Source organism: Adiantum capillus-veneris, chromosome 11 (genome assembly GCF_014529385.1).
Source record: "Adiantum capillus-veneris isolate H3 chromosome 11, ASM1452938v2, whole genome shotgun sequence".
Classification (NCBI taxonomy): Eukaryota; Viridiplantae; Streptophyta; class Polypodiopsida; order Polypodiales; family Pteridaceae; genus Adiantum; species Adiantum capillus-veneris.
In genome coordinates, this window is record NC_140941.1 from 147,508,643 (window position 1) to 147,652,821 (window position 144,179).

At 42.3% G+C, this 144,179-nt stretch overlaps 1 protein-coding gene across 8 annotated transcripts; it reads left to right on the plus strand.

The window, feature by feature from the left end:
- Window positions 1–9,379: 9,379 nt before the first annotated feature.
- LOC147448189 (S-adenosyl-L-methionine-dependent methyltransferases superfamily protein) lies at window positions 9,380–72,528 on the plus strand. 8 transcript variants are annotated; one of them, XM_086524056.1, is made up of 11 exons: window positions 9,561–9,659; window positions 10,041–10,099; window positions 23,401–23,626; window positions 23,720–23,854; window positions 26,316–26,556; window positions 69,474–69,660; window positions 69,781–69,855; window positions 70,785–70,969; window positions 71,413–71,583; window positions 71,756–71,893; window positions 71,984–72,528. In XM_086524056.1, the coding sequence occupies exons 3-11, from the start codon at window positions 23,460–23,462 to the stop codon at window positions 72,110–72,112; spliced, it is 1,428 nt and encodes a 475-aa protein (XP_086380182.1). In that variant the 5' UTR covers window positions 9,561–9,659; window positions 10,041–10,099; window positions 23,401–23,459; the 3' UTR covers window positions 72,113–72,528. The 8 variants fall into 8 exon arrangements, with proteins under 8 accessions (XP_086380179.1, XP_086380180.1, XP_086380181.1 ...); XM_086524053.1 differs by lacking the exon at window positions 10,041–10,099 and having other exon boundaries at window positions 9,380–9,659; XM_086524054.1 differs by lacking the exons at window positions 10,041–10,099; window positions 69,781–69,855 and having other exon boundaries at window positions 9,384–9,659.
- The last annotated feature ends 71,651 nt before the right edge of the window (window positions 72,529–144,179 follow it).

A 144,179-nucleotide genomic window follows, 5' to 3' on the forward strand; every position in this document is an offset into this window, starting at 1 on the left:
CAAGCAGTGTCCAAAATTGAAGGCAAAAGAAGCTAAGAAGAAAGAGGCTGGTTCCACTACACGTGTAGCTATTACATAATCTTCTGTGAAAGGAGATTGTGATGCTGAAGTTGATGTAGAATGGACTTTTAGTGCAGAGTTCACTTATGATCCTTTTGTCCACGATTCATGTCTGTCAGTTGCTGCAAATTCTCATGTGTGGTACTTTGATAGTGGTGCTACAAAGCACATCACCTCTCATCGTGACTTGTGTACCTCTCCCAAGGTTGTTCCTCATGGGAATACAATCACTTGTGTTGACAATACCTCTTATCCGGTCAAGGGAGCTAGAAAGATTCTGTTGACTATTACAAATGTTGGGGTATAAAGCCCAATGTGGTCGCCCAAGTAAGTGGGCGGGCCGCCAGGTATGTACACATATTCTTTTGTTAAAACCTAATAAGAACTCACTATGCTCTACACATTACAGTAGAGCGAGTTCACCATATCGTCGTGCTCTTCTTCTCGCACTCTCTCTCTCGCGTCGCACTTCTGCTCGTACTCCTTCAATTGGTATCAGAGCTCAGATCGAGGCTCGGGGCAGCACTGCAGGAGGCTAGAGTCACCAGCTCAGATTGGAGTGAAATTCGACAGGCGAAGACACGGCCCCAAATCCTATGGGACAGCCCGAAGGACTTGGTGTTCTCAGAATTTCATTCTGAGGTCATCTCGGCCACCGTTCGGCTTCGACAAAGGTCTGCGCAGGCCATTTTCAACTACGTGGTCTCGACGGGTGCAGATCCGACTCTGCAAATTTGGGGTTTTCGGCCTACGACTACAGGTGTTGAGGATATCGACACTCCCAGAGTGCTGATTTGTGGTTGTCTACACATCGAAGGACGGCTCACACTTCTTGGAGGCGTGTCACATACGACACGGGCGCATCTACACACAGACTGTAGGCGACATCCACTAGTTCATCAGGTAGCTTGTGTTTGCTGCTTGATATTCCAGATTTCATCCTGACATTGCAGGTACTTCCACATGGGATGTATTGTCAGAGATGATGTATGTTTGTTGAGGGTTTGCTGGCTGTGAGTCACGCAGCAAACAACCGCCGCAACGGTTACAGCATACAATGGGAAATTTGTGGATGTATGACTTTGTGGGAAGTCTATGTACTGTCACATTTACTGCAGCCGTTGTTGAGGGTCGAGTGAGGTTTTATTGAGCTGGGGGATTCTCGAATGTTGAGATCCTTTCGGTGATACAGGTCTTGGAGCGATCCCTCGAGCACCCTTAGATAGGCAGCTAGGATGTATTGACTGTGAGTTAGACAGTTGGGATTGCATCTTTGCTTTACTGCCGTTGAGGCATTGTCGCAGTCTATGCTTATAGGACAGTGACAGGACAGTGAGAGACAGTACAGGTGCAGGACACGTTTACCCGCAGCTTACAGTGTCAGAGAGACAGTGTTTTTTTGAGCTGTTTTTTGGTCTGTTTTTTGAGTACACCAGAGCCATTTTACAAAGGAGACTCTGCCGAAATTTATGCAGAATCTGAAGCTTTCTTGGTTCATTTGACAGGTTGATATTGGTTCAGAGGTCAGTTTACAGGGGAAACTCTGCCGAATTTTTCCCAGGAAAGTAAACCACTGTGAAGCGTAGCTATGGCTGGATCACAGGACACTGCTCTTTACAATATCAAGAAGCTGGATGGAACCAATTTCCCATTGTGGAAGAAGCAGATTTGGCACGTGTTGGTACAAAAGAAGCAGATAAAACCTATAAAGCTCAAGGGGATAAAACCAGAAGATATGGACGAAGATGAATGGAGCGGAATGGATGAAATGGCACTTTCTACCATTATGTTGACTTTGGCAGAAAGCGTCAACTTCAATGTAGCAGACGAGATGTCGGCTTATCAAGCATGGTTAAAGTTGAGTGATCTTTATGAGAAGCAGAGTGCAGCTTCACATGTATACTGGCTTAAGAAGCTTGTTGACTTGAAGATGAAAGAAGGGACACCTATGTCCAATCATCTGAATGAATTCAACACAATCTATAGTCATTTGTCAGCTCAAGGTGTCAAGTTTGATGAACCTGTTAGAGCTATGTTCCTGTTGATCACATTGCCGAAAAGTTGGGACACTTTTCATACAGCTTTGAGTAATTCTGCACCTCCAGATGGTTTGAACATAGCAGGTGTAGAAGGAAGTCTGCTTACTGAAGAAACCAATAGAAAGACAATGGACAAAGGCAAAGGAACAGCCTTAGTTGTCAGGGGAAGGACCAAAGAAAAGTACAAAGGTGGAAAGAGGAATCAGTCTCGTAGCAAGTCCCGCAGTGCTAAAGGCAAGAGTGACATAGAATGCTACCATTGTGGTAAGAAGGGTCACATAAAAAGAGACTGCAGAGAATGGAAAGCAGAAAAAGGCAAAGAGAAAGCTGAAGACCATGGTGAGAAGAACAAGTCCTCATACAACTTTGAGTAATTCTGCACCTCCAGATGGTTTGAACATAGCAGGTGTAGAAGGAAGTCTGCTTACTGAAGAAACCAATAGAAAGACAATGGACAAAGGCAAAGGAACAGCCTTAGTTGTCAGGGGAAGGACCAAAGAAAAGTACAAAGGTGGAAAGAGGAATCAGTCTCGTAGCAAGTCCCGCAGTGCTAAAGGCAAGAGTGACATAGAATGCTACCATTGTGGTAAGAAGGGTCACATAAAAAGTGACTGCAGAGAATGGAAAGCAGAAAAAGGCAAAGAGAAAGCTGAAGACCATGGTGAGAAGAACAAGTCCTCAATGAAGATTCAAGAAATAAATGTGACAAACATTGTTGCAGAGGATGACAGTCTAGTGTCAGGAGACATCTTCTTCTTGAAGAATACAATGGACTCAGCTCTTCTTACAGCATCTGATGGAAATGCACTGAGTGACTGGATTATAGACTCAGGGGCATCACTTCATGTGTCTCCAAACAAGGAGTGGTTTACCTCTTATGTGACCACTAAAGATCATGTTCGGCTAGGCAATGGGCAAACATGTGAGATCTTAGGTGTTGGAGATGTTCAATTGAAGTTTCAGAATGGCTCTTCTTTCACGCTGAAGAATGTGAGACATGTTCCCGCAATTACAAAGAGCTTGATCAACACAGGTTTACTTGATGATGCTGGCTACGTCACCACTTTTGGACAGAACATGTGGAAGATATCCAAGGGTTCTATGACAGTAGCACATGGAGTAAAGTCTGGAGGACTTCACATGATTTATGTATCAAATGTCTCTAAAAATGTAATCAATGTAACCGAGCAGCCGAACGTTTCTTTGTGGCATAGCCGGTTAGGACATATGTCCAAGAAGGGAATGGAAATCTTGTCTCGTTCTGGTTATTTGCCTGGATTTTCATTTAATGATTTTGAATTCTGTGAACATTGTCTGTATGGTAAGCAAACACAGCAGCCACATAAGCATAGAAGCAGTAGAAGAGATACACAGTTGGCACTTGTTCATAGTGATTTGTGTGGACCTATGCCTAACCTATCTCTAGGGGGAGCTTCTTTCTTTATGACATTTATAGATGATTACTCGAGGAAAGTATGGGTTTACTTTCTCAAGCACAAGGATGAAGCGTTTAGTGTTTTCAAAACGTTTGTGACACTTGTGGAGAATCAGAGTGGCAAGAAGCTTAAATGCTTACGCACTGACAATGGTGGAGAGTATGTTTCAAAGGCCTTTCAGGACTTTTGTGAGTCAAAAGGTATAAAACGTGAACTTACTGCTCCTTACAATCCTCCTCAAAATGGTGTTGCTGAGAGGATGAATAGGACCATACAAGAGAAGGTCAGAAGTATGTTGTCTAATGCACAACTGCCAAATGGGTTTTGGGCTGAAGCTGTATCAATAGCTGTTCATCTTGTAAATAGATCTCCTAGCAAGGTTTTGCAGAAGGATTCAGTGCCAGAGATGGTATGGTCAGGAAAAATGCCCTCATACAAGCATCTCAGAGTCTTTGGTTGTGAGGCATATACTCACGTTCCAAAAGAATTTAGGAACAAACTTGAGCCAAAGAGTAGAAAGTGCATCTTTCTAGGCTATGGTAATTCTGGTGAGATGGGGTACAGACTTTGGGATCCCGAATCCAGAAAGGTTGTCCGCAGCAATGATGTTCACTTTAATGAATCCAAATATCATTCTAAACCAGAGAGGGTTGAGGAGATTAGAAGAGTTGTCTTCCAAGAAGATGGACCTACACGTGCAAGACAAAATGTCAAGGCTCAAGAGGAGCAAGGACAGGATAGAGTGGAGCCACAGGTTGTGGCTGAGCCTGAGCCACCTATTGTACGTAGATCTGGACGTATCACGCGACCTCTTGATAGGTTTGTTCCATCTATGAACTATGTCATGTTCCCTGATTGCAATGAGCCTTCATGTTACAAGGAAGCAGTGCAAATGAAGGACTCCGGGAATTGGCAATTGGCCATGCAGTCAGAGATGACAGCTCTGCATAAAAACAAGACATGGAAGCTAGTTAAATTACCACAGGGCAAAAAGGCTCTACCTTGTAAATGGGTTTACAGGTATAAGATCACCGCTCACGATAGTCAGCCAAAGTACAAAGCAAGGCTTGTTGCCAAGGGCTTTAAGCAAGAACAAGGCATTGACTTTGATGAAGTCTTCTCTCCGGTGGTCAAGATGACTACATTGAGATGCTTTCTTGCTTTGGTTGCCATATTAGATTTGGTGTTGCACCAAATGGATGTCAAGACAACGTTCTTGCATGGTGATTTAGATGTGGAAATTTACATGCAGCAGCCAGAAGGGTTTGTTGAGAAAGGCAAGGAAGATTGGGTATGCCAGTTGTTAAAGAGTCTTTATGGCTTAAAACAATCACCGAGGGCATGGTACCATAAATTCCACAAGTTTATGCTTTCTCAAGGCTACAAACGTAGTGAGTTCGATCACTGTCTATATACAAAGAAGGCTAAGGATGGTAGTTGGTTGATCCTTATTTTGTATGTGGATGACATGTTGATTGTTGGCAAGCACTTGGAAGAAATTTCAGCTTTGAAGTCAAAGATGGCAAAATCGTTTGACATGAAAGACATGGGTGAGGCAAGTCATATACTTGGTATGCGCATTGAGAGAGACAGATCAAAGAAGTTGATTTGGTTATCTCAAACAGAGTATATTGACAAGGTTTTGCAACGTTTCAATATGGAGAAGGGAAAGGCACTGAGTGTTCCATTGCCACCATATGTGAAACTTAGCAAACAAGATTGTCCTGTGTCTGAGGAAGAACAGGCTGAAATGGATAAGATTCCATATGCGTCTGCAGTGGGTAGTTTGATGTATGCAATGATTGCTACTCGCCCAGACATTGCATTTGCAGTGGGAGTAGTAAGTCGATACATGTCAAACCCAGGCAAGAAACATTGGGAGGCAGTGAAATGAATATTGAGATACCTAAAAGCTACAAAGAGTATGCGTATATGCTATGGGAGTCAGGAGCTAAGTGTAAAGGGTTTTACAGACTCAGATTATGCAGGTGACTTAGACAACCGAAGGTCTACGTCAGGGTATGTCTTTACATTGGCTGGTGGAGCAGTATCATGGCGTTCTAGATTACAAGATTGTGTTACTCAGTCTACTACAGAGGTTGAATATGTTGCAGCATCAGAGGCATGCAAAGAATCAATTTGGCTTAATCAACTAGTAACAGACTTGGGAATCAAAGAAGAGATGCATGTGTTATATTGTGATAGTCAAAGTGCTATACAATTGGCTCGCAATCCAGTTTATCACTCAAAGACAAAGCATGTGGATGTGAAGTATCATTTCATCAGGGAAATGCTCGAGGATAAGCAACTTCAGCTTGTCAAAGTTCACACCACAGAAAATCCTGCTGATCTACTTACAAAAGGACTTCCCTCAGAGAGCTTTGTGCATTTTCGCAAGCAGTTAGGTGTAGGGTAGTACATCACTTCTCTACATCTCTTGTATAGTAGCTTCTCTCACACTTAAAGTACCACATTGGACTTTAAGTGGGAGGTTGTTGGGGTATAAAGCCCAATGTGGTCGCCCAGGTAAGTGGGCGGGCGGCCAGGTATGTACACGTATTCTTTTGTAAAAACCTAATAAGAACTCACTATGCTCTACACATTACAGTAGAGCGAGTTCACCATATCGTCATGCTCTTCTTCTCGCACTCTCTCTCGCGTCGCACTTCCGCTCGTACTCCTTCAACAAATGGTACTTCTTTCACACTTGTTGATGCACTTTATGTACCTGGGATTAAGAAGAATCTTTTGTTTGTATCCGCACTTGCTAGACTTGTTCTTGTTGTCAAATTTGTGGATGAAAAATGTATAGTTCATGATCTCAATTTTGGTGATGAAATTGTTTCAAATGGCATTTTATGCCATGGGTTGTATAAGCTCACTATGTATGATAAGTGTGGGCAGAATTTTGCAAATGCAGCTGTGGCTTCAAAGGCTATTTCAGATGCGAAACTTTGGCATGCACATTTTGGGCATCTAAATTTTGCTAGCCTGCTGCGTTTGCTGAAATCTGATGTGGTTTCTTCTTTGCCCCCTCTTGAAGCACATGTGAAGCATCTTTGTGAAGGTTGTATTTTGGGTAAGATGCAGCGTTTGAAATTTCCAAAGGATGGTTCAGTTAGGGCTACATGCACATTGCAACTTGTGCATAGTGATGTTTGTGGGCCCATGCAGACTTTGTTCTTGGAAAATTACCTTTACTTCATGAATGACATTGATGATTACTCCAGGCATGCATGGGTGTATCTGCTTAAAGCAAAGTCCGAAGTGTTTATGTGCTTCAAGCAATTTCTAGCTATGGCTGAAAATGTCTCTGAATGTACTATGGGCACCCTCCATTCAGATCAAGGGGGGGAGTATATGTCTCATGAGTTTAATGCATTTTTGGCTAGTTGTGGGATAAAACACCAATGTACAATGGCGTATACACCCCAACAAAATGGTGTTGCTGAAAAGAAAAACATGTCACTTACAGAAATGGCATGATGTATGGTCAAAAGTCAAGCTTTGCCACATTCGTTTGGTTTGAGGCTATCATGTGTGCCACTTATGTACTTAACAAGTGTCCTACGAAGCTTTGCAATTTATGACTCCATATGAAGCATGGCATGATAGAAACCCATCTTTTGATCACATGCGCATTTTTGGCTATTTGGCTTATGCTTTGTTGCCCACAAACGAAACGCAAAAAGTTGGATGATAAGGCTATTAAATGCATTTTTTTTGGTTATAATATTGAAAGCAAACGTTATAGGTTGTACCATCAGCAAACAAAGCATATCTTGGTTTCATGAGATGTGTTTGTGGAAGATTGTGTTCAGCCCTTGCTGTCATGTACTAGAGACAATAATGTAAGCTCACACGACATTTTTGATAGTTTGTTACCTCTTTTTAGTGGTGAAAATTTAAATGTAAATTCCAATAAGGCAAATGTACAACCTTTGGGGGTTTCTAAAAAGGTTACAGATGAGTCTATTTTTGATGTAGATGTACTTGATGTTGAAAGGGCTGAAAATGAGCATGCTAGAGGTATGCCAAAATGGCTGGTGCATACTTTGCGTGACAGTATAATGGATGCACCTTTCTCTAGTCGTACTTGTTCAGGTTCTTGCCATGCATCTTATGCATCAGATTGTTATGCTTTGGCTGTTTCTAGCTTATGTGATATTGAGGAACCTTTGTCTTTTGATGAAGCACATAATTTTGAAAATTAGATGGATGCCACACAATCAGAATATGATGCACTTATAGAAAATGACACATGGAATTTATATGATTTGTCTCATGGCAAAAAGGCCATTCGTACGAAGTGGGTTTACAAGTTGAAAAGTAAGCCGGATGGTGAGATTGATCACTATAAGGCTCGATTGCTGCAAAAGGTTATGCACAACAGAAAGGCATAGATTATGAAGAGACTTTTGCTCCCACTTGTCGTATGACTACTGTGCATTTTCTATGTGCATTAGCAACTCATTTTGGATAGGATGTACATCAATAAGATATTGTACTGCATTCTTGAAAGGTGACATATTTGAGGAAGTTTATGTAATGCTGTTGAAGCATTCTCCTCGTGCTTGGTATGAGAAAGTTGACACTCATTTGGTTAAATGAGGCTTTCGTAACAGTCAAATAGAAAGCACTTTGTACGTAAACCGCGAGGGTGATGTATTTATGATTGTTGTTCTATATGTGGATAATTTGTTGATCACTGATCCAAATGAGGCACATATGACTGAATTTATGGCTGATTTTAATGCTATTTTAAAGACGAAAGATTTGGGGATGTTGCATCATTACTTGGGCATACAATTTAAACAATGTGGTATTGCCTTGTGTCAAACAAGTTATATAGAATCATTGCTATGTAAGTTTGGGCTTGAGGATTGCAAACATATTGCCACTCCCATGGAAACATGTATAAAATCGAGTTTTCATGATGATGGTGATCTTGTCGATGTTACTCTTTACCAAATTGTTGTTGGATGCCTTATTTATGCATGCAAAATGAGGCATGATATTCAGTTTGCAGTCTCATAGGCCAACATATTTATGCATAGCCCAGGGTCTAAGCATTGGTGGGTTGTCGAGAGGATTTTTCGCTACGTGAGTGGCACGTTGCATCTTGGTTTGTTTTATCCCAAGGGGGGATCATTGCCACCTTAGATTTACATGCTTTTTCGGACTCAGATTGGGCTAGTTGTTATGACACGCGAGTGTCCACGAGTGGTTTTTGTTTCATGCTCGGTAGTTCATACATATCATGGTTGAGAAAGAAGCAACCTACTGTGGCCACTTCCAATTGTGAGGTTGAGTACATGGCAGTTTTCACAACTAAGATTGAGTGTGTATGGCTCAGATGCCTTATGACTGATTTGGGTGTTGGATAGGACACTGACAACATCATCTACATTGATAGTCAGAGCGCATTGGCAATTGCGAGGAACCCAATTTTTCATGCTCGCACAAAGCACATTGAGGTGCATTACCACTATATCAAGGAGAGACTGTCAGAAGGAATGTGCCAACATAGGACAACCTTGCATATCTGTTCCCAAAGGCATTGCCTTGTGAGAAGTTCGAAGTTTTCCGCAAAGCTTTGGGCTTACTCTCCATTCGTGGATTGATCATGCACTCAGGGCGTGACCGAGAGACATTATTGGTTTTATTGCCGACACCTTATCTTCAATTATCAGAGTTCCGATCTATATAAAATCAACTCACTATCAATGAAAAATAAAAATAACACAAGAATTAATCAATACATGTCATCTATCCCAATTATAATGCTAACCACATATAACACAAGGGTGCTCAAACGAGTAGTTGCTCTCTCTCTCTCTCTAGAGAAGTTGCTCTCTCTCCCTCTCTCTCTCTCTTTCAATTAAAGACTTGTAAGGCTTTCCCAACTCGCGTGCATGCAACTTCACAGTAAGGAGCACGACCTGACTGTAGGCATTGTGGAGTAGCTCAGAGCACGCAATGTTGCGCCTATGTTCTGGCGCAGCATGGCATGACCTGTGGCAGCCTATGTCGAGTTTACAGCATGGCCGTTTCTCCAGCAAGTCTTTTGCTCTTATCCGCACTGTTAGCAACTCTTTGTCGGACTATGCTGCTCTTCACCCAAGTAAGTTCTCATGAGTTCACATGAGAGCTTCTTTAGTTATTCAAGCAGTGCAATTTGGGAACCGCTGGATTGTACAAGCATCTCCAATTCTTGTTTGGGGCTTTTAGCTATGCTTAAAGGGATATGGGACATTCGACAATTGCAGGAGTGTCGGGTGTTATGAACCATTTAATATGTTTATTGCACTAACTTTACAGAACAGAAGGAAAACAGCTGTATACAAATGAGAAGACACTGCCAATTGGTCTGCCATTTTGCATTTTGAAGTAGGAGAAGACATTTTCCGCTTGTAGAAATCTGGTGCATGATGTTGTTGAAGGGCCTATTCAATGAGCTTGTGAAAGTTGTTTCAGTCAGGTCTCTTTACATTGACACTTTCAGGAAAGCTCTAATACATTGAGGGCATTTAAGGAAAAAAAAACCTTCTTCTTTACTCTCCTGTGAGTGCTTTTTTGACCTTATTACTTTTTTGTAATATTGGTAATAGTCACAATGCATCTTATGATGTCATTGGGCGATTTTTTTTTTTTTTCCAGAATGTATTTTGAAATAGAGAGGTCATTAGTTCAGCATGCCCCATTTCTGAGCTCAAGAGTCGTATTCATAGGGCTTCCGTGTCTCTTTCAAGAATGACTTCTGCAATGTTATATAGCCAGGTAAGGGATCCACAAGCTGATGAGGTGGAGGGCTCGCATTGGTATGATCTGAATTCCATGCCCCCCGCCCCCCCCCCCCCCCCCCCCCACCCACCCACCCACAAAGGTAAAGAACTTTTTGTGGCATATGTGAGCTGAGGTTGTAGAGTCATTGCTGGACGGCGGAGCTTGTACGTATGTGTGCAGATTGGGTGGAGCACCTGATAGGGACCTAGCCAGCGATGCAACAAAGATTTGCTGAGATTGGGAGTTTGATGGGGTAGTAAACGGAGACCAGCTGCCCTGCTGTGTATTTGACTTGATGCCGGTGCTTATCATAAATGCGCTTTCGTCACTGATGGGCTTTTTTGACAATTAGCTCTTATTGCTGTTGGAGGATGAGTTGTGACTGTGAGAGGTATGAGAACAATCAGCTGCATCTTGGTGGATTAGTGAGCCTGCAAGGTTCTGAAGTAGGTAGGGGTCATGGCAGAAGAGAGCCCAAAAGGGGCTGATCTTGGTCGGTGTTTCTTGTATGATATATATGCAATAAGCGCTCGAATTGGTTAAGGATAGTGTAAGAACAACTCATGACTGTGTTACTACTTATGCTAATCAAAGGAGGTCTCCGAGGACTCTTAAGTGTGGGACAATGGGTCGATCTGAAGATACCCAAAGATTCCAAGACCATGCAAATTGGATAGCATTATGAGCTTTCAGCTAGATTTTGTGCTCCGTTTTTTATCACAACGAAAATTGCCCTGTGGCCTATAAATTGACTCTTTCTGTGGATGTTAGTGTGCATTTGGTGTTTCATGTGAGCCGCCTTAAAGAAAAACTAGGTGAAGTTGACACTATTGTGCTTATCGAGGAAAATGTTTGGAAAGATATCCAAACTGTGTATATTCCTCGAGAGTCCAGAACTGCAGGCTATTTTAGATCACCGTACCTGTCATTCGTGCCGATGTGCTTATGATGAGTAATTAGATAAAGGGTCAATTTGAAAAGTTTGCCACTTGGGAATCAGTTAAAGATTTGAAAGCTCAATATCCTCGCTTCGTTTGTCACACGTGCACATTCAACCCTATGTGCTCGTGGACAAGTTGTAGCGCCTATCTCTAGGAGATGTTCTCGCACCCTTGTGAGCTTGTATGTAGGACGTGCATGTCCAGGCATTTAGAGTAGTTGCATACCCTTTGATTGCACATAAGCACAACTAGTGTTTGCTAGGTGTAGGCACTAGGGAGTGTTCCCATATAGTTGCATTCGTACTCGGTGTAGGTATTTACCTGCATGTGAAGCATCTCTTATTAACTTATTTATAAGTGACATTTATTATAGAAATCGTGGGTTTTTTGGGGCATTGCCGACCCAGCTTTAATTCCATATATAAGTGATGCTAGGGCTCACTTCTGAAGGATAAATCCAATACTTGCAGCATAAGTACCTACAGCACAAGCATCTTCAACATTTTTCAACCATCATCCCATCGCTAGCTTCAGCAGCAAAATCTGCCCACCGTTTTTAGATTTCAGCCCTTGCCTCATTGTCAGTTCGTAGTTCCAATCGAGATCAGCCCTAGCATTTTCAGTTTCCAGCCGTCAGCCTCGTAGATACCAGCATCCACCATAAGATCCCATGAGCATATTGGCATCAAGGACCATTGTATCAACATTTGTGCAACCTAAGGCAAATACCTCTCTAGCGATAGAGAGGGGGGTCCTTGGAGGGGGGTTTGGGACGCCATCTGGTGTTAGTCCTCTCTCTCTCTCTCTCTCTCTCTCTCTCTCTCTCTCTCTCTCTCTCGCTCACACACACACACACACACACACAATCTTCACTCACAATATCATTCTCTCCTCTCTCTTTCGTCTCTGCACATCTATTATGAAGTAAAAGGAACTCTCTCATGTAGTAAAAGGAACCTTGAGCACGCACCGAGCACTCATCTTGAGCATTCACAATCAATCACTTCCGTTGCACATCACATTGGTATTAGAGCTCTTTGGGAGTGTTTGGTATCCATCACTCAAGAAAAGACCTTGAAGAAGCTTTCTCAGAATATTTTGTCAAAGAAACTTTGTGTCCCTGCCCCGGATTTATTAGCCATTCCCACCCTTAGTCCGTGTACCATCGCCTTCATTGCTCTGTTTTAAGGACCATTAAACTATAAAGAACCACTTTTTTTTTTTTTTGCTTGTTTGAGATTGCGTGTACCCAAGATCACTTGAATGTCGATCTCTCTATTATGTGTTTCTGAAGAGTGACAGGTAACCCATTAAAGAAAAGCTTGTCTAGCCTTCCCTCGTTTCTCTTTCCACTCATTGAGAGAAGACCTTGCACATTGCAGCAGGCCAATCGATGTGAGGTGGGAAAAGGCAACCTTAGTGTGAGCGCAAGGCTGCCAAGGGGTGCACCCGCTGGAAGGAGTTGAGCTTGGTAAGAGAAAAGCCTTCTTTAATGTAGATTGCAAGCAATACGAAGCACTAAGAACCTCACGTACCTCAAGAACCTCAAGTACCCAAGTACTAAGAACCTCAAGTACCCAAGTACACGAAGTACCCCAAGTACCCAAGTACCCCAAGAATCCAAGTACCCTAATACTTAGTGCATGGTTATCACCAGAAGCAGGATGGATACTTTGCATGAAGGTGATGAAAGTGGAATTGGAGAAGAAGAAGTTACTATACCAGGAGGATCTTTTCCAGATTTTACTTCGTCTCCATCTACGCCACGGATTGCACCAAATTCTATGGAGACTTTGGTAAATTCTATAATGGAGATGATGCTACAACAAGAGGCTCAATGGGCTGCCGTGGAAAGAGGACGCTCAACGTGTAGCTGCTGAATAAAGGACGGGTAGCTATGGAGCTAGAGTGTGAGCTGGGACATGAAGCTCAACGCATAGCGGCTGAAGAAAAGAGGGTATCTATGGAGCTAGAGCGTGAGGCTCTGCGAGATGAACGCATGCAAGACTTGGTTCTGCACGTGACCCACTCAAGGAGGTCGGCGAGTCATCAAGACCAGGTAGTGACGACGACTCCAACAATTTAGTCACTGAAAAGTTGACTTTCAGTAAGTATGATGGTAAGATGGATGCGTCTTTGATTTATTCTTGGTTGCATCAATTTAATGCTTATTTTGCTATCACAAAGTGATGACGTGTCTGCCCGGGAGCCGAAACCATGACTGCTACTGAAAACCCTAATTCTGCAAACCTTAACCCTAAAACCTGCAAACCCTAAAATCTGCCAAAAACCCTAACCCTAAAAATTGTCATAAACCCTAACCCTAACCCTAACCCTAGCAACAGGCTGAAAACCTGTGAAAGGCGCTGACTTAATGACGTGGCACTGTACGGCCAAGCCCGGATTTTGCGGCGCTAATTTAGGGTTGTTTTGCGTCAGCTTTTTCTCTACGCAAAGTGAGCTAGAGAGAGAATACTTTTGCTTTTATTTAAAAAAAAGCTCTACAGAGATAGCTTGTGAGAGAAAAGAGTACTGCTTTATTTTTAAGCTTTTGGGGCTCTGCTTTTGACATCCCTTGTAAACTTTAAATAAGTGGTTTGGGCACACACTCTGCAGAGCATCTGGATGCAGAGTCTGAGAGTGAAACCCTAACCACTCTCTTGTACTTTGAACTGATTAATACATAAAGAAATACCGGCTTTGAGGAGTGCAAAGTTGAGTTGCTAGGGCAACAACACTCTTGGACGGCAACTCAAAGGCGCTTCGAAGGACTCTTGGAGAGCGGCTGAGACGGAGCTTTGGAGCGGGATTTCAACACGCTTTGCAGAGTGGTGGTGGAGAATCGAGAGCTTCATTTGGAGGATCGATTTGGTGCTTGTGCGACCCATTGGTGTGCGAGGAGCCCATTTTTTTGCAACTTCAAAATGGTCTCCCCTTGCTTGACCGCCCTCGACGACATCAACCAAAACCAACCAAAAGCTATGGATGACGGATCGTCAACCATCCTATGCATGGGCACAATTCTCAAGGAACCCGACAAATTGTTTGGCTCTTTGTTGGAAAGTAGGTAGGGCAATTTTGCTAAGATAATATAGAAGCAAACCAAAGCTAGCACTTTCTGGCAGAAGAGGAAGCAGGAGCGCCTTGCTCGACGGGCAACTTCTCAGCATAACCCCATCAGAAGACCTAGTGTTTTGCAGATTGCAAGACCTAGCATTTTTGGATGTAGCATAACAGCAGCACAAAGCCTTGGCGTTTTTGCATTGCAGAGTAGCTTCAGCATTAGCAAACACAGCAAGACCCCTTTACGACAGCAGATCAGCCCTAGCGTTAGTGGATTTCCCACAGCAGCAAAATTCAGCCCCTAGCGTTTTTGGATCAGCCTGGACCTCAATGTTTTTGCAGTTCCGTCGCGACAAGGCCACAAGAAGACCAACGTTTTCAGTTTTCAGCATTCAGTACCCGCAGTAGAACCCCCGAACCTCGCAGATCTCACCTTCCCGCAGCAGATTCTTGCCGCACGGTCAAATCCCGCGTAGTTTGCAGATTTAGCCCGGAAAACGCAGATTTCAGCATCTGCGTTTTCAGCGCATCGTCGTCATCAACATCGTCACCGACAGAGTCAGAATTCAGCAGATAAATATTTGCAGATTTCAGCCATTAGCATTTTCAGATTTCAGCCCGTCTCATCATCGTCCTCATCGTCGTTGACATCGTCGGCAAGTCCAAAGCATTGTAGAGATTTGTGCAATCAATAGTAGATCACTCTCGCGATCGAGAGCGGGGCCTTCGGAGGAGGGTTTTACAACTTCCCGGTGTCGTATTCTCTTCTCTCTCTATCTCTTAGTCTCATGTACCTTCACTCACAGTGTTAATTCACTTTGTTTGTGTCCATTGCACTCTCTCATTGAGAATGGAAGGCTCTTCCTTCCGTAAGTAAAAGGAACCTTGAGCATAGTTCGGAGCACTCATCTTGAGCAAAGTTCAACATTCACTTCCGCTGCACCTTACATGTGCGCTCTTCATGAGAGAGTCACTAATCACATCATGCATACTACTTGAATCAAACAAGATCACAATGCGTGTACTATTCACATGACCATAACACAACATGAGAGACTCATCTACACAATCATGAGAAACTTCAGACACATTAGTGTGTTCATTGAGTGCATTCACAGATGATGTGGATTTTGTGGGTTCTTTAGGTCTTCTTTATTGGGACAATCTCCTTTCATGTGACTTTTAGTGTGACCTTCTTTGCCATTAGTCTCTCACTCTCATGATTTGAAAGAGGTTAAAATACGTAGTATGATTGTTTCTCTCAGTACACAGTCCCACAGTCTAGAAAAGCATGAGTCACTGCATGAAAAGAACTCTTTTGCTATCATTCCTTTTCAGAAGCACAACACGCATTTTTTGCATGATAGGAATGTGATTGTTCGTAAGGAACAATTTGGTGGTTTGGATGATGATGTTTCTAGTAAAGCTAACCTCATTGTAGATCTTATTCGTCCCACAGGACCGATCTTGACTCTTGAGTCGAGGTTCAAAGAACCCAATCAGGAAGTATTTTGTCTTCGCATGATTAGTCAGTACGCATTGTTCGAGTTTCTCATTCGTGACGATCTCTTGTATTTTCATCACCGTATTTATGTGTTCCCTTTTCACAGGCATGCCATATTGCACGATGCACATGATTCACTCACGGATGAGCACGGATGTATGCGGATGCAGCAAGGGTTTCAGTGCGAGTTTGGGGTGCCACAAGGCAATTTTGGCATGGCTGGTTTTTCCGACTAGCAGCCACATATGGCATTAATGACGCAAAATGTCAATGGTCAAGGGGCGCCGATAATCCCTATTACAGTGCCCATGTTTCAGACAATACCCTATGACATTTTGGGAGCTCTAGAAAAGCCAAAAGCATACAAAGAAGGTGGTGCAGCTGTGAAGTTTGAAACTTTCAGCGGCTTTGAGGATAAGGCAAAGGCTCTTACTTTTCTCTAGTAGTTTGATATAGCTTATGTAGGAGGGAATTTTACAGAGGCCTCTAAGGTTAGGAAAGCTGCCACTTTCTTGAAAGGCAATGCACTTACATGGTGGACGACACTGTTGATGCAAGGACAGGCACCCGCCACATGGGTATACTTCAAGCAAAGTTTGTATCTGCGTGCTTGTTAATTGAATTTGAAGCCGATGTCATGACGGATGGGCACCAATTCACTGCGGCTACTTGCAAGAGCCTACAAGAGTTCAATAGGAGGTTTTGTAAAGCGTTGCTCTCAGTAATTTCAGCCTAGCCTTCTGGAGCACATGCCAAAAGAAAGAAAAATTAAAGGAAAAGTTGCAAGAGTCACCAAACATATTGCAGCTTTACCTTGAGGCCTTTGGGTTACAGCCTACGTATGCCCCAACTCAACGTGCTCAAAGGAGGGGTAATGATGAAGCTAGCACCTCAAATGTACAGACGGATTCAGTGTAATAGAAGGAGACACTATTCTACAAATGCTAAAGGTATTATGCTCATTTCTATCGTAGATGAAATGACAAAAGTATGAAGGTCTCATTAAGTCATTTGTATCTATGTTTCATGACCTTTTCCTGCCGATACATGTGATGATAAAAGGGTGCTAATCACACTAAATCATCTATGGCATGTATCTTTGGCATGCAATCGAGGACGTTTGCGATTGTCACGAGGTTGTGGCAACCACTAACCTTAGTTGTATGTTTCTTTCCCTTGATTTTTCTTTAATTTTTGGGATCCGCTTTTTGAAGTAACAAATGGCCGGACATTGTGTGGTCAGTGTGAAACGGCCGATGGCCGAGAGTTTCACCCGTAGTCGAGAAGGGCAGGTTGCCACGAGATGGTCGGGCCAGTCGGCACTTGGAATCTGAGGAGTAAAAAGGTGTCTAGCCTGAGTTCAAAGTCATTTAAGCCCTTCGCTACACTTATAAGTTGGTGGGTACTAGAAAATTAATTCAAGAGAGGCCAACTGGACACTTGGCGGCTCCAAAGCAATCTGCAAGCTTGCATGAAGAGGGGGCGCCCAAATTTGTGAGAGAAGGCTGATTTTGATCATTAAAGTGCTACTGTGTGTGTGAGTAGTGGGTGCAGGTGATCACAGCTTAAATGGAAAGCTTGCCTTCTCCCTTGCTCTATGTAGCACGATGATTCCGCTCTCGTGCATCTCCTTCCCCCTTTGAATACAGAAACGTGATGCCCCGCTTGAGGGCTTTTCATCTGTCTGTATAGTTGTGTGGGTTCATGTGCAATTATCGAGGCAAGAGCCTCTTGCACAGGTATTGGATTATCTAGTTGCTAATCCCGCGCAAGTACATGTGAATTTGAAGAGATTTCACTCAAGAAATCTCGTCCGATTCAAAGGGCAAGTAGCCCTATAGGTGCGGGAGCTCGAGGGCTTGCTACGGATGCGACAGGCAGGCGAAACGGTGCCCGAAACAGTGAATTACAGGCTGCTGTGTATTTTTTCAGGTTTAGGGTTTCGACCCTAATTGATCCCTAATACCTCTCTGAGCTTCGGGGCAGTGATGGGATTGCTGTACAGGTGATCTGGTGCATTTTCAGGGCAGAAAACAGAGAATTCAGCATGCTGCAGATTCTTGCCGGGTTTGGGAAAGTGTCCGTGTGCACCGGAAAAGTCACCTTTGGCATGGGGGATTTTGCTGTGAAGTCTCCTACGGCGGTTATGTAACCGAAATCGGGCTAGAGTAGGCCATTTTCAACCCGGTAAAAGTGGGACAGCTCGTAGAAACTTGCAGGTTTTATCTCAAGTTTAATAAGAATAAAGAAATACCGAAAGGGGCGCCAGTCTATGGGGCCTACAGGGTGTTGCTGTCTGCTTGGTAGCGCTCTAGCTACCAGGCCGTGCTTTGTTTGAAGTGCTAATTCCAGTCACAGGTTCATTTGCGAAGTTTCTCTGTGTCGTGAAGTTTAAGTAAAGTTTATCAAGTGAAGAATCGGGTGAAAGCTAAAGTCTACCACCCTACGGGTCGGTTTCAAGATCACTCTCAAAAAGAAAGAAGATTTGTTTTCAAGGAATTCACATTGTTTTCCGATTGTGCTCGTTTTGTCAGTGGATTTTCTATGTTTATTCCTTGGCATGACATAGTTACAAAAAAAGCACGCGCACGATTGTCCGTCAAGCATTATCAATTTCATTGTGATTTGCCACAGTTGATAGGTTTAGGTCGAAAGGTCAAGATTCTATCTCACTTTTTGCATGTGTTTGGTGAACAATTTGGCCCTCCGTCTCCCTCCAGCTTCCTTTCGAGGAGTTGAAAGGGGTTGTTAAAGTTATTGCATCTCTCAGGATTCGTTTAGTTGGTCCCAGTTTCTCCTGGGGACAAGTGTCAAGGAGCGAGGGTTGTTTTGTGGCTGAGCTCGGCCAATGTCAAGTAGTTCTCTCATGTCGGGATTTTCAAGCCTTGTTTAGCTAGGGTTTTTGGCTCTGTTCCATGGCCAGTGAGCCATAGTTACCCGTTCTTAGTGAGCCATAGTTACCCAGAACGGGAACGGGTGGGGAGGAGGGGGCCCCGGAATGGGAACGGGGCTGGAACGGTCGATTAAAGTAAGGCTTGAATTACCTCCATTTGGCTTAGTCCCAAATCGACTCCTAAACTGCCCCAAATATGTCCCTCAAACAACCCCAAATCTGTCCCCAAATGTCTACTTTTTTGCCTCCAAATGCCTACTTTCGCCCGTTCCGCCCCGCGTTCTGCCTTGTTCCCCTCTGTTTCGGAACACCGTTCTGGTTACACCTTGTTCCGGGACGGCGTTCCGTTCCTGACTCCGTTTCGGGAACGGGACTCGTCTGGAACGCCGTTTCGGAACGTTTGGGCTATGTTCCCCCGTTCCCTGTTACACTGCAGTGAGCTCCTGCAGGCTGGGGTTATTTTTCCCAGCCTTGCCTCGTTTTTTCTCCTATGCCCATTGCCAACAAGGCTTCTGGTGATTTCTGTCTTCTCTCTACCCATTTTATCCAAGTCGTGAGGTCATGCTCGCTGGCCGACCTGCACACTTTAGGGTGTATAGGAGAGGGCAGGGGCACCTCAAGGTGTATAGTATGCATAGGCGCCCCTAGTGGCAGCCCTAGGGTTGCAGACGGGCGAGGAGTCGAGCAGTAGGCTAGCATTTTCAGCCTAGCATTTTTCCTTCAAGCCAACGTTTTCCATTCGTAGCGAGAGGTCAGCACACATTGAATTCAGCTCGAGAGGTCCCTTGGGTGTCTTAATGGGAAGTAGTAGGAGGCCGATGGGCAGCTTATAGATGGGGAAGCCCTAGGGAGCCCAAAACTGCATTTTTTGGCAGCTAGCTAGAGCCGCACTAGGAGAGGTACATAGCAGGAGATCTCCAGTCAAATGTCCTGGAGGTTCTTCCACCCATACTGTAGTCAATTCTCCATGCACCTCGCGAGCAGTCCTACATCTGATGATCCTCATGTCTTTCATTGCGAGGAGGAGATCTGGACTTGTTGTCGTCGTGCTTGCTCGGTAGTTTTCGAGTTGTTGCCAGATGTCTCGTGTGTAGGAGCACATGTCAGTAGCAATCACAGTGTGTATCTCGGGTCTATCCATTGGGGGCATATCAGATCTTTGCCAGACCACCCTTGGTCACTTGTATGAGCAGTTTGTTATCAGCATGAGCACCTTTCCTAGATCTCTCTCTCTCTCTCTCTCTCTCTCTCTCTCTCTCTCATTCTCAGATGTCCTGTCTCTTCTACCTCAATGATCTCTCTTCTCCACAGGTACCTTGCTCATGTGTGTGGCATTCCTGGTGTTCTAGATTGGACTCGAGGTGTCCACCGGATTGCAGGCCAGTTCTTGTCTTCATTGCATCTTCAGCTGCGAGCTGCCTATTCTAACAAGGTGGATCTGGGCTTATCTTGGATTCATCTAGGTACATTCTTTGTCATACAACGAACATCGACTTTTGCTTTCCGTATCGGAAGCAACAAGGATATTCTTTGTGTGGGTTTGCTATTATGTTTTTGATTTGCAGGTTACTTACCATCGAGTTTTGAGCAAGAGAAGGCCTCAGCCTTTCCTCGAGGGATTCTGGATTCGGAATCCGAGTCGTTTGGAAGAGCAGGAAGGCTCTGAGATCAAACCAAAGGATCACTGAGTTGAGAGCATCGTCTCTCGAGCTTCTTGAGGAGAAAAGGAAGTACCATAGAATGTGAGATCTGGAACAGAGCATGGGAATAGCACCCCAGCTTGGATTCATGTGCTTGTAGACGAATTCTCCCGAGAAATAAAGATACTCTTTAAGAAGGTGGTGGGGGGGGAGCAGGGTGGTCTCGTACGGTTTGTACACGTACGACGATGCGCGGTACTAAATGAACTAAAAAAAATTATGATGTACGATGACGTTATGTACGTTCAAAATAAAAAAAAACAAATAATTCTTAAGCCTAAGGCTTAGGCCTTAAAGAAACTTGACATTTAGATAGATTACAATTATGAGAGCTTGAGAGGGAGAGACGATGGAGAGCTTGTCACTTGAGACTCGAGAGCTTCAATGGGAGCTTGAGGGGGAGAAACCCAAGGGAGAGAAGGAGAGCTTGAGCCTTGTCACTTGAGAGCTTCAATGGGAGCACATGGATGATGAGAGCATTGAGAGGCTAGAGCTTGTAGCTTGTAAGTTGTGTTGAGAACAAGGTGGAGGAGTTGCTTAAATAGATTATAGGAAGAGGAAGAGCATGGGGCATTATGGATGTGAGAGGGAGAGCATGGCAATAGGCATTGGTACATGCCACATGATTGCAAACATGCTCCAAAATGGCTCCCTAAACGCCCACTAACACGTGCAAAAACTGCCGCCAAGGAGGCGAAGAAGCTGTCCGAGAGCAGAGATAGTTGGCTGAGCCAATAGCTGATATATGCTCCCACACACCACACACACACACACACACAAGCATACACTATTGCAAAGAACTACGTACTATCACAAATGGGAGTGCACACGAACATCAATAGATTTAAATAGTTGAGCCAAACTAATCCGGGTCTATACTCAATCAAAATGACATCTCCGAATGTGAAATTTATTGCAGCCAATAGACAACCTCTCTGTACTTGCAAACCCCATACTGGATACGATAATATTAGAGCTGAATCCGAAAAAATAAAAGGCTAACTCCTCTCGGGAAACTCCAGAAAAGCAGCGGAACATGCTGCAAAAATGCTCCAAGGTCTGATCTAACACTGGTGCTCTGATACCACGTCGGAAGCAGTTCTGAAAACAGCCGCAATAGGTGGACGACGTCTTGTATTTGATGGTGGACAGCAGCAACCTGAGATGTGCAACCTCCGAGAGCAGCCCCATTGCGGTGATTTTCTAGATTTCCAATGATGCGGTAGTTGGAGAGTTGCCTAGGGTAGGAGAAGGCACAGAAGGAGCGGTAACCTACAAAAGCACATGGGATGCTGAGAGAGGGAGGGCAATCAAAGAAAAAGCCTAGAGAGAGAAAAACGTTGTAGAAGAGAGAAACTTTGGAGAGAGGGAGACCCAAAAACGTTGGCTAAGTGTGTTGATGCACAAAGCTGACACAAGTGGGGTGGGCATCCTTCCTCCTTATATAGGGAGAAAACCTGATTGCCCGGCCTCCCCAAAAACACCCCAACCTAGTAATTGGGGCGGAACTGAGAAATGATAAAAACCTTGTGCGTAGGTGGAAACTAGTGGTACAAGGTATCTGGGAAAAATACTCTTGATCTGGTGCCACCAAGAGGCACACCATATGACACCGCCAGTAGTACATGGTGGGTAAAGCAATGGCGGAAACAAGCTGAAAACGAGAAAACTACCTAATGTAGGCCAGGTGCAGCCCCAAAACAGCCCTCACTTTGTATGATCAGCTCTTGTGAGATACTGGAGCACTAGCAGCTCCGCGAGGACCGGCAAGAGAGATTGCAAGTTCTAATAGACCACTCGTAGGAAGCGGTTATAGTGCTAGCGTCTTCCTTGCCCTTTGCAAATTGAATTATGGTCCTTCTTATGAACTGCCACGGCTTCCGAGCATGAAGAAGACAAGACAAGATTGATCATGACAGATTCCAAACCCTGTTTTTGTAGGCAACTCATACACGGTATGTGAATTGACAACTATTGTACTTGGCAGATCGGCAACAAAAAACCGGACAAATGACCAATTTGATTAGAAGCACTCCAAGGCTATCTGAGTTCCCTTTATCCTCATGTTCCCCTTGCTTTCCCGCAGCAAAATTCTTATGTAGCCCCTCCGCATGATTCCATCCTTTCTTATCATCCCTTGTAAACCTCACCACAATAGCTAGAAAAATTGTAGACAAAATTAACTCTGTGCAGAGGTATGAAACCACTGTATGTGGTCATTGCCACTCATTGTTTCGTTGTTTTCTTCTTGAGTTCCCTTTATCCTCATGTTCCCCCTGATTTCTTGCAGCAAAATTCTTATGTACCTCCTGCGCATGATTCCATCCTTTCTTATCATCCCTTGTAAACCTCACCACGATAGCTAGAAAAATTGTAGACTTTCACCACTATTAGAGGATTTACAAGTTTACATGGCCTCGAGAGTTGTTTTGGATCGCAACTTCTCTTTCTCCGTAAAAGTTACAGCTTGGAAGGAAATCCTTATCTATCTAAACATAAGACAACCAATCACAAGATGTTTGTTGTGGAAAAAAAATTCTAAGGAGGTTCCCTTGAAATTGCCTTAAGCACTCCTTATTCAAGGAGTGCCTTGTAGCCTTAACTAGAGTGACCAAGAGGTAAAGTCACCTAGATAGAGCTATAGAGTTGTGTCCTTCACCTACCCTACGAAAGCTTAGGGGGAATCAATTCATCTCTGAAACAGGTTTAGTATCATCAAAAGAGAAAAGTGTGGGGGTCCTTCTAAAGGCCTTCGGAACCCATGTGTCAATTTATTGATTCGAAACATTCAACATCTCAAGTTAAGAGAGGTGTGTCACAGACAATATTATGTATGAAGTTTTAAGCGGAAGGATCGATGTTGGATTTTGAGTACAATTTGGAAAAGAAAGCATATTTAGCTCAATGCATTGGTTCTATAAAATTTTTGGTTTAGAAACAAAGAATTTTCTTGATTTGCATTTTCCTTGGCATTGTAGAAGCACCAAAGGTGGTCTTGAAGAAAGGCAAGACTCAAATTTTCAAGACTGGCAACCCCATGGTGTACAGTAATGCTGTGGATCGTATTATTGGAAGGCCACCTCCCGAGACGGGGGATTTGGTTCTGGTGACTGATGGAACCATTCACCCCATAGCATGGGGTGTGTACAACACAGCATCCATGTTTTGTGTTCGAATCATGGAAAGGGAGGATGAGGTATCAAGGCAGGTCAACTTCTGGCTGCTTTAACCTGATCATAAGTAGAGATTCATTGTTTGAAATAATGTTTGTTTATTGTTTTTTTTTTATATATTCAGAAATCCTTCCTTCATATTTGATATGGAAAAGCTCTTAAAATCTAGAATTGCTTCAGCACTGGATCTACGCTTGCGGTTAGGACTTCCATCCAATCATACAAATGTTTACCGCTTGGTAAATAGTGAAGGAGATAGGTAAACGTTTCTGAAATGTTTACTCCTATTGTTTCGTCAGAAATTTCCGTTTTGGGTACATCAATACATTTGTCACTTCAATGTAAAAGGTGACAAGTCAATTGGTCATTTTGTGGATGCATTCTGGTTTAGGAAAAAATGACATTTCTGACAATTGAAGGATATACTTCTGAAAGAGTCAAGGCATGTGTGAGAGTATAGCGACTTTCATCTGACCATAAAAGTTCTAGAAGAGACAAGCTTTGGGCAACAGGTGATGGTGAAATAGTGGCTTCGATTCTTGGAACAAGTTGTGCATGTTCTGATAAGAATCTGGGCTATGACTTTTGGGGCCCCTTTATATGCACCTGTGTTAAGAAACATTAACCTCTTGTAGGTCCCTGGTGGTGGACTCCTGTGCCACCAAACTGGGTATTGTTTACTCAGAATTTTCTGTTTTGGGTTCATTATTACATTTCTCACTTCAGTGCAATAGGTGAATCGGTCATTTTGTGGATGCCTTCTGGTTTAGGAAAAAATGACATTTTTTGACAAATACTTCTGAAAGAGTCAAGGCATGTGTGAAAGTATAGCTGACAAAAATTGCTAATACTCTATATAGGGTGAAACATGTCATAAAGTTACAAAGAATGGGATCCCTCTCTCAGGAAAACTATAGGAAAAAAAAAGAGTTTGGTGTGTAACAATCAATTTTGTCAATTGAAGCCTTCAGGTGAAGGCTAACTTATTCTAGATGCAGATGCTTCTTTAGAAGTATGGGGAGCAGTGTGTTGTGAGCTAAATGGTAATAGAGAAATAGCAGTGTGCAGATTTGCTACTGGTGCCTTCTCCAAACGAGAACAAACTTACCCATCAGCGCAAAGAGGAATTCTAGCAGCTAAGAGAAGCAGATCTTAATGATTTTAGAGGATTTCTGACTTCAAAAAATGCTAACAAAGACAAGAGGTTTATTTAATGGGCCTCGTGGTTTGCACAATGAGATTACCAATATGAACATGTTCTTCTACAGAAGTATCCGTACAAATATTATAAGTTGACTCATGTCACAAGGCCGGTGGCTTGACATCATTGCTTAGGCGAATCTCCACAATCCCACTATTATAATGCTACGACTTTGCCAGCACTGAAGTGACTTGGAAAAAAGCATACGCATGAAGATAGTGCTAGAAGACATAAAGTAAAGCTTGAGTAGGAAGCTAGAGTATGCATAAAGTGATTTCCCACTGCAAAAAGAGATTCCCACTATCACCCCCTTATCCATGCCTTCTATATAAACCAAGGTTTTGCCTCATTGTATTATCTCGAGTTGAGTCTAGCCTCTTGCATAAGTTTCTCTTACTCCAGGAACACTTGTATATGCTTATTTCCGATGACTTGTACAATGTTTGTCCCCTTGGTATCAGAGCGGTAGTTGTAAGCCCATAATGTGGTGTGAAATATCTATCATTTATGAGCTTAGGTTTTTGAAAGTTTCTAACGAAAGCTATCTTGTGTATACCTTGATCCCGTCAGATAATTTCTACTTGTGAATGAATTGTTGCGTATCTGGTCTACACATAAAAGGCGTGGTCGCATGGTCGTATGATTTGACGGTCGCCGTTGGCATTTTAGGTATATGCCAATGGGTATAATGCTCACAAAATCGTCTTATGAATTTCCATAGAAGGTGCTACCTTCTTTGATGCACCACGTAAACTTCAATGGTTTTCTTAAGTAGATCTTTTACATAAGTGACCAAGTCTTGACTCTTTGGTAAACATTTCTCTAGCTATCGAATAAGCCAGAACAACAGCCAATGGGAAATACAGAATCTTAGGCCTGAACAAGTCTATTAGCAAAAAGAACTTATTTAAAATGGAAGCATATACAATATATTTAGATAATAGATTTGTTGCATCCATCTCTTGAGATAATCAAATGCATTTTATAAAACTCTTTTAGATCTTGGACATGCACCATAGTAGCCATAGAGTTTTTAATGGGGATTCAAAGCTTTCAGGAGGTTTTGGTCCATGTATAAAACGCCATCCGGGATGTTTCACATATAACTTCAAAATCAATGATGTCATACATACATAGACATTAAGCATCATGTACATTGCACACCATGTCAAAGTAAGACATGAATTAAATTTTATAATGCTTTGCAAGTCTTATGCCTTTGTCGAAGCTTGACACTTAAAATAGAACATATAAGAACCACACGTAAAAACGTTTCAGTGTTTATGCTGTCCCTTTCTCTATGTTTTTCTCCATTGTTAAGAATTAAAGGGATAGACATGACATTAAGAGCAATAGGTTAGCCATGTTACTTCTCATGTGACTAGTCATGGTTGCAATTATTAAGCCTAGCAGTGCCAATCTTTGACGCGAGCCTACTAAAACGTTCACCGTGATTCTTAACATAAAAGGGTTTTAGCTGGCAAGAAAGCGTTGAAGCCTTCTTTGCAATGTCGTGTAGGTTGTCTGGGCTGATTGTAGATGTTTTTGGAGAATATGCTGTGGTGGCTTCATCAGCTGCCTGGGTCGAGAAGCTCAGACCAGCCATTGAAGATGTGCTTAAGCTTGTAGCTAGGTGTAAATATGTAGTTTGGAGGTCATCCCCTGAAATTCTGAAAGAAGAAGGGTTTGGTGTAAAAGATTCTGATGATGTTCAAACACAATCGTCTTCAACCTCGGAGGATGGCAGCACCACTTTGGAGGTAATCAGATCATGTTGACTTTTACAAGAACTGTTTGCCATCCTTTCTATCAATCTGGTTTTCTTGAAATTGATCATTGTGGTTTTCAAAAGCAGTCTGCACTTTAATGATCCTGCGGTACTATTTTCTTTATCTAGACTGTAATGTTTCTATATTTGAAAATGGGTTTTTTTCTGGAGAGTCTATGCGGGTGAAATTAGCTGAGTTCAGCCTCTCATGCCCATATATAATGCTTACAGTTTAACCAGTAATCTACAGACTAGTACGACACTGCTATGGGTGCCCAGACCTAGGACCACGTGACAATACTCTGCCCACTAAGCTGCAACTCTCACCCCTTGAATCACTCATATCGGGCGCTATGTCTGAGTCATGGACCATTTGTAAGATTTTTGTGACAAGGAGAGGGCCCTTTCAGAAAAAAGGTTGCCAAAAGCTGATCGTGCATTCACCTTGTCTATGAGTTCCGTTTACTTCTTAGAATCAAGAAGTTTGGAGCATTTTTAAAGAAGATTTCCACTGAAAAGCTTTTGTTTTTCCATTCTTTTTTCTTTGTTTTTATGTCTACACTTCAAAACTATTTGGCATGGTTTGGATCCATGACAGAGAAACTAGGTGGTGGTAGGTTGACCGGCTAAACTTTTAAAGAGTTGCAACTTTTTAGCACTCATGGGTAGAAATATACCATTTTTTTAGCGGAAGGTAAGCATCTAGCATGGAACAAACTCAAGGTTTTACAGCAGTCTTCCATAGAGGTCAAGGTACATTATATGTTAGAAGGTAAGCATCTAGCATGGAACAAACTCAAGATTTTACAGCTGTCTTCCATAGAGGTCCAAGGTGCATTCTAGGGCAATACTTGTTAGAAGATTATTGAAAAAACACTAGTGAAGGGAAAGACAAACGCTCGACTGAAAAGGGAAAGATGAATACTCGACTGAAGTTGTATTAGTCCTCTCCTTAGCTGCCACCGACTTCCCCGACCCTCTCACTACAGTTCAATGTCTCTCTCTTAACCTCTTCCACTGCATTGTTAAGGTCTTGGAAGTCATCTCCTGGGTCTCCTGCCTAAATTTAGGGGAGAGGGCTCTTTTGTGCTGTACTTGGCCTTGTGAGTTCCATCCAGTGTCTAGAGTTTTTGGCAGTGCCCAGTTAGTGACTAGTCTGATGAGTTTGTATACCACTGTTTGACCTGCTTGTTTGTGTGTCCCTTGGTATTCCACATTTTATGGGTTGTGGGGTGGAGTGCAATCAGGCAGCCTAGGTGGACTCCTATATATGGAGAGTGGGTGCCCCATGTCGAGCAGATTGTGGGAGCCTTGGATCCTTTCTTGGTTGCAGGGTTTGCCTGCAAAGCTTTTCCACTCTTGCCACCTTTTCTATCGTTCGTTTTTTCTCTCCTCTTCTCCTCTCTCTTTCCCTTCCCCGTGCTCTCCTGTCACCATGCCTTTTGCTGCCCTGTGACATAGTATTAGAGCCCTGTGATATAGTATTAGAGTGACGGTTTGACGACACGGGACTTGCAATCGCCAGTGTGTGAAGGGCTGTTTGGGCTGCAGATCTTCAGCCAACTGGAGGTTGACTAGTGGCTGTGTTTTTGTTGTGAAGGCTTTCCCCAAATGTTTGTTGTTGCAGTGAGGAGGGGATTTTTCATTTGGTTCAGGAGTGATTTCATGGAGCAATGTTAGGTGCAGCGGAATGAATGCTGAACTTTGCTCAAGATGAGTGCTCCGAATTGTGCTTAAGGGTTTCTTTTACTTACGGAAGGGAGAGCCTTCCGTTCCTTTAATGAGAGAGTGCAATGGACACAAACAAAGTGGATGAACACTGTGAATGAAGGTACATGAGACTGAGGATAGAGAGAGAAGAATACGACACCAGAATGTTGTCAAACCCTCCTCCAAGGGCCCCACTCTCTATGGCGAGAGTGGTTTGCTTATGATTGCACAAATCTCTACAATGCTTGGACTTGCCGACGATATCGACGACGATGAGGATGACGACTAGACTGGCTGAAATCTGAAAATGCTAAGGGCTGAAATCTGCAAATCTGTATCTGCTGAATTCTTACTCTATGTCGGTGACGATGTCGATGACGACGGTACGACAACGGCGCACTGAAAATGCAGATGCTGAAATCTGCGTTTTCCAGGCTGAATTTGCAAACTTCGCTGGATCTGACCGTGCGGTGAGGATCTGCTGTGGGAAGGTGAGATCTGCGAGGTTCGGGACTTCTACTGCGGGTACCGACTGCTGAAAGCTGAAAACGCTAGTGTTCTTGATGGTCTAGTCGCGAAGATCTGCAAAAACCTGAAATGTCTTGCAGATGCAAAAAACACTAGGGCTGAAAATCTTCCTGCGGTGGGAATCTGCTAACGTTGGGGCTGATCTGCCGTGGTTCTGTCGCCAGGCTGATGTAGAAGCAAAAACGCTGGCTGATCTGGATTCTTGTCCAAAAAACGCTAGCCCATCTGCAGTGGAGCAAAAACGCTAGGGATCTTGGGTCATGTTGAGAAGTTGCCTGTGAGCAATGCTCCTGCTGTCTCTTCTGCCAGAAAGTGCTAGCGCTAGGTTTCTATATATACAAACTTAGCAAAATTGCCCTACCTACTTTCCAACAAAAGTCACTTAAAAATAATACGTGAAAAATGTCAAAAATAGGGAAAATAGGTCTATGCACCAGAGTTACCTGGAACGCGGAACGGGAACGGCGACGGGCCTCCCTGCGGAACGGGGGAACGGGAATGGGCCCGGAACGGGAACGGCGCGGAACGGCAGGCTAAAAAAACACCTAAATATTATTTTTTTTAGCGTTATGTGTTTGAATACAAGTAGTATTAGAGTCCTTTGACTCTAATACCCACAAAAAACACGATTCGAAGACCATTTAACCTTATTATGACTTGATTGGGATGTGAGGCGCCCAGAGTACATAGCCAGATGAACAACATAGCCAGATGAACAACAATGAGCAAACACAATGCCCATAGTACATACACAATGCTCTCAAATAATTGCAAGAGTAGTAGTCAGAGATAACACTTTGGAATTAATTATGGCTAACATAGTAACAAGCCTCAAGGGCCGCCAGCGGCCAAGGTGCTACAAAAAAACCAAAGGGGGGCAAAGTTCAAACCAGACTTCAGTGACCACAATACCAAAAGACTGAAGGTGACAAATACCATAAAGATGCTAGTAGCTACAAATGGCAAAGAGGGCAAGGCTCAAGCAGCCATACAAAAAGGTGGATAAATGGCAAAGACTCAAGACTCAAGAGCCACTAGCCTGAGAGGCCTCCCAATCCGTAGTAGCCGGCTGTAAATCATGCACATCCTCCCATTCCTCATCATCGAGGTCTAGGTCCGGCTCGATCTCAGCCACAGATGAAGTACCTGGTGTTGGTGGATGTGCATCTCCACCCGCCTGAGAAGCCTCTTGCTCCATCTCCCACTGTGTAAAAGGATCTGTTTGTTTGTCTGTACTCTTGCAAAGCATTTTCAAATTTGCGCTGACGAAGACAAGATCATTAGCCTTCTCCACTCCAAGCCGATTCCTCTTCTTGGAAGCAATGTGGCTAAAGGTACTCCACAATTGCTCCAAGCATGAGGTACTAACTGACTGGCTGAGAATACGGATCGCCAATCTCTGAAGATCAGGGCCATCATAGCCATAGTCCTCCCACCAAAGCACTGAACCTATTTTCCTGCGATCAATCTGAGCATCTGGGCTGCCAAATGACCCTCGCATCTCTCTGTACTGTCTCAGCTGATCTTTGACAATGCGTCGCCCATCTCTGTCTAGAACCATCTTGTTTAAGATCTCTGTAAATTGGTTCATGACTTCCCTATCTGTCTCTTGCCCTGCACCTTGGAACTCTGGATCCACCATGTACGTTGCCCCGTGTAAAGGAGAGGCATATGAATTCCACCTCGAGCTGCAAAGCGCATGGATCTCCTCATATCGCTCTGCGTTCGGCTCAAGCTGTGCAAGCTGCTCAATCATGCGGTCCATTGCCTCATAAATCTTGCCAATGCAAGGATCCATGGCACATGCCATCCAGAACTCGAAGCAAATGAACCACCGGTTTTACCTGTGCATTTAGACTCTTGAGCTCCTTCCAGAACTCAAGATCCTCTGCCTTATCCTTGCACAAAATCCCTGCAACTGTCTTTGCATAGGGGGAGGTGGTGAACTCATCACTGATGAAGACCTGTCGGACCGCATTTTGACATTCAGACAGCCTACGTACAAGAAGAAAGTTGAATGCGAAGCGGGTATCTGAATACTTTAGAAGCACTTTGCCGCCCGACCTCTTGAGGTACTCACTCCGAACCAAGTTGTGATTGTTGATGAAAGTAACCATCTTCACTGCATCAGCAATGACTGGAGCAATCCAGTCTAGCTTGCCGATGTCTTTCAGAAGGTTGTTCAAGCAGTGTGCCATGCAAAAGCACACTGTCACATGCGGATAGTGGCCCTCTATGATAGCTGCTGCTGCCGTGTTTGATGCCTCCCCATCTGTGACAAAGGCCACCACGTGTTGCTCACCGATGGTTTCTATGGCCGCTGTCCACTCTACAGAGAGGACATCGGCGGACTTGCCACTCTCAGTGGCATCATGAGAGTGCACAAAGTACATCTCTCCACTGGAGTATGCGACGAGACCATGGATAGATCTCTTCCTTGTATCGCTCCACCCGTCAGCAATGAGGGAAACGCCATGTTTTGCCCAAAGACGCTGAATGTTGAGGGTTGCTTGCTCCACGATAGCCTTCTCTCGATCGAGCAAGGTGGTTCGGAGAGCCTCTGAAGATGGCGGCACATAGCCGGTGCCATACTCTCCTATCCGTTGCACCATGACTTTCCAATACTCCGACCTATTTCGATCAAACATAGAAGAGGTTAGTATCAAAAAAGTGGAAACGACGATAACGGAAGAAATGAGAGAGAAGATTGATGAATCATAAAACAATGTACATACCTCGCTGCGACAAATGGGATATGGTCGTGATAGAAGAATCGGGCCACGGCCGCATCCACCTCTTCTTTCTTCTTTGGGTCCCAAGAGGTGGTAAGGGTCTTTTGGCGACGAATTGGACCTTTTGAAGATGCACCAACACCTACACCGGGTAGAGAGGAAGAAGGGAAAATGAGGGTCTTTGGATCAATACCTTTGCGTGCCGGCTTGGCTTTATGGTTGAATTGCCGATCCTTTTCCTCGAGCTCCTTCCTCTTCTCGATGGTTACGTTGGCACAAAATTTCACCTCATGTCCCGGCACTCGAAGAAAGTGTGCCCTCACTTTGTCATGCCCCCCTTTCCGCGTGTAAGAGCATAGCTTGCATCCCCATGCACGAGAACCTCCCGCCGCCGACAAGGTGCCCTCCGAGGTCACTTCATCCCACCACGACCATTCCTTCGCCTTTTGAGTGTTGCCCGCATGAACGGAGGGGGTTGAACGAGAAGAAGAGGCCATGGATGATGGATTATCCGTGAAAGAGAGAGCTTGATCTTGAACTTTGAGAGAGAGAGAGAGGGATTGAGAGAGAGAGGCTTGCCGCTTGATTCCGTGAGAGCTTGAGCCTTGAGCCTTGAAAGTTGAGGGTTAGAACTTAGAAGTTAGCCCAAGAGAGAGAGAGGTTGAGAGCTTGAGCCTTGAGGCATGCCGCGGCGCCACACTATGGCTTGAGAGTTGAGAGCAAGGCTCAAGCAAGGGAGAATGGGCCTTGAGGCTTGATGAGTGTGTGAAGAATGGGGGAGGAGGGGGGCATTATATACTTTTTTGACTGCTGAAAATGGCCGTTGGCTGCCTAACAGTCATTTTTTTCAATTTCAAAAACTGCCGTTTATGGCCGTTGGGGCCGTTCTGGCCGTTCCGGTCGTCCCGTTCCGGTGACAGTTTCTAGCCGGAACGCCGTTCCGTTCCGACGCGTTCCAGAAAATCCCAGCCGGCCGGAACGACGTTCCGGCGTTCCAAGGTCCGAAATGTCCGTTCCCTGGTAACACTGCTATGCACTGTAAAAATGCTCCTGATGGGTTCTGATGGAAATTTGATGATCATGCTGTGTGCAACCAAAGGATATGCATCTATTCTAAGTGTCTGGACATGCACGGTCTGCGAACCGAATCACAAAGGTGCCAGATCACTTCCTATTCTAGACCGACTTGATTGAACTGAACCCTGGTCATGCTGTAGCTTGTCCACGGACACATAGGGTTGGATGTGTCACGTGACACCTTCTTCCTAGGCTCTCTCGAGGTCAGAGTCTCGTTTTATTTGTAGTTTTCCCATGTGTTCGAACGGGAACCAAATCTGTTCCCTTGGCCAGTTTATTATCTCAAATGAGATGATGTGGCATTTTTATACGACGCCCCCAATTTATCGGTGGTGGGACATGATGTGTGGATCGAGCAATATAGAGGGGTCCCTTTTAAAAGGGACCCCTCCCCCCATTGTATATCATATTGTTCAGTGAGCAGATGATATAGCAAGCGTTTTCGGTACATGTTGTGGTGTTTTTCCCTCTTATCTTCTCTCTCTAGCGTTGTCTCTCTCTCTCTCTCTCTCTCTCTCTCTCTCTCTCTCTGTGCCTAGCGCTATCCCCTCTCTGTCTCCCCTCCTTTGCAAGTCTTGTGATTGCAGGTGGTGCTACCCAAGACCCTAGTGGTGGGCTGCCCTTTGTTTGGAGGCTGATTCGGTAGAGTTTTATTGCGTAGATTGGAGATTTGGTGGCTGCTTGTGCTTGAGAGGAGGTTTGCTCGTGGTCTCAGACTTGATCATCATTTGGTTTACCTCGTTAGTTTCACTTTTGACATGGTGCCAGAGCCACTGCGTACTCTTGAGTGGGATCCCTAGCCTTCCTTTTCTACTAATTGATAGTTGAATGGCGACAACTATGTGTCACAAAGTGATGATGTGGCATGACCAACTGGTAGAGAAATGGCCAAGTGGACAAGAGAAATTGAACGGACTAACTTGAAGAATTTATGAAGCACCGGCCGTGGGGCCCGAAACCCTAAAAGGCGGAAGCTTGAACCTTGAAAGGGATTTCTGTAAAATGCACTGACATGCTGACGTGGGGCCCGAAACCCTAAAAGACGGAAGCTTGAATCTTGAAAGGGATTTTCGTAAAATGCATTGACATGCTGACGTGGCAGATCGTACGTATGCTCATGTGGCAAGGCCATACGGAATTTCTGCGATTTGCGTTGCAGGTGCCCCGTGGCAGGCTGTAAGGATTTCCCCAAATTCCGCTGGCTGCTTTTGGGAATCTCTAGCGCTAGCTTTTGAGAAGAGACGCTTTTGGGGCAAAGTGCTTTTGAACTGATTGCTTTTGGGGCTTTGCTTTTGGTCATCCCTTGTACTGTTTATAAGAGCCCTTAGGGTCTCACTCTGGAGAGCATCTAGACTCAGAGTCTGAGAGCAAAGGACCCTCGAGAGTTGTACCTTGTTGAGAGCCGACCGTGATCAGATGGATGAAAGTACCGAACTTTGTAGAGCATGAGGCAAAGTGCAAGACAAGGAAGCCCTTATCTTCTTTGATGGAGGGGCCAAGGCCAACTTCATTTCAACCAAATTGGCGGCTCGACTTGGAATTACGCATGAGGAAATGGGGCCACCAGTCGAGGCTGTTCTAGAGACACTGTCATTGGCAAACTACGTTTCCATTGTCAGGGGTATTTAGGGCACGGGGACTACATCATGAATTTGGAAGGGTATGACGTCCTCCTAGGAATCCCTTGGTTCCACAAGAACAGTGCCGTGGTCGATTATAGGGCAAGGAAAGCCATCTTGAAGAATGAGAAGAGCAAAGAGATTGTACTGAAGAGCGATTTTGTCCCACTAGTTTCAGCTTTGGCCGTTTCCAAATAATGAAATCCATTCTTTTTGTTTACTGGATCTTTTCGAAAGAACTGATTGATGATCAAAGGTCAAATATGTTTGAGCTAAAAAAGGGACGACAAGAATTTGTGCAAGCTCGAGCTGACTGTTTCTGTGAAGCCCTACCAAACGAGTTACCTCCTTCACGTCCTGAAGATCATACGATTGATTTGATTCCCGGTAGTACACCACCGAACCGGCCACCTTAGTCGAGCCCAAAATGAAGAAATAATGAACTTCTTGAGAAGGGTCTCATTCCAACCTAGTACTTCACCATTCTGTTCGCTGGTGTTGCTGGTTTTGAAGAAAGATGGATCTTGGAGAATATGCATCGATTATAGAGCTCTCAATAAAATCACTATCAAGAACAGATTCCCTATCCCAAGGATTGATAATATACTCAATAGACTTCAAGGGTCTACGTGCTTTAACATAATCGATATGAAGAATGGATAGCATCAGATCCGAATTGCTCGTGGAGACGTCTATAAGATAGCTTTCATAAGGACTTGTCACGTGCACACTTCACTTGCGCTACGTGGACATGCTTCTTCTACAGTCTAGCATGTGTCTTGGCTTAGGACCTAGCCTGGCACCTTTGTGAGCCTCTAGCAAGATGTGCATGTCCAGGCCGGTCATAGTTGCACACCCTTTCTTGCACAGTACCTCATTTCAGCATGTAGGTAATTTGCCGCGTGTGAACCACCCCTAACCTGGCACTTTATTAATAAGTGAATTTTCAGCCTATTGTTGGGAAGGTCGTGGGGTCTCCCTTTGGCTTCCTTGACCCACCTTTTGGCACCTATAAGGGCAGCCCATGGGAGCGCTAGAGAAGCAGGAAGCAAGACGAGGAGAAGACCGGCCACCCTTTCAACCCTCACCTGGCGTTTCAGCCCAGATCAGCTAGTGTTTGCAGACCTTAGCCATCGACATGGCTAGCAGATTCTAACATTCAGCCACGGCGTACTCGTTGTTGACATCGTCGTCGTCATCACCATCGTTGTTGACACAGAACCACTGCACCTAGTACCCCTTGTGCCTTGGCTCGGCCCTTGCCTAGCTCAACATAAGGATCCGCAGAACCCATCAGAACGTCGCTGTCGTCGTCATCATCGTCGACATAGACCCATCAGTACCTTGTCGTCGTCATCATCGTCGTCGACATAGACCCATCAGTACCTCGTCATTGTCATCATCGTCGTCGACATAGAACCCATGAGTACCTCGTCATCGCCGTCATCATCGTCGACCTAGAACCCATCAGTACCTTAGTACCCATTAGTACCTTGTCATTGTCGTCGACACAAAACCCATCAGTACCTTAGTACCCATTAGTACCCACAGTATCCGAGTACCCGCAGTACCCTTTAGTATCTCCGTAGTACCCAGCATTAGTAGCATCAATACCCATTAGCATCAGCATCTCAACATTTAGTCTTGTATCAGCATTGTGCAAGAATAAAGAAAGTACTTGCTCTGACAACAGAGCAAGGGGGCCCTTGAGGGTTTGGGACTTGACATTCGGTGTCGTCTCTCTCTCTCTCTCTCTCTCTCTCTCTCTCTCTCTCTCGTATCTCTCTCTTTCATTCAGGTTCAAGTGAAGTAAAGTGTCTCTTGTGTTTGTGCGGAGTACTAGTAAAGTGTCTCTTGTGTTTGTGCGGAGTACTAGATCCGAGCTAAATCCATAAACACTTCCGCTGCACTTGACACGACTTTTGGGTTGTACGAATATTTGGTGATGCCATTTGGCCTTATGAATGCTCCGGCTACAGTTAACCGCATGATTGATAGGATTTTCAGAGAGTACTGATCATTTGTGGGCACTTTCTTTGACGACATCATCGTCTTCTCCAAGAGTGAGGCAGAGCACATACACCACCTATCACAGGTTTTCTAGGCACTGCAGAAACATAAACTGGTTGTAAGTGCGGAAAAGAGCGAGTTCTTCTTGCCAGAGATACACTTTTTAGAGACCATTCATGATCGACCTGATTTGAACAATGTTCATGAAGTTCGAAGGTTTCTGTGCTTGTGCTCAGACTATCGGCAGTTCATTCGGAAATTTGCAGAGATAGCTTCTCCTTTACATGTGGTGACGCACAAAGGGGTTCCTTTTAGTTGGGGACCGTGAGAGATTGCAGACTTGCAGAAGCCCTTTGGAATTTACTGTGATGCACGTGGTCGGAGTTTGGAGTAGTCTTGAGCAAGAAGACCACGGAGTTCAAGGGAGGGGGTCAGGTCGTCAGGTTTGAGACGTTTTCAAGCTACCAGGACACCCTTCGAGCCCTTGAGTTTGTACAACAATTTGATGTAGCCTTCTCTGGAGGTAGGTTCACATAACACTCCAGGTGCGAAGGGCAATATCTTGCTGGGTTAAAAGCCTAAATAACCCCCTTTTGTGTACATTTTATACTTTGTTCAGGTTCACATACACATTTTTAAAGGTCACTTATAATGAAAGTGGGAAAGCCCAAAAACTAAGTGAGTTTTTCCCAAATTGTACGAGCTCTCTCTCTCTCTCTCTCTCTCTCTCTCTCTCTCTCTCTCTCTTTGATCTGAAGCGCTACAACTCTCCTGCACTCACGCTTGGCTACACCCGGCCTAGACCTGCACTCTTTTCACCTCGCGCATCTCCCGGTAGCCTCTCCTTCGTGCTTTCAACTGGTATCAGAGCCCTAGGGTCCGAAACAGGACCTGCGCAAGCTGCTGGACAGCAAGCTATATTGCTTTCCCGCGACGATTTTCACTTCCATCGCGAAGCCCCTTGCTTCCGGGGTCATGAAGGTCAATGAAACCGCCAAAACAGCCCAAAACAGGCTGTTTTTAGGTCAAAACAGGTGATTTACAGGTTATAACAGCAATACGCAGGCGTACCAAATTTATGGGATCACATGTTTAGTGCGAGGATTCGAGTGAAAAGCTGAGTACACGTGATTTAAATCTCATATTCAGCTGAAAATTCAGATTTTGACAGTTTCATGTGAAAGAAATTGTGGTCTTTTGTATGCAAAGTCTTGTGGTTGCTCCTATTTGCTGAAATTTTTAGCCTATTGCATCTATCTTGTATACACACTTGTGGTTGAGTTACGATGGCTGCTATCTCTTTTGTATCTGACACTATAAGTTTGATGGAAATCAAACGGTTTGATGGTCAAGGCTTCGACCTTTGGCAAGAACACATGCAAGTTATCCTTTTCTTAAAGGATTGTGAAGATGCATTGGAAGAGAATAAGCCGCAAGGTTTGTTTGACTTAGAGTGGGCCAGGTTGAATAAGAAGGCCATGGCCTACGTCAAAATGGCTATCAATGATGACAATTTGACGGACATCAAGCATTTGGACACTGCTAATGCTATATGGCAAAAGCTAAAGTTCAATTATGAGAGCACAACGCCTGTGAACCAGGTGCATTTGATGCGAAAGTTGGTGAATATGCAGCTTGATGACTCCGAGTCAGCTTCTGAGCATTTGAGTGCTTTTACAGGTATGTTGAGTCAGTTGTAGGACAGTGGGCTTCAACAATTTGATGATAAGATGAAAGCTATTTTCTTGCTTATGATATTGCCAGATACTTGGGAAACATTGGTTGTCTCCTTGAGTAACAGTTCCAGCTTCACGTATGACGGTGTAAGAGGGTCTATTCTCAATGAAGGAATTAGATGCAAGTCTAGTGGGGAAGGTGGCAGTTCGAATTGCCTACAATGCAAGAGGTAGAAATCAAAAGCATGTAGCCCGTCAAAAGCATGATGCGGGCTACAGGACTCAAAATAGAAGTAAGAGCAAGACGAAGGACAAGGGTGTCACTTGCTATCAATGTGGCAGAAAGGGTCACAAGAAACCAGATTGCAGGTATTTCAAGAAAGAGTAGGATAGGAAGAAGAGAAGAAGAAGAAAGATGAGAAGAAAGGGAAAAAATCAGCAGGTGATTCCTCCAAGGATGCTAAAAATGTAAATGTATCCTCTAGTGTGTTCATTGAGAGTTGTCAAACGTTGAGGAAATCTTGGTTGCGGCTTCATGCCCCTCAGATTTGGTGATAGCTGATGTAGAAGACATGCTTATCTCAAAGAAAGATGTCATTGATGCATTGCTTAGTGCTAATGATGGCCTATCCTAGTCTTGGATAGTAGATTGTGGTACTTCTTTCCATGTGACTCCATCTTTGGAGTGTTTGCTGTAGGCAATTATGGCAAGGTGTATAATGCAAATGTATCCTCTAGTGTGGTCATTGAGGAGTTGTCAGACGTTGAGGAAATCTTGGTTGCGGCTTCATGCCCCTCAGATTTGGTGATAGCTAATACAGAAGATATGCTTATCTCAAAGAAAGATGTCATTGATGCATTGCTTAGTGCTAATGATGGCCTATCCCAGTCTTGGATAATATATTGTGATACTTCTTTCCATGTGACTCCATCTTTGGAGTGTTTTGCTACATATGCTGTAGGAAATTATGGCAAGGTGTATCTTGGTGATAATTTTGCTTCCAATATTGAGGGAATGGGTACCATGCGCTTGGCTCTTAACAATGGTCAAGAGCTTTTATTGAATGATGTTAGGTTTGTATCAGACATTAAGAAAAGTTTGCTATCAGTTGGCCAGTTAGATGCACATGGTTTTACTGCCATCTTTGCTGGGGGTTCATGGAAGTTGCTTAAGGGCTCTATGCTTGTTGCAAAAGGGTCTAAAAGAGGTATTTTGTACTATCTTCGATGCAAAGCTTTGCTTGACAAGTTTCTTGCTGTTGTTGAAGTTGCTTCACATATGGAATTGTGGCATAAGAGACTTGGCCATATGAGCCAAAGGGATATTGATGTGCTTTCCTCTTTGAAGAGGGTTGATGTAATAGACAAAAACTTGGATTTTTGTAACGATTGTCTTTATGGAAAGCAAAAGAAATCTTCTTATTACTCTGGTGTCTTTCGCAAAGCTAATCCTCTTGATCTTATTCACTTCGATGTATGCTAGTAGCTTGTTAAGTCTTTTGGTGGTGCATTGTATTTTGTTACATTTATTGATGATTGAACTAGGAAAGGATGGGTGCATTTTTTGAAAAGTAAGAGTGAGACTTTTAATGCTTTTAAGAAGTTTCATGCTTTTGTCACTACTCAAAAGAGTGCTAAGCTTAATGTCTTAGGTCAGACAATGGAGGAGAATATATATCTGCTGAATTTCAGCGTTTTTGTGATGATAATGGGATCAAAAGGGAGTTGACAACCCCTTATAATCCGTCTTCTAATGGTGTGGCTGAGAGGTACAACCGTACTTTATGTGAGAGAGTGCGTTGCATGTTGTCCACTGCTAATCTTTCCCAAGAGTTTTGGGGAGGCATTAAAAACTGCAGTTCATATTTGCAATCGCTCTCCGAATAGTACGCTGAAAAATGACATTCGAGAGGAAGTTTGGTCTCGCAAACCTGCCTCTTATGATCATTTGAGAGAATTTGGCTGCGAAGCTTTTGTTCATGTACGCAATGACTTGATGTCACAAACCGTTGACGTGTCAAAGCCCTGAAGAAGGGAGCTAACTTGCAGATACTGGCTGAGGTGCCTAAATCCTAAGAAGAACAAGTAACAGAAGAAAAAGTCCTACCAACTTATGGGGACCTCGTCCGATGGGGCCCCAAGTGACATAAAGGATTAAAATAAAGCAGGACCCACGCACACACTAAAAATTACGTAGCAGCATGATGACGTGGTAGGCTGTACGGATTTCCCTGTTTTACGTTGACTGCTGTACGGAATTCCGTGATTTACGTTGGTAGCTTTTTGGCATTGCTTTTGCACCGGATGCTTTTGAGTTTGAGGGCTTTTCATTGTAAACTGCTTTTGGGGCCTAGGGCCTTTAAATATGTGCTAAGGGCTCATTCTCTGGCATGCTTCCTGGAGAAGGTGCAGAGTCTGGAGTACCGGCTTGTACTGTGTTAATGCAATATAAAGAAATACCGAAAGGGGCGCCAAGGTTTGGGGCCAATATTCTCTGGGGTGGAATTCCGCCACTCCATGTCGCGTGTCGTTTCTCTCTTTCAGTTCAGTTGTTATTGAAGTGCTAATAGTCTGTTCAGTCTGTTCTTTTCTATTGGCACGTGGTGCCCATCTTGTGACAGTGGTATCAGAGCATCAAGCGTGTGCTTTTTTGAAAGCATACCGGTCCTACAAAAAGAGTAGACAAAGCTATTGGAATTTTATTTGAGGTATCTTCGGCCTCTGACCTCGGACTTATTAGCCACTCCCACCCTTACTTCATCGCGCATCGGGCGCACTCCCGTCTTCATCGCTCTGTCTTATAGGGCATAAGCCATAAAGAACCCAAGACTTGGAATTCATGGATTCAGGAAAATATTTACAGTTTTTGCTCAATGAACTTCACGACATTCTTTGGCGGCATCCTCAGCAGAATCTTCCAATGCTGCAAAGTTTTCGACAATTTTTGAACTACATGTTACCTCCTTTGATGCCCCAAGTGATACCTCCTCCTCCGACATCAGAAAGTATGAGAGCTTCCAACCGGCAACCTTCTCAGCCATCTGTTCCGATTGGGGGAGTTTTCAGGAATATGGTGCGCAGCCATCTGATCCTGATCCAGTTTAACCGCCTTTGTCACCGCCATTGCCCCCACCTCCACCACCACCACCACCACCACCAATGGTTGGAGCCTATATGGATACCCTTATTATCCATACCCGGGATATGTGCCTAATCAACCCAAAGATTTCAAAGATGGCGGCATGACATTCAAATTTTTCACTTTTTCCGGGGTGAAAGATCGCAAGAAAGCATTGCAGTTCCTACAGCAATTCGACAACATCTATGCTCTAGGAAACTATACAGAAGAATCCAAGATTTCTCGAGCAACGGGATTTCTTAAAGATAATGCTATGCAATGGTGGAGTTCAATCGCGACACAACCGCATGCTCCAAGGACCTGGCAAGCTTGCAAGACAGTTTTTGCACATAGTTACATGACTTCTATGTTTGAAGTCCGGATTTTGGTAGAGTTGGGCAACTTGAAAATGCTTGCCACCGAAACCATGGACGAATATAACCAAAGGTTTCTTGACGTGTACCTTCCGGTGTCCTTTAGATCTGTTCCCTTGGAGGCCCAATGCGAGTGATACACCATTGGACTACCATCACCATTGCAGGAATATTGTCTATCCAAGCAAGTCTTCACCATGCAAGAACTTATGGACTATGCCGCAGTCGGCTACAAACTGATGAAGGGAAAGCTAGAGTTTACCGCAGAAGAATCTCCGGCCACTAACCACAACTCTCGCCAACAAAGAACAAATTCTCGAGAGTCTTGTGAAAGTCAACCACAAAGGCCTCGTTTGACACCTCAACAACGAGACACCTTACTATAAGAAGGCTGATGTTTTGGATGCTTTCAAGCAGGACATAAGTATTTTGGTTGTCCCCAACGCACTGACAGACCCACGGAGCCGACTCCCGCGTTGACGGTCGACAGAAACCTAGGACCATCTCCAGCCAAACGAGCTAAACCGGCCATTGGATTAGTACCTGACATCTATGGCATACGCCTTGAAAGTACAAATGAATTGTGTCGAGCATATGGCAAAGTCAATGGCTTCAAAGCCCTTATTTTCTTTGACCCCGGAGCTACAAAGAACTTCATCCAGATGCACTTTGATTATGATGCAGAGGGTGGAGAATTGAAGCTGAGCTAGCCACGGGGCAAACTCAGAAAGTGGTACAGCTCATTGGTGCTCTTCAAGTGACTATTCCAGATTATCATGGAAAAGCTGATTTCCACATCATGAAATTGGGCAATTGTGACGTTCTATTAGGCATGCCTTGGCATGACAAGAATGATGCGACTCTCCAGGTTTGGAACCGAATCATCACCGTGATGCAGAAGGGCAAGCCAGTCGTCCTCAAAGTTCGGTTGTCCTAACAAAATCCTGAATGAACTCTCCGGTTCTTTTATAGTTAAATACTTTTGAACTTTGGTTTAGAAAGTATTGTTTGAAACTTTGTTTGAAATGGATGGTATTTGTTTTGAACCTATCTTGGTGCCGACTTGAAATGTCTGACTCTGGTTTTGATACTAGTTTCAATGATTGGTGATTTTACTCCAGAGTGGAGGGTGAGAAATGATGTTTGAGAATGCTTGTTCATACTCATGGCCCGGACCTGCATGGTTATTTACGGGGGGAGTATTAAGAAGTTTGAGTAGTGGTTACTCTCAGCACCTCCAAACGACGCAGGCTGCGGTTTGGGGGGCGTTTGGTTGTAAAAGGCCTCTATATCTCATGGCCGGATCTTTTTAGGTTATTTGTGGGAGGAGTGATGAGTGAGTCGTTGAACAACTCATGGCCCGGACCTCGATGGTTATTTGCGGGGGGAGTGTTCATTGGTGGCTTTTTGTTTCTCTGTCTTGTAACATGCATATGTGAGCATTTGTGTTGCATTGTGATGTACCAACCACTGAATATTCCTAATTGGATGAGATTGCCTGGGTATGTAATTTTAGTGCATCAAGACACCCGTGGAAGATCAGTACGGTCTGGGTGTGATGGCTAATTTTACTACGCCGGAATATCAAGAGTTTTGATCTGGACGAAAGGAGAAGCTAACTCCTTGATCAAAAGAGCCGAAAGGAGAAGCTAACTCCTTGATCAAAAGAGCCGAAAGGAGAAGCTAACTCCTTAACAAAAAGAGCAAACTGATTGTCCCTCGGAATGACCCTTGGAATGACCCTCGGAAATTTTTGAGCTAACTTGAGTTGTTTTGCAGATATGCTGTAATCACGGACGATTACTCTCTTTCAAGAAGGGGAGATGTCACAAATCGCTGACGTGTCAAAGCCCTGAAGAAGGGAGCCAACTTGCAGATGTCGGCGGAGGGGCCTAAACCCTAAGAAGAACAAGTAATAGAAGAAGAAGTCCTACCAACTTATGGGGACCCCGTTCAATGGGGCCCCAAGTGACATAAAGGATTAAAATAAAGCAGGACCCACACACACACACTGAAAACTGTGTAGCAGCATGATGACGTGGTAGGTTGTATGGATCTCCACGTTTTGGGCTGACTGCTGTACGGAATTCTGTGATTTACGCTGGTAGCTTTTTGGCATTGCTTTTGCACCAGATGCTTTTGAGTTTGAAGGCTTTTCACTGTAAACTGCTTTTGGGGCTTAGGGCCTTTAAATATGTACTAAGGGCTCATTCTTTGGCATGCTTCCTGGAGAAGGTGCAGAGTCTGGAGTACTGGCTTGTACTATGTTAATACAATATAAAGAAATACCGAAAGGGGCGCCAAGGTTTGGGGCCAATACTCTCTAGGGTGGAATTCCGCCACTCCGTATCGCGTGTCGTCTCTCTCTTTCAGTTCAGTTGTTATTGAAGTGCTAAAAGTTGGTTCAGTGTGTTGAAAAAGAGCCTCATGATGCATTACCGCAAGCTGAAATTGATAATCAGCCGGTTAACCTTGAGCCACAAGAGGTAGGACATGATATTGATGCTCCTAATGAGGATGGACATCCACTTGAATTGGCTGAAAATGATTTTCAGCAGCATGATAGAGCTGAAAATGAGTTGCCTCATGATGTAGAACCGTTGCTTGAGAATGTAGATCATTGGGTATGCATGTCAACTCGTTTGAGAAGGCAACCGCAGAGATTTAATCCCTCTTTGCATCATGTAATGTTGTTAGATGAGGGTGAACCTCTTGCTTATAAAGAGGCTAAGTCATGTGAGTCAAGCAGTAAGTGGGAGCTTGCAATGCAAGAGGAAATGACATCCTTGTATGCAAACGATACTTGGGATCTCGTGCCATTGCTTAAAGGGAGAAAGGCACTTCCTAACAAATGGGTGTACAAGATTAAGATCGTGGATGAAAAACCTAAGTACAAGGCAAGATTGGTTGCAAAAGGATATGCACGGAAAGAAGGAATTGATTTTCAAGAAATCTTTTCCCCTGTTGTAAAGCTTACAATGTTACGTGTCCTTTTTGCTCTCGTTGCGGTGCTTGATTTGGAATTGAATCAAATGGATGTAAAGACAACGTTTTTGCATGGTGATATTGAGGAGGACATATACATGAAACAACCTGAGGGTTTTGTAGTTCCTACACGCGAAGAACTAGTATGCAAGCTAAAAAAGGATTTGTATGGTTTGAGACAATCATCATGGTAGTGGTATGAGAAGTTTGACACTTTTATGCTGTCTCAAGGTTTTAAACGCAGCCATGCAGACCATTGTTTGTATACGAAAAGGGATGAAGATGGTAGTCCCATCATACTTGTTCTCTATGTTGATGACATGCTGCTTGTCGGGAAACATAAGACTAGCCTCAATGCTCTGAAGCGTAAGCTAAATTCAGCATTTGCTATGAAGGATTTGGGTGATGCAGAGCATATTTTGGGCATGCGTATTAAAAGAGATAGAAAGTTGAAATTGCTGTTTTTATCTCAAGAAAAGTACATTTCAAAAGTACTTGACACATCTAAGCCTCTTGGAGTACCTTTACCTCCATACACCAAGCTTAGCAAAGCAGATTACCCACAGGATGAGGTGACATTGAAAGCAATGAAGGGAATCCCTTATGCATTAGCTTGTGGTTCTCTTATGTATGCTATGGTTGCCACTCGTCTCGACATTGCTTATGCAGTGGGAGTTGTTGGTTGATACATGTCGAATCCTGGGAAAGCGCATTGGGAAGCTGTCAAATGCATTTTGAGATATTTGAAAGGTATACAATCAAAGTGTATTTGTTATGGCAAAAGTGACTTAAAGTTGCAGGGATATTGTGATGCAGACATGGCAGGTGACATGGATACCAAGAAATCTACGAGTGGATATGTATTTGCTATTGCTAGTGGTGCAGTCTCTTGGTGTTCTAGGTTGCAGAAAATTGTGGCACTGAGTGGAAGAGAGCGAGGAGATTCTCGGTCCAAAACAAAAGGAAAGCGAAAGGTAAAGTGATCGACGGTTCTTAGTATGCAGCATTGGATGCGAAGTGGATGGAAGAGGAGGATGTAGCAGATACTCCTCAAATGTGAAACTTTACCTTGAGAAGTGGAAGAGAGCAAGGAGATTCTTGTTCCTGAACAAAAGGAAAGTGAAAGGTAAAGCGAACGACGGTTTTTAGTATTCGGCATTGGATGCGAAGTGGATGGAAGAGGAGGATATAGTAGATACTCCTCAAATTTGAAACTTCACCTTGATGCTTTTGGTCTAGCTTTGACTATTCCAAGAGTTCCCGGAGATCAGATTCAACAGAGGTTGAATTTGGTGCAGACGGGACTGCACAAGAGAGGAGTTACTGTGCTTCTTTGTCACATATTACCTAGATGGAATAGAGTCACTGACTTCCTTTGGATTTCAGGGATACTGATGGGGTTGAGAGTATTTAGTTGGATGACTTTATGAAAGAAGTACTTCGAACTGGGAATTCTTGAAATGAATGTGATTTACGTGTGCTCTCTCATGTGAGTAGTGTTTGAGTACATGTTTGAAAGACAAAATGACTGCAGCATTTCGATCTTGTGATTCTAGATGAGATGGACATGGTCAATCGAGACATTTGTGAGATCTGGGATAGATCTAGATGTGATTGCTAAACACGTTGCTGATAGATCATGATCCGATATCTCGATGGACTTTGTGTGATTTGATTTGAATGTTTAGTGATTGTTGTCTTTGTGCAAGTGCTGGATATGTGTTTGTCTAGTGCGTCAGTGCTTAGAGTTAAGGTCTACTAAACTGGTTTCTGGCTTATGTTTGATTTTGCAAGCATAATCGAGGGCGATTACAATTCTTTTAAGAGGGGGTGTAAGTCACAAAGGGATGACCAACTAGCAGAGAAATGGCCAAGTGGACAAGAGAAACTGAACGGACTAACTTGAAGAACTTATGAAGCACTAGCCGTGGGGCCTCGAAACCGTAAAAGAAAGAAGCTTGTACCCTTTCCATAAAATGTGCTGGCATGTTGACCTGGTAGATGGTACGGATGTTGACGTGGTAGGGTCGTACAAAATTTCCACGATTTGCGTTGCAAGTGCCATGTCACGAGGACGTGGCAGTTATTAACCATGTCACAGAGATGTGGCAATTGCTAACCTTGGTTGTTGGTTTCTTTTCAATGGGGTTTATTTTATTTGTTTAAGACCCTCTTTTTGAAGTAGCAAACTGTCGGACATTGTATGGCCAATGTGAACGGTAGATTCACCCGCAGACGGGAAGTGGTCGGCACTGGAATTCGTATGGTAAGAGGATGTCTAGGCTCAGAGCAAGATCATATAGGTCCCCCCCGTCGCACTTAGCAAGTTGGTGGATACTAGGAAGTGAACTCAATTAAGGCGTAAAGTCAAGGTGGGACTACCAACAAAAAGTATCCGACAGTTGGGCCACATTGCATTTTTGGATGCGGTCCCAATGAGGATAGATGGTCAGAAGACCAGTGGGAGCCCAACGGAAGCATCTCCTAAAATTTAGGGAACTGCTATTTTGGGCCGTGAAATGTGTTCGCGTCATTACCTCCGGTATGACTAGGGGAACACTTTATAACTCTGCCGCGAAGTCAACTGACGCGTCGGTTGGGATATTTTTAAGCGGCGAACCCGAAACGGGAAAATGCTTGAAAATGCGCCAAGTGTCACATTTTGGTGAACTTTCCTCTTGCAGAAAAATGGGCGCTGATTTTTATGCTGGGAGAGGCCTCATTTGCAACCGGTCACAGGTTAAGAGCTATTGAGTGCTTTCTTTCCCTCTCATGTACAGTGTGGTGCTAGGAGTGATGCCTTGCACACTACACACTGCTCTCTCTCTCCCCTACGTGCAGTTATGTGATGCCCCACAAGAGGGCTACTCATTTGACTGATGTACAGTTGTGTGGGTTCATGCTTTTGTGCTGAGGCAAGAGCCTCCTTAAGCAGGAACAGGGGTAGCTAACTGCTGCTCCAAAGCAGGCACTGGTGAGGGTCATAACCTCACCGTACAGGTGCAAAATCAGCGCTGTGTATGCGCTGTAAATTCACTGTTTTTCAGCCGTACGGACGCCAGGATCATTGGGAATCGTGCCCCACTGGCAAAGGACAGTTAGGGGACTGTTTGGGGCTGAAAACAGGGCAAAAACCAGTAAATACAGCGTGCTGAATTTACTGTTTTTGGACAGGAATCAGAGGGTATATGACAGTGCAAGCGAGTTCCAGCAGGGGAATTGGTTTCGCGCAAGTTTTGGGGCTGTTATGCTGCCGAAATTTGGCCAAATCAAATGGTATCTAGGTGGATACACGTGAAGGATTCCCAGGACCTTACCTTGTAATTTACCCTCCTAAAGAATAAAGAAATACCGAAAGGGGCGCCAATTTTGGGGCCTACAGGTTGTCGGCGTCTGCTCGGAGCATTCTAGCTTCCGAGCCGTGTGTGTATTCAAGTGTTAACTCCCGTCGCAGGTTCTCTTTGCAAAGTGCTGTGTGTGTGTGTATAAAGTAAAGAATTTCGGGTGAAAGCCAACGCCTACCGCCCTACGTGCCGGTTTCATGGTTCCGTTGCCGGGACATTAATCACTTTTTCCTCAAAGAGTGAGCCTGGATTGTTCAGGGTAAAGACACACAGTGCAAGAACACGGGGATTACACTATGGCCGACAAGGGGAAGGGAATTATGGAAGAGGGTTCCTCTCCAAAGGACAGGCAGGAGATTCCTATGGTTTTTGAGATTGGCGAGAGCTCACGGCCACGTCAGTCTATACCTCCTGTCAACGTGAATGTCCCTCCAGTAGTACAGGGCTTTATGACAGGGCAACTTGAGGATGATGCGTTTAAGACTCAGTTAGTTGCCGCGGTGAATGTCTTTTCGCAGCTGGTGCAGAATCCGAGGTTTATGGAATTCTTGCAAGCGCCACCAGTGCAACATCAAAATAGGCAACCTACGCCGCGTACGGAGCTTGTTGAAGCTCAAGCCCAGGTACTTCATGAGGCGCAGGAGGAAAGGGAACACTCGCATGTTGCGGAGCTGGGGGCTCCAAAGCAGGTTCCTCCCGTGCTTGAACAGGTGGCTAGAACGCCTATTCCACAGGTTATGCCAGTTCAGCCCGCCACCTTTCAGAGCCAACATGCTGTCTTGAATGGACAGGGAGCTGGATACCAGGCTATGCACTCAGTTTTTCCACCCACGGTACATCCTGGGTAGTTCGGGGGTGGATCAGTGTTCCAAAGTATGGCTGGTTATGCGTCTGGAAGTCAGCCGTACATGCTAGGAACAGTGTTCGGGGGTATGCAAGGCATCATGCCAAACCCCATGTATGGTACTATCGGCATGCAGCAAGGTTTCCACGGCAACCAGGGCCAGTTTGGGGTGCCACAGGGTCATTTTGGCATGGCTGGTTTTTTTGGACAGCAGCCAGATATCGCATCTCTGACGCAAAATGTGAATGGCCAACATGTGCCGATCATGCCTAATACAGTGCCCATGTTGCAGACCATCCCGTATGACAACTTGGGGGCACTAGAGAAGCCGAAGGCTTACAAAGAAGGTGGTGCAGCGGTAAAGTTCAGTACCTTCAGTGGTTTCGAGGACAAGACCAAGGCACTTACTTTCCTCCAGCAGTTTGATACAGCTTATGCGGGAGGGAATTTTACAGAGGCCTCGAAGGTCAGGAAAGCTGCCACTTTCTTAAAGGACAATGCGCTTACATGGTGGACGACATTGTTAATGCAAGGACAGGCACCCGCCACTTGGGTTTACTTCAAGCAAATGTTTGCATCTGCTTGGCTATCAAATGAATTTGAAGCCGATGTCCTGACAGATTGGCACCAGCTTACGGCAGCTTCGTGCAAGAGCTTGCTGGAGTACAATAGGAGGTTTTGTAAAGCATTACTCTCAGTGACCTCCTATAGATTTGTGCCATTGACAGAGCAGATAGAGAAGTATTGTTGTGGGCTGCCTAAAGGGCTTCGCGATTACTGTACAAAGAACAGAGTGGCTACCCTTACTCAGCTTATGGAAGTTGCGAACACTGGTCTTGCCCTGTTAAAAGGAGAGGACAGTGGATTTCCGAGCAGTGATAAAGGAGGGCAGCAAAAGAAAAATTCAGCGAAGAAGCCCTTTGTGAAAACGGCTCCTGATGCGTCACAGGAGTCAGAACAAGCCACCAAGGACAAGGATTCAGCTGGGACATCTGGAGCGCAGGCAAAGAAACAGAAAAGGAAGCCTTTTGTGCGCAAGTCGCTCGAGGAAAAGAAGGTCCTAATGGCTGAGAACAAATGCTTTATATGCGAGCAACCTCGTCATATTTCTATAAATTGTCCACAAAGGAAAAGGCCAGTTGACTCAGAGGATAAAGAAGACCAGAAAGGCAAGAAGCCTAAACCCACGGCAGGTTTAGTGCCAGACATGGTGGGTGACAGGCCCAACACAGATGCCAGTGAGTTATGCAGGGCATGGGGTAAAGTTAGGGATCAGACGGCACTCATCTTCTTTGATCCAGGTGCCAAAGCCAACTTTATCTCACCAGAGTTAGCTATGAAGCTCGGCATCAAAGCTGAAGAGATGGGGTACACAGCAGAGGCAGGGTTGGCATGTCCTGGCCACTCAGAGTGTGTTACTCCTATCATTGGAAAACTGCGTCTGCATATTCAGTCGTATGTGGACACTGAAGAGTTTTACATCATGCCGCTGGAAGGTTGTGACGCCTTGTTGGGGATCCCGTGGATGTTCCGAGTGCATGGAGTCTTGGATGCCTACAACAAAAAGATCATTGTACAGCATAGGGGCAAAACTCACATCTTGGATGTAAAGCTTAAAGGAGAGTCAGTCCCTATTGTTCTGCTTCTGCTATCACTTCTGTAATAAAGAATCATCTTTCTGTGTACTTGATTTTTGCACGTGATGTCTCAGATAGTGATCAGTCAAATTTATCTGTGTTAGATAAAGAAAGGTCAGCATTTTTGCAAAAGTTTAGTGACTGTTTTTCTGATTCATTACCGTTGCAATTGCCGCCAGAGAGACCTGAGGACCATCGGATAGATTTGGTGCCAGGGTGTAGCCCACCAAATAGACCTCCCTACAGGGTTAGTGCGGCGCAGCAGAAGAGATTATGGGCCAGGTTGAGGAGTTATTAGAGAAGGGGCTGATTCAGCCTAGTTCTTCACCCTTTTGCTCCCCAGTGCTCCTAGTGCAGAAGAAGGATGGCTCATGGCGCATGTGTATTGATTACCGTGCGTTGAATAAGAATACCATCAAGAATAGGTTTCCTATTCCTCGCATTGATGATATTCTCGATCGTTTAGAGGGTGCTGCAATTTTCAGCAGGATAGACCTGAAGAGTGGGTACCATCAGATTCGTATAAGCCCAGAGGATGTGCACAAGACTGCGTTTAGAACGACATTTGGTCTTTATGAGTTTCTAGTGATGCCGTTTGGGCTAACAAATGCTCCTGCCACGTTCAACAGAATGATGGACCGGATTTTCCGCTCGCATCAACAATTTGTTGGAACATTCTTCGATGACATGATTGTGTATTCTAAGAATGAAGAGGAGCATAGGCGTCACTTGACCATTGTGTTCGGAGAGCTGCGCAGTCACAAGTTACTTGTCAATCCTAAGAAAAGTGAATTCTTCCTTGAAGAGATCCACTTTCTGGGGCACATAGTCTCAAAGGATGGTGTTAGAATGGATCCCGCAAAGGTCGAAGCTATCAAGACATGGCCAGACTTGAAGACTGTGCACGATGTCAGAAGCTTCTTGGGATTGTGTTCCTACTATAGAAGGTTTATCAGAAATTTTGCAGAGATAGCATCGCCTCTTCACGCATTGCAAAAGAAAGAGGTCACTTTCAGATGGACCCAAAAAGAGATTTCAGCTTTTAGTCTCTTAAAGGAAAAGTTGACTTCAGATCCAGTTATTGTTTTGCTAGATCTCAGGAAGTCATTCGTGGTCCAGTGTGACGCGTGTGGCAGTAGCATCGGAGCAGTGCTAATGCAAGACGGACGGGTAGTAGCTTATGAAAGCCGAATTTTGCAAGGGCCAGAGAGGACTATGCAAGTCTATGAGAAAGAGCTCTTGGCCGTGATTCATGCGCTTTCTAGCTGGAAGCACTACCTCTTAGGTGCTGATTTTGTTGTCCAAACAGATCACCAGACCTTGCGATACTTCTTGACACAGTCAAAGTTATCCGAAAAGCATATGCGATGGGCAAACATTCTTTCCATGTTCCACTTCCAGATTATGCATGTGGAAGGCAAGAAGAATGTTGTGGCTGATGCGTTATCAAGAAAGCCACAAATTTCAGGTGTGTCAATTCCTTATCATCATGAGTTAGATGACATGAAGGAACAGTATACTGCTGATGAAGATTTTGTAAGGATCTTTGAACAGTTACAAGAGGGGCAACATCACGAGCACTACCTCCTCAGAGATGGTTTTATGATGATGCATGGCAGACTTTGTGTCACTAGGCCACTGCGACATAAGGTCATGGAAGAGAGTCATGTCCCACCGTATGCAGGGCATCGTGGCATTGATGCGACAGTTAAAGCGGTAGAGACGTTCTTCTATTGGCCTACCTTGAGGAGAGATGTGGATGCCTTTGTGCGAGCATGCATAGTTTGCCAAAAGGTCAAGTTTGACAGGCAAAAGGCACCAGGGTTGTTACAACCACTGCCGATTCCGGATAAGCCATGGGAAAGCATTGCTATGGACTTTATCTTTGATCTTCCAAGGACGCCAACAGGGAATGATGGTATATGGACCATTATCTGTAGGTTCAGCAAGCAGGCCCATTTTATCCCTGTCAGGAAGAAGATAAAATCTGATCAGATGGCACGCTTGTTCATGTACAATGTGTTTAAGTACCATGGTATGCCACAATCGATTATCAGTGATCGTGATCCTCGCATGACCAGTTTGTTCTGGAGAGGATTGTTTGAGAACATGGGCACTACGCTCAAGTTTTCGTCTTCGTTTCATCCACAAACTGATGGACAGTCAGAAGAGGCCAATTCTACTGTCTTAGATCTGCTGAAATGCTATGTGTCAGATAATAAGAGCAAGTGGGAACAGTATTTGCCTATGCTTGAGTATGCGTACAATAATACGGTGCATTCGTCTACTGGCAAAGCACCTTTTGAAATTGTTGAAGGCGGCAAAAAAGTTCCTCCCATTTTGCATACAAAGGACAAGATCTTTGAGGCAGATCGATATGTTGAGAACATGGATGAGATGTATAAGAAGATTAAAGTTGCCTTGGAGAAGATTCAAGCAAAACAGAAAAAGGCTGCTGATCGTCACCGTCGTGAATTGCTACTATCACCTGGTGATTGGGTTCTCTTAAGGTTCGAAAAGGCAAGGTTAAAGAAGATGAAGGGCAAGGAACGGCTGTTTCCTAAGCTCAGCATGCGTTACTATGGGCCTTTTCAAGTGCTTGACAAGATCAACGATGTGGCTTACAGGTTGAAACTGCCTGATGCGTGGAAGATTCATAATGCGTTTCACGTGAGTCTTCTAAGACCCTTCGTGGGTGATGTGCCAGAAGATATGCCAGTTGAGGATCAGCCAGAAGTTGAGGAACTTGATGAGATCCTGGTACCTGAGCAAGTTTTGGCACATAAGGACAGAAAAGTTAAAGGACAAGTTGCAAGACGCTATTTGGTGAAGTTTAAGAACTATCCACCTATGGATTCAAAGTGGATGGAAGAGCATGAACTGTCAGAGTCACCAAATGTATTGCAGCTTTACCTTAAAGCCTTTGGGTTACAGCCTACTTATGCCCCAACCCAACGTGTGCAAAGGAGGGGTAATGATAGAGCTAGTACATCAAATGTACATATGAATTCAGTGCCATAGATGGAAATGGCAAAAGTATGAAGGCCTCATTAAGTCATTTGTATCTATGTATGTTACGACCTTTCTTGCGGATACATGCGATGATAAAAGAGTGTTAATAGCACAAGATCATCAGTGGCGTGTATTTATGGTATGCAATCGAGGACGTTTGCGATTTCAAGAGGGGGGTATGTCACGAGGACGTGGCAGTTATTAACCATGCCACAGAGATGTGGCAACTGCTAACCTTGGTTGTTGGTTTCTTTCCAATGGGGTTTATTTTATTTGTTTAAGACCCTCTTTTTGAAGTAGCAAACGGTCGGACATTGTATGGCCAATGTGAACGGTAGATTCACTCGCAGACGGGAAGTGGTTGGCACTGGAATTCGTATGGTAAGAGGATGTCTAGGCTCAGAGCAAGATCATATAGGTCCCCCCCGTCGCACTTAGCAAGTTGGTGGATACTAGGAAGTGAACTCAATTAAGGCGTAAAGTCAAGGTGGGACTACCAACAAAAAGTATCCGACAGTTGGGCCACATTGCATTTTTGGATGCGGTCCCAATGAGGATAGTTGGTTAGAAGACCAGTGGGAGCCCAACGGAAGCATCTCCTAAAATTTAGGGAACTGCTATTTTGGGCCGTGAAATGTGTTCGCGTCATTACCTCTGGTATGACTAGGGGAACACTTTATAACTCTGCCGCGAAGTCAACTGACGCGTCGGTTGGGATATTTTTAAGCGGCGAACCCGAAACGGGAAAATGCTTGAAAATGCGCCAAGTGTCACATTTTGGTGAACTTTCCTCTTGCAGAAAAATGGGCGCTGATTTTTATGCTGGGAGAGGCCTCATTTGCAACCGGTCACAGGTTAAGAGCTATGGAGTGCTTTCTTTCCCTCTCATGTACAGTGTGGTGCTAGGAGTGATGCCTTGCACACTACACACTGCTCTCTCTCTCCCCTACGTGCAGTTATGTGATGCCCCACAAGAGGGCTACTCATTTGACTGATGTACAGTTGTGTGGGTTCATGCTTTTGTGCTGAGGCAAGAGCCGCCTTGAGCAGGAACAGGGGTAGCTAACTGCTGCTCCAAAGCAGGCATTGGTGAGGGTCATAACCTCACCGTACAGGTGCAAAATCAGCGCTGTGTATGCGCTGTAAATTCACTGTTTTTCAGCCGTACGGACGCCAGGATCATTGGGAATCGTGCCCCACTGGCAAAGGACAGTTAGGGGATTGTTTGGGGCTGAAAAGAGGGCAAAAACCAGTAAATACAGCGTGCTGAATTTACTGTTTTTGGACAGGAATCAGAGGGTATATGACAGTGCAAGCGAGTTCCAGCAGGGGAATTGGTTTCGCGCAAGTTTTGGGGTTGTTATGCTGCCGAAATTTGGCCAAATCAAATGATATCTAGGTGGATACACGTGAAGGATTCCCAGGACCTTACCTTGTAATTTACCCTCCTAAAGAATAAAGAAATACCGAAAGGGGCGCCAATTTTGGGGCCTACAGGTTGTCGGCGTCTGCTCGGAGCATTCTAGCTTCCGAGCCGTGTGTGTATTCAAGTGTTAACTCCCGTCGCAGGTTCTCTTTGCAAAGTGCTCTGTGTGTGTGTATAAAGTAAAGAATTTCGGGTGAAAGCCAACACCTACCGCCCTACGGGCCGGTTTCATGCCACTTGGCACGTTGTACGGATTTCCGCAAAATATGCTAGCTGCTTTTGGGAACCTCTTGCGCTAGCCGTTGAGAACAGATGCTTTTGGGGGGAAGTGCTTTTGAACTGATTGCTTTTGGGGCTCTGCTTTTGGGCATCCCTTGTATTGTTTATAAGAGCCCTTGGGGCCTCACTCTGCATAGCATTTTGGACGGAGAGTCTGAGAGCAGAGGACCCTTGAGAGTTGTACCTTGTTGAGATCAATAAATAAAGAAATACCGAAGGAGCACCAGTCTTTGGGGCCAATGCTTCTGGGCGCGGAACTCTGCCATGCCGTGTCGACTCTCTCTCTCTCTCTCTCTCTCTCTCTCTCTCTCTCTCTCTCTCTCTCTCTATTAAAGTTCTGTGATTTTAAAGTTCAATGCTTCTGGGTGCTGAACTTCGCCATGCCGCGTCGACTCTCTCTCGCTCTCTTTCTCTCTCTCTCTCTCTCACACACACACACACACACACACACACACACACACACACACAGTTCGTGTGTTGCTATCAATTTCTCGCATGGAGTGTCCAAGCCTGTTACACTATGCCGCAATTGTGACAGCGGTCTTCGAGTAATACGAGCTTGGAGGCTTTGTCAGTAGCAACTTTTAGAAGCCAAAGAATTCAGCGGGAGCAAGTGTCAATGCTCAGATTTGATTTGTTATTATCCTAACAATACACCATCTATCATTAGTCACGTCTGATTGATGAAGGACGCAAAGCAAATATGGGGTCGCCTTGCCTCTTTATTTGATCGAGTTTCTCGGATTAAGCGGATTGCTCTGGAGGTGCAATCGTGGACCTTGGATGCCAAAGAGATGCGATGACAAACCATATCAGCAAGATTCAAGAACTCTAGCAGGAGATGCTTTAGATGGGCGAGAGGAGCAATTCGAAGGACATGGCCATTCAGCTTTTGGCTCAATTGCTTCTCTAGTATTCCAACTTTTATTCTTTGCTGATTTTGAGTGGCCAATTGAATACTATCACGTGGAACGAGATTGTCCCAATGATATTGGACTAGGAGGAGCGGTTCAATCCGGAGAAGAAGGTAGGTTGTGTAGCCTTGGCTGCGTCTTCCAACAATACCAAGAAGAACGAGAAGGGTAAGAAGAAGAAGAACAACAACAAGAAGACAGATGGTGAAAAAGAGGCTTTGGAAGCTGAGCGGCATTGCATCAAGTGTGTTGAAAAAGGCCATTATTGGTGGAAGTGTCCAAAGCAAGTAGGTGAGGCTTCTAATTTTTGGTTGCCGTTAAGGCCCTAGCCTTTGTTCATTTGGAGATGCTACCTTTATAGAACCCTCTAGGGACATTAGAGGTTGAGACAGCTCTTGCGGTTCGAGATTTTTGGATTTGGATCTTTGATAGTGATGCTTCACGGTACATGACACCTTTGAAGGATCAGTTATCCAACATGCGACGACATTGCGGTTCTATTTTTAATCCGCGACAAATCAAAGTCTCCTGTTCACATCGAGGATACCATGGAGGTGATTCTAGACGGCAGAGGGGGTATGCACAACTCTTAAGGTTCTTTATGCTCCAAAATTGGGTTTTGATCTCATGTCGGTACACGAAGTGTGCAAGTTAGGCATGGAGATGGTCTTCACGGAGATGTAGTGTTTGTACGGAATCTAGATTCCGGCAAGGAGGTCAGAGGGGGTAGGGTGAAGCAATGTCTCTACAAGCTCCAAGCTCTTTCTTCAGCCACCGCTTCTTCTACAGGTGATCTATGGCTTTATCGGTTTGGCCGTTTGAATGTTGAAGCTCTTGGTCGTGCTTTTCGTGAACAAATGATAGAAGGCTTACCAGATGTTGGGAGCATGGAAAATGCACTTCGTGCATTTGTGGGAAGCAACATAGAGAGCCTATTCACCAATGCACCCATATTTTACCTCCCTTTTACACCTTCTCCATCTCCCTTCACGGACACTTGCAACACGGGTTCCCAATGTCTACAGACAAGTCTAGTCTCTTATATTTGATCTTATACAAAAGTTGTTTTACAAAATCCTTTCCCTCGCCCTATCCTAGCCAGATCTTCATGCTACTATGATGACTACCCTTGACACTCACATAGGGGAGGGAGTCGATCCATTAACTTCTCAATACAAAGTTGGTTTGAGGAAGGGCTAGAGGGTGACAAAGCTGGCGACGCTGAAGACATCAATGCTACACCTCAAGAAGAATCAAGTGCCACAATCATCCGAGGATAGTGACTGCAGTAGTCAAAAAGCATCGGGTGCTCAAAAGCTAGGGCCGTCTTGGGTTGTACGTATGGTGCGCCATGTTAGCATGTCAACGCAAATCGCGGAAGTCTATACAACGTGCCACTTCATCAGCCACACACAATTTGGGTGTCCTGCTTTATTTTATAAGTTTTAGGCCTTTTGGTTGGCGTAACTTCTGTCTGTAGGCCATGCCACGTCATCACTTTGTGACATACTCCCCTCTTGAAAGAATTGTAATCGCCCTTGATTACACTTGTAAAATAGACATAGGACAAAATATTTCAGCAGACATTGTACTGACGTACGAGACTCACATATATCCAACACTTGCACAAAGACGACAGTCACATCACATTCACATCACTATCCCCGTCGAGATCTTGGATGAGAATCATGATCATTGTAACTTATTTAGCAATCACACCCAGACGGCGCTGATCTCTGACGGATGTCTTGATTGACTTAATCTTGTTACTATCATATCCACATCACCCCTCAGGTTAACAAGACGGAAATGCTGTAGTCATTTTGTCTTTCAATCATGCACTCAAACAATACACACATGAGAGAGCACATGTAATACATTCATTCTAGGAATTCCCATTTCAAAGCTCTTCTTTACATAAAGTCATTTGGTAGAATATTGTCAGCTTGTCAGTATCCTTGAATCTCAAAAGAAATCAAGGACTTTATTCCATCTAGGTAACTTGTGACAAAGGACCGGAGTAACTCTCCTCTTGTGCAGTCCGCACCGCGCCAGATTCAACCTACTGATTCATCGGTAACTCTGGGAATAGTCGGTGCTAAACCAAAAGCTTCAAGGTAAAGCTCTAATATCTGAGGAGTATCTACTAGGTCCTCCTCCTGCATCCACTTTGCATCCAAAGCCGGGTAGTTCCCGAACTTGGCTAAATGCCGGCGTGTCAACTTTCCTTTCACTTTCCTTTTCTCGTGAGCCGGGACTTGTTCTGGAATGAGAATCTCCTCTGTCTCTTCCATTTCGGACTGCTCCTCTGGCTCTTGTCCACTGGCACTTCACCTATGAAAGGTCTCAATAGACTTACATGAAATGCATTGTGAATCTTCGAAGCATTTGGTAACTTCAGCCTGAAAGATACGTCATTTATCTTCTCTTGAATCTGGAAAGGGCCATTGTATCGCATATTTAGCTTTGGAAAAAGCCACTCCTTACCCTTCCGTTTCTGAAGGTGTGCCTTCTCAAACCATAAAAGCACCTAATCATCCTCCTTCAGCTACAAGTCACGTCAATGCTTGTTTGCTGCCTTCTTATGCCGTGCTTGAGACTTCTCGAGAGCCTTGCGTACCTTGGCAACAATAGTGTGAAGATCGTGAGTGTACTGATTTGCTTCAAAAATCTTACCTTTGGTGCTTAGAATAGGTGGAACCTTCTTAATACCCTTGATAATCTCAAATGGTGCCGTCCCCATAGACATATGAACCGTGTTGTTGTATGCAAACTCCACCAAGGCCAAATACTTCTCCCATTGAGTCTTCTGATGAGAGATATACGACTTCAACAATTCCAAGACCATTGAATTGAATTGGCTATCTTTGACTACCCATCTATCTGTGGGTGGAACGAGGACGAGAATCGTAGCCTTGTACCAATATTCTCTCAGATTGCCCTCCAAAACAAGCTCGTAAAAGAGGGATCTCTTTCCGAAACTTTAGACTCAGGCATACCATGTAATCGAAAAATCTGCAAGAAAAACAGTGAAGCCAAATGATCGGCTTCAACGATCTTCTTTACCGAAATGAAGTGAGTTTTTTTGGTGAGCCTATTGATGACTGTCCAAATGCCATCGTGCCCACTCTGAGTCTTGGGAAGATAAAAAATGAAGTCCTTGCTATACTTTCCAAAGGTGAGCTAAGTATAGGTAGAGGTTGTAGAAGACCTGGTGCCTTATGCATGTCAAACTTGACCTTTTGGGATTTGAAGCAGCTGCAAACAAACTCGTCCACATCCTTTTTGAGCCTCGGCCAGCAGAAGTACTTCTCCACACCTTTCAGGGTGGTGTCTATGCCGCGATGGCCCGAAAAAGGTGGACAGTGGCACCCTGTCAAAACCTTGGTCCTCAACGCGTGCACACAACATGGTTTTTCGCATCAAGTAGTCTCCCTTTAGAGAGTAGCCTACAACTATCTCCCCACTCTGTAACCGGTCCAAGATGTTTGCAAAATCTGGACCTGTGGCGTACTGATCTACCATATCCTCGAAGCTGTAATGGTGAATCATCGAAACAACCAAAATCTGTGTGGACAACCTGAAAGTGAAATTGCGACAAAATATTCGCCCATCTCATCTATTTGTCCGAAAGTTGTTTCTGACACACGAAGTATCTAAACTCTACCGATCGGTGAATATTGTATAGTGGGGTTCAAGTAGAAAATGGTGCCCTTGAGTAAGCATTGATGGTTGCCAAAAGCTCATTCTTTTAAATATGTGCAACCTGTTCTTTTTGTGAGAACATACTACTCTCATAAGCTACAACGTGGCCCTCCAACATTAAGACTTCTCCCAGACTACGACCACAGGCATCACTGTAAACCTCAAATGGCTTTTGCAAATCTGGTAATACCAACAGTGGCCCAGTTGTCACCTTCTTGTTGAGAGTCTTGAAGGCTGCAATCTCAAATGGTCCTCAAGAAAAGGGAACCCCTTTTTGTATCAAAAGATGCAACGGAGAAGCAATCTCTACAAATTTTTGAATGAACTGCCGATAATATGAGCACAAGCCCAAAAGCTTCGAACTTCATGTACATTCTTCAAATCTGACCAATCTCGAATGGTTTCAACCTTGGCTGGGTCCATTTTTACATCCTCGGGAGAGACAATGTGTCCTAAAAAGTGTATCTCTGGCGAGAAAAACTCCCTCTTTTTCCCGTTAACCACCAATCGATGTTTCCGTAGTGCCTAGAAAACCTATAACAGATGGTGCCTGTGCTCTGCCTCACTCTTGGAAAATAAGATAAGGTCATTGAAAAAGGTGCCACAAATGACGTGCACTCTCTAAATATCGTGTCCATCATCCTATTAAACGTTGCAGGAGCATTTGTGAGATCACAAAGCATTACTAAATACTTGTACAATCCAAAGGACGTCCTGAACGCGGTCTTATATACATCTCCAGATGAGAGCCACTTTTTAGGTCGATTCTGCTGAAACATGTAGAACCCCATAGCCTGTCCAATATATGATCGATCGTGGGTATTGGAAACTTGTTCTTGATGGTGATTTTGTTGAGAGCTCTGTAGTCAATGCACATTCGCCAAGATCCATCTTTCTTCAATACCAACAACAGTGGCAGACAATTGGGTAGATGTACTAGGCTGAATGAGTCCCTTCTCTAGAAGCTCTTTCACTTGGTTCAGAATTTCGTCATTTTTGGGCTCTACTAACTCGATAAGGTGGCCTGTTTGGTGGCATGCTGTCCGAATCAAATCAATGTGTGATCTTCAGGACATTGAGGAGGCAACTCTCCCGGTAAGCCTTAAAAGAAACAATCAGTTTGAGCTTGTAGAAAATCTTGTCGTTCCTTTTAATTTGATGTTTTATTGTCATCTAACTAATGCAAGTAGATCGAGTAAACAAACAGACTGGATTTATTAATTTCGAAATGGCCAAAGCCAATACAAGTGGGACAGACTCGCCCTTTAATTTTACATTAAGTACTATATCTCTACCATTCTCATTCTTCAGTGTCGCTTTTCTTTCCTTTGGTCGACCACATCGTCATTCTTGTGGAACCACGGGATTCCCATAGTATGTCACACCCTCTGGAAGGCATGATGGAAAAGTCCTCATGACCTAGATACCCTTGACAATGCAATCGAAGTTCGCGTGTGATAGGTGTAATGGCAACATCTTGCCTAGGCCGGTGTCCCAATTCCTTTGGCGTAATCCCAAGTCAAGTCGCCAATTCAGTCCAGATGAAATTGGCCTTGGCTCCTTCATCAAAGAAGATGAGGGCTTCTTGATCTCGTACTTTGCCCCACGCTCTGCAGAGCTCCGTACTTTCATCCATGTGCTCAGGGTGGGCCCCCCCAAAATCTGCTACCAGTCTTGCTTTTGTCTTTCCTTTCTTTGCTCGCTCCTCTGCTGCTCTAGAACTCTCTGGTTTGTCCTCTGCTTGATCATTGGACGCTTTGTTGGGGCACTTGGCAAACACATGCCCTTGTTCCCCGCATCCATAGAATTTATCCTTTTTGTAGTACTCGACATGTTGCTCTGCTGACAATCGAGGGCCCGAAGGTTTCTTTTTCTGTTGCTTTCCCTTCCTCTTGTTACCGTTGTTCGATTCTTGCTCGGTGTGGACTGCCACAAGCCTATCTCTAGGGTAAGTGAGGGTGCTTGCGTGCATTGCAAATCCTTGCTTGGCATGTCCTACTAGCCGCTCCATGGACTCAGAATTCTTCTGTAGACAATAACTCCGTATCTCTATGGGTAGTCCCTAACAGAATCGCTCAGTTTGTTGCTTGAAGGTGATTATCTTAAAAAGAGGCAGATAGAAAAGTATCCCAAAATTTCTGACAGTAGACATTCAATGTGTCTTTCTTGTGAAAGCGCGAAGCAGAAGGTACCGGTAGGTGCGCGTCGCGATGTAGTGCAGGATTGGGGCAAGAAACAGGAGGCATAGAGCAGCAGAGAGCTAGCACTAGAGATCGAAGCAGGGAGAGAGAGAGAGCTCACGTTTTTTGGGGAAAACTCAATAAGTGAGTTTTGGGTTTTCCCACTTTTATTATAAGTGACTTAAAAAAAATGTGTCCAGGTTCAATGTGACGTGGACAAAGTAAACAAATGTACAAAATGGGGTTTTTTAGGCCTTTAACCCAACAACCTCCCACTTAAAGGCATAAATGACGCCTTTAAGTTAACCAACTCCCACCAGCTGTATGCAATGTTCATGTTGAGCCTTAGCAAGACTCTTGTTGAGAACATCTGCAGGGTTATCCCTAGTATGGATCTTAGTCAAGGTAACTAGACCATCCTCCAATACCTGATGTATGAAGTGGTACCGCACATCTATGTGTTTGGTACGCGCATGAAACATGGCATTTTTGGCTAAATAGACAGCACTCTGGATATCACAACCCAACACGGGTGTATGAGCAAGCATGCCAAGTTCTTTTGCAAGTCTGCCCAACCAAATGGCCTCCTTTGAAGCCTCTGTGGCTGAAATGTATTCAGCCTCAGTAGTACTCAATGCCACAATTTTCTGCAACCTAGAACACGAAAAGACTGCACCACCAACAATAGCAAATACATATCCACTGGTAGATTTCTTGGTATCCATGTCACCTGCCATGTTTGCATCACAATATCCCTGCAACTTTAAGTCACTTTTTCCATAACAAATACACTTTGATTGTGTACCTTTCAAATATCTCAAAATGCATTTGACAGCTTCCCAATGCGCTTTGCCAGGATTCCACATGTATCGACTAACAACTCCCACTGCATAAGCAATGTCGGGACGAGTGGCAACCATAGCATACATAAGAGAACCACAAGCTGATGCATATGGGATTCCTTTCATTGCTTTCAATGCCACCTCATCCTTTGGGCGATGTGCTTTGCTAAGCTTAGTGTATGGAGGTAAAGGTACTTCAAGAGGCTTAGTATCAACCTTATTAACCTGTCAAGTACTTTTGCAATGTACCTTTCTTGAGATAAAAACAACAATTTAAGCTTTCTATCTCTTTTAATACGCATGCCCAAAATATGCTCTGCATAATCCAAATCCTTCATAGCAAATGCTGAATTTAGCTTACATTTTAGAGCATCAAGACTAGTCTTATGTTTCTTGGCAAGCAACATGTCATCAACATAGAGAACAAGTATGATGGGACTATCATCTTCATCCCTTTTCATATCCAAACAATAATCTGCATGGCTGTATCCAAAGCCTTGAAACAGCATAAAAGTGTCAAACTTCTTATACCAATGTCGTGATGATTGTCTCAAACCATACAGAGCCCTTTTCAGTTTGCATACAAGTTCCTCACGTGTAGGAACTACAAAACCTTCAGGTTGTTTCATGTATATGTCCTCTTTAATGTCACCATGCAAAAAATGCTGTCTTTACATCCATTTGATTCAATTCCAAATCAAGCACTGCAACGAGAGCAAAAAGGACACGTAAAGTTGTGAGCTTTACAATAGGGGAAAAGTTTTCTTGAAAATGAATTCCTTCTTTCTGTGCGTATCCTTTTGCAACCAATCTTGCCTTGTACTTGGGTTTTTCATCCACAATCTTAATCTTGTACACCCATTTGTTAGGAAGTGCCTTTCTCCCTTTAGGCAATGGCACAAGATCCCAAGTATCATTTGCATACAAGGATTTCATTTCCTCTTGCATTGCAAGCTCCCACTCACTGCTTGACTCACATGGTTTGGCCTCTTCTTTATATGTAAGAGGTTCACCCTCATCTGTCAACATTACATGATCCAAAGAGGGGTTAAATCTCTGCGGTTGCCTTCTCAAACGAGTTGACCTGCGTACCCAATGATCTACATTTTCAGGCAATGGTTCTACATCATAAGGCAACTCATTTTCAGCTCTATCATGCTGCTGAAAATCATTTTCAGCCAATCGAGGTGGTTGTCCATCCTCATTAGGAGCATCAATATCATGTCCTACCTCTTCTGGCTCAAGGTTAACCGGCTGATTATCAAATTCAGCTTGCGGTAATGCATCATGAGGCTCTTTTTCAACATCAATGGGTGGCACGGAAGGCTGAAATCTGACTGTTTTCTTGTCAACATCAGATTTTGTAGCATTCTTAAGCAATTTTGCCTCATTGAACACTACATCTCGGCTGCGAATTACCTTTCTAAAATGTGGTAACCACACTCTATAGCCCATTTTACCTTCTTCCCCATAACCTAGGAAGACTCCTTTAATGGACTTCATATCAAGCTTCGTTCTCAAGTCATTGTGTACATGAACAAAAGTTTCGTAGCCAAAAACTCTCAAATGATCATAAGAGGCAGGTTTGCCAGACCAAACCTCCTCTGGAATGTCATTTTTCAGCGTACTATTAGGAGAGCGATTGCAAATATGAACTGCAGTTTTCAATGCCTTCCCCCAAAACTCTTGGGAAAGATTAGCGGTGGACAACATGCAACGCACTCTCTCGCATAAAATACGAGTATACCTCTCAGCCATACCATTACGGATTGTAAGGGGCTGTCAACTCCCTTTTAATCCCATTTTCATCACAAAAACGTTGAAATTCAGTAGATACATACTCTCCTCCATTATTAGATCTGAGACATTGAAGCTTAGTACTCTTTTGCGTAGTGACAAAAGCATGAAACTCCTTAAAAGCATTAAAAGTCTCACTCTTACTTTTCAACAAATGCACTCATCCTTTTCTAGTACAGTCATCAATTAATGTAACAAAATACAATGCACCACCAAAAGACTTAACAGGCATAGTGCATACATTGGAGTGAATAAGATAAAGAGGATTAGCTTTGCAAGAGACACCAGAGTAATAAGAAGATTTCTTTTGGTTTGCATAAAGACAATCGTTACAAAAGTCGAAGTTTTTGCCTTTTACATCAACCTTCTTTAGAGAGGAAAGCACATCAATACCCTTTTGGCTCATATGGCCAAGTCTCTTATGCCACAATTCCGTGTGTGAAGCAACTTCAGCAACATCAAGAAATTGCTAGGCAAAGCTTTGCATCGAAGATAGTACAAAGTATCTCTTTTAGACCCTATTGGAACAAGCATAGAGCCCTTAAGCAACTTCCATGAACCCCTAGCAAAAATGGTCGTATAACCATATGCATCTAGCTGGCCAACAGATAGCAAACTTTTCTTATTGCTTGGTACAAACCTGACATCATTCAACCCAAGCTCTTGACCATTATTAAGAGCCAAAAGCATAGTACCCATTCCCTCAATATTGCAAGCAAAATTATCACCAAGGTACACCTTGCCATAATTGCCTGCAGCATATGTAGCAAAACACTCCAAAGATGGTGTCACATGGAATGAAGCACCAGAATCCACCATCCATGACTGGGATAGGCCATCATTAGCACTAAGCAATGCATCAATGACATCTTTCTTCAAGATAAGCATGTCTTCTGCATTAGCTATCACCAAATCTGAGGGGCATGAAGCCGCAACCAAAATTTCCTCAACGTCTGACAACTCCTCAATGACCACACTAGAGGATACATTTGCATTCTCAGCATCCTTGGAGGTGTGGGGGTGTAATTTCAGCCCTTGCCTTGGGGAAGAAAGAAGAACCATTCACCTTGCAGGATGGTTATCTTCTCTATGGCAATAGGCTATGTATTACCCACTCTCTTCGTGAGAAAGTGATTTATGAATCCCATGCTCTTTCCTATGCGGGTCATCGAGGGATTCAACCTAACCTTCGCGGAGTAGAGACGTATTTCTATTGGCCTACCATGAAGATGGACATACAAGACTATGTGTCAAAATGTGTGGTATGCCAAAAGACAAAGTATGATAGGGGGAAGCAACCTGGATTGCTCTAGCCTTTGCCAATTCCTAATTTACCATGGGAGAGCATATTCATGGATTTTATTTTGGATTGCCCAAGTCCATCCATGGAAATACGGGAATATGGACAATAGTAGATAGGTTTAGTAAACAAACACATTTTATAGCTGTCAGAAAGACTATAAAGGCACACCAAATGGCAATCCTCTTCATATCACAAATTTTTAAACACCATGGCTTGCCAACATTTAGAGTGTCGGAAAATTTCTGGAAGGGTCTCTTTGAGAATCTGAAATTCAACTTGAATCCTGAAATTTTGAAATTTATCCTAAGCCCCGCCTTTGAATTTCTAAAATCGATTTGAATCAGAAATCTTGTGTGTGTGTGTGTGTGTGTGTGTGTGTGAGTGTGGTGGTTGGAAAGGCCGGAAGGGGAGGGGGGGGGGTGTGGTGTGCAGTGGGAGTATATCCGTGTGTCGTGCATCTCTTTCAGTTTGGTTGTTATTTGAAGTGCTTAAAGTTGTTCAGTCTGTTCTTTTCCGTTGGCACGGTGTGCCCGTCCCGTTACAGTGGTATCAGAGCTTCATGCATGTGTTTTTCTGAAAGCATACCGGTCCTATCATAGAGCATACATGGCAAGATGGCGCTTCTAAAGTTTACCGAAAATTTTATCAAAGAATCTGTGTCCCGACCACTGACTTACTAGCCACTCTCACCCTTAGTCCATCGTGCATCAGGTGCGCTTCCGTCTTCATCGCTCTGTGTTAAGGGGCATAAGCCATAAAGACCACTTGCAAGAGAAGGATCAAAGATTTTTTGAGCCATCATTCTTCTCAGAGGCAATGCCATGAAGTGGTGGATATCTATAGCTACCAAGCTGCACACACTTGTAAAAACACGTTTCGGCCCTCCGAAACCCCGAACATCGATATGGCCGAAACGTTTCGGCGAAACGAGTCGATTTTTTTTTTGCCCCCTTTTAACTGGTTGACCTCAAACCACCCGTTTGGGGATTTTTTAAGTCATGTACCTTACCTTTTTCACTCGTGACTCAAGTGCCACATCTAGATTTTGGTAGTTCACATGTCTTGACAGGTGTTTGGGGAGTTGTTTGCTTGGAAATCTCCGAACGACGTAGACGGGATGTGTGGGGAACGTTTGGTTGTATGCTTGAAACCTCCAAGCGATGCAGAATGCGGTCTGGGGAGCGTGTGGTTGTATCACTTCTCTGAGCTCATGGCCCGGACTTTTTAAGTTATTTGTGGGGGAGTGACGAGGTAGTTGTTGAGTAGCTTCATACCGCAAACCGTTTGTCTTCGAGGAGTGCTTAACGGCGGTGTTCGTTGTGTCTTGTAACATACATATGTGAGCATTTGTGTTGCATTGTTATGTGCCAACCACTGAATATTCCTAATTCGATGAGATTGCCTGGGTATGTAATTTTAGTGCATCGAGACACCCGTTCAAGACCAGCGCGGTTTGGGTGTGATGGCTGATTTTGCTACGCCAAAATATCAAGAGCTTCAATGTGGAATGAGAATATACCCTTTATTGGATGAGATTCTTATGGGAAGCCAACGACCCAGGATATCAAGAGCTCCGATTTGGAATGAGAAAACTGATTGTCCCTTCGGATGTCCCTCAATAGTTGTTTTGAGTTGTTTTGTAGATATACTGTAATAGCGGATGATTACTTCTCTTTCAAGAAGGGGGGATGTCACAAATTACTGACATGTCAAGCCACTAAAGAACGGAGCCCAACCTACAGATCTCGGCCGAGGGACCTAAACCCTAAGAAAGAAGAACAACAAAAGTTTTACCAACTTACAGAGCCTAGCCGAGTGGGGCAATTTTAAAAGAAGTTCTTTCCAACTTATGGGACCCCGTCTGATGGGGCCTAGGTGACCCAAAGACTAATACAATAAAAATCACATACACAAAAGACTTGCGTAGAAGCTGATGACGTGGTAGGACAGTATGGACACCCGCGAATCGTGCCGCAAGCTGCTGACGTGGCAGGTGTACGAAATCCCGTGTTTTACGCTGATGATGTGGCAACTCTACGGATTTCTGTGAAACGCGCTGGCAGCTTTGGACGTCAGCTTTTGGGACCATATGCTTTTAGAACTTGAAGCTTTTTAGAGGCCAAGGGCCTTTAAATATGACCCATGGGCTCTCACTCTGGCAATCTACCCACGAGAGATGTAGAGCAGAGCCATGGGAGTTGTACCCTATTGAAGCAATATAAAGAAATACCCAAAGGGGCGCCAGTGTTTGGGGCCAATGCTCTCTTGGGGTGGAACTCCGTCACTCCCCGTCTCGTGTGTCGTCCATCTCTCTTAGTTGGATTGTTGTTTGAAGTGCTTAAAGTTCCTTTGGCACATGGTGCCCGTCACGTTACATATCGTCATGTGAGTCCCGAGGCTGTTGCCTCTCTCATAGAAGAAGAGAAATTTTAACGTGGTAGGAAGAATCCCAAGAGACCTCAAAGATCTATCCTTGAACCCAAGACCTGCTACTCAAGGGGAGTTGGGATAACTGATCCCCAGCGATGATACCCTCACCCACTGTGCTATAGTGCTAAATGTCATCACCTTGGCCTTGCCAAGGCTCTCAAATGAATCTCTATCATGTGCAAAGCTCAGTAATGCCAAAGTTCTCGGTAGCCCATCCCATTGCAAGTCAGAAATATCATTCGCATAAAACAACAAGGGTACCCAAGTTCCTCACGAATATAACTGCCCTGGATGACCAAACCCTTTTAGGAACTAAATATGTATATGATTAGGACTCCAGAATTGTAAATAGATCTTGGATAGGTCATGTCGTATACATAAGCATACAAAACCCCCAAAGTTGCAATCCGTAGGACTAGAAAAAGAGTACAGCAAATTACATCTTTTTGGTATCTACAAGGTGTCTTCATACCTTGGTTGGAGTGGGGAATTATGATAAATGTTTTGCGTGAGAAGTTTTCAGACTCTCCTCTCCCAAATATGGGAGAGAGATAGTAAATTGTTAATGCAGGTGATAAGGGTATACCACCGTTGGTGAGGATGCTGTGATACGCGACTAGGGGCTGATGTATGAGACCCCTAGATGGTTCTATCATCCTCTCCACTGGTGAGGATGCTGTGATACGTGACTAGGGGCTGATGTATGAGAACCCCTAAATGATTCTATCATACTCTCTTACAATATAGTATGATACCTCATCAATGTACATACTGAAAAGAGTGAGAGAGAGTGGACATCCCTACTTCACTTCAACAATGGCGTAAAGTACCTAGGCACCCCATGTAATCTCACTCGGAACACCCAAATCGTACAGCTATGCATCAATCTTGTTCTAGGTACTGTACCAAAAGTTTTGCAGAAATTCACAAAGCAGAAATAAATACGACGTCTTGTGCTCAACCCTCCTCAATGATAGCTAAAAGTTTGAATATACGATCAAGCGTAGATAGTCATCTCTTGAATCGAGTCTGTCCCTGTGTTCGAACACCCTGTCTCTCTACCAAAGAACTCAGCTCATGCTGAAGTGTAAAGCTTTGTCAATGTGTGGCCTATCATGATGGTAAGATGGTTACTAGGGAGAATAGACTCCCCAACTTTCAATTTTGGCCCAATAGTGTTAGTGCTCCAACTCTCAGGAAACTTGAAAGTCTTTGCATATGGCTCTGTTAAACATGTGTGACAACAAAGGTGCAATGCATCTCAGGCATGACATAAATGCTTAGTATCTAGACCATCAGTAAATGCTCAGTTAGATCGCAGTGGTACTCTTGACAGATTGTTTTTAATGAGATGTTCTTTTGCTCAGGTGGTCGAGAATGGGATTTGTTACAAGGTAGTGTTAAATGGACAGAAAACTGGATTCTATGTCGATCAAAGGGAAAGTAGGTTTTGGCTACGTTCGGTTGTCAAGGATAGATCTGTCCTGGATTTATGCTGCTACAGTGGTGGATTTGCATTAAATGCTGCTGTAGGAGAAGCTCTTGAAGTGACAGGTCTGTGATAGCATCCATTATCATGTTTATGGACATTCAATTTTTTGCATTGTCTTGACGTGGTTTCTATGCTTGTGTGTGAAAGCACTGGGAGTAATACGATCTTTCACATTGACACAGACCTTGTACTAGGTAAAGTGGCCCCCCTTCTCATGCATGAGCCTCAAATACACCTTTCGCTACCTATCACATCTGGTACTCTTCACCAACCTACTGCTTTGATGCTGATGAACGGGGCAAGGACATTGCAATGAAAAACCCTTCTGTTTATGCTCAGTTTCATACAGAGCTTGATGAACTTTCTCTTGATACAAAGTTGATTTTAGATCTCCATGTTTGAATGCATGAGAGGAGTTAATTTGCTGAGTGTATGATATTGAAGGGCTACAGCTGTTTAAGGTGATTATGTTAACATTTTCTCCCACAGTACTGAACGTACAGTCTCCCTTGACCATAGCACCTTGTTTGATCCACAGTGGGTGGCTTAACAGTATAAACCAACTCAATGTGTTTACTGGCTTAACATGTTTGGAAAAGTTTTTGGTTCCTTGTTTCTTTCCCGTTATACTAAGCTCCTTGTTTCTTTCCCATTATCAATATTACACTAACTTTACTTGTGCTATAATCATTACACTTAAAACTGCACAGTTTCCCTTCTTTACTTTCTCATTCTTACTAAAATACCGAGAACGCTGTTGTTTCTTAATAAAATATGTGCATGTGTACGATATCTTGCTCCTATTGTAACTCGTTTTAGAGTGTTTTGCAAGAAACCTAATTGCAAAGTTTGCTTTTGAATTCAACCTTCTTTGTATCTTTCTTGGTGCAAAATTCTAATTAATAGCTGGTGGACTGAGATAGGAACCCCTTTAACAATAGAATACGTAAGCTGCTACAAGCAACAAGCAAAAAAGTAAGTCACACAAGCACCCATTAACAATAGAATCCCGAGGTTAACAAAGTAGCAGCTATGAGTGTGCATAGCTACATATTTGTTGGACACTAAATGGAGCAATTGCTTGTGTAGGCTGTAAGTAGATTGTTCTTTCTGTCTGTTTGCTTGTTATCTGCGGAATTTTTTGTGTCAAACTGGAATGTTTTGTTTATGCTGCTTTTGCTCTCAGGTGTCGACTCCTCAGCTCCAGCTATAGAGCTTGCGCTTGCAAACAAAGAACTCAACAAGCTTAGTTCAAAAGTACTCAATTTTGTTAAGGCTGATATATCTGAATATTTAAAAGGTGCCATCTTTGAAGGGCGGACTTGGGACATTGTCGTTCTGGATCCACCGAAATTGGCTCCTAGCAGAAAGGTAAGGGGAAACATGAAACTTGAACTGTGTATCAGAATTACAGGTTTGACATTGTTTAAGTGCTCTTAAAGCCAGTTCCACTTGGTGAAATATAGAGCTTGCTAAATGTGCACTTAGAAAAACTGCAAGTAAGTTGACACTGTCAGCAGGTCTGTACCTAACAAAAAGGCTTGGCTACACTGCTGACAAAGCTGGAGCATCATTAGTATTTGCCACAGGTCTCTGCTTGGTGCAAAGAACCTTTAGGAATTTTGAAGGGATCTTGCTGGGACTGGGTAAGCTGCTGCATACTCTGTTAGGGGTTGGGAAAATCACCACCAAGGGGTTAGTGCAGCTATGTTACCACATCCCTTATACTCAAAGACTGTGTTAAGGCTGCAGTAAAATGTATGAGTTTTATGTTTGATGCATGTGAAGGCTGAAATTTACTGGTCAACGCCAAGAGCCATTGTGCTCTTCCAGGAACAGAGGAGGGTTTTATTGTAGTTTTCATACTGAAGGGGGCTGCCGTGAAATGGCAAGGTGAAGGTTGTTTGAGCTCCCAACAACGAGCAACCTTGGCACTCTCAATGATTACTATACACTCGAGTTTTGGGGCCAGCTTGCTTGCAACAGTAAGGCCTCGTCAGGCATGCTCTGTCTATAATCTTGTTGACCAAGCTTCTCACAGATTCCGTTCTAGATGATGAAATTATGTAGACTGAGTGAGTGTAGTTGCAATTGAAGAGTTCAAGCACTCTGAAATTATGCTATTTCCCTAACATGATATATTTGAAATTTATGCAGGTTTTACAGCGAGCAATGGGCATGTATCGGAATCTTAATACCTTGGCGATGAGGTGTGTTGAACCAGGGGGCTTGCTAATGACATGCTCATGCTCTGGAGCAATGACCCAAAGTGGGTCCTTTCCAGGTGTTCTGCAGGTAGGCAATGCATCATAATCATCTCATGATCAGTAAATGAAACGTGAATTGTAATCAGTGTCATGTTCCTGAGTGTCTTAACGTTTGCAGGCATCAGCTTCCTCTACACGACGGAAGATCAAACTACTGAGATCTGTTGGTGCAGCATCGGATCATACGCTTGACCTCTCGTATCCAGAAGGGGCTTATCTGACAAACATTGTAGTGACTGTTGATTAAGTGGATGAAGGGCTACTTGCAAACATTTTCTCCTCTAGTTTGCAAATTTGTAGAATAGATCGCCTAGGGAGGCCAATTTTTCTACTGGACAACATAATATTAGGAATTCTGATCATGGTGACCATGAATGATAGATGTAAGTGTGGAGCAAGATGGGATTCAGCTATTGTCTGAGTCGTCCAACTGGATGGCCGAAAGGAATTTCCAATTGAGTTTGGCCGTAAATTTTCTTGCCATTCTAACAATTGTCTTTTCTTCACACTGTTTAAAAATGGTGAGATGGGTTTATCCACCAAATCTGATAAACAGTTATTTGAGAGGGAAAAAAGTAGCAAAGTGTTATTGCAGAACAATTAATGTGCTGTCACATACCATTGTAGTCTCAGAGTTATTCTCACTCTTTTTTTTCTGGGCAACAGTTAGTCTCTGGAATGTGATGGGGTGCGTGTCTACAATGAAATGAACATCCTCTTTCTGTATTTTAATGAAATCCTGTGTACGACATTTTCAAGGCTTTCGTGTGGGGCATTCTTTATAATGGAGTGTAGTGCGTTGTTGTCTATTGTCGGTGTCTTTGATTCTTTTGTTATTCAAAAAACTCAATTAGGATACAGGGCGGGGTAAAAATTGTGCCTTAATTAACATTCTCAACTTAATCAGCACTTCCTAAGTTCCCTCCTAATTTTCAGTCTCAATCTCAACTCTGGGGATGTAGGAGGGAAGTTCTGATTGAGTTGGGAATGCTATTAAATAAGGCATAAATTTTACCCTACCAATTATGCTTAAATTTTTAAACCAGGTTAACTTGCAAAACCAAAAGATAACAAACTCGAATCAAAACACACACTATCCAATAGCTAACAAATGCACGATTCATCGATCACGGTAGTGGTCCAAAATTATTCGTGGTATGGTATATCTGCTATGGCAATCAGGCCATTTGCTAGTACAGGTTGTAGGGAGAAAGTTTTTCCCTGCATACTTGAGTATTGAAGGCTTGCAGATCTATCACTTAAGTAGTTTTTCAAAGCCTTTATGTTGATAGTGGAGGGTCATACCTACTTTATAGCTTGAGCTTCCTTGTCCATATTTATCGAATCGCATTGGGCTTATCTTCAAGACATGATCCTAACTTGATTTACCGAAGTTAGGTCGTGTTTGGAAATTGCTGATGGAAAAAAACAACTCCCATCCCCTTGTGTATCCTTGTGAGTTCTATTCAAGACTCCCAAGCATAAATTAAGAAAAGAGAGGGATAAACAAGGAAGAGCAATACCAAAAGTGCTAATTATTCTCGATTTGGTGAAAAAGATGATGCCGATGATCCAAATTTGGATGTAGTGCCTGACTATTTTTTATAAGATGCTTTGAACTTTGCACGTTTTATTGGTAAGGCGATTCATCATATGCGTTGTTCAAATTCTCATGTCCAAATTAAATGAATCAAAAGGTTTGAGTAGCGCTTCCCACCTTTCTTTCGATAAGTGTCCTCCCAATGCTTTTTCTACATGAATTATTCATGGGAAGCTAGTTACCTATTGGAAATGCATAACCATCACCACCACCACCAATAAGCACTTTGGAATCATATGAGACATGGCAAAGTGTTACAATGCTACCCTCGAAGGAGCTGAGTTGTAGAGGAGAGATGTTACAATCACAGTAGGTGGGAATATAGGTCTAGAGGTGGAGATACAACCAGGTTAGAGGTGGAGATACAGCCGTGGCTAGAGGTTTTGACACAATCAGGGCTAAAGGGGGTGGATCTGTAGGCACAACCAAGGCCAGAGTCCAAAACACTTTTCCATCATATACTTCAAATCTCTTACTTGCAAATTTAACATTAGCAAACTAGGAACGTGGTAAGCCATCTAAAAAAAAATTTATTCCTTTGCTTCCAATTAATTCAAAGAAATTTCACTTCGTGCTTTAATCCAATACAAGGAATAAATTGAGCTCAATCTCTTGAAATAACTTGTTTTCGATCAGGAGTAAAATGCCTAGGATTTTTATCGGAGGGCTTGAGATGGTGGCCGAAAGGCGGCGATTCATAAACAAATGAGACAAGCTTTCAACTTCTCTAGAACATCTGTAGCAATATCTATTAGACTGTCATGTCTGCAAGCTCCTTTTTCCTGACCATAGGGCTTTATGCATGAAGAGCCATAGTAGCACTGACTTCTTCGAATGAATAGCCTTGACTAGATCCTCTTAAACTTGAAGTACCACTGCTTCTTGTCAAGGAGAAGGCCCCATTGCTTCAATCCATACAAAGTTTTCTTACATTTGCACACTTTATTTTTTTGTCCTTTCTTGACAAAATCGTGAGATTGCATTGCACAAACTTCCTCAAATATATCACCATTCAAGAAAGCGGTAACAATGTCTGATTGATGTACATCCCATCCAAAATGAGTTGCCAATGCACATAGAAAATGAATAGTAGTCATACAACAAGTGGGATAAAAACTCTCTTCATAACCAATGTCTTTCTAATGTACATAACCTTTTGCAACAAGTCTAGCCTTGTGGCAATCAATCTCATCATCCGGCTTACGTTTCAACTTGTAAACCCACTTTGTACAGATGTCCTTTTTGCCAAGAGGCAAATAAATAAAGTCCATGTGTCATTTTCTATAAGTGCATCATATTCTAATTGCATGGCAACCATCCAATTTTTTGAATTCTGTGCTTCATGAAAAGAAAGAGGTTCGTCCTCACATCACATCAACTAGAAAGAGCCAAAGTATAATAATCTGACGCATAAGATACATGGCGAGAACCTGAACGAGTACGACTAGACATAGGTGCACCCAATTTATTGTCACGCAAAGTATGCACATCCATTTTGACATACCTCTAGCCTCCTCATTCTTAGCCCTTTCCACATCGTGTACATCACATTCATATCCATTCAGTAATAGGGCGATCTGTAACATTTTCAAAAATTCCCATAGGTTGTACATTTTTCTCATTGGAATTTATATTGAAGTTTTCACCATAAAAAAAGGGCAGCAAAGTGTCATGAATGTCCTATGAGCTTGCATTATTTTCTCTAGTACATGATAACAAAGGTTGAACAGAATCTTCCACAAACACAATATCTCATGCAACCAAGATATGTTTTGTTTGTAGATGGTATAACCTGTAACCTTTGCTTTCAGTACTGCAAAAAAAAGAAGAAGCATTTAGCAGCCTTATCATCCAATTTTCTACACTGCGTTTGTGGCACCAAAGCATAAGCTAAACAATGAAAAATGCGCATGTAATCAATAGATGGCTTTTGATCATGCCATGCTTCATAGGAAGTCATAGACTGCAAGGCTTTGGTAGGACATCTGTCAAGTACATAAGTAGCACACATGATAGCCTCAAGACAAAACGAATGTGGAAAAGCTTGACTCTTGACTATACATCGTGCCATCTTCGTAAGAGACTTATTTTTTCTTTCAGCAATACCATTTTGGTGAGGTGTATACCGCATTGCATATTGGTGTTTTACCCCATGATTAGCTAGAAATGCATTAAACTCATGAGACATTAACTCCCCCGCCTCAATCTGAATAGAGAGTACCCATAATACATTTAAAGGCATTTTCAGCCATAGCCAGAAATTGCTTGAAGCACATGAACACTTCAGACTTAGCTTTTAGCGGACACACCCATGCATGTTTGAAGTTATCACCAATGAATTTCATGAAGTATAGGTAATTGTCTAAGGATGGAGTTTGCATAGGCCCACAAACATCACTATGCACAAGTTGAAACCTGCACGTAGCCCATATTGAACGATCCTAAAGAAGCTTTGAACACTGCCTCTTACCTAGAATATAGCCTTCATAAACATGTTTAGAAGGCGCTTCAAGAGGTGGAAAAGAAGTAACCATATCAGATTTTTACAAACGTAGCAGAGTAGTAAAATTCAAATGGCCAAAACGTGCATGCGAAAGTTTTGCATTTGAAATGATCTTTAAATTAGCAATTGCATCAAAAAAATTCTACCCACATTTTTCATACAAAGTGAGTTTATACCCATGGAAAAAATGCCAGATGTAACTGATTCATCACCAAAACTAAGATAATGAACTATACATGTGTTATCAACAAATTTGACAACAAGACCAATTCTTGCGGGTGCAAATACAAACAAAATGTTCTTTTTGATCCCTAATACATAAAGTGCATCAAGAAGTTGAAAGAACTGTTGTTGGCAACAATTAAACAATCTTTTCAACTCCCTTGATTGGATAAGAGGCATTGTTGGCACAAATGACCGTATTGCCATGAAGGACACACTCGAGAGAGGTAAACAAGTCAAAACGACATGAAGTAATGTGCTTTGTAGCACCACTGTCAAAAGCATCACATATGTGAATCTATAGCAATTGACATACATGCATCATGAACAGAAGGATCATAAGTACATCTTGCACTAAATGCCCACTCTGCATCTACATCAACATCACAATCTCCTTTCCTAGAAGACTTTACAATAGCTGCACTTGTAGTGCATCTAGCCTCTTCTTCTTGGCCTCTTTTGCCTTCAACTTAGGACACTGCTTCATCAAGTGACCATTAGCCTTGCAATAATGGCAACACAGCTTCTTCTTGCCCTTTTCACCAAAATTCCCAGACAAGGTGCTGCTAGCACTAGCATTATAACTTGTGATTTTCCACTCACTGAAGAACCATGAGAAGTGGTGACATTGCTATTACCACCTTTTCTTTGAGCAACAACAAAAGCGTGTTCAACTACATACTGTTTAGCCATGTTCTTTCTTGAAAGTGACTCTTGAAGCGTCAATGTGCATAATGCATCAAACTTGACAACCTTAGGGTCTCCTTGGGTCATAAATCTCCAAGTATGCACAAAAGGCTGGTAAGAGTGTGGAAATGCATTGAGAACAATCTGCACAAGTAAATTGTCAGAAATGACTTCACCTACAGAAACGAATTACTCAATAATAATATCCTTGATACCAGCAAAAAAAGCGTCTATGTCATCTTCCTCTCACATAATCTTTGACTCCAGTTCTTTATGCGGCAATGCAATTTTAGCCTCATTACGAATTGCATAAAGATCAACCATAATATCTCAAGCCTATTTTACTGATTTTGCTGAGTGAATGTGAGAAGTAATAGTGCACTTCATAGATAATGCAATCAATGCATGATCTTGTGCATCTCTAACATCCTAGTGAACCTGCTCAATCCTAGGAAAAACAACTGTAGCAACAATAGATCTACTAAAACCTACAGCGTGTATCCATAGAATGCGGATACACATTAATGCCCTCCAAAACATTTCAAATGCCCTTTGACACAAGAACATGTATCACCATGTAAGTCCATATTGGCTAGTTGTCCCAATCCAGTTTATCCTCAGTAGGCGAATATCTTGAAAACATTTGTGTTGTTGTCAGCCATGACAAGTGACTACACCTGATGTGAAGATTGAGGAAAACGAAGAAAGACTTACACGTGCTACATTAAACAACCCAAGGAGGGTTGTAAGGAACCTGTTTTGCAAAAAATTGCACTGAATTTTTTTTTGCCAAAAGGACAAAATTGCCTACGCAGTACTGCTTACAATAAAAAGGAGGCTGAAATGAGCCTGAATCGAATCTGAGCAAACCTAGCTCTATGATCTATCCCAAAGTATTAATTGAACTACTGACGCTCATCGAAGCTCACCCAAATAAGAGAAAGTGAGTAGACAAGTGTTGACGATTATGCGTGGGAGGATGCAACCTGTTCTGATACCAATTGTTGAAGTAAGGGTTGCAGAAAAACACACACAGTTTGGAGAAGATGAATAAACTCAAGGCACACAACAGAGAGTGTATTTCTTAAAGTACAAGAAAAAGATAAGTTAGCCCTAGAATGATGGGCATATAAACAATGCATCCTAGTAAGGGAAAAATTGCCTCGACGATCCTAAGTGTGTTCACACACATCCACTACCACATATATGGTAACCGTTGAAGTTCTTATTTTACATGATTGTTCTAAGAACGTTGGTAGGACTGAAAAAACATAACACATGCAGATAAGAAGTGATTAATGAAAATAACTCTTTTAGCTAAGGAGGTTTGCAGGTTTTTCCATTGAGTCAATAAGCTGTGAAACATGAAACTACCCAATCCCACCTCTATTTAAGAGAGATATTGAACCTTGAAGGGAATGCCAAGAAGCCTGTCAAAGTATTGGCAATATAATTGCAGAAAAATGGAGATTAATGTGTAGATCAATCCCTTTGTGTGTAACGAAGTACATTGTAGCATAACATTTGCAAATACATGTTTAATTTCATCAAGTCAATCACCCATGCACACATGAAGTGAAACACAATTACAAAGAGAAAGAATTCGACAGCAATTGAGGGCATGTTTTTTTTGGACCGGAACCCCTCTCCAAAAGGGCATTATATCAATTGTTCTCTTCAATTAAAGAGCATTTGATTGCTTACAATGCTAATCATATTTTTCCCTAATCAAATTAGAGAGATGGATACTCTAGAATTATTACAACCTCTTGTGAATAGTATTTGTGTAATAAAGTCATAGGAATCAATCTCAAGGCCTTAAACACCTCACAAATGATAAGATCTATGGAGATTAAGTAAGGACTCACATTGGAAAAGAGGAATACATAAGCATTGAGATGTAATAACCTGTTCTGTTGTTAATTTGCATGAGTAGTATACTTAGCCAATAAGACTCGTGAGAGAGAGAGAGAGAGAGAGAGAGAGAGAGAGAGAGAGAGAGAGAGAGAGAGAGCATGGAGAACTTCCTTTAGGCTGAGGATTGCATGGAGCTTCAAGAGCCAGGAAGACACAAGTACCTCTGCTCTCTCTAGTGCAATCCCGCAAAAAAACAAAAAAATCTCCTTTTTGCAGTCTTAAAACTGAAAAACTCTGGGCATGAATGTTGTTCCTATGGCCATTTTCAAAAAAACTCGTGGCCCATTTTTAAAGAAATTCATTAGTCTTTGAGCTATTTCAAAAATACTCACAGTGGGCTCTTTAGAGACAATTTTTTATTTTTAGAACTACTCCTTTTATCTCCTCTCTTGCATGGGAGGATTGTGGACCGTATCCCTTATCTCCTTATAGCTTTAGGTTTGCATGTGTGGATAATAACGCTTTACCTCCCATTCTTGTTGGAATTATGGCCTTTTGCCTGTACCGACAGCTAGTGTGTGAATCATCTCTTGTATAGTCAGCATGTTTTATGCTTGGGCTAAGTTATTTGTGTGTGCAACATCTCTTATTTGTAAAAGCCTATGTGGAAGATAAGTGCTTGTATGACACCAAATATGATGCTATATGTTTTTATATGGCAATGTGTAAATCAAAGATCCTAAGCATTATAAATAAACGCTACACTGTAATTATTCTTATGCTAAGGTATTATAAGTTTTTATATATTGAGCCTACTTTATGAAGGTGTGTACTTCTCTCTCTCTCTCTCTCTCTCTCTCTCTCTCTCTCTCTCTCTCTCTCTCTCTCTCTCTCTAACTATGTTGCTATGGCTACCTTCGCCTTCAAGCCCCCTTGAGCTCTTGCACCCACCATTGATCTTAACAAGTGGTATCAGAAGTTTGGTTAGGGTGAAATTGATTTTGATCATATTCTCCTATTAAAAATGTCATGAAACTAATATCTAATTCTCCTAAATGATTTTCTCATGTTAAAGTGATCATTTAATATGGGGAAGTGCCAGGGGAGAAAAAGCTAGAATATTGGTTAAGCTAGCAAACTGGCCACAATAGGAATCCAAAGGAGGCAAAATAGGGATCTAAAGGGCGGGCCATCTGCAAAAGAGCAATGTGCAACAATGGGCTTAAAAGACCCTAAGGTTCAGCCCATTAAGACTTCCAAAATGCTAAAGTTCCAAAATTCAAATGTTGTGTCCAAAGGTCAAACGTTAGGGAAATTGGATGCTTTGTGTGTGTCCCACAAGTCTTCATGCATCCCTACATAGGAGGGGGCGAGACCTAGTCGTAGGAGATGAGAGAGAAACTTTCTCTCTCTCTCTCTCTCTCTCTCTCTCTCTCACACACACACACACACACACACACACACACACACACACACACACACACACAAAATCTCCCTTTACACAAAGGGAAATGAGGGACACATGCCAGCTCCCTAGTCTAGATGCCCACAAGGTGTACTCAAATCCTATTGGATGACCTTGGAGGTGGACCAATGAGAATTAGGCTAGAGTAAATCTAGTTTAATCAATTTAAAAACACTTAATAAAAGAACCAATAAGAATTAAGCTCTCTAGAAGACTATTGGACAGTCTCCAAAGGGGTCCAATGAGCATTCAACAGCCCAATGGCTTGCCTGATTCCTATTGGCCAGGAGGCAAAGGGGCCCAATGAGAGTTTAGTTGCATTTATTAATCACCTAAAGCTCTCACAAAAGGGAGAAAGGGGGCCACATGTCAGAAGGCTATCACTTATGTTGCTTAATTTCCATTGGTTGAGGCTGCGGAGGTCCAATAGGATGTGAGCATGAGAAAATAGCAAGAGGGGTTGACCAAGAGAGAGAGGGGGCTAATTTTTCAAAGGCATTATTGACTTACACACTCACACAATCTATGTGTGAAGCAAGAAGAATCTCTCTCTCCTTCTCAAGCTTTAATGGAAAGCTTACCACCTACTCCAAGCTTGTGAGAAGGGAGGCCTACACCAACTCTTGGCTTTGTGATGCAAATCCAACCAAGATCCAAGCTTCAATGCATGCTCATCTCCTCTACCATGCTAATTACTAAGCTAAGCTATGCTAATAAGAGTGATTATGTGAGGAGATGTATATCTTTCTCATAAGAATACTCCTTCTTCCTCTCAATCTACTCTCATACCCCGCTAGCTCTCACCATCTTCAAAGGTGTGTGAGGTCTTGGGTCTGAGACCGTGAGGGAATTGACGTTGTGTTTAATAAGTGTTGTGCTTATTGCTTGAAGTTTCCATCCTCATAGCACTACTTAGTATTGAAGGACAACAAAGAATTGTATTGTAAAATGTCTCTCTTGATGGGAGAAACCATAATACAAAGCCTTTTGGAGGGGGGACCGGCTCCATGCAAATCCGGTCCTCAACTCTTGTCAATTGCTTAATTCCTCTCTCTTTTGGAGTATTGTTCATGCTATCTAACTAGGTGTTATGTTTTTTGTTGCTCTCTCCACCCAAGCACTCTTGTTATTCTCATTAGGAATCTATTCTAACGAAATGCTCACTATGTTCATGCTATTTTCCGCTACACACAAGTTACTAGACCATTAAATGTTACATTGGTATCAGAGCTCAAGGTTTATTTTTTCTTGCTCAAGAAGGGAGGTCCTCAAGCTAGCTACGAATGGTTGGTATTATTAATTGCATGTGAGTAAGTAGAAGAGGGATTTTTCAGCCTTGCAGTGCACCTGCCTTTGTGCAGTTTAACGGGGCATCAGCGTGGAGAGCTATGGTCTTCATAGTGGAGTCCTGCGGGGCTTGCCTACGGCTTAACCACTATTGAGCTATTAGAAGCTTGACAGGAGCCGATGCTATTTTGGTGTTGAACGACCCTCTCTTCTATTCCTTGCAATTAATTGTATTTGAGCCACGGGTACATTAGCTTGAGTGCTTTTTCTAAAGGAGTAAAGAGGAGTAGCAACTAGGGCTTGAAGTGCCAAAGTACACCTAAAAAGTTTACACCTAAAAGTTGTTAGAAAGGCTTACAATAGTAAAGAGAGTGAAATTAATGTTGATAACTTTGATTTTGCTAATGAGCAGGCTACTAATGATGCCCCGATGCTTGTTAACTATCTTGTTTCTAGGCTTCAACAAGCCATGGGCAATCCATCCCTCCAAAGTGAAGTGCAACGGCAGCTTCATGCTCATGGGATTCTCCAAGATCCCCACCATGACGAGAGAGCACCTAGGAAGCCTCCTTGCAAGACTTCCAAAAGAGGTCTCTCTCCGATTTGGGAAGAAGAAAAAAATCCATATGAAGGGCTCAAAAAATTGCTCCTTGATGACGCATCTCCTTCTCAAAGGAGAATTCAAGAGCCCCAGCGAAGGAACAAGAAAGAAGTGAGTCTCCTGTCACCTCGACGGAGATGGCTCCACGAAGACGGCGGGCTAAACACTCTCCATCACCTCCAAAACGGAGAAGACCATCGCATACTTCTCCACACCCTACTTCAAAGAGGGATGACAAAAAGCAAGAGAAGAAAAAGGCGAGAAAGAGGACACCCTCTTCTCCATCTTCTTCATCCTCTTCCTCTTATGAAGTGATCGTGAAGACAAAGAAGATCAAGGCAAGAAAAAGGCGAGAAAGAGGTCACCCTCTTCTCCATCTTCCTCAAATTCTTCACCTTCTGAAGAAACTGATGGTGCAACCTTTGAACCATAAAAAAGAAGAGGCCATAGGATATCCTATGCCGTGTGGAAGAGGTCATCCAAGCTCAAGAAGTTCAAAGAGGGAGGGAAGAGCATCACTTTCCTTACCTACGATGGCACATTTGGTGCTACGGACAAAGTCTTGGACTTTATCCAACAGTTTGATGTGGCGTTTGAAGATGAGGGCTTCACGGAGTCCTCTAAGCTACACCATGTAGCTATGCACTTTCAAAAGTCCGCTAGACAATGGTGGTCTAGTCTACGGGCCAACGATGAAGCTCCACAAACACAAAAAGCTTTAAGAGCTTCCATTATGAAGCAGTTTTTGGCCACCAATGCCAAAGACAAAGTACTCACCAAATGGCGAAGCTTGAAGCTCTCTCCCTACGAATCCATTCACAAATATGTAGACAAGTTTTGGGACTTACAACTCAAAGCCAGTGTCTTCAAGTTGGATTTTGGAGAGAAAAAGCAACAATTTTTTGCGGGCTTAACTGAAGAAATGGCGGAGTATGTCAACTCCCAAAGGCCACGCACCATATCGGTGGTTATACACCATACTATGGTGGCTTCTGGAATCAATTTCCAAACGGGGGCTAAAAGAAATTCTAAGCCCACGGAAAACAAGGGTTCCAATGAGCCTAAGGGGAAGGACAATTTCCAAAAGTCTCCTAAGGGAAACTCCAACAAAGCTAAAGAGAAGGGAGTTTACAAAGGCAAAAATAAACTCTCTCCTGAAGAGCTTGAGCGTTATCGCAAGGATAACCGTTGTTTCAAGTGCGGCGAGCAAGGGCATGCATACCTCGCTTGTCCCCAAAAGAACACCCGCCATGAACCTCCTAGAGCTACCTTGGTTGAAGTCCAAGAGGAGGAAATTCACCACAAAGGATCTCCCTATGCCATGCTTGGGGAAAGGTAAGAGAACATGATGCTTTTATTCTCTTTGACCCTGGTTCTAATCACAATTTCATATCCATAGAGTTGGCCACCAAGCTAGGCATACAAGCTTACGAGATGGGAGATGTCCTACCCGCAGACGGTGCTTTCAAGGGGCAAGAAGCTTCCATCAATCCATTAATCGGGAAATTGGGGCTCCATGTCCAAAGCTATGTGGACAAAGAGGACTTCTTTATCGCTCCTCTTAAGCATGAGGATGTAATCCTAGGGGCACCATGGTTTGATCGCATGGCTGCCAATGTTAAATTCCCTGAAAGGAGAATCTCCTTTAAGTTCAGGGAAAAAGATATGTACATAGATGCCAAGAAAATGGGTAACACCATACCCATTGTACATACACAAGCTTTAATAAGTCAATAAAGAGCTCTATTTCTGTGTACATGATTTTTGTTAAAGATTCTCAAAATGAACATAATGTTTTAGCAAAAGAAAATATACACAATCAAAAGGAATTAGAGTTATCCAATTTTCTCAAGGGGTTTCAAGATGTCTTTATTGACAACATCCCTTGTGAGCTACCTCCTAAACGAGGCAATGATGACCATGCAATTGAACTTCTTCCAAGAAGTTCACCACCTAACAAACCTCCTTATAGAGTTTCTCAAGCTCAACAAGAGGAGATTATGCGGCAAGTGCATGAGTTAGTTGAGAAGGGCATGGTTAGGCCTAGCTCATCTCCATTTTGTTCTCTTGTGCTACTAGTGCAAAAGAAAGACGGCACATATCGTATGTGTGTCGACTATAGAGCACTAAATAGGATCACTATCAAAAAATAGGTTTCCCGTTCCACGGGTAGAAGACCTATTTGATAAGCTACAAGGGTCCACCTACTTCAGTAGGATTGACCTAAAAAGTGGCTATCATCAAATAAGGATAGTTGATCAGGACATTGTAAAGACCGCATTTCACACTACGTTTGGTCTTTACGAATACATTGTCATGCCTTTTGCCTTGACCAATGCACCAGCCACATTCAACCTCTTGATGGAGAAGCTATTCAGGCCTCACCGAACCTTTACTGGAGTGTTCTTTGATGATATCATCATCTACTCTAATTCATTAGACGAACACAAACAACACCTCCAAGTAATATTTCAAGTTCTAACAGAGAATAAACTTTATGTTAATCGAAAGAAAAGTGATTTTTTCTTACAAGAGATTCAGTATTTAGGTCACAATATCTCTCAAGATGGCATCCAAATGGATCCATCAAAATTAGAGGTAACACAAGGATAGCCTAAACCAAGGAATCTTCATGAATTAAGAAGCTTTATAGGTATGTGTGCATACTATAGATGCTTCATAGAAAAAGTTCTCACTAATAGCAGGACCATTACATGACCTAACAAAGAAAAACGTTAGGTATACATGGTCTGCCAAGGAGAACAATGATTTTGAAAAGCTTATCTCTCAACCTGTGCTTACACTACCGGATCTCTCAAAACCATTTGAGGTCCAATGTGATGCTTGTGATGATTGCCTTGCAGCTTTTTTGCTCCAAGAAGGGCACGCCATAGGCTATGAAAGTCAAAGGCTCGACCCTGTTGTGCAAGCTCTAGGCATATATGAAAAAGAACTCCTCGCACTTCTACATGCCTTAGACTCATGAAAACGCTATTTATTGGGGACTCCTTTCATTCAGCGAACGGATCACCAAAGGCTTAGGTACTTCATGACGTAGACCAAGCTCTCCGAAAAACAAATGAGGTGGGCAAATTTCCTTTCCCAATTTCATTTTCATATTGGTCACATTTTTGGCAAGCATAATCAAGTAGCCGATGCACTCTCAAGACGGCCGAGAGTGAATGCGGTTTCCATAGCAACTCACAATGATCTATCTTCTATGATAGATGAGTATGCTACTGATCCCAATTTTAGAGATGTGATTTCAGCCCTTGCACTAGGGAAGAAAGAGGAACCATTTACTTTACAAGATGGTTATCTTCTCTATGGAAATAGACTATGCGTTACTAACTCACTCCGTGAGAAAGTAATGTATGAATCTCATGCTCCTCCTTATGCGGGGCATAGAGGGATTCGATCTACCTTAAAGGGGATTGAAACATATTTCTATTGACCTACCATGAAGCAAACATACAAGAGTATGTTTCTAAATGGGTGGTATGCCAAGATGAAGTTTGATAGAGGGAAGCAACCTGGATTGCTTCAACCTTTGCCAATCCCTAATTCACCATGGGAGAGCATATCCATGGATTTTATCTTTGGATTGCCTAAGTCTATCCATGGGAATACGGGAATATGGACGATAGGGGACAGGTTTAGTAAACAAGCTCATTTTATACCTGTCAAAAAGACTATCAAAGCCCATCAAATGGAAACCCTCTTCATTTCATAAATCTTCAAGTACCATGGCTTGCCAATGTCCATAGGGTCGGATAGAGATCTTAGAATGACGAGTAATTTCTGGAAGGGTCTCTTTGAGAATTTAGGAACAAGGCTAAATTTGATTTCGGCCTATCACCCGCAAATGGATGGCCAAAGTGAAATAGCTAACCTAACAATTCTCGATCTACTAGACGCCTATGTAACGGAAGTAGATCAAAGATCCCAATGGGAGAAGTACTTACCCTTAGTGGAGTATGCCTACAATAACACTGTACATACATGCCGAAAAGCACCTTTTGAGGTAATTGAGGGGAGATCAAAAAGTCCCTTGCTACTTAAGGTACATGGGAAGATCTTCGCTGCAGATGAGTATAGCCGAGACCTACAAGAATCTTTTCAAAAGATTAAGGATGTTATCTCTATCTCACAGCAAAGGCAAAAGGCTGCTGCTGACAAGGACAGAAGAGCCCAAGCCTTTAAAAAAAATGATTGGGTCTTACTCAAATTTCCCAAGGCTCGATTAAGGCACATGACGGGCAAGAATCCTACGGGACACCAAAAGTCCTATGCTAAGTTAGCAAAAAGGTACTATGGTCCCTTCCAGATTCTTAGGCCAATCAATGAGATGGCCTATCAACTCAAATTGCCCAGCCATTGGCTCATACACAATGCTTTTCATGTGAGCCTATTAAAGCCTTACAAAGGAGAGCCACCTCAAGAACCTACTATTGAAGACCCACCGGAGATCGAGGACCAAGAAGAGGTGGTGCAACCCGAGTCCATTCTCCGACATGAAGACAACTAAGAGGCGGTAAGACTATCCGACAATATCTTATTAACTTTAAGAATTATCCTTTTGAAGATGCTAGATGGATGCAAGCCATACAATTAAAGGATAACCTAAACCTTGTCAATGCTTACAATGCTTCCCTAGAGTCAGCAAATGTACAAATGTTAAAAATGAACAAAGTTTTTGTCTTATAAGACTCTCTTTTTATTTATTGTGCACAAAATGAAATAGTATGCATGCTTAGATCAAGTTTGCGGACACGACGTCTCCCAAACACCAAGTAGAGCTTGTCACTCTAATATGGAAGATTGATAGGACTAATGTGCAGACATGCTTGCGGCAGCTTAAGCTCTCAAGCGCCAAACGGACTAGTCATCCATTCTGGAATAATGTCGTAGGGTAACATAGGGATCCTCTACCTGCTAGAAAAAAGGACTAATGAATATGCTTTATCTTCTCTACTCCATAGTCGAGGATGACTATGATTTCAAGAGAGAGGTAATGTCATAAAAACTAATATCTAATTCTCCTAAATGATTTCTCATGTTAAATTGATCATTTAATATGGGGAAGTGCCAGGGGAGAGAAAGCTAGAATATTGGTTAAGCTGGCAGACTGGCCGCAATAGGGATCCAAAGGGGGGGCCATTTGCAAAAGAGCAATGTACAACAATGGGCTTAAAAGACCCTAAGGTTTAACCCATTAAGACTTCCAAAATGCTAAGGTTCCAAAATTCAAAGGTTGTGTCCAAAGGTCAAACATTAGGGAAATTGGATGCTTTGTGTGTGTCCCAAAAAGTCTTCATGCATCCCTACATAGGAGGGGGCGAGCACTAGTTGTAGGAGATGAGAGAGAAACTCACACACACACACATGCTCCCTTTACACAAAGGGAATGAAGGGCACATGTCAGCTCCCTAGCCCATATGCCCACACAATGTACTCAAATCCTATTGGATGACCTTGGAGGTGGACCAATGAGAATTAGGCTAGAGTAAATCTAGTTTAATCAATTTAAAAACATTTAATAAAAGAACCAATAAGAATTAAGCTCTCTAGAAGACTATTGGACAGTCTCCAAAGGGGTCCAATGAGCATTCAACAGCCCAATGGCTTGCTAGATTCCTATTGGCCAGGAGGCAAAGGGGTCCAATGAGAGTTTAATTGCATTTATTAATTACCTAAAGCTCTCACAAAAGGGGAAAGGGGACACATGTCAAAAGGGTATCACTTATGCTGCTGAATTTCCATTGGCTGAGGCTGGGGAGGTCCAATAGGATGTGAGCATGAGCAAATAGCAAGAGGGGTCGACCAAGAGAGAGAGGGGGATGATTTTTCAAAGGCATTATTGACTTACACACTCACACAATCTATGTGTGAAGCAAGAAGACTCTCTCTCTCCTTCTCAAGCTTTAATGGAAAGCTTACCACCTACTCCAAGCTTGTGAGAAGGGAGGCCTACACCAACAACTCTTGGCTTTGTGATGCAAATCCAACTAAGAGCCAAGCTTCAATGCATGCTCATCTCCTCTAGCATGCTAATTACTAAGCTAAGCTATGATAATAAGAGTGATTATGTGAGGAGATGTATATCTTTCTCGTAAGAATACTCCTTCTTCCTCTCAATCTACTCTCATACCTCGCTAGCTCTCACCATCTTCAAAGGTGTGTGAGGTCTTGGGTCTGAGACCGTGAGGGAATTGTGTTGTGTTTAACAAGTGTTGTGCTTAGTGCTTGAAGTTTCCATCTTCATAGCACTTGCTAGTATTGAAGGAACACAAAGACTTGGATTGTAAAATGTCTCTCTTGATGGGAGAAACCATAATACAAAGCCTTTTGGAGGGGGGCCCAGCGCCATGAAAATCCGGTCCTCAACTGTTGTTAATTGCTTAATTTATCTCTCTTTTGAAGTATTGTTCATGCTATCTAACTAGGTGTTATGCTTTTTGTTGCTCTCTCCACCCAAGCAGTCTTGTTATTCTCCTTAGGAATCTATTCTAATGAAATGCTCACTATGTTAATGCTATTTTCTGCTACACACAAGTTACTAGACCATTAAATGTTACAGAAAAACTTTAAACATGAGATTTGTTCATCTTACCATTACCATTAAGATCCATTGATCAGTTTTTAACGAAACTCCTTTTTTTGAGTTATTCTAAAAATACTCACACTAGGTCCTTTAGAGACAGTTTTTGATATTTAGAACTACTCCTTTTTCCTTCTCTCTTACATAGGATGATTGTGGACCACATTCCTTTTCTTCACATAGATATAGGTTTGTATGTGTGGACAAGAACACCTTGGCTCCCATTCACATCTTATGGGTAGCTATACTACTCACTTTCAAAGGCTTTTGAAATCCGTTTTGGACTCTTTTGGACTCATAAATATCTTGTTTTTATCTCTTAAATCCCAATTGAATCCTTATCAAATTCCTTTCTCACTTTTGTAAAATGCATTCACCTTTAGAATACATTTTACTACCCATTTTACATTATTAGCCCTTTTACAATTTTCTATTTTCTCTCACTAGGATTGCCAATTTAAAAGAGAGAAAATCATTTCTGTAGGCAAAAAATGAAATATGGTGACAAAGCCCAAAAATTACACCATCCTTAATGACCTAACATCCCTGATTTGAGAGCCTTTGGGAGATGGGAGAGATACATGAGTGAATACCAGTCTTAGAATGATTATCTTGAGAGCTTGATGTAGTACGAGAAATGTTGAGTGTTCTAAAAGATGTGTATCGAGGATTTATCCTAACACATAAGAGCATTATCAATGAGATTAGTATAGTCGCAAACTGTGGTAAACACTACTGGGGGTCGAGTTGGGTAAGGGAACACCTTTGATCAGACCAATAGCCATCTTACTTTGACTAGGTAGTTGAAATCATGCACAACAACCATAAATATGAGAAGGGGCTGAAGGGAAACCTTGCCAAACTGATCTTTTGGGCACAAAGACCTCAAAAAGATAGTTGTTGATGGAAACCCTTGCTCTAGCATTGCCATCTAAAGAGACTCTTACACATAGGGTAAAATGCGAGTGTCAATAGATTGAAAAAGATAAGTAGATCCTCACTACGTCCTTCCAGACCCTATGGAGAGACATAGAGATGCTAATGCATCAATCAACATACATGTATATTTGCAAAACTTGGGTTGCTTAGCATTTGGTATAGATCCTGCGGCTTGAATTTTGAGGCTTGAATCAATGATCCTAATAGGATTTTCCCATGTTAGCTCTTGTTGAGAAATTGCTTATGTAAAATAAGTCATATTGATAGGTTGAGCATTAAACCGCTCCTTTTGTCAATTACGTATCAGGATCCCAAGCATAAACTAATAGAGAAGAAACAAAAAAAGATGGAAGAGCAATGCTACAAGTGAAAATTGCACGTGATTATAGTGAAGCAGTTTAAGATGATGCCTTATAAAGTCAAATTTGGACAACAATATGTGGATAATTTTACAAAAGCATTTGAGCTTTGCATAGGTCTCAAAATCCTATTTGTATGAAAATTCACCATCGATATCATATTGCCAATCAATGCAAGGTCGTAGATGATTCTAACATACCTATATGCTTATGTGGATGGGTGTCTTCCTAGGCCTCCTTAGTGCCTTCTTTACGAGTGATATCAATGGGGAATAGCTATTGGAAATGCATGACCATTGCAAGCTAGAAAACATAAGTGTTAAACTTTGATTCATCTCAGAGAAATCCTTAGGTTTCTAGATTGTATAAATTACTTAGAACCTTGTAAGTTTCTAATTTTAGCTTCTAGATGACATGAATTTGCCTGCAATTCACCATTAATATGACAAAAAAAATACCCACCTCGATGCCAATACATAATACCAACTTGGTAAACATGATTGGATGTAGTATCTAGGGTACAAGTTAGGCTAAGGCGGGAGGCGCATCTACTTAATGTTAATCACTTGAATATGGTGAAAATGATGAGCATCCTGAGTACTAAGTGGCATGGGGTATTTAAATAAGCCTTGGCCTTGGGATCTCTTGTGCAAAAGCTCATGCACCTATCAAGGACCTTTGACTTGTCCGATTTACAAAAAGTAAACTTTGAAAACATTTTGTGATCCTGGGTATCGGGCATAGTGTTCAAATATACTATTATATCCATGTGTGTTATGAACAGTATGTGTGTATGTGTGTGTGTTTTCAAGGAGGCTTAAAAGAAATGGAAACATAGAGAGAGAGAGAGAGAGAGAGAGAGAGAGAGAGAGAGAGAGAGAGAGAGAGAGAGAGAGAGAGAGAGAGAGAGAGAGAGAGAGAGAGAGATCTTTTCAATAAATTAAGCTCAATATACAAAGTAAAATTAAGCTCAATATACAAAGTGCAATAAATACATTGGAATAAGGGTATGTACAACATGGGATATATGTATAAGGTTGCAAAGATATCCAATTGCGATCTTTGAATTACACATAGCCATACAAAGATATAGGATAATATCTAGTATACTATGCACTTATCTTCCACATAAGCTTTTATGACTATGATATATTTCTCACCAAAGACGCAGACTAGGCTTAGGATGTGTCCACCCAACAATCCTCCCCTTGGCCATGGCCTATACTGAAGTAAGCTAAATCAAGACACAAGGCCACAAATGATAATAGTCACACAAACTAGGGTAGTCATACAAACGCAAAAGTCTCAACAGATATGTGTCACATAGACTTAGGAATACTCCCCTCAAACAAATAAAGCACAAGACCATCCATATCTATAGTACATCAATATATTCACAAAGGAGAGTAGGGGAGGCATAGACATGCAAGCAATTGTCTTCCTCTTCATCTTTATCTTGGTCGTCTGCAATGTTGATTGATGTACATTCCATAAAAAATGAGGAAACTTCCTCAGATATATCACCATTCAAGAAAGCGATAACAATGTCTGATTGATGTACATTCCATCCAAAATGAGTTGCCAATGCACATAGAAAATGAATAGTAGTCATACAACAAGTGGGAGAAAAAGTCTCTTCATAACCAATGTCTTTCTGATGTATATAACATTTTGCAACAAGTCTAGCCTTGTAGCGATCAATCTCACCATCCGGCTTACGTTTCAACTTGTAAACCCACTTTGTATCGATGGCCTTTTTGCCAGGAGGCAAATAACATAAAGTCCATGTGTCATTTTCTATAAGTGCATCATATTCTAATTGCATGGCAGCCATCCAATTTTTTGAATTTTGTGCTTCATGAAAAGAAAGGGGTTCCTCCTCATCACATCAACTAGAAAGAGCCAAAGTATAATAATCTGACGCATAAGATACATGGCGAGAACCTTAACGAGTACGACTAGACATAGGTGCACCCAATTTACTATCACGCAAAGTATGCACATCCATTTTGACATACCTCTAGCCTCCTCATTCTTAGCCCTTTTCACATCATGTACATCACATTCGTATCCATCAGTAATAGGGCGATTCGTAACATTTTCAAAAATTCCCATAGGCTGTACATTTTTCTCATTGGAATTTATCTTGAAGTTTTCACCATAAAAGTGTCATGAATGTCCTATGAGCTTGCATTATTTTCTCTAGTACATGATAACAATGTTGAACAGAATCTTCCACAAACACAATATCTCATGCAATCAAGATATGTTTTGTTTGCGGATGGTATAACCTGTAACCTTTGCTTTCAATACTGTAACAAAAAAAAAAAGCATTTAGTAGCCTTATCATCCAATTTTCTACACTGCGTTTGTGGCACCAAAGCATAAGCTAAACAACGAAAGATGCGCATGTAATCAATAGATGGCTTTTGATCATGCCATGCTTCATAGGAAGTCATAGACTGAAAGGCTTTGGTAGGACATCTGTCAAGTACATAAGTAGCACACATGATAGCCTCAAGCCAAAACAAATGTGGAAAAGCTTGATTCTTGACTATACATCGTGCCATCTTCATAAGAGACTTGTTTTTTCTTTCAGCAATACCATTTTGGTGAGGTGTATACCGCACTGCATATTGGTGTTTTACCCCATGATTAGCTAGAAATGCATTAAACTCATGAGACATTTACTCCCCCCCTCGATCTGAATAGAGAGTACCCATAATACATTTATCTCATGCAACCAAGATATGGTTCGTTTGCGGATAATATAACCTGTAACCTTTGCTTTCAGTACTTAGACAAAAAACAAAAGCATTTAGCAACCTTATCATCCAATTTTCTACGTTGTGTTTGTGGAACCAAAGCATAAGCTAAACAATGAAAAATGCCCATGTAATCAATAGATGGTGTTTGATCATGCCATGCTTCATAGGAAGTCATAGGCTGGAAGGCTTTGGTAGGAAATCTTTCAAGTACATAAGTAGCACACATGATAGCCTCAAGCCAAAATGAACATGGAAAAGCTTGACTCTTGACTATACATTGTGCCATCTTCATAAGGGACTTGTTTTTTCTTTCAGCAATACCATTTTACTGAGGTGTATACGACACTACACATTGGAGTTTTATTCCATGATTAGCTAGAAATGCATTAAACTCATGAGACATTTACTCCCCCCCCCGATATGAATGTAGGGTTAAGGTGGATATGTTAACGTGCCATTCATGCTAATGGCATGCTTAGAGAGGTTAGTGTAGAGCTTGAGAGAGAAACTATTGCACAATACAATATAGAGTATAATTGCAAATGATAGACTTGATATTATTCAGCATAATGTGCCTCTATATAGGCAAATACAAAAGAGACAGCCTTTTGACACATGAGCACAAGATGTGGCTACCTATGCACAAACACAAGTGGCTAGTCTTTACACATGGGTGCTATTGACACAAATTTTCTAGGTGGAAGAGATTGTTCACACAGAGATGCAACAACACCTCGCATCCCAACAATCCTCCCGTATGTGGGTTTTGGTTGCATATCACTCACACAAATAATATTGCTTTGAATACGTTGGAGATTCATGTCCTCCAACTGCTATCCTGATGTCTTGATGTCGTGATCTTCTTCATGTGTTATCCTTTTCTTCATCATTTACATTGCTATCGATCTTCTTTATTCATGTTGTTGGTCCATTCTGACAAAGATGAAATCTCCATGAGGAATGGAGTAAAATACACATACATTGTAATAGTCGTGCTCATCATTTGTGTGGTTCTTGTGTGTGTGCAAGTCCTGGGTGGTCTTACCATATACACGATGTATAGGCAGTTTCTAAAACCCGTGTGCTTGGTGCTTGTGTGCACACATATGTCATACATAGCATGTAGTGCTTCTGGTGGGCTATCATCTTGTAGCTTTGGAGGAGCGTGAGGCTCGTGGGACAAGGCTGAGATGGAGGTTTGGAGGCCTAAAAGACTTCGAGTGAAAGCGTTGCAAGATGGCATGCTAAAGCTAAACTTTGGAGTGCTACCGTCGGAGCACAAATTTTGCATACATAACTCTTTCGTTTAGTGCATGTAGAAAGTGTTTATTAGTGCTGATAAATAGACACATTTGCTTTGTGATGATCTCCTTGAAGAAATTTAGTACGAAGTGCCTTCTAGTCCTGATGTGAATAGCCTAGCTGCGACTGATTTTACAAAACCATTGTATATACAAATTATCTAGGTGGAAGAGATTGTTCACACAAGCGATTCAACAAAACCTTGCAATACAACACTGAATACAGAGTACCCATAATACATTTAGAGACATTTTCAGCCATAGCCAGAAATTGCTTGAAGCACATGAACACTTCGGACTTAGCTTTAAGCGGATAGACCCATGCATGCCTGGAGTTATCATCAATGAAATTCACGAAGTATAGGTAATTACCTAAGGATAGAGTTTGCATAGGCCCACAAACATCACTATGCACAAGTTGCAACCTCTGTGTACCCCTTAATGAACCATCCTATGGAAGCTTTGAACACTGCCTCTTACCTAGAATACATCCTTCACAAACATGCTTAGAAAGTGCTTCAAGAGGCGGCAAAGAAGCAACCATATCAGATTTTTGCAAACGCAGCAAAGTAGAAAAATTCAAATGCCCAAAACGTGCATGTGAAAGTTTTGCACTTGAAATGACCTTTGAATCCACAACTGCATTTGCAAAATTCTACCCACACTTGTCATAGAAAGTGAGCTTATATCCATGGCAAAAAATGCCAGATGTAACTATTTCATCACAAAAACTAAGATCATGAACTATACATGTGTCATCCACAAGTTTGACAACAAGACCAATTCTTGCAGGTGCACATACAAACAAAATATTCTTTTTGATGCTTGATATATAAAATGAATCAAGACGTGTGAAACAACTGTTGTTCGCAATTGTTACATAATCTTTCTAACTCCCCTGATTGGATAAGAGGCATTGTTGGCACAAATGACCATATTCCCATGAGGGACACACTTGAGAGAGGTAAACAAGTCAAAACGACATGAAGTAATGTGCTTTGTAGCACTACTGTCAAAAGCACCACATATGTGAAGCTATAGCAAATTACATACATGCATCATGGATAGAAGGATTATAGGTACATTCTGCACTAAATGCCCACTCTGCATCTACATCTACATCACAATCTCCTTTCCCACAAGACTCTACAATAGTTGCACTTGTAGTGCATCTAGCCTCTTTCTTCTTGGCCTCTTTTTCCTTCAACTTAGGATACTGCTTCATCAAGTGATCATTAGCCTTGAAATAATGGCAACACAGCTTATTCTTGCCCTTTTCACCAGAATTCCTAGACAAGGTGCTGCTAGCAGTGTTACCATATACATGTGGTAGTGATGTGTGTGAACACACTTAGGACCGTCGGGGCACTTTTTCCCTCTCTAGAAGGTTTTTCCCCCGTGCATTGTATAAATGCCCATTATTCTAGGGCTATCTATCTTTCCATTGCACACTAAGTAAAACACTCTCTATTGTGTTCCTTCAGCTTCCTTTGTCTTCTCCAAGCTGTGTGTGTTTTCTTGCAACCCTAATTCCAACAATTGGTATCAGAGAAAGTTGCGTCCTCTCGAGCTTAATCGCCAACAGCTCTACACATGCCAGCTCACTGTCTTCGATTTATGTGAGCTTTGGTGAGCATTTGTAGGTCAATTTTTTTTTGAGACAGATTGTAGAGCTTGGTCTGCTCAGATTTTTGATTCGGGCTCATTTCGGTCTCCGTTTTCACTATAGGCAGTACTGCACATGCTATTTCATCATTTTGTGCAAATTTTTTGTCAGTGCCATTTTTTGCATAATTGGTTCCTTACAGTATTCTATGGTTTGTGCTACATAGCATGTGTTGTTTCCGCTTCCTTTCTCCTCTTTTTGGGAAGTTTTCACATCAAGTGCAGGCATTCTTCATGGCCAACAACAACACAGATGTGTTCAAGATGTTTGCTGAGAAAAGATTGGATGGGGACAATTACCCTATGTGGGCTTGCATGATGCAACATGTTCTTGTGTCAAAGGTGTCTAGAATATTGTGCAGGGCACTGATGTACGTCCTGGTTCTGACGATGTAGGCGATGCTAAGAATGTTGCAGGTCTTACTACAAGGATTGTTGCTGTTAGAGTTCTTTTGCCTACGATAGAACAAGCTCGTTGAGATGTAAAAGATGTGCAGGCTCATGCATTGATTGTGTTGTCTATGAAGTGCACTATTACTCCTCACATTTGCTTAACAAAATATGAAAAATAGGCTTGGGATATTCTGGCTGGTCTTTATGCAAGTCGCAATGAGGCGAAAATTGCATTGCTGCGTAAAGAGCTGGAGTGAAAGATTATGCATGAGGAAGATGACATGGACACTTTCCTTGTTGGTGTCAAGGATATCAATGAGCAACTTATTTGTGTAGGTGAAGTCACTTCAAAAGGCTCCCTTGTGTAGACTGTTCTTGATGCCTTGCGAGATTCTTACCAAAATTTTGCTAGTACTTGGAGACTTATGACCCAAGGAAATCCTGAAGTTGTCAAGTTCGATGCATTATGCACATTGTTGTTGCAAGAGTCACTTTCTAGAAAAAACAGGACTAGATAGCGTGCATTTGAACATGCCTTTATTGATGCTCAAAGAAAAGATGGTAGCAGTAATGCAGCCACTTCTCATGGTTCTTCTGCAAGTTGAAAATCACCTATTCCTAATGCTTATGCTGTCAGCAATTTGTTTGGAAATTCTCGTTATAAGGGAAAAAAGAAGATGCATTGCCATTATTGCAAAGCTCATGATCACTTGATCAAGAAGTTTCCTAAGTTTAAGGCCAAAGAGGCTAAGAAGAAAGAGGGTGGTACCATTGAAAATGTTGGTTCCATTACAAATGCAGCTATTGTTGAGTCTTCTGTGAAAGGAGACTGTGACGCCGATGTTGATGCAGAATGGGCTTTTAGTGCAGAGTGCAATTATAACCCTAATGTCCATGATCCATGCATGTCAGTTGTCGCAGATTCACATGTGTGGTATTTTGACAGTGGTGCTACAAAGCACATTACCTTACATCGTGATTTGTTCACCTCTCTTGAGTCTATCCCTCATGGGAATTCAGTTACTTGTGCCAACAATGCTTCTTATCCGATTCAGGGAGTTGGAAAGATTGTGCTTACTGCTGCAAATGGAAGTTATTTCACACTTGTTGATGCACTTTATGCACCTAGGATCAAGAAGAATCTTTTTTCTGTATCTGCACTTGCTCGACTTGGTCTTGTAGTCAAATTTGTGGACGACAGATGTAAGTACATGATGTGAGTTTTGGTGATGAAATTATTGCGTCTGGCATTTTATGCCGTGGGCTATATAAGCTCACTTTGTATGACAAGTGTGGGCAAAATTTTGCAAATGCAATTGTGGATTCTAAGGCTATTTCAGATGCAAAACTTTGGCATGCACGTTTTGGTCATCTGAATTTTACCAGTTTTCTACGTTTGAAGAAATCTAATATGGTTGCTTCTTTGCCGCCTCTTGAAGTACGTGTCAAACATGTTTGTGAAAGATGTATTTTGGGTAAGATGCAGCGTTCTAAGTTTCCAAAGGATGGTTCAGTTAGGGCCACATACAGGTTGCAGCTTTTGCATAGTGATGTTTGTGGGCCCATGCAAACTCCATCCTTGGGTGATTATCTTTACTTCGTGACTTTTATTGATGATTACCTTAAGGCAAAGGCCAAAGTGTTTATGTGATTCAAACAATTTCTGGCTATGGCTGAAAATGTCTTGAAATGTACTATAGGCACCCTCCGTTCCGATCGAGGAACGGAGTATATGTATCATGAATTTAATGCATTTTTGGCTAGTTGTGGGATAAATCACTAATGTACAGTGCCTTATACGCATCAGAAAAATGGTGAAATAGGTCACTTATGAAAATGGCACGATGCATGGTCAAAAATCAAGCTTTGCCGCATTTGTTTTGGCTTGAGGCCATCATGTGTGCCACTTATGTACTTAACAGGTGTCCTACGAAAGCTTAATAGTCTATAACTCCATATGTAGCATGGCATAATAGAAAGCCTTCTATTGAGCACATGCATATTTTTGGATGTTTGGCATATGCTTTGGTGCCACAAACACAACGCACAAAATTGGATGATAAGGATGTCAATTTTTTTTTGATGGTTATAGTGCTGAAAGAAAATGTTACAGGTTGTATCATCCGCAAACAAAGCATATCTTGGTCTCACGGGATATTCTTTTTGTGGAAGATTTTGTTCAGCCCTTGCTGTCATGTACTAGAGACAATAATGTAAGCTCACAGCACATTTATGATAGATTGATCTCTATAAGGCTCGACTTGTTGCAAAGGGTTATGCACATAAAAAAGGCATATATTATGAAGAGACTTTTTCTCCCACTTGTCGTATGACTACTATGTGTTTTCTATGTGCATTGGCAGCTCCTTTTGGTTGGGATGTACATCAGTCAGACATTGTTACTGCTTTCTTGAATGGTGACATATTTGAGGAAGTTCATGTAATGCAGCCTCACAATTTGGTCAAGAAAGCACAAGAGGATAAGGCGTGCAAATGTAACAAAGATTTGTATGGGTTGAAGCAATCTCCTCGTGCTTGGTATGAGAAGGTTGACACTCATTTGGTCAAACGAGGATTTTGTAAGAGTCCAACAGAAAGCACATTGTATGTTAAGTATGAGGGTGATGTACTTCTCATTGTGCTTCTCTACGTGGATGATTTGATGATCACTGGAACAAATGAGAGACATATTTTTGAATTTAAGGCTGATTTGCATCCTACTTTCAAGATGAAAGATTTGGGACTCTTGCATCATTACTTGGGTATACAGTTTAAGCAATGTGATGGTGGTATTGCCTTGTGTCAGAAAAGTTACATAGAGACATTGCTATTTACGTTTGGACTTGAGAATTGCAAGCCTATTGCCACTCCCTTGGAAAGAGTTTTGAAATTGAGTCTCCATGATGCTGGTGATCCTGCAATTTTCACTCTTTACCAAATTGCTATTGGATGCCTCATTGCTTGAGAACAATCTGCACAAGTAAACTGTGAGAAATGACTTCACCTCCTACAGAAACAAGTTAATCATTAATAATATCCTTGATACTAGCAAGAAAAGTGTCCATGTCATCTTCCTCTTGCATAATCTTTGAGTCCAGTGCTTTATGCAGCAATGCAATTTCAGCCTCATTACGAATTGCACAAAGATCAGCCATAATATCGAGATAATATTTCAAGCCTGTTTTGTTGATTTTAAGTATTAATTGACCTACTGACGCTCATCGAAGCTCACCCAAATCGGAGAAAGTGAGTAGACGAGTGCTAACGACTATGCACGGGAGGATGCAACCTGTTTTGATACCAATTGTTCGAATTAGACGGTCTCGCAGGAAAACACACACCGTTTGGAAAAGATGAAAAAACTCAAGGCAGACAACAGAGAGTGTATTTCTTAAAGTACAATAAAAAAATAAGCTAGCCCTAGAATGATGGGCATATGTATATACAATGCATCCTAATAAGGGAAAAAATTCCTCGGTGATCCTAAGTGTGTTCACACCCATCCACTACCACATATATGATAACCGTTGAAGTTCGTCTTTTAGATGATTGTTCGGAGAACGCTGGTAGGATTGAAAAAACATCACACATGCAGATAAGAAGTGATTAATGAAAATAAATCTTTTAGCTAAGGAGGTTTGCAGGTTTTTCCATCAAGTCAATTAGCTGTGAAACATGGAACTACCCAGTCCCACCTCTATTTATGAGAGATATTGAACCTTGAAGGGAATGCCAAGAAGCCTGTCAAAGTATTGGCAATATAATAGCAAAAAGATGGAGATTAATGTGTAAATCAATCCCTTTGTGTATAACGAAGTACGTTGCAACATAACATTTGCTACATGTATAGTTTCATCAAGATTCAATCACCCATGCACACATGAAGTGAAACACAACTACAAAGAGAGAGAATTTGACACCAATTGAGGGCCGGTTTTTTTGGACCCGATCCCTCTCCAAAAGGGCTTTATATTAATCGTTCTCTTTAATCAAAGAGCATTTGATTGCTTACAATGCTAATCGTATTTTCTGCTAATCAAATTAGAGAGATGGATACTTTAGAACTATTACAACATCTTGTGAATAGTCTTTGTGTTATTAACTCATAGGACTCAATCTCAAGGCGCTAAACACCTCACAAACGATAAGATCGATGGAGATTAAGTAAGAACTCACATTGGAAAAGAGGAATACATAAGCATTAAGATGTAATAACATGTTTTGTTGTTAATTTGCATAAGCAATATACTTAGCCAATAAGACGAGAGAGAGAGAGAGAGAGAGAGAGAGAGAGAGAGAGAGAAGACGATTAGTTTTGAGAAGAGCATGGAGAACTTCCTTTAGGTTGAGGATTGCATGGAGCTTCAAGAGCCAAGAAGACAAAAGTACCTTTGCTCTCTCTTGTGAAGTCCCACAAAAAAACAAAAAAATCTACTTTTTGCAGTCCTAAAATTGAAAAACTATTGACATGATGATTGTTCATATGGCCATTTTCAACAAGACTCGTGGCCCATTTTTAAAGAAATTTCTTTGTCTTTGAGCTATTTTAAAAATATTCACATTGGCTCTTTAGAGACAATTTTTTATTCTTAGAACTACTCCTTTTATCTTCTCTCTTGCATGGGTGGCTTGTTGACTGCATTCCTTATCTCCTTATAGCTTTAGGTTTGCATGTGTGGATAATAACACTTTGACTCCCATTCTTGTTGGAAATATGGCTTTTGACCTATATCAACAACTAGTGTGTGAATCATCTTTTCTATAGTCAGCATGTCCTATGCTTGGCCTTATAAGTTATTTGTGTGTGCAACATCTCTTAGTTGTAAAAGAGTATGTGGAAGATAGGTGCTTGTCTGACACTTAATATGATGATATATGTTTTTATATGGCTATGTGTAAGTCAAAGATCCCAAGCATTATAAATAAAGGCTATGCTCTACATATTCTTATGCTAAGGTATTATAAGTTTCTATATATTGAACCTACTTTATTGAAGGTGTGTACCTCTCTCTCTCTCTCTCTCTCTCTCTCTCTCTCTCTCTAACTATGTAGCTATGGCTACCTTCTCCTTCAAGCCCCCTTGAGCTCTTGCACCCACCATTGATCTTAACAAGTGGTATAGAAGTTTGGTTAGGGTGCAATTGATTTTGATCATATTCTCCTAATTAGAACTCCCTAATCTTTAACTATCTAATTAAGCCTTTGATTGATCAATGTGTGTAGTAATCTTTTGCACTTGCAATTTGGTGATCTTTTAATAAGCTCTTTTACTGAGCATTAGCATCTTGCAAGAGCGGCTTCATAAGTTACACATTAGGCTTTGCATCTGTAATTTATTACATTTAATTAACATTATTCTTTGGAGTGCTCTTTCTCTTAACCTTGCATGTGCATCATGGATAAGCATTACTAGGGAAGTTTTTTGAAAGCCAACTGAGCAATCTACGATCTCAGCAAGCCAATTTGGTAGCCACTTTCAATGACGCGCATAATCTCAACAACACATTCGACAACAGCGGTGCAAGTAAAGTGAGTGGCAGCTAAGATTATCTTGGCAAATAAGTTCTTGGCAGGCCACCTCCAAAATTGATGATCAGTGGAGGCATCTACAATGATAGTCCTCATTGCTCAGCAAGCGGCACCCCAAAATCTGGTCACGAAAGCACATCCAACACTGAAGATCTTGCAAATCCATCATAACCATGCAACATTAGCAAATCCTCCTAGCCAATCTCGGCAGAAGCAGTGGATAGTCTCCAAAATCAATGTGCATCAGCGTAGAGCACATCATCTGGTGCTCCAAACATTGGTGATGTAGGGGCATGCAAGCTGATCACTAGGCGAGCAAGATTTTGGCAGTTTTGAGCATAGCACCATCTTCTGCAACATGAACTATGCTCTTCAACATATTGGGAGTCAAGGGAAAACTTCTTAGCAACAAAAAAAGTCACAAGATCTTCAGCAGCTTGGAAGGCTTGTCTTTAGAGGCTCAAAACAACATTCCACACAAGCTGGGGCTCACTGATGTAGCATCTTTTAAAATTTATACATCGGCTAGCCAGTGCACCATCTCGCCCTTAAACAAGTGTTCTTGCACATGGGGGCAACAAATAATACCCTTTGAATTTGTTGTAAGTGTGCTCTCATTGGCTATTTTTTGCTTGCACTAAAAGTTTGCTGAAGTTCTATTTGAGAGGCCAAGCACACCATAAGACACGCTGACACCATAAGCCGATCACACCAGAAGCAAAACCCACTTTCCCGAGCCCACCCTCCTTGGCTCTCACACCTCCCCAACGGGGGCATTCCCGCCACAACCCGCAGCATCAAAGCCATTGGCAAAATCTTAAGAGGGTCCTTTGTACACTCAAGAGTACACTCAAGGGCTTCCAAATTTGGACTTCTTCAACTCCAAAGGCTTCAAATGTTCAAAAGCTTGAAGTGTTCAAGAACTCAACAGTCTCGAGGTAAAGGCCTTGAAGTCAACCAAGGCATTTATATTTGGTTTCCAAAGGCTTCCATTGTCATAAAACTAATATCTAATTCTCCCAAATGATTTTCTCATGTTAAACTGATCATTTAATATGGGGAGGTACCAAGGGAGTAAAAGCTAGAATATTGGTAAGGTTGCCAGACCTGATTCAGTAGGGATCCAAAGGAGGAAAAATACGGATCCAAAGGGGGACAGTCTACAAAAGAGCAATTTGCATTAATGGAGCTTAAAAGACCTAAGGTTTAGCTTCATTAAGGCTCCATAGGATAAGGTTTCAAAATTTTAATTAAAAAGTCCAAATAGTCAAAGCTGGGAAAATTGGATGGTGGTGGGAAGAGTCAAAAGTCTTTCCACATCCCTATCAAGGAGGGGGCGAATCCTAAGAGTAGGGGAGGAGAGAGAAACACACACACACACACACACACACACACACACACACACACACACACTCCAAAGCTTCCCCCAAAGGGAATACTAGACACATGGCAACTCCTAGCCCAGTTGCCCCCAATTTTTCCTCAAATCCTATTGGATGGCCATAGAGGTGGACCATTGACAATTAGGCTAGAGTAAATTAGTCTAATTAATTTTAAAATGCTTGATAAAAGAACCAATAGAAATTAAGCTCCCCAGAAGACTGTTAAACAGTTTAACAAGGGGTCCAACGAGCATCAAGCAGTCCAATGGCTTGCTTGATTCCTATTGGCCAGAAGACTAAAAGGTCCAATGAGAGTTTAATAAATTATTTTAATTATCTAAAGCTCTCACAAAAGGGGAAAGGCGGACACAAGTCACAAGGCTATCAATTATGCTTCTAATTTAAGATTGGCTAATCTTTGCAGGAGCCAATGGGAATTGGCAAGAGGGGTCGACCAAGAAGAGAGAGAGGGCTGCATTTTTTACCAATACTTGCAAGGAATTGCTTCATGATGGAAACTCATAGAGGATCGCTTGCAAGGAATTGCTTCATGATGGAATTGCTTCTCTTACCTTTCCCCAAGCATAGGAAAGTGATGATCCTTTGCAATGAGCATCCTCTTTTGGAGCTTTGATGGTGGAAGCCCTAGGAGTCTCATTGTGAGTATTCTTCTTCGGGCAAGAACGATAGCCATGTCCTTGCTCCCCACACTTGAAACACTTATGGTCCTTGCGAAAAGCTTCAAGCTCTTCAGGAGAGAGTTTGTTTTTACCTTTGTAAACTCCCTTCTCCTTGGACCGATTGTTGTTGTTGTTGGAATTGACTTGGGAAGTATTTTGAACATTGGTTTTCCCCTTTGCATCATTTTTGTCTTTGTTTTCCATGGGCTTGACATTACGTCTAACCCCTTGATGGAAATTGATGCATGAAGCAACCATGGTGTGATGGATTACTTCGCTAATAGTACCAGGCCGTTGAGAGTTGATGTATTCGGCCATCTCTTCAGGTAATCCCGCATAGAATTGATGCCTTTGCTTGGCAAGTCTATCTTTTGAAAGACAGTAGCCTTGAGATGTAAATCCCAAAACTTGTCTACATATTTGTGGATAGACTCATGGGAGAGGAGCTTCAAGCTGCGCCATTTGGTAAGCACTTTGTCCTTTGCATCGCTTGCAAGGAATTGCTTCATGATGGAAACTCGTAGAGTTTTCCATGACTTTGGGGCTTCACCATTGCCACAAAGGCTAGCACACCATTGACAAGCTGATTTCTGGAAGTGCATAGCTACATGGCGTAGCTTAGAGGACTCTGTGAAGCCTGCATCTCCAAAGTCCGCATCAAATTGTTTGATGAAGGCCAACACTTTGTCGGTAGCACCGAAGGTGCCATCATAGGTGAGAAAAGAGGTACTCTTTTCTCCCTCCTTGAACTTCTTTAGCTTTTGTGACCTTCTCCATGTAGGAAATGATTTGGGATGTCCTCCCCTCTTGTATTCTCTAGGAGAATAACCATAACTTTCGTCAGAAGAGGAGGAAGGTGAAGAAGAAGGAGAAGAGGGTGACCTCTTCCTAGCCCTTTTCTTCCTTTGTTTCCTCTCTTGCCTTTCAGAGTGATGAGGAGAAGGACTATGTGTTGATCTTTTCCTCTTGGGAGGAGTGGGCGATCGTCTAGACCGCCGTCTTTGTGGAGCCACATCTTCAGAGGAAATTAAACTTTCATTGCTTTCTTGCTCTTTGGATTCCTCCTCTCAAATGGGAGAGAGTCTTCTTTTGGGGGTCTCTTCAAGAGGCCTCCTAAGCTCTCTCTCCTCTTGGAGAGGAAGGGAAATTCCATAAACACGAAGTTGTTGAGTAACTTCGGCTTGCAAAGCAGGGTTGCCCATAGCTTGCTGCAACCTAGTGATGACAAGATAATTCACAAACATGGGAGCATCATCATTAGCACCTTCATGTGAAAAATCAAAGCTATCAATGTTCATTCTACTCTCTTGATTATTGTCAGCCATGTTAACAAAATTTATATATGTACTTAGTGTATGCTTTGGCAATTCATAACCTTAGTTGCCACTCCTCTTAGCCTTTAGAAATCGGCTCTTAAGTATCTACACCCACGGCTCGAAGTGGTTAATTATAGAGAGTAGAGGAGTAGGTCTAACATAGCAGAGTTGCCAAGGGCTAGCTCCTTTCGGACTTCTTATGGCTCAATAATGGTAAATCCATAGGAAAGTCTAAAAAGACTCCATTATTAAGTCCAAAGATCCCGAGGTGTGCACCATCCCCCGCATAGTGGGCTCAACAAAACCGATAATAGATCCCAGTTCCACTTACCCTAATATAATTAACAACATCAACCATTTATAGGCTACTTAAGGACCTCTATTCTTAAGCAAGAAAAGAGAAACCAAATGCTCTGATACCAATGTAATGGAATTGGCCTATTTAATTTGAGAGTAGCGAAAATTAATGAGAGTACTTTTGAGAAATGACTTTGTGAGCATAACGGGTGAACATAATTGAAGATAGCAACATAATCATAGCAATTAGTTAACTTGGCATGAACAATACTTTTACAAGAGAGAGAATTTAGAGAACATGACAACAGTTGAGGACCGGATTTATGTGGAGCCGGTCCCCCCTCCAATAGGGATTTGTATTATGATTTCTCCCATTAAGAGAGACTTGTTACAATACAATCTTTGTGTTCCTTGTGACCTAGGTGACGCAATGAAGATGGAAAGCTTCATGCATCACAAACATAACATAAAATTGAAGAAATATTTAAGTATCCCAAGCCTCAGTCCCAAGACCTCAAACACCTTCGAAGGTGGAGAGAGCTAGTAGGGAATGAGGGTGGGGAAGAGGAAGAAAAAACATTTCGTAGGAGAAAGAATTAGTTCCTCACTTATCATAACTCTTGTTGCTAGCATACATAATAGCATAGTAATGAAGAAGAAGGAGATGGAAAGCTTAAGCATCGAAGCATGGCTCTTGGTTGGATTTGCACTCCATATCCAAGAGTGTTGGTGTAGGCTCTCAACCTCTACTTGCTTGGAGAAGGAGAGGGAGCTCCACGTTGCATAGCACACAATGAGAGTGTTTGTGAGTGTGTGTGGGTGAGTATATCCCCTAAGCAACCCCCTAGATTGCTTGGGTCGACCCCCCCTTGTAGCTCATGCTTGAAGCTCATTGGACCCCTCCAGGCCTAGCCAATCACAAGCAGGAGGCATTACAAGCAGCCTTGAGACAAGTGTCCCCCTTTCCCCTTTGAGAGAAAGGGCTAGATAAATGCTAAATCAATTAATTAAATCTCCTAAATTATTATTGGACCCCTTGGGTGGCCAACCAATAGGCTTCAGGCACACCATGAGGGCAACATGAGGAGGAACTTGACAAGTGTCCCTTTTGCTTTCTTTGTACCATGCATGCCTTGTGTGAGTGTGTGGGTGTTCTCTCTCATCCACCCTCATGTAGGGCTCGCTCCCTCCTTGTAGGGATTGAATATTTGACTTTTTGACACCTCAAGCCCCTCATGCATAGGCCCAGTTCCCACCACAAGCTTGGCTCATAAGCACTTTAAGCTTGGGATGGGTTCTCACCTCAAGTGCAACCCTAGCATCTCAAGCATATCAAGCACCTCAAGCATCTCAATAATTAAGCACCTCAAGCATCTCAAGCACCTCAATCATCAAGCACCTTAAGCACCTTAGTCATCAAGCATGACAAGCATCTCGAGCTGGGTCGGGTTCCCGCGCCTCAAGCTTAGCCCTAGCTTACCTAAGGTCAAAGGAATTTTACACACATTATTGGAGGTCTTCAATGAAGCTAACCTTAAGGTCTTATGGTCCATTGGTTAGCCTTGCTCTTTGATAGACCATCTCTCATTTGATCCCCTTTACCATTGGCCCCGTGTTGAGATAGATCTATAAGCACATGTCTATATCTTAACACTTGTTCCCGTTTATTCTCCCACATTAAGTGATCAATTTAATATGAGAAAATCATTTGGGTTGGTTAGATATTAGATATTAGATTTTATGAAATTACCTCTGTCTTGAAATCATAGTCGTCCTCGACTATGAGGTAGAAGAGATAAAGCCTTAGTCATTAGTCAATTTTACTGTTGGACGGAGCGAATCACACACCCATGAAGTGCATGCAAACACTACCTAGGTCAACATAATGTCAATCCAGGACACAGATGACACGATAGGCACACAGAGGAAATCTCTTTAGCTTGTCAGGCTGAGACCATCCTACACATACAACACTCTGGAAGGCCAACTATACCACAATTAGGAACCTCACTGCTCTCAACTACACCACCTAGCCACATACACACATACGGAAGGTAACTCACCTAATCATGCCAGACTCGTACGAAACTTAAGGAACACCATCCCCTCACTAGGATACACTTGTCCCTACGCTTCTACACTCAAAACCCTCACTCTAAACCCGTCTGCGAAAAACACGTAGGATGACAGAGCAGAATTTTGAAAGTGCCCGAAACTGAAATTTATGAGTACCTATGCGTAGCTTATGTCTCCATGATTCTATAGACTACTAGCACGCAGAAAACAAACATTGTTTGATACACTTACGGCCACAAATAGCTCGTAGATGCGTCGACGTGTGCGCTTTGTCTCGCGTGGAATGCTTGGCGTTGTCGCGTAGCTCTCCTCGAGCCTACAACAATGGTGCAGTCGGATCTCCAATGTGTTGAGTGAGCCGGGCGTAGCGAGAGGATAAAGCTCACGATCACTCTCTTTCTCTCTCACACATAGTAGACGGCAGTGCTAAGTTTTGATTATGATAAAAAGTCCTCTTTACAAAATGACCTAGGTACCTTATATACTAAGGCTACCTTAGGTTTAACCAAAGATGGGGTTGAAAGGGTCAAATGGCTTTGTATTTACAATCTGGAAGTGCCATTGCACCCCGGCTTCTGAAACTAGAATAACTACTCATTACAAATGACGTTTATAGCCATAATCCGCAGCATTTCATAACTCGCAAAAGATAAGACTTTGGTACGAAACTTGAGTTATGTTGTGTTGTTGACCCAGCGGTCAACATTCCCCCCTTCCGCGTTCATGTCGTCCCCGACATGACCTGATTGTCGATGGCGATGTGGTCTTTGCTGTCGTTTTGTTGTTGTAAATAAAGTATAGACTGTAGCCTTTGAAGTAGCTTGTCTTGTTCGTCCAATCCGATGTACATAGTCTTCACATGATTCAGGAAAATCATAATTGATGACGAACTTTATGTCTTTCACATCCACGCTCCGAGCTGCAGCATCTGTTTCTGTCATTATAGGTCTATTTCCAGATCTAAATTCAAAAAGAACCCAATGTCTTTTAACTTGACTCTTATCATCATGGATAGATAAAGCTCCATCCATCATTTGCTCCAACCAATCTGTGAATTCGGAGTATTCGTGATTCTCAGAAACAACTTCTACAATCTGTAAAATTGAGTGATTGACTTTCTGATCTTGTGAGCCAATGAAAACTTTGTAAGGATTTTGTAGAAATTGTATGGCTAAATCCTTAACTTCTTTAGGCCAAGTTGCACTCCAATGCAAAGTCTGTCTGTCACGCTGAATCCAGGACTTAATTATTCTAATTTGAGGTTCAAAACCCTGCCGAGCATTCGATGCGCATTATCAAGGATAAGCTTTTGAGATCCTCTGATTACCCTTATGTCTGCTCTTTGTCATTGAGGACTTCTTTGTTCTTGTGCAATCATGTTGTTAGTGTTGTCTGTAGCTTTGTCATTGTAGGCCATTCTTTGACTCGCCATTGAGGAGAAGTATGCTATGATCTGAAATTGGTGCTCCAATTCATTTGATTTGAGTAGCATTTCCTTATTGTTGATGTAGTAGGAATATGTACAAGAGGATGGTGATAGGTGTCTTTAGATTAGGGTCTACAACCTGGATGACCAAAGGGAAAAAACCCGGTGGGAAAAAAAATGCCTTTGGTATACGCTCTTATTGGAGTTGAGTAGTTGAACGTGAAGTACATGTTCATGAAAGGTGAGTGCTTGGGTGAAACACGGAAAGAGTGCCTGATGCAAGTGCCAATTATGGGACACTCTATATGCATATGAGAAATTTGTCGACAAAAGCATGCAATGTGAAAGAAGGAGATGATAGGTGTTTTGAGGAATAAATGTAGCACATGTGACATCAAAAGATGTCTCAATAGCTTCCACCTTTCCAAGAAGGGTTTTTGATGTAGAAGTTTCTCCACTTGTATCTCACTGTGCTCAGTACGTGAGTGTCTTTTGGACCTTCTCCTTCGCTTCACCAAACTAAGTACTTAGACTTCGACTCTTTTGCTCACCTATACCAGCATGAGCGACACAACGTAAATATGCTCAACTCTTCCAGCTTGAGCAGTACCTAGAATAGCTAAGATGCTTAGACCACAGAGAATATTACTTGAAGCTTTGGGACTAACACCTCACTCATTTTGTGGCTTAGCTACTCGAATCTGACTTTTATGACTTGTCGGTTGCATATTGACACTGCTTTGTGACAAGTTCTTCGGCTGTTGTAGTGGCTGCTGAGACATACTTCGTGAAGTTTCATCGTTTCCCTGTACCTTCTTCTCTTTGTAGTGCTCAGGCCTCTCGTCAGTCTTTTCTTCATGTGGATTATGGATTTTTTAATTTTTTTTAAAAAATAATAAACAAAGAAAATCTTAAGACAACTCAACAAAAGAAAAATCATTCAAATAGAAATCTAAATGCTATGTACACTATACACATGTCCCTAGGGTCTCATATATGGATTTTGTCCCCATACTCCTCTGTAACACTACTATGAGGGCATATACTCTAAATTTCTTCAAAAAATTATCACAATAAAACGCAAAAATTCAATGCATCTCACAAAACATTGCCCTATAATAGTCATAATGTTAGGTCCTCATTCAGAATGCCTTCCCCCTTCCTATTTGGAGTCATCCTTTACGACAGGGTATCGCAAAGGGTATGTGTTGTGCTTGGGCAATTAAAAGTTGTGCCTATGCAGGCCTTGTAATGTAGCCCTATTATGCATACACAGTCAATGCATGGAAAAGATTTATGTTGTGCAAGATGTGGGTATAAGCAATTTGCTTATTGGCATTTGTTGGCGAGGCTTCCTATTCTAAGCAATGTAATGGTCTTTGAAGCTCTTGTATCGTTGCTTGATTGAAGCGACTTGCTCTCTTCTAACTGTATTGTAATCGTAGGAAGAATTGTAAGAATTCAAGCGGTGATGCACTGACAACAGTTTTGTTCTTCTTCTTTGGGACCCATTTCTTTGCGATTATTGGCTGTTTTGTTGCTGACGCTCGTTTGGGAACCCATACTTGCTCGTGCTTCGTTTGTGTTTGAAGAGACTTCTTTGGGATCCACCTTTTTGTTGTGTGGGTCAACAGTGGTCTTTGCTTCAGCCCTTGTACGCTTGGTTGGGGACGGGATTTAGGCTTTGAAAGTTGATACTGTGGTTGTTTTGGAATCCAAATGAATTCCTGACTTTTTTGTGCTTGAATCAACTTCTTTGGAGCCCAAACCTGAGTTGTGAAAGCTTGCGACTTTGTGATATTCTTACCCGTTCGTGCACGCTTTCCTTGTTTTTGTTTTGGTGTTGGATCTTGTGATTTGTCATTAGAGATCTTTGTCTTCTTGATCCATATCTGTTTTTGGCCGATCTGGCTTTTTGGTATCCAGATTTGTCGAGCTTTTTGGCTTTGACTTGTTGTCCTATTCTTTTGACCTGTCATGGTTGTTGCTGAAGGGGTTGGTGATAGTGATGGCCTGAGTTGATGATAGGGGATGTCGTAAGATTCATCACTATCGCTACTATCCTCAGCAAGGTTGACTTCTTGTACTTTCCCTTGATTTTTTGGCTGGTAGTGGAAAGTTACTATCTGTTTGCTTGTGGGTGGGAGTTTCTTGGAGGACTTTTCTAGCCCATTGATTAGAGCATTGTTAGCTCGTTGCTCTAGTCATATTCCTCCTAGCTGAGTCTTTTCATCCTTATTAGGAGCCCTGTATGAGGATGCTTGTGGTGGCTGTGTCTTCACCAAGGACTTTGGAATCCACTTTTGATGCACTTTATTCGTGTAGCAATGACATTGATTCCAGGGTCGTTGATCTTCTTGAAGCTCGAAGTGTTCTACAGAGTCATAGAACTCGTCGTCTTCTTCATCTTTTGATCCTCCACATTTCTTTGTTTGCTCCTTATTTTGAGAGCTTGTTGATGTCTAGACCTCTTCATTTTCCTGGATTACACTCACTGCAAAATAAGGAGCGACGTCATAGCCATTTTCATCACAAAACTTTGTTGTGGGAGCATCCTCCACGGCGCACACGTCCAGAGTAGCCAAGATGTGTTCCCATCCAAAAGGCTCTAACTCTTCTTCAGGAAATGGTTCTGGGATATAGTCCATATCCTCTATAACCCGCTCTAGGATACATTCCTCACGTTTCAAGCTACCACATTGTGAAGCTCCACACATCCACAGTTCTTTAGGCTTACCTAACCAAGCTGGAAGTTCTAATCCTGCTACTGTGGCGGAATCATACTCCTCAACCGGTGTTCTTGTCACATCCCTATAGCTATGGTCCCTCAAGTTTATCTTTGTTATGTTTCCATATGTCTCAAGTATATATGGTCATAACCCCAATCTTGGACCATTTTCAATTGTCGCATGAATGGTCTTCCCAGAATGATGTCATAGTTGTTCTTCTTGCCAAAGTCAACAACAACAAAAGTGTGTTCATATTCAATGCCACAAGAAGTAACAAGTACTTTTTCTAAAAGTCCTAGGGGCTTTTCTTTGTGTCCGTTTGCAAGCTGCAGGGTCATTCGTGTGGATATCAAGGCAGGTTTTCCCCATTTTTTCCAAACCTCTTTGGTTGCAATGGACACACCAGCTCCACTGTCAAGGATTGCTATGGTTTTTACATTATTGAATTCCACAGGAAGGGTGGTGTTTCCCTCTTCTCCCTCGTAATACTCTCCTACCTTGTTTAATGGCACTGGCCTAGTATTTAGTTGAGGCATTTCAAGCTCTTTGATGCCTTCCTCGATTTGAGTCATTGGGGTTTTTACACCAAATTTCTCTAGACATTTACCCACATTAGCCCACATGTTTGGTCTTATTCTGAGCAACTCGGCTAACATTATTGTACAGGTGACTGGGGTAGATAGAATATCTACTAGCCCCTTTGAATCGATGGCCTTGTTGGGAGACAGTCCCTGTGATGGGACTGCAACCACATCTGACTTGGTCTCGTACTCTCCCATGTAGGACGGTAGTGTTCTTAGAGAATGGGGTTGACTATCCATAGATTGTACAGATCCTTTGTCGCCCCAATACGATCGCACGTCTAGATTCATTTGAGATCCAGTCTCAAATTCCTCTATTGGTGGTAGAAATACTCCTCGTTCATCACCAGTCTTGTCTACTCGTCTTCTTAGGTCATCGGCTTCATTGGCCTCTCTAACTTGTTTCCACAATTCGTCAAGACCATCTATCTCTTTACAATCCTCAGGTATAGCTTGGTGAAATCCCTCGGAAGAGTTATCCATGGTATTCAGTACTATCCTTGGTTCTAATGCTGGGTCTTTGAGGTTTGGTCTGTGCTTATGACTAGAATCTGGCTCTTTTAGTTCCTGGTTTGGTGGGATTACGTGTGTAGGCATGACACGGATCACATCCTCAGGTTTTGCAACTAGTGGTTCTAGTAAAGCTTGGGCTGTTTGAATCATTTTTTGGCACATTTCAAACCTTTGCTTTTCTAGTTCTGCATAGGGACATGTCATCCACCTGTGTTCTTGGGTTTGGTTGTTTTTGAGCCTCACATCATAGGCTTTCAAGAGGGCATCTAATGTCTCATTAACCTTCTGTACCAACACAGATCCTCCTGAACTAGCACTTCTCGGTTTCTCATCCGTGGATGGTTCTTCTAGAGGTTTAACCATCTGTGTAAGAGAAGGTGCCTCCTTTTCCTCATGTTGTTTTATCTTCTCCTCAGCTTCCGTAAGCTTCTCAGCTAGGGATTTTTGCTCTCGTTCCCTGCGTGCTTTCATCCTAGTCTTTCTAGCTTTCCAACTATTTCGTTTGCTCTTGGTTTTCTAACTAGGTGTATCTGTCTTTGGTCCATCATCTGTCTTTGGACTCATGTCACTTTCCGTGTTCTTTGTCTCTGGATTCTCATCAGCTTTCTTTTGAGCTTGTGCTCTCGTAACTACTTGAACTGGTACAACATTTTCATTTTCTGAGCTACTAGGGAGCTGAACAACCCCTGATACATTTGTCGTGATTTTCCTGATTTGGTTTGGTTTTTTCGGGAAATCGGGGATCAAGTGAGTGATGCCACACTCAAGACAATAGGCATTTACTTCAGTGATCTCCGTATAAGGACATTGTTTGACCAAGTGGTTGTCACGACTTTTGTGACAATCTGTCTCTGGTTGAGGAGATTCTTTTAGAATTTCCTCTTGGCTATAAGCAAGCTTTGACCTAGATAAGCCGCTATTTGCAATGAATCGCAATGTCCTTTCGTCCATTTCATACCTTCTTTCTTTCGACTGAAACCCAGGAGGTGGAGGTTGTACCGGCCTCACCACTCCATTTGTTTCTCTCACATTTTGTTACTCCGAAGGGTAGTACTCACTTTGGTTGCTATACCACATTGTAGCTGGTACTTGCGTTGGTTTATTTGATGCTTCCATCATTGGCATGCATCTCATGTCTACCGGCATTCTAGCACCTGGTAGCGGAGGTTGTTGTCCTAAGACAAGCTGTGGCCTTAAAACTCCTATTGGTCTTGGCGCATTCTCCGTAATGTATCTAGGTGGAGTAGGTGCTTCTGGAACAGGTTGTACATACCTCTCCCTAGCATTTTCCATGCTATAATAGCACTCTTCCCCCATATGGTTCGTCCATTTTCTCTCAATTTCACACCACTTCGGCTCTCCCAAATCAGACCTTACAAGAGGAATCAACCTCTTGACCAAGTCGTCGAGATAAGCTTTTCTTGATCAATAGGTGCCGTTGGCTTGGCAATGGACTCACTTATCTGTGAAACACTGTGCTGAGAGGATGTGTCATCTCCTTGACTCTCTAAGTCCTTTTCTTTGTATGCCTCACAGTTGTCCACTAGATAAAGAGCTTCTTTGATCAACTTGTTTAGCTTCATCCTCCTTAGCATATGCAGATCCTTCTGAAGGCCCGCATGTATCATTCCCTGGATAAAGATCAGCATCAGTCGTGCTTGCGTAGGTGATTCCGCTCTCGGACAGAGCTCAACATATCTCTTGAGCCGTAATGATGCTTTGCGTACTGATTCATTCTCTTTCTGTTTGAATCTATGGATTTGCGAGACCGTGTTGTGAGCAATGCCTTTTGGCGAGAATTCTTCAATAAACTCCTCTAACAGCTCATCTAGGGTCTCAAAATCCCATTTTTCCACCGAGTCAAACCATGTAGTTGCATCATCTTCTAGAGTCAATCCAAATCCCGCAAACTGTGTCGCAAAATCTGAAACTTCCTCTGGTCTAATCACTCTTCTAAAAGCCGTTACGTGATCTCTCGGATCTTTATCTCCGGAGTATTTTTTGTTTACCCATTTCTGGACTTGGGATGGTCTAACTCGTTGATTGTCTACAAGTCTAACCAGAGACTCTCCCAATCCTTCTCTCGTTATCGCTCTTGAAGGGAATCCTGGTGGCTCTCTTCTTGGAATTCCTATAGGAATTCTTGTGTTTGGTGGAGGCATTTGTGGTCCTTCATTGACCAAATATCCACCTCTTTCTAGTACAGTCTGTGGATTTGTGCTTTCTATAACTTTGTATTCTCGTCCATACTTGTCGACAACTATAGATCTCCATTGACAGTCGACTCCGTATGTGTAGACATATAAGAGCTTATAATCCGTTATCTCTTCTAGGTATGGATCTGAGCACCTATAAAGATTGACCTCATTGTTGTCAATGTATCTATATAGTCCTTCACTCTCATGACCAATCATCCAAATTCTCTCAACAAGATGGGTCTTTATCAATTTCAAGTTTGGAAGATCCATTGTGGGAGGATATTCCTCTATCGTCGGGATCTCCAAGCTTGTGTAAGCTGCGTTTGAATCTAGGGTAGACATGATTTTTGGGCTTAAGAGCTTCTGCTTGGTTCAAGTAGACTTAGTCCACTGTGTTCAAGTTCTTTGGTTAGGGAAAAGTCGAAACTATGTCCAAAACCGCAACCGTTTTCTCACAATTCTCGCAAATTGTCGCTTTTAGACATCCCTGACTTCCGGATGCATTTTGAGGCCTTAAACGATGTTTTTTTCAAAGTTGAACTAAATGATTGCCATAGGCATACATTTAGTTCAAGTTTTGCTCTAAGATCTGTAGAGCCACTCTCAGGCTACGTTTTGATATAAAAACTTTTCCGATCCGATACCGTTTGTGAAAGTTATGGCCAAAACCTTAAAATGCAGTTTAGACTAGTCAAAATGAGTCCAAATTCAATTTTAAAAGAAGATTTGGGACCTCTGTGACACTGTGAAAACTTCTGTATGGTCAAAAGTACAGTTGGACCCTAAAACTGACCTAGAGACATCCTACGCGTAGTATGTCTATATGCTCAGAATTTAACAAAATTTGGTCCAGAGACTCCCCTTAAGTCCAGCAACACAATGGTATGCTTAGAATTTCATTTGAACCTAAAAATGGCCTTGAGACATCCTACGCACAGGATGTCTTTTTGCTCAGAATGACTTAAAATTTTCACCCCAGCTTCTCCTTGATGTGCTGATCACAGTGGTGTGCTCATAGGTTGGTTTGGAGTCCTACATCAAGTTGGAGACATCCTACGCGTAGGATGTCTAACTGCTCAGATTTTGTCCAAACTTGATCCCAAGATTCTCCTAGTTCTCAACAACCCAATGGTATGCTCAAAATTGAATTTGGATGCCAATAGGTCAAGATTTAGGCTGCAAGAGCTTCTAGTGCACTCCAAGAGTAGGATGTCTGACAATTCTTGTCTTTGCTTGGTAAATAGGCCAAACAAGGTCCAAATTCACTTTTGAAAAAAGATATGGAATCCTTGAGACACTTGGAATCTCCCTATATGGCTACAATAGAATTTTGACCACTTTATGACCCTGGAGACATCCTACGCATAGGATGTCTTTTTGCTCTGTTTCAGCTCAAACTTGCAATGTAGCTTCCCCGTGATGTGCTAAGCTCACATCTATTTTTACTTTTTGATTCTGACACCTATAGGTTGGTCAAATGATCAAGAATCTGTTCCAAAAGCCTGATGTCCGTTCTGATGAATTCACCAGTCAAATCAACTCCAAATTGGACCAAAATTGACTAGGGGGCTTTCCTAAGGCTATACAATACCCTGCTATGTCCACAGTTTGAATTTGGCCTCTAAATCATGCTTTAGACATCCTACGCGTAGGATGTCTAACTGCTCAGAATTGCCCCAAATTTGAACCACAGACTCTCCTTAAGGTGCTGATCACTGTGGTATGCTCAGAGGTTGATTTGGAGTGCTAAATCATGGTGCAGACATCCTATGCGTAGGATGTCCAAGTGCTTAGAATTGCCCCAAATTTGAACCACAGCTTCCCCTTGATGTCAGCAACCCAATAGTATGCTAAGATGTTAATTTGGATGTCAAAAGACCCCAAAACTAGCCGTTCTTGCTTTTTTCAGTCTGTTCAATCTTCACTTTCACTGACCCAAATGAGATGAAATTTATCACATGCACTCAATACAACATATAGAACATGCCTATGGAGTCATCCTATGGTTTGGTCTCAAAATTAGGCCATGGACACAATTTGGGTAGGAGATCTGGCAATTCTCGTCTTTTGGCTTTGATCTGTCAAAATTTTAGCTTTGATCTGGCAATTCTCGTCTTTTGGCTTTGATCTGTCAAAATTTGGTCAAATTTCCACTTTCCATGTGAATATAGGGTAAAACCTACCTTCTGAACACACTGACAACTCAGAATTTCAAAATTTCCACCAGATCACCCTGTAGACATCCTACGCGTAGGATGTCTTTTTTTCTTAGAATGGACTTCTGTTTCTACCTAAGGTGCTTCTTGATGCATATAACAAGAATATGTGATCACATCAAATTTTGGATGTCAAAATTGCTCAGAATCACCACTTTTGGGAAAATATTTCTCTGAAAGAGTAACATCCCCTTAACTCTCAGTCTATATGTCCAAATGACATGAGCTTTGGTGTGTGTGTCCAACACAACATGCAGAATATGGGTATGATGTCAAAACTTGATTTTTGCTTCCAGAATCACTCTCTAGACATCCTACGTGTAGGATGTCTACTGATGAAATTTGTGCAGAATTCATCCACAGGCATCCCCAAGTCTTGAGCACTACTTTTCAAGCATTCCTACCAGTTTTTATGCAAAATTGTGCTTAGAATCTTAAGTTTCTTATTTTTGCGTTTTTGACACTCCGTCTTTGGTCTTTTGGGTGTCAAGAGTTGGCCAAAACTTTAGTTTCAATGTATACTTAGGGTAAAACCTCCCTTCTGAACACACTGGTGCAGTCATAATTTTCAAATTTGGTCTCCAAAACCCCCTTGAGACATCGTACGCGTAGGATGTCTATGTTTACAGAATTGCAAGTTTTCTTCACAGAACCCTTGCAAATGCTCTTTTATATGCACAGCATCAGTCATTCATATAAAAATATCCACAAAAGCTTGTTTAATGCATTTTTACCCTCAAAAGCACACTTTTCCGTGATTTCAAATGCAATCAAGCACTTTAGCAAATAATTCAGTGTTGAATAGCTCTAGATCAGAATCGGATCACTTACCTAAAGCTACTCCTATAAATCATATGGGGTTTTGCATCTATGAGTAGAAAAACGCTTCACTGCCACACACGGACTAGTAAACGCTTTTATCACCTCACAAATCACTCGACCACCAACAACTACTCTAATCCACAGATCCTAACTAAACCTATCTAGTCACAGACCCTCGTCAAGACACATGCTTCCTGGCTATCCACTTGATCGCAGAATATCCTCTTCCGGATCCACTTAAGAAAAACGCTTTCTTTAGCCGAAACTAAATCAAGCAACCATCACATGAGTGTTAGTAGGAAACCTACTTAGGTCCTTGTGTCCCCGGCAGCGGCGCAAATGTTGGACGGAGCGACTCACACACCCATGAAGTGCATGCAAACACTACCTAGATCAACATAATGTCAATCGAGGACACAGATGACACGATAGGCACACAGAGGAAATCTCTTTAGCTTGTCAGGCTGAGACCATCCTACACATACAACACTCTGGAAGGCCAACTATACCACAATTAGGAACCTCACTGCTCTCAACTACACCACCTAGCCACATACACACATACGGAAGGTAACTCACCTAATCATGCCAGACTCGTACGAAACTTAAGGAACACCATCCCCTCACTAGGATACACTTGTCCCTACGCTTCTACACTCAAAACCCTCACTCTAAACCCGTCTGCGAAAAACACGTAGGATGACAGAGCAGAATTTTGAAAGTGCCCGAAACTGAAATTTATGAGTACCTATGCGTAGCTTATGTCTCCATGATTCTATAGACTACTAGCACGCAGAAAACAAACATTGTTTGATACACTTACGGCCACAAATAGCTCGTAGATGCGTCGACGTGTGCGCTTTGTCTCGCGTGGAATGCTTGGCGTTGTCGCGTAGCTCTCCTCGAGCCTACAACAATGGTGCAGTCGGATCTCCAATGTGTTGAGTGAGCCGGGCGTAGCGAGAGGAGAAAGCTCATGCTCACTCTCTTTCTCTCTCACACACAGTAGACGGCAACGCTAAGTTTTGATTATGATAAAAAGTCTCCTTTACAAAATGACATAGGTACCTTATATACTAAGGCTACCTTAGGTTTAACCAAAGATGGGGTTGAAAGGGTCAAATGGCTTTGTATTTACAATCTGGAAGTGCCATTGCACCCCGACTTCTGAAACTAGAATAACTACTCATTACAAATGACGTTTATAGCCATAATCCGCAGCATTTCATAACTCGCAAAAGATAAGACTTTGGTACGAAACTTGAGTTATGTTGTGTTGTTGACCCAGCGGTCAACATTTACTTAGTGGGTAGATGATCCCTTTTTACCCTACGATATCTTTCCAAGATGGATGACTAATCCATTTGGTGCTTGGGAGACACAGCTGTCGCAAGCATGTCTGCTCTTTAGTCCATTTCATTCTCCCAAAGTAGAGTGACAAATTCTACTTGGTGTTTGAGAGATGTCGTCATCACAAACATGATTCTAAGCATGCATACTAGTTAAATTTGTGCACAATTTAAAAAGAGGACTAGTCTTATAAGACAAAAACATGAGTCATTTAAAAGAAATTTGTACATTTGCTTACTCTAATGTAGCATTGTAAGCATTGACAAGGTTCATACTATCCTTAAGCTGTATTCCTTGCATCCATCTAGCATCTTCAAAAGGATAATTTTTGAACTTAATAAGATACCGTCGGATAATCTTACCATGTCATAGTACCTTGTCTTCATGCCGAAGAACAGCTTCGGGTTGTAGCACCTCTTCTTGGTCTTCAACTTCGGGAGGGTCTTCAATAATTGGTTCAGTTGGTGGCTCTCCTTTGTAGGGCTTAAGTAGGCTTACATGAAAGGCATTGTGTATGAGCCAATGGTTGGGCAACTTGAGTTGATAAGCCATCTCATTGATGGGCTTCAAGATTTGGAAAGGACCATAGTACATCTTTTTGCTAGTTTAGCATAATACTTTTGATGGCCCGTAGGATTTTTGCCCGTCGTTTGCCTTAATCGAGCCTTAGGAAACTTGAGTAAGACCCAATCATTTTCTTTGAACATGAAGGCTCTTCTGTGCTTATCAGCAGCAGCTTTTTGCCTTTGTTGAGAGATGGATATAGCCTCCTTAATCTTTTGAAAAGATTCTTGTAGGTCACGGCTATACTCATCGGCGGCGAAGATCTTCCCATGTACTTTGAGTAGCAAGGGACTTTTAGGTCTTCCCTCAATGATCTCAAAAGGTGCTTTTCCCGTAGAAGTATGTACAGTATTATTGTAAACATACTCTACAAGAGGTAAGTACTTTTCCCATTGTGAGCATTGATCTACTTTGGTAACATAAGTCTTGAGTAGATCGAGTATCATAAGATTGGCTATCTCACTTTGGCCATCCGTTTGTGGGTGATAGGCCGAAGAGAAATTCAATCTTGTTCCTAGATTTTCAAAGAGACCTTTCCAAAAATTACTGGTCATTCTAGGATCTCTGTCTGACACGATGGATGTGGGTAATCCATGGTGCTTGAAAATCTGAGATATGAAGAGAGTTTCCATTTGATGTGCCTCAATAGTCTTTTTGACAGGAATAAATTGTGCTTGCTTGCTAAACCTGTCAACTATTGTCTATATTCCTGTATTCCCATGGATAGACTTGGGTAATCCAAAGATGAAATCCATGGATATACTCTCCCATGGTGAATTTGGGATAGGCAATGGCTATAGTAATCCAGGTTGCTTCCCTCTTTCATACTTGGTCTTTTGGCATACTACACATTTTGAAACATACTCTTGTATGTCCACTTTCATGGTCGGCCAATAGAAGTACGTCTCTACTCCTCGGAGAGTAGATTGAATACCTCTATGCCCCACATATGGAGGAGCATGGGATTCATACATAACTTTCTCACGAAGGGAATGTGTAACACATAGCCTATTTTCGTGGAGAAGATAATCATACTGCAAGGTGAATGGTTCCTCTTTCTTCCCCAAAGCAAGGGCTGACATTATGTCTCTAAAGTCAGGGTCAATGGCATACTCATCTATCATAGAGGATAGATCATTGTGAGTAGCTATAGACACCGCATTAACTTTGGGTCGTCGTGAAAGTGCATCGGCCACTTGATTGTGCTTACCAGCTATGTGAGCAATATGGAAATTAAATTGCGAAAGAAAATTTGCCCACCTCATTTGTTTGTCGGAAAGCTTGGTTTGTGTCATGAAATACTTGAGACTTTGGTGGTCGGTTCGTAGGATAAATGGAGTCCCCAATAGGTAGTGCTTCCATGTGTCTAGGGCATGTAGAACAGCTAAAAGCTCTTTCTCATAAATGCCCAAGACTCGTTCATCAATATTGAGCCTTCGGCTCTCATATGCTATGGCATGCCCTTCTTGAAGCAAAACGGCTCCAAGGCAATCACCACAAGCATCACATTGGAACTCAAATGGCTTTGAGAGATCCGGAAGCACGAGGATTGGTTGGGAAGTAAGCTTATCTTTGAGCTTTTCAAAAGCATTTTGCTCCTTAGCAGTCCATAAAAACTTAATGTTCTTCTTAGTTAAGTCATGTAGTGGTCCTGCTACTTGAGAGAATTTTGCTATGAAGCGTCTATAGTATGCGCACATACCAACAAAGCTTCTTAGCTCATGTAGATTTCTTGGGTTAGGCCATGCTTTTATTACCTCTAACTTTGATGGATCCATTCGGATACCATCTTTAGAGATAATATGACCTAGGTATTGAATCTCTTGAAGGAAGAATTCGCTTTTCTTTTGGTTGAGAAAAAGCTTGTTCTCCCTCAATGCTTGAAAAATCACTTGGAGATGTTGCTTATGTTCCTCCAAAGAATTGGAGTAGATGATGATATCATCAAAGAACACTCCAATGAATTTGCGGTATGGTCTAAAAATTTTCTCCATCAAATGATTGAACGTAGCTGGTGCATTAGTCAAGCCAAAAGGCATAACTAGATATTCATAAAGACCAAACATTGTGCGAAACGCGGTCTTTAAGATATCTTCATCCACTATCCTTATTTGATGATAGCCACTCTTAAGGTCAATCCTACTGAAGTAGGTAGAGCCTTGTAGCTTATCAAAAAGATCTTCTACCCGAGGTACGGAAAATTTGTTTTTGATAGTGATATGGTTTAGTGCTCGATAGTCCACACACATATGGTATGTACCATCTTTCTTTTGCACTAAAAGGACTGAAGAACAAAAGGGAGAGGAACTAGGCCTCACCATCCCTTTGTCTACCAGCTCTTGTACTTGCCTCATGATCTCCTCTTGTTGAGCTTGTGAGACTCGATAAGGAGGTTTGTTAGGTGGTGAGCTTCTAGGAAGGAGCTCAATGCGATGGTCATCATCCCCTCGTTTTGGAGGTAAATCCATAGGGATATCATCCATGAACACATCTTGGAATCCTTTTAGAAAATTAGACAAGTTTAACTCTTCTTGATTCCTACCATTTACATTTGATGAAACATTAGTATCTTTTAGAGACTCTTTGACAAAAATCATGTACGCAGAAACTGAGCTCTTCATTGACTTATCAAAAGCAAGAGGATTTACAAGTGGAATAATGAGACCACGCTCACTAGCATCTATATACGTGTTCTTTCCCCTATAGGTGAAGTAGATTCTCCTTTCAGGGAACTTCATGTTGGCAGCCATGCGATCAAACCATGGTGCCCCTAGGATAACATCCTCATGTTGGAGAGGAGAGATGAAGAAGTCTTCTTTGTCGACATAGATTTGGACATGAAGCCTCAACTTCCCAATCAAGGGAGTAACGGAGGCTTGTTGTCCCTTGAAAGATGCATCAGCCACTACTATATCTCCCATCTCAAAAGCTTGAATGCCCAACTTGGTGGCCAACTCCATTGATATGAAGTTAAGAGTAGAGCCAGGGTCAAACAAGATGAAGGCATCATGCTCCCTTACCTTTCCCCAAGCATAGGAAAGTGATGATCCTTTGCAATGAGCATCCTCTTTTGGAGCTTCGATGGTGGAAGCCCTAGGAGTCTCATTGCGAGTATTCTTATTGGGGCAAGAATGATAGCCATGCCCTTGCTCCCCACACTTGAAACACTTATGGTCCTTGCGAAAAGCTTCAAGCTCTTCAGGAGAGAGTTTGCTTTTACCTTTGTAAACTCCCTTCTCCTTGGACCGATTGTTGTTGTTGTTGGAATTGACTTGGGAAGTATTTTGAACATTGGTTTTCCCCTTTGCATCATTTTTGTCTTTGTTTTCCATGGGCTTGACATTACGTCTAGCACCTTGATGGAAATTGATGCGTGAAGCAACCATGGTGTGATGGATTACTTCGCTAATAGTACCAGGCCGTTGAGAGTTGATGTATTCGGACATCTCTTCAGGTAATCCCGCATAGAATTGCTGCCTTTGCTCGACAAAGTCTATCTTTTGAAAGAAAGTAGCCTTGAGATGTAAATCCCAAAACGTGTCTACATATTTGTGGATAGACTCATGGGAGAGGAGCTTCAAGCTGCGCCATTCGGTAAGCACTTTGTCCTTTGCATCGCTTGCAAGGAATTGCTTCATGATGGAAACTCGTAGAGTTTTCCATGTCTTTGGGGATTCACCATTGCCACGAAGGCTAGCCCACCATTGACGAGCTGATTTTTGGAAGTGCATAGCTAAATGACGTAGCTTAGAGGACTCTATGAAGCCCTCGTCCCCAAAGGCCGCATCAAATTGCTGGATGAAGGCCAACACTTTGTCGGTAGCACCAAAGGTGCCATCATAGGTGAGAAAAGAGACACTCTTTCCTCCCTCCTTGAACTTCTTTAGCTTTTGTGACCTTCGCCATGCAGGAAATGATTTGCGATGTCCTCCCCTCTTGTATTCTCTAGGAGAATAGCCATAACTTTCATCGGAAGAGGAGGGAGGTGAAGAAGAAGGAGAAGAGGGTGACCTCTTCCTAGCCCTTTTCTTCCTTTGTTTCCTCTCTTGCCTTTCAGAGTGATGAGGAGAAGGACTATGGGTTGCTCTTTTCCTCTTGGGAGGAGTAGGCGATCGTCTAGACCGCCGTCTTCGTGGAGCCACATCTTCAGAAGAACTTAGACTGTCATTGCTTTCTTTCTCTTTGGATTCCTCCTCTCGAATGGGAGAGAGTCTTCTTTTGGGGGTCTCTTCAAGAGGCCTCCTAAGCTCTCTCTCCTCTTGGAAGGAAGGGAAATTCCATAAACACGAAGTTGTTGAGTAACTTCGGCTTGCAAAGCAGGGTTGCCCATAGCTTGCTTCAACCTAGTGATGACGAGATAATTCACAAACATGGGAGCATCATCATTAGCACCTTCATGTGCAAAATCAAAGCTATCAATTTTCATTCTACTCTCTTGATTATTGTCAGCCATGTTAACAAAATTTATGTATGTACTTAGTGTATGCTTTGGCAATTCATAACCTTAGTTGCCACTCCTCTTAGCCTTTGAAAATCGGCTCTTAAGTATCTACACCCACGGCTCGAAGTGGTTAATTATAGAGAGTAGAGGTGTAGGTCTAACATAGCAGAGTTGCCAAGGGATAGCTCCTTTCGGACTTCTTATGGCTCAATAATGGTAAAGCTGTAGGCAAGTCTAAAAAGACTCCATTATTAAGTCCAAAGCTCCCGAGGTGTGCACTATCCCGCACATAGTGGGCTCAACAAAACCGATAATAGATCCCAGTTCCACTTACCCTAATATAATTAACAACATCAACCATTTATAGGCTACTTAAGGACCTCTCTTCTTAAGCAAGAAAAGAGAAACCAAATGCTCTGATACCAATGTAATGGAATTGGCCTATTTAATTTGAGAGTAACGAAAATTAATCAGAGTACTTTTGAGAAATGACTTTGTGAGCATAACGGGTGAACATAATTGAAGATAGCAACATAATCATAGCAATTAGTTAACTTGGCATGAACAATACTTTTACAAGAGAGAGAATTTAGAGAACATGACAACAGTTGAGGACCGGATTTATGTGGAGCCGCTCCCCGCTCCAATAGGCATTTGTATTATGATTTCTCCCATTAAGAGAGACTTGTTACAATACAATCTTTGTGTTCCTTGTGACCTAGGTGACACAATGAAGATGGAAAGCTTCATGCATCACAAACATAAGATAAACTTGAAGAAAGCTTTAACTATCCCAAGCCTCAGTCCCAAGACCTCAAACACCTTCAAAGGTGGAGAGAGCTAGTAGGGAATGAGGGTAGGGAAGAGGAAGAAAAAAAATTTCGTAGGAGAAAGAATTAGTTCCTCACTTACCATAACTCTTGTTGCTAGCATACATAATAGCATAGTAATGAAGAAGAAGGAGATGGCAAGCTTAAGCATTGAAGCATGGCTCTTGGTTGGATCTCCCTTTCAAAGGAGAACCCAAGTTTCAATGGTAGAGCCCCCACCAAAAGAACGAGAAATAAGTGAGTCTCCTGCCACCTCGATGGAGATGGGTCCATGAAGACGGCGGGAAAAATGCTCTTCAACACCCCCTAAACGGAGAAGACCATTGCATACTCCTCTTCACCATAATTTAAAGAGGGAAGAGGGAAAACAAGAGAAGAAAAAGGTGAGAAAGAGGTCACCCTCTTATCCATCTTCTTCATCCTCTTCCTCTTCTGAAGAAAGTGATGGTGCAGACAAGGAGGGACAAGGGAAGAAAAAGATGAGAAAGAGGTCACCCTCTTCTCTGAAGTGCGCGAGTGAGAGCGTATGTGAGTGTGTGTAGCAATGGAGAAGAGAGGGGACCTTGTGTTTGCAGGGGCTGAAACTCACTCACTACATGTGAGCCCCCTTATTCTATTATGTACATAATGAATGTCTAAGGGTTGCAACTTTCCTGGCATAATCACTCGTTCAGCCTTGTTTCTTTGACAAGAGAGGAATTGTCTGATGTATTGAAGTACATCCCTCTTCATTCTGATCCAAAAGTATCTTTTCCTCAAAGTATTAAAAGTTTTTGCATATCCTAGGTGTCCTAATACTGGGATATCATGACCTTCACGAACAATTAATTGCTTTAGGGAGGTATCTTTAGGAATGTAAAGTCGATGTCTGTTTTGTAAAGAAGGCTATCCTCCATAGAGTGGTCCTTAACTAGGGATTTTTCTTTTTCTGTTACATCTTTCTGGCTGAGAATTTGAATGATTTGAAGATAGTCTTCATTTTGTATTCCCTCACCTTAATCCAATATTGGGTTGTTGGCCATGGAGATGGCTCCAAGGAAGGCTTTTCTGCTAAGGGAATCGGCAACCACATTTTCCTTTCCGGATCTGTATTTAATTTGGAAATCATATTCTTGAATAAGTTCTATCCAGCATCTTTGTCTCATGTTAAGGGTTGGTTGGACAAAAGTCCATTTTAGACTCTGGTGATCAGTGAGATCAGCTAAAATTGGCATCCCAATAGATAATGTCTCCATAACTTGAGGGCATGTATAACAACTAACAATTCAAGGTCATGAGTTGGATGGCTCAACTCATGAAGCCTTAATTTTCTGGAAGTGTAGGCAACTTGTTGGCCTTCTTGTGTTAAGACTCCTCCTGCAGCGAGTCCACTTGCATCTGTTATGACCTCAAAATCTTGAGTAAAATTGGGTAGCTTGAGTATGGGAGCGGAGGTGAGATATTGTTTCAATTGTTGGAAACAATCTATTTGTTCTCTCTCCCATGTAAGCTTGGAGGATTTCTTGAGTAGTTGAGTCAAGGGTGCAACAATAATCTTTGACGAATATTCTATACCCTCGTGTAATACCTAGAAAACCCCGAATCTTGCTGATAGTTTTGGGTTGTGGCCATTCTATTATGTCCTTAACCTTTGTAGGGTCCACTGAGATTCCCTTAGAAGATATGATAAATCCAAGATAGCTGACTTCAGGAGTGCAAAAGACACATTTTCTCATCTTGGCATGTAATCGATGTTGTCAAAGAATAATCAAGACCTTGCATACATGTTCCTCATGCTCCTTAGCATCTTTAGAATATACCAATATATCATCAAAGAATACCAACACAAAATCATCCAGGTATTCTCAAAATATATCATTCATGAGTCGATTAAAAGTTGCTGGTGCATTTGTAAGGCCAAAGGGCATGAATATGAACTCATAGTGCCCATCTTGAGTGTTGAATGCATTCTTGTATATGTCTTCTTCTTTGGTCCGGATTTGATGATACCCTGACCTGAGATCAATTTTTGTGAACATTTCGACCGCATGTAAGCTGTCCAGAATTTCGTCTATGCGAGGGATAGGATACTTGTTCTTTACGAATACCTGATTAAGGCTTCGACAGTCTATGCAGAGGCGTAAGGATCCATCCTTCTTTTTACGAAACAAAACAGGTGCTGCCCATGTAGAAATACTTGGTCGGATGAACCCTTGCTTGATTAGTCGTCGAATCTGTTCTTTGAATTCTATGGCTTTGGTTAGAGACATCTTGTAAGGTCTTTTGGAAATAGGTTCACTACCTAGAAACGTTTCTATCTCATGGTCTATGTCCCTTGGGGGAGGTAAATTTGAGAGGTCCTCTGGAAACACATCTGGAATTTTCTTAAGCCAGTCTAGAAATTGGTTGGCCTCTGAATCTTCAGCTTTGTTTAGTTTGACCATGAAGATTTGTTGTCTCTTACGTAGACCTTTAATAAGTTTACTAGCCTTACTTTTGGCTTCCCATTACGTCCGTGAACTAAAATTTCCTCCCCTAGCTCATTCCTAAAGGATAAACTATCCTCGGAATAGTGAATGTGTGCTTGATTTTTTAATAGCAAATCCATTCCCAAGATACCATCGTAGATTACAACAGGTAGGGTACGATGAGGTAGAAACTCCTCTCGGGTTGAATGTTGAGAAAAGACTTCTTTTCCATATGCTAATTCCACTACCATTCTTTTGACTGGGTACTAATTCAACTTAAGTTTCCTTAAACATTTTGGAAAAAGAAAATAATGGGTGCTATCACAATGTATAAGTATTCAAAATTTTCACCTTGTTGGTTTGCAGTAGTTTGAATGCCCGCATATTGCTGGCGCGCTCTAGGATTGTCAATTGCTGCAAATAGGGTTGCTTTCATCTTTCTCATTCATTAGAGTAGGCTCTCCTACTACTGCATAAGCTTGGGATCCTCTTCCACTTCCTCTTCCTCTTCCCTGCCACGTCCTCCATCTCTTCCTCCTCTTTGTAAGTTACCTTGGTTGCCTTGACATTGGCGGTTAGGCCTAGTTGTAGTTCTAGGGTCTAACTCTTGGGGAAAGTTGCGCTTGTAGTGTCCCATCTGACCGCATCCATAACATCTTATATCAGGGAAGGTTTGATTCATACTTGCTACAGCAGTTACTGTACACTGTTGATATCCTTGTTTAAAATTTCCTCTAGCTCTTCCTCTATAATTGTTATAGTTATGATAGTTTCTGATGGGTTGTTTCCTTCAGCTACAAGAGGTTTGGCCCTAAGAAGGGTATCCTAGATTGATATAGTTCTCATGGCTTTGAGACGTGTGCTTAGGGGCTTGTTGAGACCTTGAAAGAATCGGGAAATTTGTTGTTACATGGTCATTTAAGGAGCATAACGTTTTAAAGACACAAACTTTGTATAGTACTCATGCATCCCGCTCTAGATTGGGCCCTTCTCCCTTGAAGACATGGAGTTGGACCTGCTTTAATAGTAATTTCTTTTCTTTTGTAACAATGTAGAGGCTAGTGAGGGAGTTTAGTGTTTATTAAATTTTTCTCTACTTTACTTATTTCTAAACATTTAGCACTTCATTCACATTGCAATGATCAAAAAGTAAATCCACTAGTCTTTATTCCAATAAACATGACATACAATATTCCAGGAAAACTCATGGTATATACAATGACTGATACAAGAAAACTAATATGTACAAGGACATCAACACTCCTACATAAAAAGTCTATGCACCATGGATGGGTCGGACATAGGATCACAAAATACAACATCTCTTGGTCCTCTAAAGCTAGGACTTACATCCACATGCCTAATTTTTCCTGGGTAGACTATGGTAGTTATTTGATCAAGTACCCATTGATTTTGTGACACTAAAATGCCACCATCTATTGCTATACTTTCATTTGGATCTTCCATTCCTATAAAGAATTATACTTCAATTACTCGAATCTCCTCTGCCTATTTGAGATTTAAAACAAACCCTTCCAGCTCTCTTGCATCTATGAGAAAAACTCCACCAGACCTTCCCTAGCTAATTTTCTAAAGTGCGTGGGGAAAATATATAATCCAATAGCTTCATTACACTCTTCTGAATTGTGTATCTTTGGGATGTGCATGCTCCCATAAACATGATGTTGAAGACCAAAAACTTGCGGAAGGCCTGATGGAATTCTTCCTGCACAGATGGGGACAATGTTTCTCTTTTCTCTTTATCTCTCATATTTCAATTACACACACTTTTGATCACCTTGTCAAAGCCCAATTTTCCATAGTACCTTAATGTTTTTCCTCTAGGTACAAGACCTTAATTAACCTTGCTCTGATACCACTTGTGAGGTCCCCAACCCACCAATACCAAGATTGGGATGGGGTCCTTGACAGGTCTCTAGGCCTATTAAAGGTCAGAGTCTCTAAGTGAAAGGTCCAGGGAACATACCTTTACCATTGACAGTGGCTTGGGTCTATAGCCCTAGAAGAAGACTTCGTCCTGTCTCATAGCAAAAACGGGACAACATCTTTTAAATCTAAGACTGTTTCAACCCTATAACTTCCACAATTGGGATAAGGTATTCTCAACCAATGCTTTTTTCCCCCTAATAGATGTGAGGGCACAGCCGCTGGTGAACTCCTCTTCCAATCGGAGAAGTTTGCTAAATGTTTTTAGTGCGCGAGAATGGATAGTTACCTGACTAATCAGGTCCACCCGTCCATGGTTGACAACCTTAGTCAATCCCCACTTACCACCCCGCACTCACACATGATCCTTTTGTTTTCTATTACTACCACATGTGTTTTAACATTTAAAATAATGGATTCCTTTTTAACTTTCCGTAAAAGTAATTCAACAAGACAAGTCATCAAAATCAGCATTGAAAACAGTCCTTTGGAAAACAAACATCTTTAGACTTAAGACAAGGTATGGTCACTTATAATATATCTTGAAAACCCTGACACGTACTCCACTTGTCTCAAGCACACCTATACATGGGTGAAACAAACAACACCCTTCCTTATTTATAAATAGGGTGGAAACCCATCACCCAAAGTTCGGGATGCCCATACGGCAAACCAATTGCCCATACAACTGGGCGGTTCCCCTAAGATAAAAACGGTATCCTAAGTAGTATCCACAAACATACACATGTAGGAGGTATACACTCCATGTACATGGGTGTTGAGCCAGCAGAGGATCACACCCACATTTTTGCTCACACTCATCATTTTTGTAACCATTGATTGTAATAAATATCTTTCCGACATTGATTTTGAATTGAGCCATTCATTAAGTAACGGGACTCAATTGAGTTTCCAGCTTGTAATCCCGAAGTAATTTCACTTGCTGATGTAATTAGTTAGAGATGTTCTCACCTCCAAGGCTGAGGTATATAAGCCAAAGGTTTTGTAACCTAAGGGGATTTAGATTATTAATCAAAGTGAGTTTTTTGAGTGCCGTGAATGTGTCTGAGAGAGAGAGAGAGAGAGAGAGAGAGAGAGAGAGAGAGAGAGAGAGAGAGAGAGAGAGAGAGAGAGAGAGAGAGAGAGTCCTATCTACATGCTACGCGAGCTACGGAGCCGCCATTGGAGAAGCGACACCGCCATTGTGTTAGCAACGGCGAGAGCTACGCACAGGTACCAAGAGTGCGCGCTATCGGCTTCTATGTGTGGTAAGTTCCTACGAGCTTCTGTGTGAGTTTTCTTCCAACTCGTGTGTCGGAATAGAGCGTGCAACATATCTATAGAACCACAACGAGTAGAGCTACGCATTAGTACCATCGGGGTCAAGTTTCGGTCACTTGTATTTTTCGGCCTGTCTTCATACGCGTTTACCGCACGGAGTGGTTATAGGTTGATTTTGCAGTTCAAGTCTTTAGGGTGTTGTTCTTACCTAGTGCATAGACTTCCCCTTGAGTTTGAGATCGATTCAATGATTCTAGATCCTGTTTCGTATAACATTCGTTCGTAGTACGGGTTTCAGTCACTTGCGTATTTTAGAACTTAGATTTGATTTCCTTAGTAGTGATTGTCATTAGAAGGTCGATTAGGTGATTTGACACCCACCTAGTTGTTTCCATGCGCCTGCGGGTCAAGCTTCGTCCTCGTCTGACAAATTCTGTTGTTGGTTGAGTTCTCGCTATTTAGCTTCCGCTAGCGGCGTAACCGCCTTAACATTTGGCGCCGTTGCCGGGGACGAGAGCCCTAAGTAGGTGACCTTAGACTAATCCTACGAGGTGAGTCGTATAAACTACTTTGTATACTTTAGTTAGAAAAGATCTAGGAGTGGTGGACTCCGAAGATCTCGAGAGATACTAGGAAGTGGGGTATTCCTGGCTCTTCCGTGTTGACAGTATTTCTAGTTTAGCTTAGATTTGTTTGTTGTTTTGTTGGTGTGGAGTAGTTGTTGATAGAAGAAGAATTTGCTAGTCCGTGAGTGACAGTGGATATCTTTAAAGTCACAATTACGAAACCCATTTTATGATTAGGAATAGCTTAGGTAGGACTTCATTTGATCCTGATCTGGAGCTAATAATTATTGGAGTATTTGCTTGATATGGTTGATTGCATGTTAGATCACTAAACCGTCAAGTTAGTAGTGAAACTTGCAATAAACAAAAGTCAGAGAAATTTTCTGTGTATCTGGGAGTTGCTAAGCACTAGAGGAAGCTTTAGGAAGGATTCTGTGCCAAAAAACTGGAAATCTGCAACTTTAGACATCATACGCGTATGATGTCTAAATGACCAAACAGAGACCAAAACAGAAATTTTGACTTTACCAGAGTGTTCAAAAAGGGGGTTATATCCTAATTTCAACTTAAAACAAGAGCATTAACACTCAAAGAAACCCAAAAAGACAAGTTGGAGTCCAAGAAACGCAAAGAATAGGAAATTTTGGATTCAGATCTTGTTTTTACATTCAAACGTGACAAAAACACTTGAAACTCAATTATAAACATTGGAGAAGGCTTCAAACCAAGAATAGTCCAAATCTGTGAAAAAAGACATCATACGCGTATAATGTCTTTTAGCACATCCACTGCTTATTTTTGATATCTGACCTGACAAGATTGTTACAAACACTGTAGAAAGCAAAAATATCAAGTCTTGACCCAAACTGATGAAAAAGACATCATACGCGTATCATGTCTTTGACCTAATTTTGGACATATTTTGATACTTTGCTAACACAGATCCATTGTAATAACTGTCTAGAGGTTATATTTCAAGTTTCATCCCATTTGGATCACAATTGACCCAAAACAAGTCAAAAGCGGAAAATTGCCAAGAAAAGCCTAAATTAGCCATAACTTGCTCAAACAGAGTTCAAACTGAATTTTGTGAGTGGAAAGAGCATAAGGGGGCTACTGAGAGTGAGCATAACCAAAATAGTCTAAATCTGTGAAAAAAGACATCATACGCGTATAATGTCTTTTTCAGCATAACTGCAACTAAATTCTCACTTGATGAAACAGAAGTTGTCCAACTGACAAGATTAAACAATTGACCAAGTATCAATCAGTTTGGATCAATTCTGACCACAAAAACATGGGGAAAACAAGTTGCCGAGACGGAAAAGTTAAAGTCCTTTAGGGGAATTGATGAATTTGAGATCGGGTAGGAACCTCCAGAATAACCAACCAAAACAAGGGGAACCAGCAAGTGTCATATCAACCGAGGGAAGTGTAAACCAAAGTTGGGTGCAACCATTAGAGCCGATCTTTGAAGGAAGTGTCTCTGATACTTCTTCGGAGAGATCTTACGAGATTTTCACCGAACACTTGGAACACTTGAGCTTGAACAACAGAGAAGATATGGCAGCAGGATCATCAAACCCTTCCGCCACAATGAAGCTATTGTTCATAAAATACCAGTACGACAATGAGCAAGGTGCCAAGATCTACAAGGATGGAATGGACCGCTATTGTGTGAAGATAGAAGATAGACCTAGTGAGTTCAAGGACTTAGTGCCTGTGAGCTATAGCGGAGATAGATATCTAGATGACGAGGGTACCATGTACTTGGTAGTCCTAAACCCTAACATTGTGGACAAGTGGGGATTGATGGGCACCAAAGCCAAAGTAGATGAAGAACTTGAGGAGAAAGCACCAATAATGAACTTACCTGATGTGAGGTTAAGAAGAGAGAATGAAACTACAAGGATCAACACTGATAACATCTATGTGGGGCTATACAAATATAATAATGGGGAGCAAGATCTCTATTATAGATGTGAAGAACCCTACACCGGAGAGTTGACAGACCAAAAAAGACTTTATGTCTTTACCTACACAGAGGGATCGGAAGTGAAAATTGCTGCTTACGACAAGTATGGGAGACAATACTCAACAATGGGCAAGAAAGAATTAGAAGGATATACATACTTTGGGGGACCACTACATTATTATTATGTTACTTCTAGCTCACAAAGACCAGCACCAACAAATGGAGTGCAAAACCCAATGACAACAGGAGGACAAAGAACTCAGGTTGCTGACTCTTTCAGTCAACCTCAGTACTCGAAGCCCGGACCAATGGGATCATTACATTCCAGAGAGTCAATGGATACGAATCGAGGTAGTGCAGTTCCAATCTCCACATATACCACTCCAGGTCCAAGTTTCGAAGGGGAACCATCACATTTACCTCCTAGTAGTAGATTCGGGGCAGGGGAACCGACAAGGGTAACCCATGAAGTCCATGATGCTAGAGAAAGCTTTAGCCGGGACACAGGAGCAATGAGATTGGTAGTAGACCATAGACGTATGAGACCATCTCAAGTAGCGAAGTGTATGCCAAAGAAGTATGGTGGTTCAGGAGATCCGTATGCACATGTGTCACTCTTTAAGCAAGTCTTAAGAGCTGAGTAGATAACAGATTTCCATACACAATACGAGGGATTTGGTCTTACTCTAGAAGGTACGGCATTGACATGGTTTCAACCACTGAACATAGGGGGATTCCATGACATTGACCATTTGCTAAGAGAGTTTGCGGAGGAATTCTCAAAACGAGGGATTAAGCACAATACGGTCTCACAAATATATGCTTTTAAACAGAGAGAACACGAAAAAGTGAAGGAAGCTTCACTTCGCTTCAAACAATACATTGAGAGATGTCCAGTACGTGAACGACCACAAGATGACAGACTATCTGTTCTCTTTATTGAGGGACTGAGAAACGACACTCTCAAGAAGGACTTGCACTTGAAAGCTTGTACAAGTTTTGAGCAAGTAACGAGAGAGGCATTGTACTTAGTGGATAACTGTACGGTTTATGGAGAGGTGTCAGCGGATACAGATTTCGCATCCAGTAGCTCTTCCTCCGTAGTGAGCGAGACTACCACTAAAAAGAATGTTCAAACAACAACCATGCCAAATGTAGAGCAAATGATAGAAGATGCTCTAAAAAGGATGGCACCATACCAAAAACCATTGCCAAAAACACTGAAATGGTGTGCTATTGAACAAAAATGGACAAACCATCCAACAGAGGAGTGCTATTACAACAAAGGGTATGTAAGGGAGCGTCAGTATGCACCTCCTGCTCAATTAGCACCACCTCAAGTACATCCAGTACCTCGATACCCAACGGGAAATGTGCCAGGACCTATGGGGATAGAAAGACCGCAACCGGTATTGGGACAACAACCACCTTTACCCGGAGCAAGACCAGTAGGCATTAGATATGCACCAACCTTAGAGAATCAGGAAGAACAAGCCCTAGTGCCTGTTCAAGCCTATTATGAAGAATTTGGTGCACACATGTCTCAACTGTGTATTACCCACCAGAAGAACCCAAACAACCAGAACCATGGGGCATGATTGGGAATGTTGGAATACCAACAATTACAAGTGCTTCTGATGAAGAGAGATACAATTTGGACGCAAGAACATTGATGTTCATAGCTCATGGAGGGTTAACAGGGCAAAGACCATCCTATCCACAAAGGACGAATCAAATGGGACCAAGACCAGCACTAGGACCCTGTCACAAGTGTGGAGGTGACCATCTGATGAATGTTTGCCCAGATACGGAAATCATTAGAATTAATGCTTATTGCACTGAGTGTGGGGTTACTCACTTCATTGAGGATTGTTCAAAGAATCCAAACAAAGTGCAAAAGATGACATTGAATATGCTAGAAACTATTCCTACCAGCAGTGGGTCTGAAAATGAAACTCTGATACCAACGCAAGTTGTTACTAGAGCTCAAGCTAAGAAAACCACTAGAGAACCTGAGAATGGAAAGTTAGCGACTGAAATGGTTAGTCCAGGACCGCGGAGTCAGAAAAACACATGGAAAGCTAGAAAAGCACGCATGAAGTTGAGAAAAGAACGTGAAGACGCTATTCTAGCTGAGGAACTAAAGCGAACTAAAGATAGATTAGAAAAACTTGAGAGTCAAAACGGGAAACGAGAGATGAGCCCGGAAAGAACGAAACAAAAGAGTATCAAAGAAACAACGAGCTTAAGCTCAGGGGGATCAGTGCTAGTCGACAAAGTACACGAACCATTGGACGCACTGATGAGAGCTTACGAAGCTAGGTTAAAGAACAACCAAACACAAGAACAGAGGTGGATGACATACCCAAACGCGGAATTGGAAAAGCAGAGACTTGAAATGTGCCAGAGAATGATCGAGACTGCACAAGCCTTATTAGAACCACCAAAAGAAACAATGAATTGTGGAACGGAAAACCCAATTCAGCAAGAGACTATTGTTTCACGGGTAGCTGAAAAGACTCCCAGTGCACAAAAGCCTGAAAATACACACAAGGATGACCGCATAGTGTTGAACACAACCGATCAGGAGATAGAGAGTTTTCATCCAGTCATACAGAGGTCTTACGGAAGAGATGAGGATTACAATGAATTTTGGAAACAAGTGAGAGAGGCAAACTTTGCAAACGAGCTAAGTTGCCAAGCTAATCAGACAAATTGGGAAAAGGACATCAGGAATCCTCCCATAGTGGAATTTGAGGCAGGATCTCAAGTGGACTTGGATCTGCAATCTTACTGGGGAGATGGGGGCTCTGTTAGAACTATGGAGAGCAAATCTCACTCACTGAATACCTTACCTTCATACTTAGGAGAGTATGAAGCAAAATCCGAGATTAGAGCACTTCCCTCACGAAGAATCTCATCAGAAAAAGTCATGGACTCGCAAGGATTGATAGAGATCTTGTCAACACCAGTGACATGCGCTATCTCTCTAGCTGAGCTTTTGAGGTTAAGACCACATATGTGGACCACTGTAGGAAAATGCTTGGAGAAATTTGGGGTGAAAGACCCAACATCGAGACTGCAAGAGGGTATACAAGAGCTGAGTAAACCACAAAAGAACGCTAAGCCTGTACCCTTAAATAAGGTCGGAGAGTATTACGAAGGTGAAGAGGGGAATACAACCTTACCAGTTGAATTCCAAGGAGTAAACACGATGGCAATACTAGACAGCGGAGCCGGGGTAGCCATTGCTACAAAAGAAATCTGGAAAAAATGGGGGAAACCAGCAATAAGGAAGACTAGGTTGAAACTCCAATTAGCAGATGGACACATGGAGAAACCTATGGGGTTATTAGAGAAAGTTATAGTGACTTCTTGCGGCATTGAATACGAACATACTTTTGCTATTGTCGATTTTGGCAAGGAGAATAACTATGATATCATAGTTATTCTCCTCGATTTTGGCAAGGAGAATAACTATGATATCATATTGGGAAGACCATTCATGAGACAGTTGAAAATGGTCCAGGATTGGGGCTACGATCACATATACCTGAGAAATATGGAAACCACTACACGTGTGAACCTGAAAGACCATAGCTACAAAGATGTGAACCGAACACCGGTGGAGGAGTTTGATTCAGCTACTTTGGCGGGATCCGAATTTCCAGCTTGGTTAGGTAAACCCAAGGAGTTATGGATATGTGGAGCTTCGCAATGTGGGAGTCTGAAACGAGAAGAATGTGTTTTATAAAGGGCTATCGAAGACGAAGCTTATATAGGAGAACCCTTTCCAGAGGACACGCTTGAACCATTAGAGTGGACACACATTCTAGCAACCCTAGATGTTTGTGCAATTCCGGATGGTCCCACAACAAAATTTTGCGACAAGGACGGGTACGACGTGGTTCCGTACTTCATGTTGAGAACTGTACTCGAAAAAGAAACCGAAAAGGACGATACACTGGCAAAGGAAGATGAAGAGAAGGTGTTTCACGACATTCCCGATCATTCTGAGTGGGGAAATGAAGCAGACAACGAGTCAACGGACAATTCAAGCGGAAACGAAGAAACTATAACGGATGTCCGATTTTCTGATTTTCCGAACCAAACTAAACAACGCCAGAAACGCTATAGAGCAAAGAAAAAAACAAAGGGGGTTAGAACCAATCCGATGCCTAGAATAAGAGGAAAAAATCAATTCCTAAATCTAGTAAAGGCGAAAGATTGTGTTAAGGATAAGATTTCTGGAAGAATGAGAGGCAATGATCAAAAGAGCTTACGAAAAGACAAAAGAGGCTCAAGAAATCGAGTTCAAAGGAATGGAACGAAAACTGAAACTGAAAAATCAGAAAAGAACAAGCGCAACAGAGAACACACGGAGTCCAAGCTAGAAAGTAGAAACAAGTACAGAGAGCTCAAGAAAACTCTGAAAGAAGTTTGGACGACAGAAATTGAGAGTGGAGAGGACGAAAACGCCAAAATCAAGGAAAACATGGATGTTCCCTCTCACTATAGGAAATTCACAATAGAGGATAGGAAGGTGGTATTAACCCAACCTATTCGAGAGAGAAGGGAGAACGAATCTTATGATGGACCGGAGGATGCAAAAAAAGTTGATTTAGCAGCTCCAGGTGAGACACCTAGACCGGTGTACATAGCCACAGATTTGTCTCCAGGAGAGGAAGAGAGACTTTTGAGTCTTCTCAGAGAGTATAGGGATGTGTTTGCATGGTCTTATAAAGACTTAAAGGGAGTTGACCCATCGATATGCCAACACACAATCCCACTGAAACAAGACGCAAAGCCTAGCAGACAGAGACCATACACATATAATGATACTTTTGCTAAGCGAATCAAAGAAGAGATAGATAAGCTAATGGAAGCTGAATTCATATACGAGATTGAACACACCGATTGGGCATCTCCGATTGTGGTAGTACCCAAGAAGAATGGAAAACTCCGAGTGTGTGTCAACTTAAAGAAAGTGAATGCTGCGACAATCAGGGACAATTATCCCTTGCTGATAACTGATCATGTTCTAGAGCGTGTATCAGGGAAAACAACCTACTCCTTTCTTGATGGTTTTTCAGGATATAACCAGCTAGCCATAGCACTGGAAGATCAACATAAAATAGCTTTTGCAACTGAGTGGGGAATCTATGCTTATAGGGTTATGCCTTTTGGTCTAACCAATGCTCCCGCAACCTTCCAGAGGCTGATGACGCATGCTTTCAAAGAATACTTAAGGTTGTTTCTAGAAATATACATGGATGACTTATGTGTACATTCTCTTCTGAGAGATGAGCATCTAGAACACCTAAGAAAAGTATTTGAGAAATGTAGGACATATCGCATTTGTCTCAATCCTGAGAAATGTGTGTTTATGGTCCGACAGGGCAGAATTCTGGGACATATTGTCTCACAAAACGGAATATCCACGGATTTAGAGAAGATAAAAGTTATAGTGGATATGCCTAGACCAACCAATGCGAAACAAGTACAGAGCTTTATGGGACATTGCGGATATTATAGACGATTCATTTACATGTACGCTATAATAGGCCAACCACTTTACAGGCTAATAGTGAACTTTGAATGGACAGAGGAGTGTGAGGAATCGTTCAAGAAATTGAAAGAGGCACTCATTACTGCTCCAGTCTTGAAATCACCAGATTGGGAGAAGATATTCCATGTGCATATAGATGCTTCGGCATATGCAATAGGATGCATTCTGGCTCAGCCAGAAGAAGGAAACATGGATTTTCCTATCTGTTACGCCAGTCGACAGCTCAACAATGCAGAGAAGAATTACACCACAACAGAGCGAGAAGGATTAGGAATGATATATGCTGTGAAGAAATTTCGGCATTATCTTCTAGCCAACAAGTTTGTGTTTTTTACGGATCACCAAGCCTTGCTCTACCTAGTGAATAAACCATGCAATACCGGGAGAATAGTGAGATGGTTCATTATCTTACTGGAATTCGACTTCACGGTAGTAGTAAAGAAAGGAAAAACACATCTTAGAGCTGATCATCTTTCGCGATTGACGAATGGAGAAGACCCTATAGGAGTAGATGACGACATGCCAGACGCGTACTTGTTCAACATAGAAATGATACCGAAGTGGTCTCAAAATGTCGTTAACCTATTAACCTATGGAGGAGAGTTCGATAGAAGAGAATACAACCAGAAACATATTGCTATTCAGCAATCCAAGAATCTTCAATTGGTTGCAGGAAGGTTGTATCAATTGGAAAATGATCATGTTTTACGACTATGCATCAATCCTGAGGAATATAATATATATCTGCGCGAAGCACATGTTCAGGAATGTGCATTTCATTGTTCAAGAAGGAACACATATAGGAATTTGTTACAATTGGGAGTCTATTGGCCAGGAATGAAAGAAAGCGTACATGAATATGTCACTGTATGTATTGTATGTTCATCAAAACCGCCAGCAGAGTATTCGACATTATATCAGATAATGATCGCTCCAGAATGGAGTCAGTATATTGTTGAATATCTCACAAATAGAACTTTCCCAGAAGGAACGTCAAAAGCTCGTCAGAAATCTGTAGAGACAGAAGCTAGAGATTACGCTTTAATAGGAGATCAACTCTATAAGAGAGGTAAAGACAACCAGCTTAGGATTTGCGCATCAGAGTCTGAGTATGTGATAATCCTGGAGCAAGCTCATGGAGGAGTAGGTGGAGGCCATTTCTCAGGTGATAAGACAACAAAACTTGTCTTAGCCGCAGGAATATGGTGGCCAACATTACATATGGACGCTGAGGAATACGTTAAACGGTGTGATGACTGTCAGCGGACCAAAGTACCACTTAAAAGAGATGATATGCCGCTTAGACCAATGATGGGGGCAAGAGCTTTTGCAAAATGGGGGATTGATTATGTCGGACCCATTTCACCTCCTGCATATAAGACTCATGCACAATACATCGTTGTGGCTACAGACTATCTAACAAAGTGGGTCGAAGCAAAGGCAACTCAAAAAGCAGATGCCAGGACCACGGCACAATTTCTATATGAATACGTCTTTGTACGATATGGATTGCCAATAGAAATTGTGAGTGATCGAGGCACACATTTTATAAATGAAGTGATAAAGATCCTTCTAGATGAATTCATGGTAATCCATAGGAAATCAGCCCCGTATCATCCACAAGCAAACGGACAAGCTGAAGCAACAAACAAAACCATATGCACGGTCCTTACGAAGATTGTATCTGAGTCGAGAACTGACTGGGACCAGAAGTTGCATTCAACATTATGGGCATATAGGGTAGCATATAAAACATCAATAGGAACGACCCCATATAACATGGTTTTTGGGCTAAATGCTATCTTACCAATAGAATTCTTGATTTCAACCTTAAGGGTGGCTAAGGATCTAGAGTGGACAGGGCACGAGCTTTCTGATAGAATAGATGACCTGGAAAAGCTAGATGAGCTTCGCCTAAAAGCAGTAGCTTCTATCTACGCTCAAAAAAGGCGACAAAAGGAATTTTTTGATAAGCATGTGCGGACTAAAGAGTTTAAGGTTGGGGACTATGTCCTAGTTTACACTCTGAAACAGCATGCTAAGAAGCTTAAAAAGCGAGGGATGGGACCTCTGGTGATTAAAGATCTATCACCAAGTGGAGCCGTCAAGCTTGCTACATTAGACGGAGAAGAAATGCCCAATTGGATTAGTGGATGCAGAGTGAAAAAGTATCTTTTGCCGCTAACCCAAGACATGCTTCTCAAAATACATCAAGAAAAGCTGCGTGTCCAAAAAAGAAAAAGATTGTGGAGGAAGCGCAAGCCGAGGCGAAGGAAAGAATGGAGAAAAGAAAACTACTGCGTCAGAAAGAGCGCAATGAAGGAGCAATACGAATAAACGCAGTCAGTATAACAGAAATGGATAATGACAAAGAAGAACCCATCATTGAATGCAAAGTAGGAACCAACCAAATCAAAGCCAGAGCACTATTGGATTCAGGAGCTCAAGCTAACCTACTTTCACTCAGTTTGTATAGACAATTGACAAATGACACTAAACTACAAACTGCCAAGCAAGAGTTAAAGAGTTACTCTGAGAATTCAATCAAAACTGTCAGATGCACAGTTTTACATATACAGATTAACCAGTATGTGTATCCTCATATGTTTTACGTAGTTGAAGACCAAGCTACACAACAACCATTATTGCTAGGACAACCATGGCAGAAGCAATACAATGCAATGATTGACTGGAGTTCTAAATCAGTGCTTATCAAATACGAAGGTGAAAGTCAATCAGTTAAGTTCACCAAAGGAGCAGAGCCAACTCCAAAGGACGAATCCAAAGACAAAGGTAAACAACAACCAGAGAAAAAGAAGAAGCAATGGCAACCAAAAGTTTCTATACAACCGGATTACTCTTCGACGAGGAACTCTCAACAGTGGATAAGGAAGACAAGCAATAATATAACAGCTCAACCTTGGGAAAAACGGAGTCAAAGTTGGTATGGAGACCAAAAAAGGTTGTGCCAGAAAACACAAAGGTGGAAAACAGAGTCTTCAATACCAGACAACAGAGTGATTCCAGACAATCAAGGACAGTGAAACAGATCTGGATTCCAAAGAAGTTCATGACGGCACAAAACTATAGCAAGCAAATTTGGATCCCAAAGATTTGTAAACAGGAACTCCCTTCAGTACAATCAACGGACACTCCTAGGTATTTCAAGTCGAGGAAATCAACACAAAGAACAAAGCAGGTTTGGGTCGCAAAGAGTTTGTGGCAAGCACAAGTGAAGCAGAAGCAGATTTGGATTATGAAAAAGAACAACAAGGTAAAGATGAATCCATCTACTGATTCTACTACCGAAGTATCACCAACCCAAAACCCGACCACCAATCCTTCAATCAAACAAAGAGCAGCTTTATTGGAAAGACTGTTGTATCATCGCTCTGCAATTGCATTGGGAACTTATGACCAAAACAACTACAATGCTTCGCTCACGAACACTTCATAGTCGTCCGGGAGGACTCAGACTAGGAGGGGGGGAGGTATACAGGTATACAGGAGTTACAAAGCAGCTACAAGCGCCAAAAACAAAGAAAAACAAAAATTATATTACAAGGGCAGTGTCTTACATGATTTTGCAATTTTTATGTTTGATTGCGGATATTGATAATATTTATGCCCTTATATACCTTGTTTTGCAACAAGAAGAGATCAAATGATGAATTTGGGTCTCTAGACGTGTAAATATCACTAAATAAGAGTGTTTTTGGAGCTAAAAAGCGGAAAAAAGTGGTAATCCAAGTCCAGAAATCACAAATAAGTGTATATTCATATACACAGGGTTACCAGCTATTTATCGTGTATGTTTGGAATTTTTTGGCTTCAATTTGCTATTTTCCTTTATTTTTTATGATTTTCTTAATAAAAGTAAAAGAAAAATAAAAAAGCAGGTGAAATGAGATCGGAAAAAAGAAAAGAATAGACGGTGATGGTCCTAATGACAAGGGCAACCCATGGTAAAAATTGGGTACAATTTTGAAAAAGTTGCGGAAAGCCTGAAATGACAGAATTTTGGCAAAGTGGACAGATTTCTCAGAAACAGGTCAAACGGAGTCCAAATTGAGAAATTTCAAATCCTAAAGTGCATTTCACGACGAGATAGGAGCACATGTCAAATTTGGTAACAAGTGATCTGGGAAGTCCGAAGTTAAGTATTTTTCACATCACTTTCAAGCTCATTTCCACTATTACCTTCTTGGAGAGAGCAAAGAGCACACAGGAGCATCCGACCTTCTACCGCCTTCTACGACTGCTACGAGAGCTCAGAGGACACCAGACATGAGAGGTAGACTCGTTGCCATAAGCTTTTGATGCTTATAGTTAACTTTTGTCGCGAAAACTGACAAAAACCAAGAAACAAGAGCAGACGGGGAATGGGGAAGAACGCTAGGTAGTGGCACAACCGCCTAACCAAACCTTGCAAGAACTTAGAGGTGGGTTACCCTAGTATAGAAGATGGGTTTCTAACACTCAAAGCTCGAGAAAGAACGACTTGAAAAACCCTAGGTCAACAGAGCCTGCAAGAGGCAAACAGAAAAAAGTTGTCGAAACGACACAAAACTTCTCAGGAAGCTTAACAACATCGAGGGCAATGCAACCATGGAGTATCTCCGGGTTTGGATCACCAAAAGTAGGTCGGAACAACCGATTCGGCTGCGGACACACAAAGCGTCATTTTGGCATAACGGCTAAAATTGACGACCAAATGACATGAAACTTCACAAGCAGCTTCAAATATACATGGATGACTTATGTTTGCAAGCAAAACCCAAAAGAAAGCTGATTCACTTACCGATGGTGAAAAAGACGCTTTCGGGCAACCAAATGGAGAAAGATGGAGAACGGGGAGCCAAAGTCAAGTTCAACCAAATAGGTGGCTTCACAACGTATCCAATGAGCTGGAAATGCAACTCTTGAGAAGAAAAGTTGAAGAAATTCAACTCCAAGGCAAAAAGACGACTTCGGAGACTGAAATGCCTATAAGGGGGCTTTTTAGCTAAACTGATGACTTTTTAAGTTGAAAACTAGTTAGCAGGGCTTAGGGCACTAGCACAAAGCATTCTTTGCACAAAAAGACCAACATTTCAAGAAAAGACAACATACGCGTATGATATCTCACAGCATGATTTTCACATCCATTTCAACAATTGAGTGCATAGCCTCATTCCACATGTTAATCACATCCTATGAACCAAGTATCATGAGAATTGGAGTTAGAAAACCCAAGGAAAACCAAAAAGATGCAAAGTAGGCCATAAAATTGATTTTTGGTCCTAATTTTGTCAAAATAACTCCAAACTCATTGAAACTTTATAGGATTGT

Excerpts from the sequence above, each read along its gene's own strand:
- LOC147448189 (XM_086524053.1), top strand. The coding sequence starts at position 9,515 with ATGTTGCGCCTATGTTCTGGCGCAGCATGGCATGACCTGTGGCAGCCT. Across the intron at positions 69,661-69,780 it reads AGAAGCTCTTGAAGTGACAG|ACCTTGTACTAGGTAAAGTG; the intron begins GTCTGTGATAGC and ends ACATTGACACAG. Across the intron at positions 71,894-71,983 it reads CCTTTCCAGGTGTTCTGCAG|GCATCAGCTTCCTCTACACG; the intron begins GTAGGCAATGCA and ends TAACGTTTGCAG.